Source organism: Ursus arctos, unplaced genomic scaffold (assembly GCF_023065955.2).
Source record: "Ursus arctos isolate Adak ecotype North America unplaced genomic scaffold, UrsArc2.0 scaffold_31, whole genome shotgun sequence".
Taxonomy (NCBI): domain Eukaryota; kingdom Metazoa; phylum Chordata; class Mammalia; order Carnivora; family Ursidae; genus Ursus; species Ursus arctos.
The window spans coordinates 162,562-301,018 of NW_026622997.1; the positions used below are offsets into that span (position 1 = coordinate 162,562).

Genomic DNA, 138,457 nt, shown 5'->3' on the forward strand with positions numbered 1-138,457 from the left:
CCCCGGCAGGGACTATGCTGCGTCCTCTTCCAGTGTTGGAAGACCGTGCCTATCCTCCCTCCAGTCCCCCCGTCCGGGCGTCCAACCCTGAGTCTTCCTGGAGGAGGCACCCTCTGTCCGCACTGCCTTGTCGTCCTGTCCCTCATCTCAGCCTCCCGCATGTCTTGGCCTTGGCTCTCTTTCCAAGGCCATTCTCTCTCTGTCTCTCTCTCTCTCATTCCTCCCGACACTTTCCAGTGGGTGGTAGGTGGAGTTATGGGTTGAACTGTGTCTGCCCAGAAGATGTGTTGAAGCCCTAACCCTCGGCACCGTGACTGTGTCGTTTGGAAATAGGGTCTTTCAGGTGTCAGGGTTAGGGTGCAGTGCGCCTGGTGTCTGGATAAGAAGAGAGAAATTTGGACACACAGACACGGGAGGAGGCCATGTGAAGATGCAGGTGGAACCCTAACCCTAACCGATGTGCCTACACAGCAAGGAGCTCCCAGAACTGCCAGCAAGCACCTGAAACCAGGGGAGGCTCGGGAGGGTCCATTGCCAGACCCTTCGGAGGGAGCACGGGGCTCCGGAGCTCATGTTTCTCCCATTTTCCGCCTACTGCCAAAGTGAGTGCGGGCGTCCAGCGGGTCAAGACGGGATGCAGGGCCGTGGCGAAGGGACTGTTTCTTAGAACTGTTCTGTTTTGCATTTCAGGGGCTCTCTTGTCTTCAGGATGGCATCACTGCCGTTTCTGGAACGTGGAAATGCCGCCACACCTCACTGAAGAGGAGACTAGGAGAGGGCTGAGGTCTGTGAACAGGGTGTTAGCAGAAACTGCCCCGGACCCAGAAGGGACATGCAGGCCTTGGTCCTGCTAACAGCCGACTTCCCAGCAGTGCTCTGCAGAGCAGCCGGGACCGCTTCAGCTCCGTCGGGAAAGGTACCTAGCGCCCTGGCACTCAGGGATGGGGACGGAGTGGTCCCAGCTCGGGGGTGTGGGCTAGGTGAGAGACCCCTCCCCAGACCGGAACCTACCACTCAGCCAAGAGCTCTGGAGGAGGGTGGTAAGGGAAACCACAGGAGTAAAATCCTGCTTCTGCCCCGGCTGTTCACAGCCTGCAGTGGTCAGTGCTGACACCCCCCCAACATCCTCGGCAGTGTGCACCCTGCTGACAGGAACAGCCAGGAAGCCTGCCTGGAGGAGGGGGGCGGAAGGGGTCCACAAAATTTGAGTGAGATTTCCAAGACATCAGTCCTTTGTGGGAAAGAGACATTGGGGGACGGCTTCAATTTAGTAAATATTTATTAGTCAATCACCCCATTCTAGAGCCTGTGCCAAGTGTCAGGGGTTAGGAGGGGGGAGACCGTCCAGGAAGGTCTCCCTTTCTACCAAGGAAGCGAAATCTGGATCATTTAAACAGCGAGGTCAACAACCGGGGCGTTTAGACTGGGGGCGCTTCAGAATGAGCTTGCACAGGGGGGTTTCCTGCGTGTCCCCAGTCCTCACCTACGTCCCCTGCCGGCAGGTGAGGGCGCTCACGCAACGGGCGGTGCCTGGCGCGCGACGAGGGGCGCACGCCGGCTGACCGCGCTCTGGGGTCCGCGATCGCTCCGGGTGCGCTCTGCACGCGGGACCCGCCCCCAACCCCGCCGGACCCCCCACCCCCGCGGGGCCCCCACCGCCGCCGGACCCCCCACCCCCGCGGGACCCCAACCCCGCCGAACCCCCCACCCCCGCCGCCCGGACCCCCCACCCCCGTGGCCCCCCCACCGCCTCCGGACCCACCCCCTACGCGGACCTGCCGCGCAGCGCCCGGAGGGTGCCACCTACGCCCCCAGCCGGCCCGCGCGTCCCGGGAGCCGCCCAGGGCGGCACAAGGCGTGATGGAGATTTTTGTTGTGGGCGGTGGTGAGGGTTGGGGAAGATGCGTCGACCTGAGATTCCTTCGGTTTCCGAGTATGAGGAGTAGGAGCAGGTGGATTTGTTTGACTGGGGAACGACCTGCGCCCCCACTCCAGGTCAAACCCGTCTTAGGTGAGACTCAAACCTTTTCAGCGCCTTGGGAAGAATGGCCGGGTCCGAGTCGGGTTCACTCCCACATACTGACCACACTTGGAGACCACACTTGGAGAATGTCTTCTTTTCAAGTGCCAACTTTTTTGGTACGCGCGGTGACGGACTAGACAGAGTAATGCGGTGAGCTGTCCTGCAGCCACTGCCCCCTTCGCAGTGATCATTCACTCAAGACCAACTCTGCTTGTTAATAACCCACTCGTCGCCCCCTTCCCCCCACTGTGTTAGTTTTAAGCAAATCCCAGACATAATTTTTCATTGATAAAACTTCAGTATGCACACAAAACCCTCCTTTTTAAAAAGTACAGTGATCACATCTTAAAAATGCTCAGTTCTTTAGTATAAATGTATACTCAATATTCAGATTTCAGGCTCATGCTTTTAAAAATGAGAATACGATGGGGGCGCCTGGGTGGCACAGCGGTTAAGCATCTGCCTTTGGCTCAGGGCGTGATCCCGGCGTTGTGGGATCGAGCCCCACATCAGGCTCCTCCGCTATGAGCCTGCTTCTTCCTCTCCCACTCCCCCTGCTTGTCTCCCCACATCAGGCTCCTCAGCTATGAGCCTGCTTCTTCCTCTCCCACTCCCCCTCGCTGGCTGTCTCTATCTCTGTCAAATAAATAAAATATTAAAAAAAAATGAGAATACAATGAATTTGTTCAAACCAGGATGTGAACCACTCACCAGTCTGCCTCTGTGTTTGACTAATATGTCCTTTAAGTCTCTTTTAATCTATTAGGGTCCCTTTCTCCCTTTTTTTCCTGGAGATTTATTTGATGAACAAAACTGGTCCTTTGTCCCACGAATTCTCCCACACTGGGGTCTGCTGTGTGTCTCTGGAAGTGTTAAAGTCATTCTGGGAGATCCAGAACCCTGTTGGGTTCAGGTTCGTTTTTCGGGGCAAGGACACGCGTAGTTACTACTGCTGTATTAAATTGGAACAGGACACGTTGTCTTGTCTCTGTGACGTCAGGACTGAGGGTGAGTTCCGGGGGCCTCCGCCTGACCTGTGGCTTTCCACTGTTCCCAGCAGCCCTTGGCGGTCGTTGTCCAGGTTCATTACTCCCTCGCTCTTACTAAAGAGTGGTCGTCTCTCATCCTTCCTGCGTGTGTAGGAAAGAGCTGTTCCTCGCTACACTTGCCCCAGAAAGGTAGTGGAAACGCTAAGTCTCTTCATTTACCAGTTTTCTGACAACTGAGTGGGTTCCTTACCTCCTCCAAACATGACCAGTGGATTTATGTTTTAATTATGGTAAAGAACTGACAGAATTTGTTTTTTTACATATTTGATATGTTTCCAACACTTGGTGTTACTATCCATATTGATCCTAAAAGTATCCCATCTTTGACCCTTCAAGTTGGCTCCTGAGTCATTTTTGACCTGACCGCAGGGGCTTTCTCATAACCTGGGGTGACAAGATGTTCCCGAGTCATCTTGTGTATTTCTTCTCCTGCACCTAGAATTACCCAGTTCTCCAAGGACCTGTTTTTCCTTTCCGTGGGAATGGTGCTTGGAGGCCCCGTCTGAGTGTATGTAAGCATGCTCAGCATGTCCGGTGAGGCTGTTATTAATAGGCCGTATTATAAACAGAGCTAAGTAATACATTTTATTGTTTTTTAAGAGAAAATACATTAGGAGTTTATATTGATTTTTTTTCATTCAAATTTTGGATTACTATGTTTTATTTCTTCCTTTTATGTCATAATTGTAAGAGAAAACCTAATCTTTTCTTTTAGGTTGAAAATCCTGGTTCCCAGTAACATTAACATAATCACTTATTTTCTTTATCCTACGATATTTGTGTATATATATATGCATATACATAAACAATGATTCAGAATGATAACAATAATACTATTTTTACTAAGATGATAAATGAAAAAGATAAGTTTTATTTGCAATTCTTTTTTAATATATCCCACTAAGGATATACAGTCAAATTACTGCATTTTATTTATTTATTGTTAAAGATCTTATATATTTGAGAGAGAGAAAGAGCACGAGCAGGGGGAGGGGCTGGGGAGAGGGATAAGCAGACTCCCTGCTGAGCAGGGCTCGATCCCAGGACCCTAATATCAAGACTTGAGCTGAGGGTGTCTGGGTGGCTCAGTCGGTTAGGCGGTTAGGCGTCTGCCTTCGGCTCAGGTCATGATCCTGGGGTCCTGGGATCAAGTTGTGAGTCGGGCTCCCTGCTCAGTGGGGAGTCTGCTTCACCCTCTGCCGCTCCCCCTGCTTGTGCTCTCTCTTGGTCTCTCTCTGACGAGTGAATAAATAAAATCTTAAAAAAAAAAAAGAAAGAAAAAGACTTGAGCTGAAGTCAGACCCTAACTGACCCCGCCACCCAGGTGCCCCTACTGCATTTTAGTCACTTAAAATAATGCGTCTCTGTGTGTAAGCTACTAACTACATACACAGGTTCCACTTGTCTTGTTTTATTTTATTTTGTGATGACGTAAAACATTTACATGTTTCCAAACTCAAATGTACAAGACAGGGTACATACAAAAAAGACCAATTTCCATCTCTTGGACCTGGTTTTCCTCTCCCCATAGGTAACTGGTTTCTTTAGCCTTTTGTTCATACTTCCACTTAGAAAACTGTAAGTAAGCAAACAAATACATATGTTTACATTCCCCTGAGGTGTCTGTTCCCCACCTTGTTTTCCTCCCCCCCCCCCAAATAGATCCTGGCGTTCATCCTATAATAATACACAGATATTCATTTGCAAAATGGATACACGGTGCGGGGGCGGGGCTGGCTGAGTCGCCTGCAGAGCCAACGTCCAGGGGCAGGTTTTTCATACCCTCAGGAAGGATGAGATCCAGTTGGGCCAAGGCTGCATCCGGTGTCCCGGGGGCCTGGGGAAAGGAGGTGACGAGGAGAAAGGGGCGGCCGGGTGCTGCTGTCCATCCTGTGTTTGCGGATCACCTAGGGCGCAGCTGGACGCTTCCGCGGGGCCGTGTTCATCATAAGTGCCATTTTGTTGTCGTTGTGGTAAGAACACCAAGCAGCTCGTCTTGGAGCCATGTTCGTGTGAAGGGTGGTGGTGCTGACTGTAGCCGCTGCACAGATCCGTGGCACGTACCCCGCGTGCGGCGGGAAGTGTGTACCTTCTGACCGGCGTCTCCCCATCTCTCCCCAGCCCGGCCGACCCAGGGCTCTGTCTCTGTGACCGCCATGCTGTGAGGTCCCACGGGGAAGGCGACCCTGCGGTACTTGTCTTCCTCTGGAATCCCACTCGGCACCGTGCCTCAGGCTCCCCCCGTGTTACTGCAAATGGCAGGGCTTCAAATTAACGTCTCGTTTTCTTCGGATACGTCCTCAGCAATAGAACTACATTTCTACTTGTAATTCTGGGAGGAACGCCCGCGCCGTTTTCCACGCTGGCCGCCCCCACTTGCATTCCCACCAGCACGGGAGTCTGGTAGGCGGCACTGATTACTGGGTCCTGCTGGTCAACCCAGGAGGCCACGCTGTGCCTTTCGGTTGAATACTTTGGTCTGTTTCCATTTAAAGTAATTGCTGATAGGTAAGGAGTTGGTACCCCATCTTGTGAACTGTTTCCGCCCTGTTTGGTGGCTCCCTTTCCCTGGGCTGCGCCCTTCTTTGTGAATCGATGGTTTTCCGTGGTGTCGCGCGGGGGTCCCCCTCCATGTGTGGACTCTACGAGGGCTTTGCTTGCTGGTCGCCCCGAGGCTTTCTTGAGGCGTCTTCTAGTTGTCACAGTCCGCTTCCAGCTGACGGCTACTCATTTTTGATCACATACAAAAAACTATTCTTTACCCCCCTTTTATGTTTTTTGATGTCACAAGTTACAATTTTTTCATATTGTGTATCCACGAACTGGTGATTGCGACTGTAAGTCGTACTAGAATGTTCTGAGTCTGACTCTGCACCCGGCTTCACCAGTGTACCGTGTGTTTTCACAGGTTTTCATTTCACGAATTAGCGGTCTTTCATCTCTGCTTAAAGACCACCCTTCAGCATTTCTTGTGAGGCAGGTCTCGTGGTGGAAAGTCTTCATGTGCCCTCCGTGTCCGCCCCGGGAAAACCATGGATTTGTATTTGTCCACAGGCCTTGGTCTCAACACAGTAACGAGTATGAGATCGTTTATACACATTTCCAAACACACAAAATACTCCGCTCGCGGCCCCATGTGTACGTGACGGAAGCACCAACACGCGGCTCGGGGCACACACCAATGTACGACCGCGCTGGCTCTTGGAGGGAGAGGGAGGGGAGGAGAGCCTCCAATTTATCTCTAACATTTAACTTCATTTGACAAAAACCTGAAGCAAATATGGCAAAATGTTTACATTTGTTAATTCTGGGCTGTGGTTACAAGGGTACTTATTATATGATTTTCTATTTTTTCCATATTAATTTTTTCAAAAAAAAGTTTAAAAAAAGGAAAAATATAAAAAATGAATAAAGGATAAAAATAAATATTCAAAGTAATTCTTAAATTCTAAAATTAAAAAGTTCAAACTCCCCAGTACTCAGGAAAGTAGAAATAATGAGATACGAACACAATAATGAGATAAAACTTTGTACTCACCAGATTGGAATTTTTTTTAAAATTTCCAAATCTGATAAAGATGTGGAAAAATGAGACACTGTATACATTGCTGGTAGGAACGCGAATGGCCACAGCCTTATGTCAGAAAGCATCAAGGCAAATGGTAGAAAACGCAGCCCACGGGTGCCTAGGAAGCAAACGGCAAGAAAAGGGAGATGTTTTCAGCCTTGAGGTGCGATCAGCCTGTGGGGCAGCAGCAAGGGAAAGGGACGGCCCGCACACAGACATCGTGTACCTGTGTCCCTAGGAGAGACAGCTTTTGCCTTGTTAAAAATAGGAATTAGAAACTGAAATAAATAAAAACAGCTCTGTTTAAAATACCTTGAGGATTAAAATGTTTGCTGAGCCGGTAGATTGGGTGAGGTTATCATCTGACCCCACTTAAAGGGAGTACAGAGTTGAAAGTCCTCTACGAAAATCAGATACATGCAAAACAACCCTGAACGTCACTGCATGGGGTGGTCAAGTCAGCTTGTAAGTAGGGTTAGTGCATGAAACGTAAGCTCCCACACAGGGTCGGTAAGGGGATTAAAAACCCAACAAGTGATGTTCCTTTCTTCCCTGGGAGGCACTTGGGTGGCTCCGTCGGGTAAGCATCTGACTCTTTTTTTTTTTTTTTAAAGATTTTATTTATTTATTCGACAGAGATAGAGACAGCCAGCAAGAGAGGGAACACAAGCAGGGGGAGTGGGAGAGGAAGAAGCAGGCTCATAGCAGAGGAGCCTGATGTGGGGCTCGATCCCATAACACCAGGATCACGCCCTGAGCCGAAGGCAGACGCTTAACCGCTGTGCCACTCAGGCACCCCAGCATCTGACTCTTGATCTCAGCTCAGGTTTGGATCTCAGGTCTTGGTCTCAGGATCGTGAGTTCAAGCCCCATGTTAGGCTCCATGCTGGGCGTGAGACCGTCTTCATAAATAAGTAAAACAGAAGACAGGAGCGTAAGTCTAGAGGCTGCCGTGCCAGTGCGGACAGGGTGGTCTCCGTTGGCCGGGAGAAACCGCAGGCTGCCTCAGCAGCCGGGCTCCAACACAGGGCTGGCAGGGGCGGGGCAGAAGCCAAAGGGACCTGGTCCTCACTTGACTCAGCTAAAGAGATTGTTCGTTTTCAAATTTTTTAAAAGTTTTTTTTTAATTAAGTTTTTATTTTAATTTGTTAGTGGACATACAGTGTTATATTAGCTTCTGGTGCTCATCCCGACAGGTGTCCTCCTTGCTCCCCATCACCTGTTTCCCCATCCCCTCACCCCCCCTCTGGTGACCTCTAGAGTTCAGAGTCTGTTTCTTGGTTTGCGTCTCTGTTTTTGTTCCCCTTGTCTCATTTGTTTGTTTCTTAAATTCCACATATGAGTGAAATCATAAAGGGTTACTATCCACCATATACAAAGAACTTCTACAACTCAACACCCAAAAAACAAATAATCCAATTAAAAATGGGCAGACGACTTGAACAGATTTTTCTCCAAAGAAGACATCAGGAGATTGTTTAACTCATTGGATTGGCCTGTGTGAGGGCCTGGTTAATTTCCTGTGTGAATTTCGCCACGCTTGGGTACCCAAGTATTTGGTGGATGCTGGTCTAGGTGTTGCTGTGAGGATGTGTTTAGGTGAGATTAGCATTTAAACCCGTGGACTCTGGATACAGCAGACGACCCTCCCTGATGTGGGGGCTTGAGGTTCCCTGACACAGAGAGAAGTCTGCCTCCAGCTGCAGCGTCTGGTTGGCCGTGGCTCTCCCACCTGCTGGCCTGCCCCCCAGAATTCGAACTTGCCCGTCCTGACGACTGCGTGAGCTCGTTTCCTCAAGCTCTTTGCACATACATTGGTTGGCTGTTTCTCTGGAGAACCCTAACACCGTCTGCCCACCCTCAGACCTCACACTATCCGTGCAGTAGATGACATCACACAAGATGAGCAGGAAATGGGATTGCCCCTAAGGATCTCAACAGACCTCTATCACAAGGCCTGAGCCTGCGTGACTTCGCCTCACAGAATTCCTGTGCCTGGAGCCCAGCCCAGGGCCCTCGCAACTCTCCACTCTGAAAACCACGGTTTGATAAAGGCCCCAGGGATGGGACCGCCATCCAGCAGGAATCCAGGAAGGCAGCTCCGGGGAATCCCGGGGCGGGAGGGGCAGATGAAGAGCTGGTGTTTGCAGAGGGGCCCGGGGCGCGGGGAGCTGCCTCTGAGCTTAGGCTGGCGGCGAGGTCTCCAGGCCTCCGTGCACACTGCTGTGGGCTGTGTCCTCACCCGCACGACTCAGGAAGCCGACAGGCCCGTGGGGGTGGCTCTAATCTCATCTGACTGGCGTCCCTGTGAGGACAGAGATACCAGAAGCAGTCCTGCACACAGCAAAGGCCATGCGGGGACACGGCAAGAAGCTGGCCCGTGGCCAGCCAAGGGAGAGGCCCCAGACCATGACGATCTCAGACTTCCCACCTCCAGAACTCTGAGCAAGACCACCCGGGGTGGTGTATGTCTGTCGTGGCAGCTCTCCCAGACATGCAGACCAAGTCCCCTGTTGCTCTCGAGGCCGCGTCTCCCCCCAGCTCAGTGCCCAGCTCCTCCCGGGTGTGCGAGGGGTCTCCCCGCTCCTGGCCCCTCCCCCGCACAGTCCTGCTGCCCGCCGGCGGCTTCCTCCATCGCCAAGTCCCCGTGCAGGCCCTCCGTGCCGCGTTTCTACCCCCGCCAGACCGCTCTGGGTGCTGGTGACCTCAGCAGTCGGGGCAGCCGCACAAGCCAGCCAACCCGGTGAGAATATGGTGGAGGAAAAATAACAGGCTGGGGCAGGGGAGGAGGAGGCGAGGGCCTGGGTTTCGGTAGGCCCCAAACAGGCCCAGGAGGTGATACTCGCAGCTCCTCGGAGGCACTGACCCGCGACACATCCACGCGGTGATGGCTGGCTGGTGGAATCACTGCTCATTATTTTCTTCTCTTCTGTGCTTTCTGATATATTGCAGTTAACCTACTTGTTTTTACAATTAGAAAAAACCCCACAATTAATATTACTTACAGACCGAATCTTCCGTCTGCTTCCCTTGTCTGCGGGACGGAGTCTGACGCTGAAGGGCCTCCCGCGGCCTCCCCGCCTCTGCCCAAACTCCTCTTTCGCTCCTCTCAGGACAAACTGTCTTGTCCAGTCGGACGGTTCTCAGTGACCCGCACTGACCAAGCAGGGCTGCCAGATTCGGCAAATTAACAGTATGGGACACACCCAGTTAAATCTGGATTTCAGAGAATGAACAATGCAATTATTCAGGACATGCTAACAGAATTTTCTGAAATTCAGGTTTAACCGAGCGTCCACTCTGTATTTTATCTGGCGACACCACCAGCGAGTTTCCCTCCCCATCCGCTGGAATCGTCTTTCCCCTTAGGCGGGGGTGGGGTACAGAATGACAAGCCTGTCCCCTCCTCGGTAAGGCGTGCCTGGGGGAGGGGGTCTTGAGACTTTCCAGCAGATAACGCACCTCTGGGGGCGTCAGGCTGACACGAGCCTCGACCTCAGGGCTGAGAGTTCAAGCCCCATGCTCGGTGTAGAGAATCTTTATAAAGAAAAAAGAATGCTCCTTTGACCGAGGCCTCTGACCCTGGACTTGCGTAAAAAGGTGAAAGACCTAAGGCTCTGAAGTTTTCCCAGAAAAGAAACTCTCCTTTACAGGACATTTCTTTCAATCTTCCTACTATTTTCATTGAGGTAAAATGTCCTTACTCATTTTTTTTTTACGCTAGTGCCAAAAAAATTACATTTTATTGATTTTAGATGTTGGGTAATGTAGGGAGGCTTTTAACACGGACCGCTTCTGTGGCGGACGAGGACGCATCCTCTGTGTCTTCCTTGTTGCTTCGCACAGGCGCTCACGCGACTGCCCAGGCCCAGTCTGCAGTGGGCAAGGCTGGGACTCCCCCGTCTCTGTGAGACTGCCCTGCGCTCTGGCCAAGCTGGCGAGGACAGCTGCGGCGCCCAGCGGCCGGGAGCTCCCGGGTCACCACCCGGCATCGCGACTCGCACACAGCGTGCGAAGCCTTCGAACCCTGGCTGGCTTGGCACTGAGTTCGAGGTGCAGGTGGGGACACGGTGTCATCCCACACAAAGCCAACTCTAGACAAGTTTCCCCTTTAAGACCGTGAGAGTCAAGATTCTCCCCCATGACGACGTCTCTCCGTCTTGACATCCTTAGGCCTCGTGCAAAACAGCTGATTTTTGTTGCTATGTTAAACTGAGCCGTTTTATAGAGGCTCTATGGGCTCAGGTGACAAAAATCCTTAGGCTACCTAGTTAAGATACGACAGTGTTTAGTGTGCAGAATTTTGCTAAATAAAAGGGAGAAACACAAAATATGCTTGATTTACTTCTAAAGAAACACTGAAAGGACATACAGAAAACTAATAAAAGTGTTTCCCTGTGGGGCAGGGGTGGGGTTGTGGCAGAGGGGTGGAGAGAGGCGGGTGCTTGTAAATTTTCCTGACGTACATATTCTTATCACTGAACCAGTGAATAATTGGGGGACACCTGGGGGGCTCAGTCGGTCAAGCACCTGCCTTCGGCTCGGGGCGTGATCCCGGGGTCCTGGGATCGAGTCCCGCATCGGGCTTCTTGCTCCGCGGGGGGTCTGCTTCTCTCTCTCCCTCTGCCCCCTCCCCCCGTGCTCTCTTAAATAATAAAATCTTTTTTTTTAAAGTGAATAAGTGTATAACCCTTTAAAAATTAAATTACATCATAAAAATTACATTGTATATTTTATTTTTTCGGCTGTATCATTTGTCGTGAGAGAAGCTGAGCTGGAAATAGGGAGGCAGCCTCTAGCCTCCCCAAATCGCTGTGCCCCTCCCACTTCCTGGGCCCACGATGCACCCGCAAGGCCACCACACGGAGCCAGCCTCTAGCCCCCCAAATCGCTGTGCCCCTCCCACTTCCTGGGCCCGTGACACACCCGCAAGGCCACCACACTCCGTTCCCAGGACTATCACTTTGGTGCTCAACACTGTCTCAGTCTTTTTAAAAAATTTGCCCCAAATCTGCTGTGCCACTTGCTGTAATTCCTAGTTCTCTGTCCGCTCTCCGCAGATAGGCTTCGATTTCCCTGAGCATCGACCCGTTTGCCGCGTCCAGCGACCCCAGCGTCGGAAGACCGGGTCTCGTTCTGCCCTCTGTCTTCTCCCCTGGCGCCCGGTTATCTTTGCTTGTGAGCTACATAGTCCAAGAGTATCTGCAGAAATCGTTCCAGGCCTACGATCATGTTAGTTTCTTCCCAGAAAGATGTCCATTTTTGACACCAGCCATCTAAGAGTCACCTTAAACAAGGTCAACACGACATTTTGGGGCCTGAGGCTTCATTTCTAGCTCCTTTAAAGGCTGCCAGCCTGCAGAATTGGCAAACGTCCCCGGACAGAAACAACCCCAGGTGCCAGAAACAACCCCAGGTCCCCCCTATAGCGCCCCTTCCTTTCCCAAATTCTGAATTTTTCGGATACTTTAAAAATATTTTATCCAGACTTTTTAGTTGTCTTCACTTGCAGGAAGTCAGAAGTCCTCAGGGCACCCGCAGAGGTGGACGCCCTTCTGCTCTGGGCTTCGGTTCCTCAGGGGCTGGCTTGCACAGAACCTGCTTTCCCTCGTGTCCTTTAGCGGGCCAGTCTTGAAGCACACAGCCCCCCGCGCCCCCAGGCTCGCATCCAGAAGAGCTGGGCCCCCGCAGTGCAGAGCCAGGCTGCACCCCGGGGAACTCAGGCGCTGCCCTGTGGCATTGGGGCCCCTGATAGGTCTCAGTTTGCAGACCAGGATGTGACAGGAGCTTAGAGTTGGGCTCTAGGGAAGGGCCACACAGAAAACACTCAGTGGTGTTAATGATGCATTAAAAACCTGTAAGTGAGCAAAGATTCCGGCCGCCTGCCCTGCTAGACAAAGCTCCTTCGTCCCCGGCTTGGGCGGGACTCTAGAGCTTCTGCTGAGCGGACTGGTGCGGGGTGACTTGCCGGGCTGAGGGTCCCGGGAACAAGCTCCGAGGCAGGTTTTCTGGGTCTTGTCCGGAGTCACCTACGGAACTGGCTCTGCTGGGCCCCGGGGGCGCGTCGCTCCCTCTGTAGGGTGGAGACGGCGGCTGGGCGGCAGGCCCAGGTTCGCGGGACCGCAGAGCGCGGGTCGGGCAGGCCGGGCGGGGGCGGCTCCGCGGACACTCGGGGGACGGTCCCCCCGCGGCGGCTCCGCGGCGGACAGCGGCCGGGCGGCCCTGGTCGGGGGACCGTCTGTCGTTGGCTGACGGCGGTCGGTGGCCGTTGGGAACGTTGGCGGTTGGGGCGCGGGCGGCCGGGGGGGGGGGGCGCGCTCGGGGAGGAGCCGGCGCGCGCCCCCCGCGCCTCGGGGACTGAGGGCGGTTAAAACTGCCACCGATTTGGGGGCGATCGTGATTGCCCCACTTTCAGCGCGGGTGGAGCCCTGCCTGGAAGTCGGCAGCTGCGCGGGCGGGACGGAAAACAGCCCCGAGCGCGGGGCCGCGGGGCGCACGGGCGGGCACGCAGCCCGCTTCGCACCTGCCGCTGCCGCCACCTGCGGCGTCACCCCACCTGCCGCGGCCCCTCACCTGCCGCTGCCCCCGGAGCCCCCAGCAGCCCCCAGTCTCTGTCCCCACACCGTCCTGGGGCTGGTGGAGTGGGAGGTGGCCCCAGGCTGGTGGGGCTTGAAGCTGACACATCCCTGGGCCCCGTCCAGGAAAAAGACCCAGGACCGCCAGGCTGGCCCAGTGGGTACAGCATGTGACCCTTGATCTCAGGGGTGAGTTCAAGCCCCACAAAACAAAATGGAAAAAATTTAAAAAAGGATCCAAAAATGAGAAAACGTAAAAATAGGAACCAAAGTGAATATTTACTTGCAATGATGACCCCATCCCCCCACCCACTCCCCCCATCAGCCCTCAGTTTGTTTCCCAGAGTCCAGAGTCTCTGGTGGTTTGTCTCCCTCTCTGATTTCTCCCCCCTCAGGTTTCCATCCCTTTCCCTGTGGTCCTCCGCTTGATTCCTTACGTTCCACACACGAGTGAAAGCCTACGGTATTTAGGACGCCAGGATTCTTTAGCAAGCTGGAGACGGACTGAGCCATGCGTTTCAGGCTGTCCCCTCCGCCAGGACCGTGTGGCTTTCCCCAGCAGCTCCGAAGCTGTCTGCTGAGCTCTCCATGTCTCCTGGGTCCCGCCTCTTGGGCCTCTGCTCCTCTGACCTTGCTTCTCATAACTTAAGCTTCAGTGTTACACATTCTGTTCTTACTTCATTGACATTTGACTGGCAAGCCCCCTTCCCTGGCCCCCTGGCTGGGGCTGCCCTGCCAGCTGGCTCTCCTGGGCTAGACCCTTCTTCCCCTGGCTGGCGAGGCTGTGTGCCCCCTTCCCCTTCCCAGACCTAAATGTGGACAGTTAACTTGCCTTAGCCAGAAATGTCTTGCCCTCAGGAATTACAATGCCAGCTTTAAAGCTATTCTTTTTATTTTATTTATTTTTTGGTTCAGTTTTTTCTTTATTTACTTTTAAAGTAGGCCCCATGCCCCGCCTGGAGCCCAACGTGGAACCCAACGTGGGGCTCGAACTCAGGACCCTGAGATCATGACCTGAGCTGAGATCAAGAGTTGGAGGCTCCCCGGGCTGAGCCAGCCAGCCGCCCCAAGTTTTTACCTTAATCCCACTGTAGTTAACACAGGGTTGTACTCACAGCTATGGCACAGCGATTCACGGTTCTGTACATCCCTCAGTGCTCGGCCTGGTAAGTGTCTTCTCTAGGCCCCATCACCTATTTCAGCCACCCCTGCCCTCCAGCACCCCTGGGTCCTGGCAACCTGGTCCCCTCCAGAGAGGCGCATGGAGGTGCGTCCTGTGTTGGGGGACAGCGCCCCCTGTGGTCCACGGAGAGACAGGACCATGCACTGAGGAAGGACCCCCTCCTTTGCCAGTTCCAGGCTGGGTGGCAGGTAATCCAGGTAAGAGTAATTGAGAAGGTACCTTGACTTTGAGGTGCTGATGATGTCTCCAAGGATCAGTACGGAGACCAGGCGCAGAGGGAAGGATCTGGGTGGCTCTGGGGCTCAGGGAGGCTACAGGGCTGGGTAAGGTCCACTGCCAGGGGCAGAGTGGACGGCTGGATGTGGCCTTTACCTCCGAGGTCCCTGCATGAGGAGCAAGTAGCTATCTTTTCACTATTTACCTGCCACCCAGCCTGTTCCTCTTCCCCAGAGGGGGGAAAGGGCACCTAGCGGCCAGCAGAGAAGACAGTTTCCGGTGAGGGACTCCCGAGGATGTAACGTTTCAGAGCGGTCAGTTTGGATGCAGGCTGAGGACGTGCCATGGGGATTCCAGGTTAGGGTGTAGTTGGAGACTTTTCGGAAGGAGTGCTTAAGATGCCCAGTGCTGTGTTGACCGGAGGGGAGTGTGCAAGGAAGGGAGGACCTGATCTCATCACTCAGGGAGCTAAGCAGGAGCTGAAGTCGGCGGGGGGGGGGGGGGGGCAGCTTCCTGGGGGATAAGTGAGGTAGGGGTGCAGGAAGCGGACCTGCAGTCCCTGTGATGCCTTTGTGCAGATCGGAGTGGATCCGGCCCCTCCCAGGGCTCAGGGCTGCTCCCGAGGGCGTCCTGGGTCTCAGCCCCGACCGTCCCCTGTGCTGGCTGCACGTGCAGTGGACAACCTGCCCAGCTGTCAGTGGGGGCCCCCGAAGGGACGAAGAGCGAGCAGTCGGGAGGGTCTCGTGCAGGAACCGGCTGAGAGGGGCTCCGAGTGACAGGAGTACTTTGGAGCAGCGGCAAGGAGGACGCGGGGCCTCCCCTGCCGGGAACCAGGCAGACGGAGAACACGCGGATCGTCTGATCCTGGCTGCAGTGTTTTACAGAAGCGAAAACCGTTCAGAAAAGTCACTGAGCACGTAGTCTGTGCAGGAGTGCATGACACGGGCCGTGAGATGGGGTTTCTCCGATGACCGTGTGCACCTCCGTTTCCAGCTGTGACACGTGGCCCACCGTCCCCGAACAGGGAGCTCTAAACCTCTGGAATTAGGACCGTGATTCAGACTTTTGTGCTATTTTGCTTTTTTTAAAGATTTTATTTATATTTGTCAGAGACAGAGCACAAGCAGGGGGAGCGGCAGAGGGAGAGGCAGGCTCCCCGCTGAGCACAGACCACCGGTGGGCAGGGCTCGATCCCAGGAGCCCGGACCGTGACCTGAGCTGTGAAGACAGACGCTTCTCCGACAGCCCCCAGGCGCCCTGACGCCCAGACGTCTTGCTGAGTCTAGAATTCCTCATTCCAGCCGCTGATTGTCCCTCTTCTGGAACAGGTGAAAACCTAAGGAATGGCTTAAAGTTTGTTCCAAGGGGAAATGCACAGTGGGGGTCCGCGGGAGAAGTCCCCGCCCTGTCTCCTGGTCTCGGGACGTCCGACTTCAGGGTCATTTTAACTGGGGTTGTCTTCATGGAGTCAGAGGTGTTTTGTGGTTTTTCTGTGACGTGTCCGTTCACTCCGCGCTGTCTTCCACCTGACGGTAACCCTGTTGCCCTGGTGAGCACTCTGTATGGCCGCGAGTCAGCCCCTTGGATTGGACGACAGTCCTAAACGTGTTTCTTCCACGATTTCATTTGGTCATTCGTCTCTTGACATTGTGTGTCTGGTATTTTCCATGGAGAGATTTAAGAAAATGTTTATCACTGAAGCACAGCGGACAAGAATGTTCTATTGGTTTTCGGCATACAGCATGGAGGATGGGCAGCCGTGCACGGTACGCACGGTCGCCACCACGGGTGCCGTCACCCCTGTCACCAGCAAGGTCATCACCGTGTCACCGACCGCATTCCCTCCGTGCAGACCTCTGTCAATGGAGTTGACTCTGTCCTTGCTTGTAGGATGTCTCCGCTGAAACGTTGCTGAGCTCATGTCCACTTAGCGGGGAGCCCTGCCTTGCCGCGCTCAGTCAGCCCGGACGAAAGCCAGGAAGACCACCGAGCAACTGTAGACGCTACCAGACGGCGTAAGGTGCTGTTCCCGTCTGTCCACCATCCAGCTAGTGACCCCGTGCACTCACCCAGCCTCTGCAGAGCTCTAAGGGACGAGTCTGTGGCCAGGAAGTGTGTGGCCAGCACGACCCGCGTCGGGATCTGGGTCCCGGCTCTCCGTTTTCCCCGTGTGGCCGTATTGCATCACGAAACAGGACAGAAGTGTCGAAGGCTCAAGAGTTAGAGCCTGAAGGACAGATGCGCCCAGGTGGAGCTTGGGTCCGCGGGAGGGTCAGTCCCGCGTGACTGACTTCAGGAGGCGAAATCTCAGTGCTGACATGGTTCGGAGAGAGGTCGCCAGGCAGAGCAGGCCAAGGAGCCGAAGGATGTTCAGGGGCCGGTGGGGAGAAGCCGGGGCTCGTGCGCAGTCTCCGTGCGCGTGTGTTTGGGGAGGCAGGTGTGCGGAGCTGGCGGGGGGAGGAGAGCGGGCCCGCGCTGCCTGGCTCCGGGGAGCCATGCCGTGAGGGGGCGCGTGCAGTGAGGAGGGGGCCAGCCCAGCCCGCGCGGAGCTTCCGGGGAGTCGTCTCCTCGCAGCGGAGGCCGGGACCTGGGCTCTGGGACAGTGACTGCAGTGGCCCCTGAGGCAGGCCGCGGCCAGCGGGTGGAGGGGGCTACACAGCGAGGCTCTCACAGGGACCTCGGACCTTTGCAGCCTCCGTGGCAGCTGTGTTTGTTTTTTGGAGATTGTGGTACTGAGTCATGTCTACGCCCCAACGCGGGTCTAGACTCAGGGCCGAGAGTCGTGGGCTCCAGGGCGCAGATGTGGGGTCCTGTGACACCGGAGCCCGGGTCCTGCGGAGCCTTCATTCCCAGAGCTGGCTCTCGCTGGTGTCACGCTGACACAGAACGCCCGAGACCTTGTCCTCCCCCTGAGCAAACAGCCGCACCTTCTCCAGCCAACGTCCGCCTCCCCTTTCCACTCCCTAGACCAGTCACCCGGCCACGCCAGCTCCGCCTAATGGGAATCCGGTGTTTCTCGGAAGGAGGGGCCTCGTCACCTGTCCCCCACCCCGTGTTCCCGACACAGGAGCGATGTATAAACCGGCACCCTGGAAAGGGAGCCGTCCACCAGCCGTCTGTCCAGACACCCCAGGAAACCACCCAGAGTGTCGGTGGGAGACACTGGGGTGGAGCACAGGGGAGCTTGTCGGGAGGAGGACCAGGCAAGCGGTTGGGGATGCGGGCGTGAGAACGGTTAAGACCAGTGCAGCCATGTGGCTGCTCTTTGCAGACACTTGGAAGGGAAGGAACGGGCCTTCAGACTTTGCATGGGCCCCTGGCCCCGCTCTACGCACCCCGTTGTTTCTCTTTCTCTTTCACTGGGGAATCCACCTAACCCTGGAAAGGATGTCCGTTGAAAGAGAGACTGGCTGACAGGGACACGGATGCACACGGCTGTACTCGATGGCAGTAGCCAGATTCGTCACGGTGGCCACACGCCTCCTGCTGTCCGTGTGGGAGAGCACGCGCCATGTTTTCTCCGCTGCAGGCACGTCAGGGAACACCACCAGCTCCAGAGTTTATGATGCCCTGGCTTCCGGCCATGACACTCTGGCCTTTTAACTTTGAGCTGTGCAAACACAGAAAGCTCGGGAGAGGAAGACAGAACTGGCGTTGGCATCGCCTGCGTCCTGCCGACGTGTGACAGACAGAAAGAGAGCTTAAGAAGAGAGAGGGTGCGTCAAGGCTGAGCAGAGATCTCTGCCTTGGGGTGCGGTCGGGCTGGGGCTCGTAGGGAGCGGGCAGTTGCCTGACGTTGGAGGGCCGAGTCGTGCCCTCGCCACTGCCCAGGGCTGTGTCCCTCCAGCCGGGCCTTCTTGTCTGGACTGTCTCTGTGCAGCCCCCAAAACCCCGCTGGAGACGGAGGCCCTGCGGACAGGAGGCCGGCAGAGGCCATGGCCCCTCTGTGGGAGGACGGCCGGGGGGAGGGCGTCTGCCCCATCTGCCAGGAGCTGCCGAAAGGGGCCGTGAGCACGGACTGCGGACACCTCTTCTGTCGAGGGTGCCTGGCTCAGCACGTGGCAAAGGCCTCGGCCTCCGGGGTGCTCTGCTGTCCCCTGTGCCGGAAGCCCTGTTCCGAGGGGGTGCTGGGGGCGGCCCACCTCTGCCCCCGCCACCAGAAGAAGGTGAGCTACTTCTGCGAGGAGAGCAGACGTCTTCTGTGCGCGCAGTGCCTGGGGTCCCCTGAACACCAGGGGCACCGCGAGCTGGCCATCGAGAGCGCGGTCAGCCACTACAAGGTAAGGCCGGGCACCGGCTGCCCGAGCGGCTGCCTCCTGCCCTCTGCCCACACGGCTCAGGGGCGGACTCGGCCCATCTCTTCTGCCTCACCCTGCTTTGGACCTTGTCCTGACTTTCCCACGTGCCCGGTGCTGCAGCTGTTGGTGTCGGTGCCTTGATAGGGGTCTGCGTTCCCAGGACGTCTGCGGGACGGACTTGGGCTGAGGACGCACAGCTCTCTCGGGACCAGACTGCCTGGTGCCCTGCTTGGCAGAGCTAGAAATTTGGTGGGAAATGTGATCGCGTTTGCATATGCTGATAATTACCTGCAAAGACATACGTATGCCCTGAGACTTTGTAACAATGCTCTTTAAAATGTACACTCCAGCACAGTCCACGTACAGTAAGAGTCAGCTCAGGTGTGCCGCGTAGCGAGACATCACCTCCGTACCTCCCAAGTGCCCTTTGTCCCCAGCACGCTTCTCCCACCCCCACCTGCCTCCCCTCTGCGGACCTTCGCGGTGCTCTCTAGAGCTCGGAGCCTGATTTTGGTTTTCTCTCTCGCTTTCCTTTGTTCGTTTGTTTTGTTTCTGAAATACCGCATGTGAGTGAGATCATATGGTATTTCTATCCTGCAAATAACATTAGAACTGCAAAGAAATCAAGCAAATGTGAGTTTCCTTATGAGCGAGGAGGAAAACAAACAAGGGTCTGGGATGGGAGTGATGGTGGCCGACATCCGTGGGGCTCGAGGGCCCCGTGGAGCAGGTGACGCCCAGCGGGGACCTAGAAGAAGAGAAGCTGACCCGTGTGGAGACTGAGCCGGGGGAGACATAATAGGCCACGTCTGGAGAAGCCATGTTATGTTTGAGGAATTAGGGTTTGAGTTGACAGGATACACTGAGAGCGTAGGAGTGGGTGGGTGGGTGCAGGGGATCAAAGTGACTTCGTGAGTTTCTGGGTTGAGAAGCTGGGTGGGTAATGGAAGGGAGGGCAGGTTTGAAGGAAGACAGGCCGAGTCCAAGTTGGGACACATTTAGGATCTTAGATCGGCAATTGGATAAGGACTGTGGATCTCCACGGGGAGACGGGGGCAGAATCCCCAGAACCTGGCTGCGGGATCCACCCGAAGAAAGGGGTTTCCCTCCAAGGAGATCGATGTAATGTCGTCAGGAGACCGTGTAGAGAGGAAGAGTTTGCAGGACCAGGTCCTGAGAAAGGCCATCACTTCGATGTGAGGTCAAGGGTGACTCGCTTGACTCGGAAGGAGCCACCGACCAGGGGCAGGGCCAGAGAAACAGCAGGGGCGCAGTGTCCCAGAAGCCGGGAGGCCGGGCGTGCGGTGTGTCTGGGGTGCTGAGCGCAGGGCAACGGGGGGCAGCAGGGGCTCCGGTGGGGGCAGCAGAGGGGTGTGCGGTGGGGTTCAGTCTGGGCAATGGCGTGAGTGTTGGGTGCACGGAGTGAAGGGTGTGGGCAGCAAGGAGGAGGTGTGGCTTGGGAAAGACAACCCAGGGGAGGAACAGGGGAGGGTTGGCGGGCAGTCGGACCCCAATTTGAGCTGTGAAACTAGGGGCTCGGTGTGCTCCAAGAGGCTGCGTGGGGACAGCCGAGGTGACAAAGAGGCAGCAGGAGAGGCAGTGAAGGAGGACCCCAGCAGATGTGGGCAGGACAGTTCACTAAGACTTCGCACCTTGTCTCTATTTCTTTGAATTAAGTTTTGTAAATTAAATGCTGTAAGTGGTACATTGCTTTTTAAAGGACTTGGGTAGGCTGTCCACGCCTGCCCCGCGGCTGCCTTGCAGCCCAGGAATAAACCCCACCTGGTGGTGGTGAATAATCCTTTTAATGTGCTGGTGGTTCCTATTGGCCAGTATTTGTGAGAATTTTGGCATCATGTCCATCAGGGATCTGGGTCTGTAATTCTCCTTTTTGGTGGGGTCTTTGTTTGGTTTTGGGATTGGGGTAATGCTGGCCTCATAGAACGAATTTGGAATTTTTCCTTCCATTTCCACTTTTTGGAACGGTTTCAGAAGAATAGGTCTTAAATCTTCGAATGTTTGGTAGAATTCCCTGGGAAGCCTTCCGGCCCTGGACTCGTGTGTGTTGGGAGGTTTTGATTACTGCTTCAATTTCCTTGCTGGGTATGGGTCTGTTCAGATTGTCTGTTTCTTCCTGTTTCAGTTCTGGTAGTTTATACGTCTCTAGGAAGGCATCCATTTCTTCCAGATTGCCTAATCTGTTGGTGTATAATTGCTCATAATATTCTCTTATAATTGTTTGTATTTCCTTGGTGTTGGTTGTGATATCTCCTTTTTCATTCATGATTTTATTATTTTGGGTCCTTTCTCTTTTCTTTTTGGTAAGTCTGGATACAGGTTTATTGATCTTGTTAATTCTTTCAAAGAACCAGCTCCTAATTTCGTTCATCTGTTCTACTGTTTTTTTTTTTATTTCTATATTATTTGTTTCTGCTCCAATCTTTATTAATTCTCTTCTCCTGCTGGGTTTAGGCTTTATTTGCTGTTCTTTCTCCAGATCCTTTATATGTAAGGTTAGGTTGTGTATTGGAGACTTTTCCTTTTTCTTGAGAAAGGCTTGTATTGCTATATCTTTCCCTCTTAGGACAGCCTTTGCTGCATCCTACAGGTTCTGAACTGTTGTGTTTTCATTTTCATTTGTTTCCATGAAAATTTTTTAATTCTTCTATACTTTCCTGGTTGACTCATTCATTCTTTAGCAGGATGCTCTTTAACCTCCATGCATTTGTGGTCTTTCCAAATTTTTTCTTGTGGTTGACTATAAGTTGCATAGCATTGTGGTCTGAAAATATGCACGGTATGATCTCAATCTTTTTGTACCGGTTGAGACCTGATTTGTGACCGAGTATGTGGTCTATTCTGGAGAATGTTCCCTGTGCACTAGAGAAGAATGTGTGTTCTGTTGCTTTAGGATGGAATGTTCTGAATATATCTGTGACGTCCATCTGGTCCATCGGGTCCAGTGGGTCATTCAAAACTCTTGTTTCCTTGTTGATCTTCTGCTTAGACGATCTGTTCATTGCAGTGAGAGGGGTGTTAAAGTCCTCTACTATTTTTGTACTATTATCAATGTGTTCTTTACATTTGTTATTAATCGGCTTTTATATTTGGCTGCTCCCAAGTTAGGGGCATAAATATTTACAGTTGTTAGATCTTGTTGGATAGGCCTTTCAGTATGATATTGTGTCCTTCTGCATCTCTTCCTACAGTCCTTCACTTAAAATCTAATTTGTCTGGATATCAGGATTGCTACCCCAGCTTTCTTCTCATGTCCCATTAGCATGATAAATGGTTCTCCACTCCCTCACTTTCAATATGGAGGCGTCTTTGGGTTGAAAATGAGTCTTTTGTAGACAGCATATGGATGGGTCTTGTTTTTTTTTATTCAGTCTCATACCCTATGTCTTTTGATTGGAGCATTTAGTCCATTTGCATTCAGACTAATTATTGAAAGATACGAAGTTAGTACCATTGTATTACCTGTAAAGTCACTGGTTCTGTAGATTGTCTCTGTTCCTTTCTGGTCTTTGTTACTTTCGGGCTCTCTCTTCACTTAAAGGATCCGCTATAAGATTTCTTACAGGGCTGCTTAGGGTTCACAAATTCCTTTAGTTTTTGTTTGTCCTGGGAAGTCTTCATCTCTCCTTCTATTCTGAATGACAGCCCTGTTGGATAAAGTATTCTTGGCTGCATATTTCTCCCATCTAACACATTGACTATATCATGCCCGTCCTTTCAGACCTGCCAGGTCTCTGTGGACAGGTCTGCTGCCAGCCTTATGTGTCTATCCTTGCAGCTTAAGGACCTCTTGTCCCAAGCTGCTTTGAGGATTTTTTCTTTATCTCTGAAATTGCGAGTTTCACTATATGTCATGGTGTTGACCTTTTTGTTGATTTTGAGGGGAGTTCTCTGTGCCTCTTGGACTTGACTGCCTGTTTCCTTCCCCAGATTAGGGAAGTTCTCAGCTATAATTTGTTCAAATAAACTTTCTGCCAGCTTTTCCTGCTCTTCCTCTAGGACTCCTGTAATGGAGATATTATTTCGCTTTATGGAATCACTTTGTTCCCTGAGTCTACCTTTGTGATCTAATAGTTTTCTCTCCCTCTTCATTTCAGCTTCATTATTGCCTATTGTTTTATCTTCTACATCACTGATTTGCTCTTCTGCTTTGCTCATCCTCAGCCTCCACTGGGGACTGCATATGGGTTGTAGCATTTTTAATTTCAGCCTGAGTAGAGTTTAGTTCTTTTATCTCTGCAGTAAGGGATTCTCTAGTGTCTTCTAGGCTTTTTCAAGCCCAGCTGGTATCCTTATAATCATTGTTTTAAATTCTAGTTTAGACATTTTACTTATATCTGCATTGATTAAATCTCTGGCTGTCATTTCTTCCTGTTCTTTCTTTTGGGTTGAATTACTCCATCTTGTTATTTTGGAGGGAAAAAAAGAAAGAAAGAAAAAATAGAAGAAAGAAAGAAGAAAAAATAAAAAATGAAAATGACAAAATTAAAAAAAGGAAAATTAAAAAATAATATAAGATAAAACAATATACATATAGGAAGCTAGTACCTAGGTGTGCTTTTGTCTGCTTGTTATGAGAAGGTTGGTTGAAGAAAGGTAGAAAGAAAGAAAAGGAAAGGAAAAGAAGAGAAAAAATTAAAAACTAAACAAAAAATATATAAAATACAATAAAAAGTTCAAAAACTGCTCTTTCTGTGTTATAAGGTTCGTTTTCAGGCAGTTAGTATTGTGGATTCAACTGAGAGTCTGCTGAGCTCATAGTTCCTGTAAGCTACTTTCCTGACATTGTCTTTTTTCATATATATATATGATTTTATTTATTTATTTGTCAGAGAGAGAGAGCGAGTGACATTCTCTAGACGCACGACCGTGTGCACATGTCAGACCTGGTCATCAACACCCCCCCCATGAAATGTAATGGGTGATCTCATTCTTATTCATATTGTAGGGCACTTTTGGCTTCATAGGCAGCATATTTTTGAAAGTTGGTGACTTGTTTTGGCTACTGTATCAGGAAAATGTACTTTTGGTCTGTTAGCCACTTCTGTTATGTATTTTGTGAGCAAAGCTTTTGAGAAGGAATTCCAATGTTGCTAGATTCTCACGTCTCATTACTACTCAATGCCCTTATGTTTCGTTTTTCTTACTGTGAAACCACATTTTATCTGATGTCTGATAGGATCACAAACCTTTAAAAATATTCATTATAATAAAAGAGTTCTTGCACTATTCCCTGTGTTTCAAACTGTCCTTTTTTCCCTGATGGCTATTTTAGAAAAGCAAAAGTTTGTACAATTTTTATTTTTAATTCTAATGAGTGTGTATTCATAAAACATTCACCCACTAAATATTATTTAATGCAAAACTGGAGGGTCCCATTTTAAAAAAGTGGACTTTACCTTATTCATTTGAATATTGTAAATGATAGGTCTGTATTACCTTTGATTATTTCATGCATTTATCTTTATTACTATCTTTGCTTTCTTTTTTCACTTACGTAGTGTTTGCAGTTGACTTCAAACTCTTTATTAGATTTTAAACTATATAAGCAGAGAGGGAGACAAACCATAAGAGACTCTTAATCATACGACACAAACTGAGGGTTGATGGGGGGAGGTGGGTGGGGGATGGGGTAACTGGGTGACCGGCATTAAGGGGGCCTGTGATGTAGTGAGCACTGGGTGTTACACGCAACTGATGAATTATTGAACATGTACTATATGTTGGCTGATTGAATTTATTTTTATTTATTTTTTTTATAAAGATTTTATTTATTTATTTGACAGAGAGCGAGACAGCCAGTGAGAGAGGGAACACAAGCAGGGGGACTGGGAGAGGAAGAAGCAGGCTCCCAGCAGAGGAGCCTGATGTGGGGCTCAATCCCAGAACGCCAGGATCACACCCCCAGCCGAAGGCAGACGCTTAACGACTGCGCCACCCAGGCGCCCCGGCTGATTGAATTTAAATTAAAAAAATGAATTTTAAACTGTACTGGGAGGTACGACTGTGGCTTTTCACCTGGATCCTGAGAACCGGCCTGACTCTGACAGGCAGAGACAGATAGCACTCCTGGCAGAGGGTAGCAGGTGATAAGGCTAGAGGGGGTGTGACCGCATGGGATGTGTTCAGGAAGCCACATGTAAGTCGTTCGGTTAGTGGGGAGCCTGGGGGAGGGGGAAGCACTGGGAATGGAGACTGGGGTCAGGTCCCCGAGAGCCTTGGACACGGGGTTAAGGAGTTTGGACTCACCTTTGGTAATGAGAACTCATTTTGAAGAGAGGAATAACACGGGTCAAAGATGAAATATGACTGAGCTGTCCAGCAGGGAGGACAGCAGGTGGTGAGTCCAATGACAGAAATATGGAGGTCGCGAGCCGTGGACTGCACAGAGGAGTGGTGAGCTGGATGCTGTTTGACTTCCCATGTTGACTTTGAGCTGCAGATAAGGCGGTAGGGGAGACTTAGCGCCCAGCTGGAAACATGGGGTTGACCCTTAGGGGAAAATACCTGTCTTTGGGAATTAGGAAGAAATTTGAAGCCTACAGAATAGAAAATAAAGGGCCTAGTCTGGAGACAGAGAAAGGTTAAAAAAGCATCCCCAGGAAGGCTTCCTTCCCCAGGAAAAGCACAGAAGCAGAAGGACAGCGGGGGGAGGGACCAGGACAAGGAAGGGTGGGTGGAGGTGGGGAAATGGGGAGGGACATGTGAACAGTCACCTCAAAGTAGAGGAGGCCCTCGGGGTGGATTTCATTCCCAGAGATCTCTGGTGACTTGGAGGGAGAGGTTTCCAAATAGAAGCAAGCCCATGGCTGAGCAGCGCCGGGGCCCCGAGGACGTGGGGCCCGGAAGGTGGGGTGCGAGGGTGGAGAAAGAGCAGGCTGGGGGACGGGCGGTCGGGAGGTGAGGGCCATGGGTTTGCTTGTTGAGCTCTTGCCTTCACGTGGACATCTCCGTCCCCATCGCCCTCCACCGCGGCCACAGGACCCTGATGATCGTCCACGAGCCCGTTTACCCACCTCCTTCTGCCAAGTGCTGCAGGTGACACCCGGCGACATCCCTGTGTCCTCGGCCCACCGTGGCTTTCCGATTGCTTGGATGTCTCTGCCGACCTCTGGCCTTTGACCTCGATTCACCCACAGACTCTCAGGGCCGGAGGACTTCCCAAGTCACGTCCTCCTGCTCCGGCCTCTCCCTGTGCATCTCTCTTTACTGAAGCAATATGTTTTGAGAGTTTACAAGAGGAAATGAGGCAAAAAATGAGAAAAAAATTTTTTAAATGCTCCTCAGAATACCCAACAGCAACAACAAAATCTCCTAAAAGTATTTTTCTGACCTGCTGTGGGAAGGATCTAGGGGCCGAAACCCACACTCTGGAGCACGCCTTATCTTCAGCCCACAAAGGCCCTTCTCGTCTTGCTTGCTTCCCAGTTGCTTGCCGTGCCTCCCCTCCAGGGCGGCCTGTCGTGTTTGTAGATGGCTGGGGAGAGCGCATTCCTGCGTCCTGCAGACACAACACTCCTGTGGCCTTGTTTCCTCGCGGCCGTCGCCCTCACAGGTTCCCCGGCCGTCGCCCTCACAGGTTCCCCGGACAGAGCGGAGGTGAGCCCGTGTCTCTGGTGGCACGGCGGTGCTGTCGTGAGCCCTCCTCATCGCGCCGATGCGAGGGAGCCCCTGGGACGCTCACCCGGAGACAGGACCGCCGATCATGGAGGAGACCGCGGCGGCCCAGCCCGTGCCTGTCTCCGCCGGCCCGCTGGTCCCCACATCGTGGATTCTGCCCTCGCCCCGGCCTTGTCCGGGTGCCTGATTCATCTTAGTCTGACGGGCGTCAAACACTGTTCCGTCGTCGTGTTGGTTTCCGTGTCTCTGGTCACTGGTGAGCTTGGGTACCAATTTGCACGCACGACAGCCCTTTGCACGCCCTCTTCCGCGAATTAACGCTCATACCCCTCGCAAACCTTGCCCTCGGTTCCGTCTTCGTGCTGACGCGTGGGGTTTCCTCTCCATGTTCCACAGCTGAGCCTCTTTTTGGTTTCGGGCCTGGTGCTGTCATCGCTCAGCCTGGCATTTCACTGCTGATTCCGTCCCCGCTGTGTCACTGAGCCCCGGTAGTGAGTGACGGGAGCTCAATTTCAGACGGCGTTCCCTCCCCACGGGCCACGGTTCATTTTCTAACGTTATTTTCTGCTGACTTTACGGTTTTACCTTCACGCTTGGTGCCCAGCCATCTCGAGTCGGGTTCACGCACGGCTCCAGGAGGGGCCCGGCCCCGCTTCTCTCCACCGCTGTGCGCAGGCTTTCACGACAGGGTCTTCTCCAGACCTGCCCCTTCCTCGCTGATGACGTCCTGCGTTTTCTTTCTAACGTCCTCTGTAAACGTGGGTCTGTCCCTGCACTCTGTGTGACCGTGTGCTCAGCACGGCTTTGTCGGCCCTGTGACCCGCGGGGCACGTGCCCCTGCAGCCGCTCCAACACGGGGCTGTCCTCCGTGACGCCCCACCGCCCTCCCCTCCGGCCGTGGAACCCATGTCGACTGCAGCTCCAGCCCCGTTTGTTTAGGACCTGAAACCCGTCGCGTGTCGGTAGCTTCAGGGACACGGGCCCATCGGGACGCGGACTTGACGTTGAGGGAGAGGCCAGGCCTGCGTGGGGTTTGCGAGCGCAGTGGCCCTTGTCCTCGTAGCGGACGGGTTGGCACGTGCCCCAGGCTGACAGACACGCGTGTCTCTCTAGGAACGACTGGGCCGCAGGAGCAGGAGACTCCGGAGAGACCTGAGGGAGCTCCGCCGGCTCCGGGCGCAGCAGGAGGAGCAGCCGCGGGCAGGGCAGGTGGGGCGCGGACACCCCGTCCTGGCCACTGGGTGCCTGGAGCAGCTGTGTTGGGAGGGGTCCTGGAGGCCAGATGCCCGCATGCTGGGCTCGGCCCCGGAGTCCGCGGGCTGGGAGACTCGGGTCAAGGGCAGCCCTGGGCCCGTCATGTGTTTACACGTGCTCCGGAGGCCGGTGCCATCCACGCGGCTCGCGTGACCATCAGAGCTGACAAGCAGCTCATCGCTGGAGATCACACCAACCACAGGCCTTTGTCTCCGACGGCGGGCCTGTCCGTAAATGTGGGGCCTCTCCTCACGCTGTGACGGGCAGGGAGCCCGAGGCCTGCGGTGGGACAATGCAGCAGGGCAGGCTGTGCCACCAGAGCGTGGGGTGGGGGCAAGAGCACCCAGGCGCCAGCGTTGTCGCGGGAATATCCGACGCCGAGCCTCAGGGAATCTGTTTTCCGTGGGTCCAGGCAGACTGTGGGGCCCCCAGGCTGGAGGCTGAGCTGGAGAGCCAGCAGCAGGACACCCTCGTCGAGCAGCGGCCGGACCCGCCGGGGGACACGCCGGCGGCCAGAATCCCGGACATCTCGCGGGCCATAGCACAGCTCAGCAGCCTGGTCTCAGCTCTGGAGAAGACCATCCAGGGGCTGGGAGTGGACACCCTGAAGGTGCAGACCCGGGCCCTCCCGCCACCGGTGGCACACGGGGGACAGCCTTCCCTGCGACACGCGGAGCGGGTGCTGGGAGGGTTACTCCCTCTGACTCTGGAGGGGATCCCTGTGCGACATCCGGTGGCAGGTTGGGGACGGGTGGGAGGTGGCAACCCTGGGAACCCGCTGTGACTGTCTCTGTCTTCCCCTGTCTCGTAGGAGGCCAGCGAGCTGCTGGACAGGTAGGAGCCGTCCCGTGTCCCACGCGTGCCCGCACAGCCACACACACAGCCGCGCTCGGGCCTCACCGCGGTCTGGGGGATGCTGGTCCCGTCACGCAGCACGGCCAGTGGACGATGCAGGAGAACACACTGAAGGATTTCTCTGTGTCTAGGAGCGCGCCACAGAAGCTCGAGGCCCTCTACCTCCAGGTGGAGAAAAGAGCCCAGACGTCCATTCCGCCCCCCTCAGCGGCTCCGGCCTGCTCGTTCCCGGGCCACCTCGTCCCAGACTCGCCGCCTCCTCCCGGCTCGCCCTCCCTGCGAGGCGGCCCAGTGTATCCTCACCCCCCATCTCCCGAACGTGACCCCCTGTGCTCATCCCCGCGGCTGGGACCTGATGCCTGACCCTCTGACCCGAGCACGGTGGTCACAGCCTCCTTCCTGAGCCAGGCTAATGCTCATGGCTGCCCCTGCACACGTCAGGGCCCGAGGCCTCCGTTTCGCCTGTGAGCAGATGGCCGTACCCACCTCTCACGATTCGTACTAGGACAGGGGCCCCAGACGCTCAGGCGGCCCGCACGTCTGCACCGGTGCCCCCGCACTGGCTCCCCCTTCCGTGAGCAGGATGGGAATGGGATGCGGCGAAGGGCGTGACTGTGTGGTCATGGCTGGCAGGACTCCTCACAGACTGCCGTGCTGGGCGGAGGGACTCGAGCCGGGAGGGGACCAGCAGGCAGCCCCTCGGACGAGCAGCAGCCCGCAGCCCACGGGGAGCAAGGCCCTCAGTCCTGCTGGGCAAGGTCGTGAACTGTGCGGGCAACCTGCGTGCGGGTCCCCAGCCTCCGACCTGCCAGCCCCAGGGCGCTGACACCACCGGCGGTCACGGGCGCAGCTTGCAGCCAAACCGCCGGGTCCCCATGTGCGAGGAGTCTGCGTCCCTGCTCTTTGCTGCTGCTGATTTGGGGCCGGTGTCGGCCTGCGAGTCTTGCTCTCTTACATACACAGCGGGGCTCCTAACGCCGCCCCCACCTCACGGGCCCTTGGGAGGGTTGAAGGGGTGAACATACAGCACAGGTCACGGGCGAGCTCCATGCCCTCCCTCTGACGCCTGCTGTTGCCCCTCGGCACCCTGGCCAGAGCTCCCCACGAGGCCTGGCTGGCGGAGGAAAGCCCCATTTTCCTTATTTCCACGTCTGTTCTTACAACAAGCTTTCCTTTTCTTTGGAACTAACCGGAGAGTCTCTGTTCTTGGTGAAACAAAGCGCGGCTACAGTGTAGGCTGAGAAAATCCGAGCCGGGACCCCTGGTGGTCAGGTCAGGACAGGGCTGCACCCCTCCCGGTGGGGTCCGGGAGGTGGGGCTCAGATGTGAGCACTTCTGGGGAGGGAGGGAACCCCGAGGGCAGGTCTGGGAAGAGCCGAGCACACAGCAGTCACGTGTCCGGCGGGGTCTACCCTTTCTCTCCCACGACGCCCCCTCAGGTCAGGTCAGGTCACATGGGACAGGAGCCTCTCCACTCACCAGCAGTCGTATTTCTCAGTGAGAGGAGCACACGTCATCCTTCTGGACGCGGTCAGGTGTGCGGAGTGCGGCCTGCGTTGGCTTGTTCACCGGACGCGCCTGGCCCTGCACGAGGCCGAGCCCCCTAGCGGTTCGGGCCTCCGAGTCAAGACAGGGTCACTATCCCGGCTGCAGACGCCCCACACTTCACTGTAGGACAGAGCATGTCCTGTGGGGACCAGTGCGAGGGGACATAGCGCGTGTCTCCTCCCACGGGGGGCCCTGCAGGCCAGTCGTTGTTTAACAGGCCCCGCTAACCCCAGTGACACACAGGAAACCCAGTCCACTTCCGTGGGATGCAGGCCGGGGGCTTGGGACGGCGTTACCATCCTCCACAGACGTGCGCATGTGCATGAATATCGAGGTCTCCTGTGAGTGTGATTTACAGACAATGGGAACGTGCCCAGAGGGAGCGAGCTGCCCCTGCAGCCCTGGTCGCCCATCCTCCCCCTGCCCCCGAGGCGGAGAGGCAACCCCGGGCCCTGGCGTCTGCCAGCAGGGGCCTCAGCGGGGAGGGCTGCACATTTCAGTCGTGTCCAAGCAGAGCAGACATCGAATACGGAAGCGGTGGTGAGCGGGCGGTCCGCTGAGACGAGAGAAGACAACACCGGGGACACAGGCCGTGTGAGGACCACAGTTTTATTGCACACGCGACCTGCCACTCCCGCCTGGGGTGGCCGACCTCAGTCTCCCAGTTCCAGGCTTGTCCCCGGCCCCGCGGCCTGGCTCTCCCCGACACCCCCCTGCCTTCTGCAGGCCCGGCTCTTTCCCACCCCCACCCTCAGACGCCGCCCCCGCCCCTGCAGCGGAGCTCCCTGCGCCTCATCCCTTCCCACCACCGGGCTCTCGAGCTCAGAGGGTGGTCACCGCAGCAGGAACAGGGCTCCCCGCAGTGGAGTGTGGCCCCTGGCTTATGCTACACGCCGGGCCTCCATCTCAGCCGGACATGCCCCCGTGGGAGGGAGGACGCGGGCCGTGTCGGGGTCTCCCGTGGAGGACGGCCCAGTGTCCCAAGGGCCACGGGGTCAGCCAGCGGGGTCTCTGCCAACCCTCCTGCCCTTACCCGGCAGCACCTGTCGCCCCCTGCGATGTCCTCCTCCTGCCTCTGTCTGCTCCGTGAGTTCCTCCAGTTAGCAAACAGAGTTTCTTTTCATTTTCACGCGGCCCGTGGCTACCAGCCTGCCTGGTTCACGGTTAGCCCATGAGAAACGTTCCTCGAAGCTACACGTCTGCGAACCCTCATCTTTCTGGAGGAAGAAGTCATGAGGACAGGTGCCTTGTCTAAGATCCCGCAACTGCTCCAGGCCCAGGTCTCCTGGGTCCACTGGGCACCGCTGGGCCGCGTCCCCAGAGCCCCCGGCCATGCACCGGGTGTCGGGGAAATGGCTTAATCAGCACATGGGAGGTCACCCCACCGCGTCCTTGCAAGTCCTTGGTCTGCCCCCGGGCGAGCCTACAGGAGTCGAGTCCGTGCAGGCCTCTGGTGAGCCCATCCTGGCAGGAGGAGGGCTGGCCCTCTCAGGAACTCACGGAGAAGCTAGACCCTCGGCCCCAGAGCCCAAAGAAGGGAAAGACCTTCCGGGTGAAGGAGGCCGTGAAGGTGTAGATGGGCTCCTGGCTGACGGCATTGACGAAGGTCACCCAGCCCACCTCATAGTCCAGGGACACGCGCACCTGCCGGGGAGGCTCCCGCAGCGCCAGCCGCGTGGGGAAGGAGCCCAGCGCTGACACGAAGCCCCAGGCCAGCCGCACGGCCCACACGCCCTCCTCTGGCCGCAGCCGCAGCTCTCCCTTCCGCGACACGTCCTCGCTCACCACGCCCACCGTGCAGCTGCCGCCGTGGGCCAGGTCCACCGTCACCAGCCACGTGTGTCTGCCGTCGGTGAAGCCGCCGTGGGCCAGGATGCAGGTGGCCCGGTCAAAACGCTGCGGGTTGTCGGGCGAGTTCTGCCACTTATAGGAGAACTGGACTCTCCGCTGGTCCTCAGACAAGAGGAGCTTGGGGTGGGAGGTCTGCGGGTCCAGACAGATGTCGGCTGTGGGGCAGAGACGTTGGTGGACATTTGTTACCTCCAGGAGGACCGAGCCTGCCTCCGCCCGCTAGTGTCATTCTCAATGTTGCCGTGTGTGCGACAGAGTCTGGGCGGACCGGCGGCGGGGGCATCACCCGGGACGTGTTAGACATCCCCGCGCTCCGACTTCCCCCGCGACCGCCCAGAGCACAGTCTGGGCTTTGAGCAGCCGGCCGGACACGGGCCATGTCACCGCCCGCCCACAGGACGCCCGGGCTCCCGCGTGCCCGCCGTCACCGGCTCGGTGCCGTCCTGGGGAGGCAGCTTCGTCCCTGCAAGCGGGTGGGCTCCCTGGGCCGTGCCTGCTCTGGCCTGCGGCCAGCACCCATGCCCCCGCCCGCATCTGCGATCCCAGAGGGCGCAGACAGCCCCCTCCCTCCGTCGCGGCCGCCTCACGGTCGCCCCGGCCAGCCCTCCGGCTCCTTGGCCTATTACGGCTACGGCCTCAGACTCAGAGGACCGCGTCTTGGCACGAAGAACGTCCGCACCCCTGCACAGTACGGCTTTACTCCCATACACTGACACTCCCTAAACTCAGGTGGGTCGAGGGGTCAGAGTCCCTTCCAACCACGTGACCCCCCGGGGTCCTGGCCACCTTCCTCCTAACTAACCCTGGGAAGCTCCTCCCGACAGGAAGTGCAGTTCCCAGTGATTCTGACAACGGGGTTCTGATCCCAGATCACAGTCCCCTCATCCAGGAAGCCCTTCCTGATAGCCTGTCCTGCTCTGACCGAAGCTTTCTCCCCGCCCTCACGTGGAGATGGGCACGTGCGCCTCGCGCCAGGGGTGTGGGCGCTTGGCGTGCAGCCCCGTGAAATGCGGATCCCCGCTCCCTCCTGTCGCGGGGCAGGCTGCCTACCTGGCTCGTAGTCCAACTCGAACCACAGCTTCTCTGTAAGGAGGATACAAAGCAGGGTGAGAGTGTTTGTCTCCCACAACCACACAGTTAATGATGAGAGAACTGAGCCCAGAGGGAAGGGACACAGACAGGGACAGAAGACGGATGCTCTGGAGCTGAGCTTCCGAACCAGAGCTCGCCTCGGGGGTCCCCGAGCAGCTGTGACCACCCAGGCCTGATTCTGGTGTCTGGGGGTGGGCCCCACCTAGGCCGGGGTGGGCAGGGACTGTGTCCACCTTGCAGGGCCTCATGCAGGACGGAGGCCACGCTCCAGAAACATCGACCGGATGAATGGATCGGGGGGTCGATTTCTTATTCTCCTTGGAAATAATTTTTGGAACAGTCAAAGGTCGGATGTGGTTAGAGTGCAAGGTCCCTCACAGCCAGGCCGCTGGGCCTACTTGCAGGACGGGCTCGAGTGTGGGCTCGTCCGGGCCACGTGGAAAAGGGTGGCATCACTCCTGACGTCACAGAGGGCGCTGGCAGAAAGCCGCTCACCGGACTCATTCCCCAGCAGCACCGCCCGTTCCCGGAACGCGGGCAGAGTCCCCACAGGGGCCTGGAGAGCCAGCGGGTGGGGGATGCGACAGAGCCAGCCGCCCCGCCGCGTGGATAGCGCTCTTCCTGGTTATTGATTAACCGTGTTTATCATCAGAATCTGACCATGTGTTACAAGGGCCTCTGTAGATTTTTTACATTATTGAGAATGACAGGTTTTGTTAACCATGACTTCTTAAATTGTTCAAGGTCAGAGGATCAGATTTATTTGTGTAATTATTTTTCAAATCAGTTAAATTTGTTTCGGAAATCTTCATCTTTATTGACTCTCTTCCGTGTCACGTTATCCCAACAGGCAGGTTTTATAAAGATGTGCAAATAAGGACAGCCAAGGAAAGCTCCGGGAAGGGACAGGCCAAAGGTCACTCAAGCCTTGGGCAGTGGAGCATGGGGGGCGTTCCTAGGCCCAAATCCAGGGCCTCCCACGCCCAGGGGAACCCTGGGGTCCTCTTACCCAGAAACATCTTCATCTCCCGCTGCAGCGGGACGGCCTGCTGGGGGAAGTCCCGAATCCTCTGGCCCAGCTCAGGGGACACAGCCTCTGGTTTCCGGCACTTTCTGGTTTCACATCTAGGGGCACAGAGAGAGCGGGGTTTGGGAATTCTCCAGACTCAGCTGGTCGCCTGCGAACAGACATGGAGGCAGACACAGGCAGACACACTTCCTCGGGGACGCACCCCACTGCCCACGCGTGGACAGCTGGCCGTGGAAAGGCATGAAGGTTTGCCTGGGATGGGACACGGCTGCAGGCGTGCACTGGCCGGACATGCGATGCCGTGTGTGCCCACAGGGGACGCTTACCTTATCAGAGTACTTCTGATGTCCTAGGAGAAAGGGGGGAGAGCAGGAGTTTAGCAAAGACAAATACCACGTTCCCACAGGAAAAGGGCCCAAGGTCCTGGGCCCGAGTTCTGGGGCTGGTGAGGGCCAACCCCTTTATGTCACGCACCCACACACTGGAGGGACCTGCCCGCCAGCTTGAGGCCAAGGCCCCCTGCTCCCAGTCCTGTAAACCAGGACTGTGGCCCCCAGTTGCACTGCCCTCCTGATGCCTCGTTGGAACCCCAGGATCTTCCCTAGGGTGCGACAGACCGGGAAGAACTACCCGCAGGCTGGTGGCCACGCAGAATGGTCTGCCGTGGAAACAGCACGTGACATCTGTTTGCAGGGCACGTGATGCTTTTCTGACTGCTCCTTTCCACTGCATTCTCCCGTTGGAGCCTCACAGAACCCCGGACAGCTAGGTCAGGGAAGGACCCCCCGTGTGATGGACGGTGGGACGGACAGTCAGAGGCCAGGGAGCGGGGACCGGATGCAGGGACACGGGAGGGAAGGGGAGGAGGCTCGGACAAGCGAAGGCGCAGGAAGTCAGAGGCGGGCACGCGGGCGGGGCGGGCCTCACCGTCAGGAGCGCCCGCGCCGGCCTCGCATGCTTCTCCTCCAGCTCGGAGATCAGGCTGCTGAAGCGGCAGATCTCCTCGCCCACCAGGACGTCAAACTCCTCCCGTTGCTTCAGGATGTCCCCATCCAGCTTCTCCAGCTGGGCCAGGAGGACGCTCTGCCGCTCCTCCAGGAACTGGCTCAGATGCGCAAACTCGAAGATCACCTTCTGTCTCTTGGTGGCTACCTGACACTGAGGGGGCGGGAGGGGGGCCGGCAGGCGTGAGTCCTCCTCCTCCCTCCCCTCTTCCTCCACTTCCTCTGCTTCCCTTTCCTTCTTTCTCCTTACTTAGTGCACCCGTCTCCCTCTGGCCCAGACCCACGTCCTCCATGTTCGGTGGAAAATCAGACCCCGTCCCAGGTCCCTGGACGGTTTGGGAGCTAGTGTGGCCTCCTTCCACCTGCCGTGCCGTGTCTGGGAGCTGTCGGCCCAGCATGGCCTCGCCCCGTCTGCTGGGGCTTCTAGAAGCATAGCCGGGGAGGTGGTGGGACAGCCCGCCCCCCGCCTCGCACAGCCGTCCGCACAGCACGAGGCTGCATCGTGGGCCCACCCGCCTTCAGTCCTCACAGCAGTACCGTAATTCCCGGAGGCCCTGCCAGCTTCGACTCCTCACCTCACACAAAAACGGAGCCGAGCTAGCTCGGGTGGGAGTTGGGGCTGGGCCTACAGGGACTTCCCAGCCTGCATGCGACACTGCCTTGCCTCCCGGGGTCGCTGGGTCCTGGGCGGATGGGGTACGGGGAGGGGGCGGTGACCTACCAGGAGGACTTGTATTCTTTGGTTTTCTCTCGACTGGATTCTTTGAATCTCCTCTCTCTCTTTTCTTAGACACTCAAGACACTTCTGTATTTGCTCCTGGAGAGAAAGAGCAGGAGGTCTGTTACATGGAGGCAATGACTTGTGAAGAGGGGTCAGCCCGCTGCCTCCAGGAGGGACGGCACCCGAGGGAGGGCACACCCCCTAGCTGACAAGGCCTGCGCCCGGACTGTCCCTGGCAGCCTGCTCCCTCCGGGTCTTTTCCTTCTAGCTCCGCTCTCAGGAACTCTGATCAGAGCTGCCCCCTCTCCCAGGGCCGGCACCGCTGGTGACTCAGTTTCCCCAGCTGAGCCTGGCTGCCTTCAGCTTAAAAACCCTACTGTGTTTGTCTTTGGTCAGTTAAATCTGGGCTCTGTCCCGAGGCTGATCCTTCTTTGAAACTATCCCAACTTGCTCACATATCTGGAAGGGACGCACACACACTCCCTTCTTGTGAATAGAAGGGGTTTTCTGTGCGCGACGCCAGACGGGAGAAGAACCTTGGATCATATAAAAACAGTCGACACCCTGTGTTAAAAACTGCTTGCTCTAGAACAGAGTTGCAATGGGTATTCACACAAATGTCCTCAAAGGCACATTCAGAAATACGACGAACGCTCTCGGGTCGAACGGCAGTGACCTCATCGACACAGACGACGGACGCGGCCTGTTACCCAAGCGCAGGTGTAAACCACTGAGCGCGCCGGCCGGCGGGGACTGCGCGCAACGTGTGCACTGGCCCTGCGCGCACTGGCTTCTCCGCAACCGCGAGCGCGCAGTCAGACCTCCCCGACAGCACGCGCGGCAGCCACGCAAGCGTCCACGCACATCACATTCGTCTGCACGACCGTCCCCGGGCGCCGATGCCCTCGCGCGCCTGCCTGACCCACTGCGCTCCCTCGGCCGTTCCACACGGCCTCGGCGGCCCCGGTACGTGCGCCCTGATACGTGCTGGCCGTAGGGAAGCGGCACGAAGCGCGCTTCTGCGGCACACCTGGGGCTCCGGCCAGAGGCGGACAGGAAGCGGCTAGGACTGTGCCCGGGCCCCGCGGCCCCGCTCCTACCCTGTAGGGCTCCGCCGCTGCGTCCAGGAGGCGCACGGTGTGGGCCCGGTGATCCCCGGCCTCGCGGCACAGCGCACACAGCTGCGCCTCGTCGTCCTCGCAGAAGAAGTAGATCTTCTCCCCGTGCTCCCGGCACGTGTCCGCCTCGTCCGAGCCCGGCGTGGACACCAGCCTGAGGCGCTCGATGTTCTCCACCACGCTGGCCAGCTGCCAGTTGGGCCGGAAGCTGCCGGCGCGGAAAGGCTCCTTGCAGAGCGGGCAGGCGAGGGCCTCCTCGGGCTCCGGGCCTGGGACCTCGCAGTAGCGGGTGAGGCAGCCGCGGCAGAAGTTGTGGCCGCAGTCGATGGTGACCGGCTCCCTCAGGGTGCCCTGGCAGATGGGGCAGTTGACCTCGTCCGCCAGGCTGGTCACGGAGGCGGCTGAGGCCATGGCGCGGCTGTGCCCGTCGGCTGCTCGCCCTCTGTGCGTGGCTGAGCGGCTAGGATCTGGGAGAACAGCAAGGACACATTCATCCTGCGGGGCCAGACTCGGGCACGTCTTAAACACGCACGGACACGCTCAAGGTCGTGGACGCGCACGCACACACACGCACACGCGTGCGCACACACGGACACGCAGGCGCCCCAGGGCACGGCACCCACCTGCATGCCAGGGTCCTCCTGCCCTCCTCCCAAAGGAGCAGACGCCCACGCTCCAGGAGAGGGAGGAAGGAAGGGCCACGGCGCTCCAGAGACCACCTCGGTTCCTGTCAGGGCGGCGGCCCGCAGCCTGGGGCTCCGCGACCCTCCGGTCCACCCGCACCGCTCGCGGGGAAAGCTGAAGTGCTGGTATCTGCGCCGTCCACAGTTGGCGGAGATAGTCCTTGGGTCGGGGTGGGAGGGGGCCCGGGTTGGGGAGCAGAGATGCCAGGCCAGCCCCCTGCGTATGACCAGCTGTCTCCAGGGAGATTAGGGGTATCAGCCAGCCCAGGACTGGCCGGCCAGCGCAGGGGAGCAGGAGGACGCAGATAAGGTGGCTGTGCTCGGGGACACCTCACCGGCCTGCCACCGGCCTCCACGGGGGTTGGAACTAGCCCTGTGCTGCAGCAACGGCCAGCCCTTGTTAATGACCCGCACCTGCACCGCGTCCGCCCTGGGGCAGAGCTTCGGGGCTGGGAGAGCGCTGCTCTGCAGCCGAGGTGGTGCTCAGATCTGAGTGTCCCGACCCCCGCCGTCACACAACGCCACGTGAGCCACTGTACAACTCAAGTTTCCACGCAGCCGTATTTTTAAAAGTGAAGTCAATTTTAGTATTTTATTTAGTCCCAAATATGATCATTTCAACGTGGAAGCAGTCTAAGAATTAGTAATGAGATATTTTGCGTTCCTTCTAACTGGTGTGTAGTTTAGACGGTCGCGCATCTCCGCTGGGACAGGCCGCGTTCCCGCGCTCGGCGGTGGTGGGGCCGGGGGGCTTCCGCGCGGGGTGGGGGGCTGAACCCTCGGGAGGGCGGGGGCGGGTGGGAAGGAAAGGGGGTACACACACCAGGCCAGGCGCGGAGCGAGGGAAACCACGCGGGGCGGATCGCTAAGGTCAGAGCGGGAGTTTCCTTGGGTTTTACGCGCAGGTGCAGGAAGCGGATGAAGAACAGCGGCGTAGACCGTCACGTGGGTGGGGGGGTGGCGGGAGCACGGATCGGAAGCCCCGAGACTCAGACTGACCCCAGCCGCGCAGCTCTTCAGCTCTGTACCCTGAGGGACGTCACTGCGCGTGTCTTTCTGTAAAATGAAGGTGGTCATACCTGTTCCCGAAGGCTGTTACCAGGTTGGGTGCAATTACAGGAAATGGTGCTTATTACGGCCGTCATGTCTTGGCTCAGGTTTCCAAATTTCAGGGACATAAATCGTTTGTATTACAGTTTCTTGCCTTCTCCCGCCTGAAGTTAGAAACTGAGGTCGACCCTGTCTGGGGGCCCTGGCTCCGGGGCTGGTGGCAGCGGAGTTGAGGAGGCCAGCCTGGGCGGCCGAGGTGAGCGAGGGAAGGAGGCGGAGGAGGGGCCGGGACAGCGCCTCCCGTGCGGTCTGGACTTTGACGCCCGGAGCACACCCCAGAGCCAGAAGCGGACAGCTCCCAGCTGCTCCGGCCGGAAGCAGTGCCGCCTCCATGGCCACAGCCGTCAAGGGTGGTTCCCGGAAACCCACCTCCCTGTGAGCTCATGGATGCTGGGCTCCCCACCCCAGGGACAGAAGGGGACAGAAGGAGTGGAGAATGGGCTGACCAGGCCCTTGCTGGGAAATGCTGGGTCATTCGAGGTGCCCCGGAGTTTGAACCCACTCAGCTGATGGGTGGTGGCCAGGTGGCACCTGATGGCTTCCCAGGCGGAACCCTCCTGTTTCTTCTCTGAGCCTCCTATTGTGTTCCCTCCATGACTCACACAGAAGTGACTAATTTCAGGGACAGGGGATTTGTGTGGCCTGAAGCAGAGGACTTGGTGGATAGGCCGGGGATGGCACCAGGATGCCCTCCATGCCGTCCCAGGAGGAGACCCCCTGTCCTGGCTGCACGGGACCCCTGAAGGATGTAGTGACCGGCACCTGTGGACACACCTTCTCCCGGTCACGCCTCCTCCCGCCATCCCAGATGGGGGCCCAGCCCTCCTGCCAGGTCCTGCTATGTGTGCTCTGCAAGGAGAAGGAGCCCACGAAGCCTCTCGTGGTCCCCGTGCCCCTGGGCCCTCTGGGGGAAACATGCTGTGAAGAGCATGGTGAGAAGGTTTACTTCTTCTGCGAGACTGACGCTGAGTTCCTCTGTGTGGCCTGTCGGGAGGGCCCCTCCCACCGTACCCACGCGGTAGGCGTTCTCGACGGGGCCGCTCAGCCCTACCGGGTAAGACAGACGGCTTTTCCTGGGGCCAGTATGGGCTGGGATGGTGTCCTGTCAACCACAGTGAAGGGAATGGGTAGGGATCCGATGAAGGATGGTGGTTCCACATGGACGTGTGGCCGTTCAGTCTGGGGGGCCCACGGGGCCAGGGCACAGAGAGTTGCAGCCATGAGCCCTGTGCATGGGAGGGTCTTCCGCCCACTGTGGACTTGGTCTCCCAGGACCCACCCTGGGTGTGGGATTTACTGAGGCCCAGACTGCTGGGCTCAGAGGGATGCGAGGGGCAAACAAGGGCAGCCGGCAGGTGCCACTCTTCCTTGGGAGAAGGGGAGGCCCCACGTGTCCCACTGTGTCCCCCCTGCACCCCACCCCGGGCTGCCCTCAGTTCGCTCTCACCATCCGGTGTCTGGGTCTGGAAGTGATTTTCTCAGAAGCACCTATCGAATCTTGAACTCGGCCTTATTCCCACAACCACTTCCCAACGCAGGCTCTCACCCAGACCTTGCACGGCCTGGAACGCACTCCCTGTCTCCATTCTTGCCCTCTCCATCACCCTCCAGTCCGCCAAAAGACGCAGCAGACCATGTTGCTCCCCTGTGCCGAGCCCTCCTGTGGGTCCCCAGCACCAGGAAAGCTTGGCGTCGTCAGCGGGGCACCGATGCCCCCTGCAGTGAGCACCGGGATCCCGCCTGCCCACCTCACCCAGGCCCCGCGTGTCTGGCGGACTGGCCTGTGTCCACCTGCTGTCTCCTGGACGTCTCTGCTCTTTCCTGCTTCTGACTGTCCCTCGTGTAGCTCCTTCCTCTGAGACTGCTCTGCTCTCCCCGCACTTTCTATTTAAACCATTTAGTAAGTTCTAAGTGGACAGGTCAGGGGCATGCGGTACTCGCCACCCCCTCTCTAGACCCACCGTGAGTGCTTTCTGTGTGAAACTCCCCTGGACCCCCTGTGTTCTGACCGGCTGCTCGCACTCCGTGACTCCACCTTCTCTCTTTGTACTTTGGCCACCAGTGACAAGGCCAGTGGTGATCTTGAGGTGATCTCAGGGACACGGACGGGCCCTGCTCACCTCTGAATCTCTCACCATCAGCGGTGCAGCCGGGACTCAGCAGACAATTAGTATCGGAACGAAGCACGTTTTCCTGCCTATTCTCTCCCCACAGGACCATCTCCAGAGTCAGATGGAAGCTCGGAGCTTGGAGAAAAAACAGATGGAGTGCACACGGAGGCGGGAAGACGAGAAGCTCCAAGAACTTCTGGTAAAGTGCTTCTGGCACCTTCTGTCTGGGGGTTTTCTGAGCAGACTCTGGGGAAGCGTGCTGCCGGTCCTTCTGTACTCATTCGCTTCCCTCTGTGCAAGGGGCATTTGGGGTCAAGGCTGTGGAACCCCAGAACTTCACAGCTGGACATTCTGGCATCCAGCCCGAGACCCATGTTCTCAGCCATTTTACAGAGCAGGGAACAGGAACGGGAGGGTCCACAGAGAGCCAAGCCCACGTTCATGATGACGTGGCTACAGCCCGGGTCTCTCTCTCGCTCTCTCTCTCTTAACATTAGTCTATTTGACAGAGAGAGAGCAGGGAAGGGCAGAGGGAGAGAACCTCAAACAGACTCCCGCTGAGCTCAGAGCCTGATGCGGGGCTCGATCTCACAAGCCTAAGATCATGACCTGAGCTGAGATCCAGAGTCAGACGCTTGAGCGACTGAGCCAGCAGATGCCCCTAGAAGCCGGGTGTCTTGACCCCGAGCCTCCCTTCCCACCCCAGCCTGTGTGCCTGAAAGCATTGCCTGCAGACAGGAAGGGTGGGGCAGAAGGTGTGCGTCCAGTGTGTGCGTCCCCCCCACCCCCGACCGTGGGGCTGGCCTGAGCACCGTGGGCGGGCATGCGGCTGCCTCTGTTTCTGAGCTGCCCAGTCAGCCGGGAGGACACAGACGAGGCTCCTGGAGACGGCCTCTTGATCTTTGGCCGCATCTGTCTCCTCTCCCTGTGCAGACTCACATGCACGGCAAGAAGCAGCAGGTGGACGAGGCGTTCGGGAGGCTGCGGCAGGAGCTGGCGGACCACCAGTGTCTCCTGCAGGCCAGGCTGAGGGAGCTGGAGCGGCAGATCCACCTGGAGGGAGAGGCATACACCTCCAGGCTGTCCGAGGAGATCGCCGGGCTGGGAGCCCAGGTCCAGGCGCTGGGGGAGCAGCTCCAGCGGCCCGTGAGTGCCCTGTTGCAGGTGGGTCCGTCTCCACCACCTCGAGGACTTGGAGAGGGGCCGCACAGGAAGGGGCCCCGGCGGCGGGCTGGGGGTCCCGGGGCCAGCAGGATGGACAGGCAGACCTGTTTATGCGGGGAGGGGCTGTCGGTTCCGGGGAGCCTACAGACAGACGTGCAGACCCAGGAAGGCTGGGCGACTTGCGCAGTCACTGTGGTTGTGTCAAGGGCTCTGCGGTTGCAGGGCCGTGGGTTTGAGGGCAGGCTCTCCCAGCTGCGTGACCGCGGCGAGCCTCGTGAGCCCCTCAACGCGGGGATAGGAATAGCACCTCCCTCACAGAGCTCGTGCGAAGGTTGTAAGACACAATCCACGCAGAGTGCTTTGCACGGTCCCCGGCTCACACCGAGAACTCAGTAAACGGTGTCTGCTGTGGTTATCGTCACGTTACCCCGTTTCACCCCGCGTCCGGCGGGTAAGCCAAGCCCGGAGCCTGTTCTCCACCCTCTCTCAAGCCCTGGAGGCAGAACAGTCCCGAGACAAGGCTGAGACCACGAAGCCCGCTCAGATGACCTGAGCAGAGTCCCAGGTTAGCCAGGAGGTGTGATGCGTACGTAACGCAGGTACAACGCTCTGGAGGACAGAGCTTGGGGCCAGACGCTAAGGAGGACAGGCTGTGCCGCGTCTCGGTGGGACGGGCTCGCGGACGCTGAGTGCGTGTTCCTTCTCTTTTGTAGGATGTCAGAGCCAGCCCGAGCAGGTAGGGCCTCCTCCCCGGCTACACTTTGTTCTTCTCACCTCGGCCCCCTGGGCACAGGGCGTGTGTGTCTACCCTGCCCCCCACGGAAATGCAAATTCACTTTTGCTCTAAGAGCCCGTTTTTAAACTGCTTGTTTCCTACGAGGGATTGTTTTCCCTGGAGGCGAAGTTATAAGCCATACTCGTATTTTTAGGCTGATGCAGGAACATCTATTTAATTCCCCAAATTATTGGTACTCGAGTCAGTATTGAACAGCACATAAACTGTAAGTCCGAGGGGAGGTCCCTTCTGTCAACTGCGGGAGGCACGGTGCGGGGGAGCCCAGCCTGTCCTTCTCCCCGTTCAGCTGCCCCGTGGCCCTCAGGCTCTACGGCAGGGTGACTGCCGGCCTCGTCCCGTCCTCTGCTGGGAGCAGCTGCCCTTCTCCGTGCTCTGCGAGGAGCACTTGTCATGCAGCCACAGGGACCTGGCCCCGGGGTCCGGGACTCAGCAAGTGTCTCCCAGACTTTCAAAGTGTGTTCGGCGCGGGGCACTAAAGGGCTCTGTGGGTCTTCTGGTCGGATGCGGAAGCCGAGCCTGCTCGCGGTCACGCGTGGGGACAGGCAGGGACGGAGCAGATGCGTGTTTCGCTCCTCCCCCCCCCAATCCCCTCTCCCCAGTAGAGAACAGCACCCAAATTAGAGGAGCTTCAGGTCGTTTTTCAAGCGACACTGTAGTGGCCTCTAGAGGCAAACAGGGTAATGACCTGTGCCCCTTGCAGTCTCCACAGACCCCAAACATTCTCTCCAAGGACGTGCCTCGAATCCTTAAGGGACTGGTTGTCTGTAGGTATGAGACAAAGACTTTTGTGACTCCGGAGACCATTTCTCCCGACCTTGTCAAGAAGATCCGGGATCTCCACAGGAAAATACTCCCCCTCCCAGAGATGCTGAGGACCTTCTCAGGTACAGGGGAGGGGCGGCAGCTTTCCCCACCCCCACTGGCGGAGTGTCTTCCACCCGGCCCCATCTTCCCCCTGCCTGCCAAGCCTGGCTCAAGGTGTCTTCCTCCCTTACGCCTTCCCCTGGTGGTCTTGCTTTGCTCAGCCGGACGGTCCCGAGAGCATCTTCTCTCCCAGGGACCCGCACTGGCCCGAGCGTCCAGGCACGTGAGGGCTGCCTGGGTCCCAGTAGACCACAGCAGAAGGCATAGAGCACACAGCCCTCCCCCACCCCTGTGCTCACGTGGCTCCCAGGACTGCCCTCGGGAATGCCTGTAGGAAAGAACAAGTCACACGTCTTTCTGTTTCTGTTTCCCTCAGAAAACCTGGCACATTACCTGGACACAGACTCAGGTAAACAGCTGGGGGTTTGGGGTCCGTTCTCTCCTCCATCCACTCAATCCAAGGCAGCAAACAGAGCAACGAGATACGTGAAGTGTGGGGCCTGATGACCCGGTCCCCTGTTCTTGCTCTTGCTGGTTATGGGACACGGGCAACCGTCCGGACCCCATGAGCAGCCACCAGATAAAGGGATGAATACGTGTAAAGAGCCTAGTGCTGTTAACGCTTGTGGCTTGTATGGGTATCATGGCCTCAAAGATATTCAGGAAGGTCTTGGTTGGGTGTGTGTGTTCTGACCAGCATTGCCCCAGACTCCGTTAACTTGAACAAATACTGTATAATTAAAAAACAAACAGCATTTACTTTGAAGATGATGCTTAATTTAGAAACTGTTTCCACAAATATGACCTCGTTCTGCGGCTCAAACTTAACGTGCAGAAGAAACACCCGGGGCATCTTGTTAAAATGCAGATTCCGATTCAGTCGATGGGGCTGCGCTTCTCCCCGGCTCCCTGGCCAAGCAGGTGCCGCCGGTCTGGGCTGCGCTCTGAGAAGCAAACCCTCCCAGCGAGCAGTGCTTGCCGCCGGCGGAAGGCCGTGCTCCGCGCAGGGGCAGAGGGGAAGCCGGCGCCCGCAGGCTGCGCCGCCTGCCGCGCACCGCGTGCGCTCTAGGGCGCATCGCTCCATGTCCCGCCCTCCTCCCGCAGGGGCCGTGTCGCTGGACCCTGGGACCGCCTGCTGGAGCCCGGGCCTCCCGGACGACTGGAAGCCGGCGAAGCTCACCCGGGACAAGCAGGACCTGCCGCACAGCCCCCTGCGCTCCCAGGGGGTCCCGGCGGCGCGGGGCTGCCCCGGCTGCCCTTCGGGGCGCCATCCCCGGCTGGGAGCCCGCGGGGAGGCGGTGGGCGTGGCGGGCGAGGAGGCGGGCAGCGAGGGGGCGGGGCCTGAGCTCAGACCCCGGCGTCCGGACCTGGAGGGCGTCTCACCTGCGGCTCCGGGCGCGCACCTGCCGGACTCCGCCCCGCCGCGGAGCGGGACCCCGCCTTCGCCGCCTGCTTCCGGGCAGACCCCCCTGCTTCGCGGTCTGGGAAACAGGTTCCTGCTTGACTGAGCGGGGGCTGGGGGCGTCCAAGCGGCGCTGCGGCGGAGAGCGGCCGAGCTGGCCGCTGGAGACCCAGGGGCTGCTCCCGCACGCGGGCACGAGCCCGCGCGCTTTTGAAAACCAGAACAAAACACCACTACGACAAAAACTGCTAGAGCTCCGGAAATAATCATCACGGGGAAGAGCAGAACTTCGTGGGGCTTGCAGTCATTAATCCAGTTGACTGTGTTGTGACGCACGCTTGGAGATGCTTCCATCTCCACAGGGTCTCTTCCTCCAGCCCGGGGTGGACCCAGGCCCCCTCCTTCTGACATTTAGGCCATGTTTCTTTCTTGCAGAGGATGTGTAATAAAGTGCAGGAACTAGCCAGACTTCTGCATGTCCTGTGTCTAATGCGCGCGGAAAGTCAGCGGCAGCTCCGGGGCCACGACACCACCCTGTCCCTTCTCTTACCCAGAACGTGCCTGATGGCAGTGGGCCAGACCGCGCTGCTCCCTAAAATGACGTTCGTGTTCGGGGCTAAGTAACCTCTCAGGTGCTTACTATTATTACCATTATTATTATTGGACGATGGGGCTTTGTTTCACTTCTATGCATTGAGCTCGTGTTTTGGGCAAGGAAGGCGTGTCGTTGTTGTTGTCGTTGTCGTTGTTTTGGGTGAGTATGAAATTGAAAAAACAAATGAGCCGCTTACACTATTTCCAAGTGTGACTAAATTTAGGGTGAGTGGCCCAGGTAATTTAGGGGTGTGGACAGGCACAGACAGAGGCTCTGGGCCAAAACTAATTTGCCCTGCATAAGAAGGAGAACGGGATTTAAAAGTTTAAGAAGGAGGGTTAGGAGTGCCAACACCCGAATGGGAGGACTGGGAGCTGCCTGGACGGAAGCGATCCATTTGGTGACCCCCGGCAGTCTGAACATATTTGTGTTGCAGTGTTTGTGATGTAGACCAGCCTTTATCTCCTGCACAAGCCTCAGCCCAGTACACCGTGGGCTCAGTGCTGCTGTGAGCATTGCCGGTCTCCCGGAGTGTGAGAGCGCTGAGCTCTGTCCGCTTCGGGGCGGGAGGCAGAAAGACATGCCAGTCTGCTGGCTTCTGAGAGGGGCTGTCGCGCACCTGAGGTGCCGCGGAGAACCAGAGGTGTGGTCGTGAGGACCCAGCTGGGGTCTGTGGGAGGAATGGGTCCAAGGCCCAAGAACTGTGATTACAGCAGGCGGCGAGCCCCGGCACTGTCTCTGGTCCAGTCGCTCTGCTCTGCGTGCAGGGCGGTGTCCCTGTCTGCGCGCAGGCTTGCGGGCTTTACTTGTGCCCTTTATTTCCCCACTCCTTCCCATTCCCGCCTTGCCCTCGGACTGGCAGGGCAGGGAGTCGTCTCAGTCAAACTCCAGGGTTCCTGGTGCACAGTCAGCAGCAGCCCAGGCGAGGTCCTCTCGACCTCTTTACACTTCCTCCTGTCTGTCGGTTCTCTTTCCCATTCTCCTCACCCCATGGACACTACTCTAATGTTTTCACATGTCCTCGGATACAGAGGGATCCCTGAACATATGCCTAGTACAGGACTAGCTCTGTTTCTTCCCTTTTTTGACCTAGTACGACGGTCTTAGGATGTAGTCATGTTGCTTGCATACATCTCGTCGATGGCTTCTAACTGCTGGTCGGTGTTCCATAGCACATGTCAGGCACGCTCTGTCACACTTTCTTTGGGCACAGAGCATGTAGGTTACCTCCTCCTGCCTATGACAATGAGCCAAACCGATGATGAACGGCCTCCTACTTTCCCTCAGGAACCTAAGATTCACCCCCAGGAGGGGTGGCTGGCATCGGCACACTCCCTTTCCTTAAGTACCACCAAATTTCTCCCAAGATGGCTGTGCTCTTGTGAACGTCCACCAGAAGGGCACAGAGCTTCCTGCTGCCCGACCCCCACGCCCACAGTGGCTGCTGTCGAGACTTGCTCCTTTCTGCCAATCTGATGACTGTAACGTGTTATCTCGTTTTTAAAAGATTCATTTATTTATTTGAGAAAGAGTGAGTGCGAGGGGCAGAGGGAGGAGAGAGAGTCCCTGCTGAGCACGGAGCCCGACGCTGGCTCAATCTCAGGACCCTGAGATCACGACCTGAGCCGAAACCAAGAGCTGGCCGCTCAACCGACTGAGCCCCCAGGCGCCCCAAGTGATACCTTGTTTCTAAAAATTTGTCTTTTTCCACCAGTGAGGCTGTGCATCTCTTCTCGAATTTTCTCCGTCTTTCCCCATCTTTCAGGTTCCCGTCTTTCTTTCATCGACTTCCAGGAATTTCTTACATATTCTAGCTATTAATCTCTCGCTCATTTTAGGCTTAAAAATATCACTCAATTACTAACTTTGATAGTGGCCTTATTCGTTAGACAGAAATCCTGAATCTTGGGGCGCCTGGGTGGCTCGGTCAGTTCAGCGTCTGCCTTCAGCTCAGGTCCTGATCTCAGGGTCCTGGCATCAGCCCCGCATGGGGCTCCCTGCTCAGCGGGGAGTCTGCTTCTCCCTCTGCTGCTCCCCCTGCTTGTGCTTTCTCTATGTCAAATAAATGAATTAATTAAAAAAAGAAATCCCCAATTTTGATAAATTTGATAAACTTTCCACTTTGTGGTTTATGTTTTTAAGATCCCTTTCACCACAAGATTGTGTGTTTGTATATGTTGCCACTAATTCTACAAATTTCCTGTTCACACTAATATCTTCAGTTTATCTGGAGTGAAGAAGACACCCAGCTTTGTTTTTCTCCGTATAATAAACCAGTTCTTCAACCCCATCTGCTTAGTCCTACTGGCTGGTAGAGCCGCGTCCAGCGCACCAATTTGCGGGAATGCGGGAGCTGTTTCCAGGCTTTCGACTGCACCGTCTCCACCTGTTGGTCCCCCGGAACCGGGATGTGCTGTTTTCATGTCCTGACCTGGTGGTGCAACGTAGACTCCGACCAGACTGCTCTCCCCGCCTTGCCTTCCGTTTCAAATGTATCTTACTTATCTGTAGACATTTATGCTTCCATATACATTTAGAATCAATTTGTCAGGTTCTTTTTAAAAAATCCTGGTGCTCTTTTAAGTGGAGTTACAGTGGCATGGATTGTAATTTTATTGAATTTGAGGACTGAAGGAAATTAGTTTGGAGCAAATGGGCATCATCATCCCAGAGATAAACGTGTTCTCTGTCTGGCGGTTTAGATCTCCTTTTATGCCTTTAATGGGATTTTGAGGTTTTCTGCGGAGAAGACTTTGGCAACATGTAGTGACGTGTCCGTCCTCTGACCAGGTCATTTTGCCTCCAGACAAATGTTCACACAGCGCTCAGCACTTGGGCACGGCAGAGTTTACACCACGGAACGGATAGCAAACCAGTATATTCATACACGGCCCTCACTATACAGCAGTTGGAACGAATGAATCGAGTGGGTCCTTCTGGTCAGGAGCGCAGGGAGGAAAGGTGACTCGTCTTCCTCGAAAGACGAGGGTTTGAGGGAGCTGGACAGTGGCTTACTCAGAACACTTTTCCGCAGATCTGAAATACTTTATAAGAAAAAAACAAAACCTGCTCCTCATAAAATGTGCACATTGGGGGGGGGGCTACGATAGTTATAAGGCTTGTATTACTATTATGAAACATTCCTTTTAAAAAATTATAATTTGTATTGGTTACTGTGGATATGGAGGAACAGTACTGATTTTGCTATTCTTGTTTTCAGGAATTTTGCCACATCCCTAATTCTAATGGTTGGTTAATCAATAGGGTTACCTATGTAGAAAATTGTTATCCTTTTATTATCTGAAAATAACAGTTTTGACTCTTTCCTTCTAATCTATACGTCTCGTCGCCATTTGCATCCTCCTGTGGGGGCCCGGACCTCCAGCATGCTGCTGAACCGTGTGGACACGGGCATCCTTAGTCCCTTGCTAACATGGGAAGACGCTCACTAAGGGTCTCAGTCAGGCATGATGACTCTTGTGAATTTCTTGGTAGAGAGACGTCAAGTTAGCGCTTTTCTATTCCTAGTTTTCTTAGAGTTTTTCAAATAATACCTAAATTTTAAGCTTTATCAAATGCCCTTCTTCATGCTTCAAGATAATCATTGTGATTTTCCTCTGTGTGACCTTGGCAGTGGTCACCCCACGTCAGAGCCTGTTAGAGCATCACTGCCTTCCTGACAACTCTGCGTGGTGACCGTGTGGCTCACTGCCGAAGTGTTCCATAACCACGTGCAGATTCTGTAACCCGCCCAGGACCTCTTAGCTGAACCACGTCCCCTCAGTGCTTTGCAAACCCCACATTTACACACCGTCTGAGCGTTTTGTCCCGATGCAAGTTCTGACTAAGAAGCCACAGGGAGGGACTTGAGATGTTCTGAAAGCCCTAGGGTGACGCGAGGGCTGCAGCCAGACCCCAGTCGAAGCAGGGTCCACATCACTGCTTTCACCCGCACACCCTACTGTGGGCCTTCAAGCCCAAATTCCTGACAAAGGCTTTTGATTGGTTTGGTACTGACTTCTGTGCGAGGTTGCAAGTCCCTAGCCCGTGTGTGTCTGGTGACCCTTGAGGACCACCCCAGGGCCAATCGTTGTGGCCGACACTACCTGCCACAGTTCTCAGTCCCTCGGCGCGGTTATTAGGAGTTCAAACCCCAGCCCTGCCGGACGCAAGTTCCTCAATTTCTCTGAATCTTAGTCTCATGTGAAGAAGACATCAAAATGCTTGTTCTGTTGGACTATACGACTTAAATGGATTAATGTGTGTAGTATGATTCTGGAACCCAATCCCAGCATGGGGTAGCTGGGTTTTCCTGACACGGACACCAATTATCTCGACACCAGCTGGGTGTCCACCAGATCCAACTCAATTCTGACACCATCTACCCAGGGACAGCATCCGGTCTCCCACGGTAAGGGCTCAGGCCCGCCAGACTGCCCTCCACTTCAGATGCCTGACCCACTGGCTCTAAATCAGAAGTTCCCAGGACCCTTTCCTTGGGTTCCACTGAGTTTCTGCACTGACTCACAGAACTCAGGAAACCCGTTTACTCACTAGATGACTGACTTGTTGCAAAGGATATTAGAGGATCCGAATCAACAGCCCGATGAAGGGACACGTAAGGGAGGTGTTGAACGAAGGGAAGCCTGAGGACCAGTATGGTGGCATGTGGAAGCATTCTGGCTCCCCGGCTGGGCGTTCCCTGGCCCCTCTTCATTACGTGGGCATAAGTGATTGAATCATTGGCCATCGGTGACTGATTCAACTTCAAGCCCCTTCCCTTCCCCAGAAATCAGGGGGTGGGACAGAAAGTCTCAGCCCTCTAATCACAGTTGGAACCGCTGGTAACCATCCCTATCCTTAGGTGCTTTCCAAACGTCACTGCGTTAACACAAACCCAGTTGTGGAGGAAAGGGGCCTGTTATCAGTAACAGGACACCCATTTCACCATCACCGCTCTGAAGAGATTTCAGAAACTGAGGACAAGAGACTGAATATTGTAACAAAAGATGGTCTGGGAAAGTCCAAGGTTTTAGGAGCCATGAGCCAGGAACTTTGGACAAAGACCAAAAATATATCAGAAATACATGCATATGGCCTATAAATCACAGTATCAACATGTGATGGGCTTGCTAGACTTAGGCCTTTACTCGGCAGTTAACGCTGGGGCTTGGCCGTGGTCATGGACTTGGGCAAACGCTTACAATGAGGCCCTCACAGGAGGCTCAGGGACTGGGCTGCAGAGCGGGAATCAAACGGGTGTGAACCCTTTAAATGTGCACCAGAGAGGACCTATTTATAACTTTTTAAAGTTTTATTTTTTATTTAAATTCAAATAATTAACATATAGTGTATTCCTGGTTTCAGAGGCAGTTCAGTGATTCATCAGTTGCGTGTTAACACCCAGTGCTCATCACAACACGTGCCCTCCTTAGTGCCCATCTCCCAGTTACCCCATCCCCCACCCCCTTCCCTCCAGGAACCATGTTTGTTTCCTGTGATGAAGAGCCTCTCATGGTTAATCTCCCTCTGGTTTTGTCTTACTTTATTTTTCCCTCCCTTCCCCTATGATCCTCTGTTTCGTTTCTCAGATTTCACATATCAGTGAGATCATAATTGTCTTTCTCTGACTAATCTCAGCATAATCCCCTCCAGTTCCATCCACGTTGCTGCGAACGGCAGGATTTCACCCTTTTCGATGGCTGAGGAATATCCCGTGTGTGTGTTTATACGCCCACGTCTTCATTATCCATTCATCTGCCAGGAAAACCAAACACCAAGACCTGTTTTGGAGCCGGGTAACCTCTGCTTATCCATTCCCTCTCCCACGTGTAATTGGAAAGTCTGTGGTCAAAGTGAGAGACCTGGGCCAAGCCCAGGACGACACTCGGGGACCGAGAGCTCACACCGAGCACCACGGTGAGGGAAGCCCTGGCGGCGGGCCGGCTTCTGGTCACGGAGGCTTCCCTGCATCTCCAGGGCTGGGTGTGTCCTGAATTCAAAGAGCCCTGCGGCTTCATTGCCGGATGGAGGGTCCGGAACAGGGAGTTAAAAAATGTATTCAAATCCACAGAAGAGCCAAAAAAATTGAACTGAGAAGCTCTGTGTGGACTACCTTTGGTTTGCGCCCGGGTCGCTATCAGCAGTGAATATTATCTTTGTATATTCTCTCCTTCCCACCCCTTCCGAAAGAGGACACAGACCTAATTATCTTCACGATGACAATGAGGCCATTGCCACCAGTATCGTGGGCTCACAGACGTCTCTTTGTCGAGGGCTCCGGAGACGGGCTGGGTGGGGCCCCGAGAGCCACGCGGAAGGAACGGTGAGTGTGCGAGAAGTCGGCGTGACCGCCCTGGGGAACAAGGGCTCCTGGTCCGCGCCTGACTCGACCTTGGGAAATCCTCCCCTCTGCCCAGAGCCCAAGAACAGAGAGGATCCCTCCCACCTTTGAGACCTTGTGTTTTCACGCCTGTCCTCACAGAGCCGTCCATTCACGGCCCGAAGAGTGGGCTTCTGCCCGCTAACCATCACCTTGTTTCCCACAGGGCTGGGGACCGAGTTCATGCACCCTCTCCCGGGGCCCCAGGCAAAGCGATGACCTCGGACCTTTGTGCTCAGGGGAAACCACAGGCTCCTGAACAGGGAGCCCCGTGTTTTACGTGCGTGCGCCTCGGGAGGGTTACTTCATCTCCCTAAACGTCTAGTCCGCTGCTCTGAGACCCGAGAACAAGTACCTACTTTGGGACTGTTGTAAGGAGTGAGCGAGACAACACCGGTGGAAGAAGCCCGGACGTCCCTTCTCTGCGGGGAAACACAGGCTCTTCCCGCTGTGTGTCCCCTCTGAGTCCCCTGCCCCGTTTGCAGGCAGCACCCGGGTTCCGGTCACCAGGCCGAACTTCCCCGCACGCAGCCGTTCTCTGCGACGCCAGGGGATGCTCTGCGGTTCCGCTCCATCCTGACGCTCGCGACCCGCAGACAGCGTCGGATCCCCCAGGTGAAGGGCTCCGTGCCACAAGACTGCCCCCCACGCCAGACGCCCGTCGCCGGCCCTCATTATCACTGTGCTGCTGGCTGGTCAGCGACAGACCATCCCAGGGGCTCCTTGGGTTTGAGTCACCTGTGAGGAACGCTCACAGCACACAGAGAAACACCGACTAGTTTCACGAGTTTATTTAGGAAGATGAAGGATGCAGATGACGAGACACACGGGGACGTACGCAGGGCCCGGGAGCTTCCGTCCCCATGGAGCGGGGGTCACGCTGCGGGCGTGCTGTGCTCAGCTCCGTAGGACTGGGGTTTGATGCGGGCTCCGTCACGCGGCACGAGGAATCCTTAACCCACTCCCAGCCTCCTTCCCCCTTCCGGACAGTAGGGGTGGGGGAGAATTCCCAACCCCGTGCAGGAGCCCGTCCGGAGTCCCCACGCTGAACAGGAGATGCCGTGGTCCCGCTGTCACCTAGGACGTTACAGGGGCTTAGGGGCTCTGTGCCAGGCCCCGGGGCAGAGACCAACGGACGTGGGTTCCACTATCTCACGACGGGTGGAGATGCAGGCGCGGGGCCTGGCGTGGGCAAGGCTCCGGGCCGCCGCTGATAACTGTTGTGCGGCGACTCCTAACGGGCAAACACGTGGGCAAACGTCTGCGGACCAACAACAGGGCCGGGCGGCAGGCACATGGAAACCAAGGGGGCACACGACGGCTTTCAGGTAAGTTAAACGTGAAAACGTGAGGGAAACACTGCAGAACTGTGAGCAGGTGATACGGGGATATCCCCACGACCGCGGGGCTCAGGGAGGGTTTCCTGAGTAAGACCAATCGATCAACGAACGAGTAAATAAGTCTCCACACAGGTACAGACCCATACATTCCCAGCAGTAAAGGTAAGAACTTCTGATTATTAGGACGTGGAACGAGAGTGAAGAGGGGTCACAAACTGGGCAAACGTACCGACGATACGTGTCAGTGATGAAGACTGGAATCCAGACCACCCACGAACTGCAGACCAGGAAAAAAGAAAACCTCAAAGAACACACGGGCCTCGAGCAGGTGCCACCCAGCCTGCAATCCCACAGCCACGGTCCTCGGCAACCTCGTGAGGTCCTGACCTGGCCGCCGGCCGGACCGGAGCTCACGGGGCTGCTGGAGCCAACAGAAGGGTGGTGACAAAGTCACCAGCTCAGAGGGAAGCAGCTCGGCCTTGCCCGGTAAAGCTGGAACGTGCCATGCTGTGGCCCGAATTTCACGGACGCGTCTATCTGGGGGACACCTGCACACGCTCTCACGGAGGGGGGCACCGGTGTCCTTCGCGGCCTCGTGATGACAGCGGGAGATGGGAAACGACACAGGTGTGCGAGGAAATGAGGAGTAATGGGATCTCGACACGAGGACGTGTTCGCGCGCTCCAAGGTCCGGCACTGTCTGGGAGGACAGAGGGCACTGAGACACCGTGTCTCTTGTCCGTTCAGGTGTGCACGTGAGACTTCACGGGGAGAAGAGATGTGTAACTTCCAACCAGCAGAGCAGAAACAACGGAATAAAGAAAAACGAATCAACCCAACAAAGATAAGAACAAAAAGCACAGAAGAGGATGATAAATAGAAATCATAAAATAATATCATTGAAATTTATTGATTTATCAATAACCCCAATAAATGTAAAAAAAAATAACCCCTATTTGCCAAAAGACCAGCTTCTAACTGGAAACAAAAAGTCCAGCTATGCTGTTTACGAAATAACTCACAGAACAATGACCCTGAGAGATTACAAATAGCATACGGGCAGTGATAGTGCGGGGAAGGTCGCTGTGACCAATACCGGAGAAAGTGTACTTCAATGTGGGAAGTTCTGTTAGGGGGAGACACAGGGACTGTACATTCTGGCAAAAGCAACGATTTATCTGGAAACTGTGACAGTTCTCAGCTCTAACACAGCTAAGAATTCATGGTCAGAGAGCAGCGGATTTTAAAAGACCCTCCTTTCAGTCACTGGTACTCAAAGACAAAGAAAGTTACAAGGGTCTAGACTATCTGAACAAAATAAGGTTCTTCCAATAAAGATACAGCATATTTGAGTAACGAAAGTCATCTAATGATTAGACAAAGAACCCCGAACTTAACAGTAAACACAGTCTTTTTTAAAAAAAGATTTTATTTATTTGTGAAAGAGAGAGGGGGAGAGAGAGAGAGAACAAGCAAGGGGAGCGGAGGGAGAGGGAGAAGCAGACTGCCCGCTGAGCAGGGAGCCCGACGCGGGACTCGATCCCAGGGTCCCGGGATCATGACCTGAGCCAAAGGCAGACGTGTCCCCGACGGAGCCACCAGGTGCCCCAAACACACAGTCTTTTGAACACTCACGGCACATTAGGGAAAAAGCGAAGCAGCCTAGGTACCAAAGCCGGACACCGACGTCGTCCGTTTCACGCTTCCTCCCGTGTGAGTTTCAGCCCTTCTCCTTCCGCTGTGTCCTGCTCGTGACCACCGGAGTCCTGTGCTTGACTCTCCTGCATCCCGGCTACTGGGGAAAGGGTATCAGAAAGGCACAGGGAGCAGGGCCTTCCCCTGCTCGTGGTGCGGGAGGTCTCACCGGGGCGTTCCCGGGAGCAGTGCAGGCCGCGGGGCTGGACATCAGCTCACGACCTCCCGTTCTGGGATCTGCTGTCAGAAAACCGAGCTCGCAAATGTGATTTGTAACAAGAGATTCGGGACCCCCCAGCCCCACATGTTCTGACGGCTCCAGAATCCCGCGGAACTTCTAGCCCCTCGGTGTTGGCTTTATTGAGTGGTTTTCTCGCATGATCGTAACTGCTCAGGGAATAATTTCTGAACAATCACGTTTTCTAAACGTATAAATGTTTGAAAGATTTATTAATCCGAAGAGCTTTAAAAACTACCTGCCCCCCCCCCCCCCGCACACATCATAATAAAGTCACGAGTAACAGAGCGGTGTCCTACGACAAGTGCGTCTGACGGTCTCCGACCGCAGTCCAACAGAACGAAAAACCAGAAAGCGAAGTCACTTTCTCTACTTTTACAGAAGCTTTTATGTTTAAAAACGCACTTGTAAATGATTTATGGGCCAAATTTGAAGCCATAATGAAAATTTTAAACACTGAAAGCTGGAAGGCAAGGCAGAGGCCGCAAGCCCATGATGCGGCCGGCGCTGTTGTGTTCGCTGCTGCTGAGACGTAACTGCAACGGCCCGAGTCCAGCCGCTCGAGGAGACGAACAGCCGCGACCCCGGTTCCTGTGGGTCAGCAGTGGGAGCCGCTGCGCTGGGCGGCTCGGGCTCACAAGCACGGCTCACGGTGTCCGCTCTGTGAGGAGTGAGCCCCCCACACTCAGGGGCGAGCAAGGGAGACAGCTACGAAGTCCGTGCACACGACTTTAAACCCACCACAGTGAGGCTGGGATGGAACTTACAGCCTCAGGTGCATTTGCTAAAGAAAAATGAAATCGTAAAATTAAACTGTCTCAGTCAACAAATTTTTAGGAAAAAGAGTAAACCAAAGAAAGCAAGAGGCTGTGGGATAAGAGCAAACGTCCGTGAAGGCCACGCTGGGACGTTCGACACTGCAAGCCCATTCGTCGGAGAGACCAGCACGGTAGCGTCTTCAGCGAGACTGGTCGAGACAAGCAGACGTACGAAACACGGGAAACGGGGCCACTGAGGAACCGGGAAGAAGTTTAGTCAGTAACTTCGAAAACAGAGACGCACTGGGCAATTTTGTAGAAAACGCCACTTACCAATTGCAGGGCCTGGAATCTCATGCCAACAGCACAGCCAGGTGTTGAGGGCGTCTCGGTTCCCAGCCTGGAGACGCACCTGTCCCAGGCCCGCATTGGCGGCAGCAGCAGCGGCCTCGCCCCTCCCTGCCCGCGCTCCTCACCACTGCTTCTACCCCATCACGACTCAGCTTCTGCAGGGACCGTTTACAAAGACGTGCAGGGTTCGGCAAACCGACGCGGGATGGTGAGGCGTCATGGGGCTGCAGGGGTGAGGCAGGGAGCCCCAGCCCCAATGCGAGCTCCACACTCGACGGCCCGAGCCATGGAGCCGGCCGCCATGATGAATTTGTCTGGTCTCTTGTGGAACGAGCTCCTTGAGGAAAGGGAGCATCTCAGGTGAGGAAGGGCATCTGGCCCCTTCGAGGGGCAGCGAGAGGCTTGCTTTCCGAGTTGGATCAGTACTTCTCTGCCCAGAAGTCTTGAGCAGCTTCCCAGCGCACCGGAAGCAACCCCAGACCCCGGTGCACGAGGCCGACCCCTCGCCCGCTCCCCGCGCCCCCCACGGCACTGCAGCCACGCGGGTGCTCCGGCCTGGCCTGTCCCTGCCTGTGGCTCTGGTCGAGCGATCCCGGACCCCCCGTCTCAGAGCAGCCCCGGCTGACCGCCCGTCACCCTCCGCTGGAACAGAGCCTCCACGCGGGCCTCCCACTGTCCCAGCCGGAGGCATCCCGGCCGACCTCGGCCTCTCGGTAAACCAGCGCAGGAGCCCTGCGAAGGCTGGAGGGAACGGAGAAGACAAAGCACGGAGCCACCATCAAGAAATCAGCAACGCTCCCCGAACCGAAAGGTCACGGACACCCGGACAGCGTCCAAAACAGCAGCTTGCAGGCCCCGTCAGGAAGCGACTGGGTTATGAGAAGGACGTCAGCGAAGAAGCGGAAAACACGGCTCAGGGAACAGGAAGGCCGAGCCACGATCCGCAGTGGGGCCGTGCACGTACCGGGGCCACAGGCCTCGGGCAGCCTGACCGCGCAGCGGACGACCGGCTCCTGCGGGAAGCCGATGACCGGTGAGGACGTGGGGCTCTGACTACGAATACGGATGAAGGCAATGACGCCAAAGGGGAGAACCAGGCAGTTCCTCACTCCAGGAAGAGAGGTCGTCCGGGGAGGACGGGCAGGCTGTCCCCACAGCTCCCGCAGACACAGCCACGAGCGAACGGCGAACTGAGCTCAGGCGCGGCCCGCGGGACAGCACAGGCGAGCGCTCGGTGAGCGGCGGGGCGCACAGCCAGAGCCACAGACGGGGGTACCCGCGGACACGGCCCACACCCCCGGGGGGAAGTCGTCCGCCAAGAAGCACCGGGAGAGGGCGGGCTGCCCTTTGCTCCCTTCCTGATAAACACCGCGTACATCTGACCACACGTGGAGGCGAAGTTCCCATCAAGACGACTTAAAAATATAAGAAACAAAAAGGTTCAAAAGAGTTTTCGGAGTTAACACCACGCGGCAACTTTCCGTCCTCACGTGCTGGCATACTGTGCGCGCTTCCATGGTTTTGCAAGGGTTTGAAGTGTTCCGTGCGGACACTTTGGCTACAGTTTATTCGGGAAGTTTAACGGTCATGCAACTCGCCAAACTGTGACCTGAAAACATTCCTATTTTGTTCAAATGCAAATGTTCCCTATTTAATAACTAGGAGCTTTTAATTACACAATGATCACCTTAAAAGCTTTCAGAAATTTCAGTACATAAAAATCCTTTCCAAAAAAGGATAAAAGGCATTTTGAGAATTATGAAAATTTTCCATACATAAAAGATTAAGAGAGTATAATTTTAGGGAACAATTCACATCAATCAACAAATAAATGTAAATTTTCAAGAACATGCTGGTGATTACGGCCTCTCAGGATTCGAACGTAGACTGACCTCATTATATTAAAAACATGTCTTATTTGTAATAACGGACATTTTGCATATCTGTATTTAGAAAGAAAAGTAAAAACAACAAATAAAAAATAAAAAGGGGAAGAGCCATGAGCGCGATCTTGAAGGGGCTTCACGTAACTCTTCCTTCTCTATGTCTACGATGGCGATTAAAAAACCAGCAGAGAGAACAGACCGGAAACGGTTGGATGGCTGAGTGTCCGAGGCCGGACGGAGGCTCGGCCGTGGCGTTTCCTTTGGGGAAGGCACCACGCGTTTTCCAAGGCGAGATTCTGCGGGTGCCACGGAATGCTGCCGTGTCACGGGCCGGCGCCGGCTGCACGGATGCTGGGTGTCAGCCGGGGCCTGCACGGCGGGAGAGGGAGACGTGGGCGAGGGCTCCTGTCCGGGGGCAGCAGGGCATCCTGGGAGGGACCCCGGGCCACCGCTGTCCACACAACCGCTCTGGAGCCCCATGACGGTTCTAATAAAATCCGCGGACCCAGGCTGCTCATTCCACAGGCTTTATTGAGCACCTGCCGTGTGCCCAGCACTGCAGGGGGTGCCGGGGGGGGGTACAAAACTAGAGGCAGAAATTGGAGGGACATTTACAGACGACGTGGGGCCAAGGTGCTGGGGTGCAGGACGCTGGTGCCCGGCTGGGACGGGTGTGGACAAAGGCTGCGGGTGTCGGGCTGGAGCAGGGAGCTTGCGGGCCCAACGAGGCCGTGCTCCAGCCGTCTCCCGACACGAAGACCAACATGAAGGCCGGGTGAGCTCCAGGAGCCCCGCCGGCGTCCTCTCCTCTCCCCACCGCCCTTGTCCCAGGACCACAGAGCCTGCGTGCAGGCAGCCGTGACCCGAGCTTCCACCCTGCTGGAGGAACTGGCCGGGCCTCCTGAGCGGGAGGTCGGCCTGGACCGGACGTCTGCCCTGGTGATTCCCGACGACCGACCACGAGCCGGATGCTCCGGATCCCCTTACCATCTCCCCTCCCCAGGCCCCACCTGACCACACGTGGCCCCAGAGCCACGTGTACCCGGATCCCTCCCGTAACGGCTCGGGGTGCTGGCTTCTTCGATGTGCAACGTCGACCCCGGTCTTGGAGGAGCGAGGTGTCCGCTCTGGGCCCGGTGACTCCACGGCGCTCAGGAGGCTTCTTCACGTGGCCCAGAAACTGCGGTGCGTTTTCGCTCTGCTCACGTTCACGTGTGTGAGTCTGAGCTGGGGGCAGGGGAGGCCGGCAGCAGAGTGGATGTGGGCAAGGGGGACGCCGGGGGACAGAGGACAGCAAGTGGCCTCGGGGCAGCGGTCACTGGTGCTTTCCCAGGAGCAGCCCGCACGGGACAAAATGCTGTCTCGTCTCTGGTCCAACAGAGCGCGTGCAGAGCTGGGCCAAAGGCCGTGGGCGGCAGAGGGGCCCCCATGGCCTCCGGGGTAGGAACTCCGCACGGGAAGCCCCGGGGCTGGGGCGAGTCCGACGGCAGCTGTGTGGGCGGAGCGGCAGCACAGAGCTGCGAGCCGCGAGGGGCCGCGGCCACGGGGTGCCCTGGCCAGACAGCCCCGCCCCGTCACGGTCCTGACCCCGAGGAGGGTGCAGCCGCGGGCTCAGGGCCGCAGCAGGAGGCGTGTCCCCGGCCACTTGAGCCACAGGAAGGGGACCAGGCGCCGCGTGAAGGTGGTGGTGAACGTGTAGATGAGCTCCTGCGACTCCGCGTTGGTGAATGTCACGGTGCCCCCCTCGTAATCCAGCGCGATGCCCAGCCTCCGGGGCCGCAGCGCCGGGAAGAGTTCGGCCTCGGGGTCCGTGTTGGCCCAGATGCCCGCGGAGGACAGGCGCAGCGCCCACACCCCGTCCTCCGGCCGCAGGGACAGGTCCCCCTTCCTCTTCACAGAGTCTCTGGCCACCCCCACCATGCAGCTCTCCAGCACCTCGTCCTCCTCCCCATCCTCCTCCTCCTCCTCCTCCCCCAGCGACTCCTCGTCCTCGTCTGTCTCCCAGTCTTCATACCCGTCCCCGTAGCCCGCCTCCTCCTCCTCCTCCTCCTCCTCCTCCTCCTCCTCCCCCTCCCCCTCCCCCTCGTCCTCCTCCTCCCCCTCGTCCTCCTCCTCGGACCAGCCCTCCCTGTCCACCTCCACCTCCCAGTACACCTTGCCCCAGGTGAAGCCCTTACTGCCCAGCACCCCCGGCTCGCAGTCGAACTGCTGGGGGTGCAGGTAGGTGGTCTGGTAGAGGCTGCTGTAGGTCACACACTTCCAGTCCTCTGACAGCTGCAGGTACCCGCTGGCTGACTGCGGGTCCAGCGTGACGCTCACTGCAGGACACCGAACGAGGGACGGCGTCACTGGGGCGCCCCACAGGACCGCCACAGTCTACACTCAGAGGGCTGCTAGTCACAGGCCTCTCCAGGGGATGCAGTGCACAACCGGACTGCAGGGCATGGAGGGAGCACGGTGCTGGGGCCTGCGGCACAGGCGGCCTCCGGACACGGGAGCTGTGCGGTCAGGCAGGGGAGAACATTGTGCAGACAAGGGTCAGGCGATCAAGAAGAGGCCTCTGTCGCAGATGGGAGACCCAGGGGAGGGGCTGCAGGCTTGCAGCTGGGGACTCGCAGCCGAGTAAGAGCAGGGACCCCCGGGGGGCAGCAGGAGACACTCAGAGTCTCTGCGGGGACGGTACTCGTCATGGGAGGTGAACTGGGAACAGCCCTTGGGATGCTCACCTGTCTTATATTCCAAGTCTCTTAGCAGCTTCCCTGGGGAGGAGAGAAGGGTACGAATGACCCTTGAGCCCAGCAAACTTAGGGACCCGTTTTCTACTTGGACAGGATTGATTTCCCGACAGGCCTCCCTCCCTGAGATCCCAACAAGAAAACAGAAAACAACCAGGAGACCGAGGAATGAGGCCGAAGACGACAGTAAGGACCTGGTCCCCTCCTTCGGCGTAGAGCCCCAGCTCCAACTCCCATCCCAGTGCACCCCCAGCCCTCAGCTGGGACCCACTCCCGCCCCAGTGCACCCCCAGCCCTCAGCTGGGACCCACTCCCGCCCCACTGCACCCCCAGCCCTCAGCTGGGACCCACTCCCGCCCCACTGCACCCCCAGCCCTCAGCTGGGACCCACTCCCGCCCCAGTGCACCCCCAGCCCTCAGCTGGGACCCACTCCCGCCCCGGTACACCCCCAGCTCTCACCTTGGAACTCTCTTAGGCCTCGCTGCAGGGACAGAAGTTTATCTGAGAATTCTCCCGTCTTTTTCTTAACCACCCGAGCAATGGGCTTCCCAATCCAGAACTTCTTCCTTGGATACCTGGAAAGATGACAGACGGACCTGTTACTTAGCTCTTCTGGCATTTCTCCAATTCTCATGACAATTATGAAGCATGAAGGGAAGCTATGACCGTCCCCAATCAGCAGACAGAGAAACAAGGGCTCAAGACCACTGAGTGAACAGCCCATGGCTGGGCCAGGACTCAAGGGCGTTCAGAATGCTTCTGTCTGCTGAGCACGTCTCCTCCCCGTCTCCTCCCCCGTCTCCTGTCCCGACTCAGGCAAGGACGGGGCACTGGCCGCTCCCGTCTCCTGCCCCGTCTCCTGTCCCGTCTTAGGCGAGGACGGGGCACTGGCCGCTCCCGTCTCAGGTGAGGACGGGGCATTGGCCGCTCCCGTCTACTGTCCCGTCTCAGGCGAGGACGGGGCCCTGGCTGCTTCGGAGAGCAAGTCTCCCGTTCCCGAGGCTGTGTTCTTGCTCCCCAGGAGTGTGGCCGGCCACCATGAAGTGCAGTGGCACCGTTCACTCGCATGGGTCCCGAGAGGAGAAGGGAGTGCGGTGTGCCGCAGAGAGAAAGCTGTTACCTGTTCACGAAGTCCCGGGTGTCCTGCAGGGAAGGAAGCACAGACGTCAGCCGGGTGGGATCCGACCCCACTCCCAGAAGTGCCCACAATGCTGAGCGAGGCGCAACAGTGAACAGGGCGACGGGGCCCCTCCCTGAGGGGCCACCCCCAGTGGCAGCGGTGGATGACCACGAGGACAGGGCTCATTCCTGTGGCCACGGCTCTGCTGACACTGGGGGCGGGCTGTGCGGGGCTGGACGGGCCCATGTTCCTGCTGGACGCGAAGGCCCCCGGGGGATCCGCACCGGGCAGTGATGGGTGTGAGCTGCTTGCCAGGTGGCTGACACAGCTCGGTCCTCCCCACTCCGACCTCTGATGAGCAGACCCCTGGAGTTACAGTGGGAAGAGGGCACCAGGCAAAAGACTACATTTCCCAGACATCTTTGTGGCCACATCTGGTCATGTGACTGAGTGCCAGCCAATGGGACGTGAAAGGAAGCAGTGACTATAATTTGTGGGTCCTGTCCTTAAAAAGGGGAAGCTGCTGTGTACTCTTAACACAGCCAGGGGCAGCAGCTGGGGACAAGCAGGTGGGGGTAGCCCAGCCTTCCGGAGCCTCGAGATCAGCTGCCCTGACGGCTCTAGAACCCTCAGCTCCGTTCCCGAAAGAAACAAAACTGTCTTGGAGTCTCTCTCCTTGGGTTTGAACCAGCAGCTCACCAGGGTCCTGGTAATCAGCCACAGGGCTGCCCTGGGGGGCAGATGGGCCAGGAAGGGGCCAGTGGGGTTCTGCAACCTCCATGAGACCCTATGGTAACCGTCACTTTTGTCGCTCCTTGCACACGTTCTTAACATGCCTCCCCTGCACCAGGCAGGCCCGGCTCGGGAGCCTGGGATGGGGCCATGGTGCTGGGACAGCCTTGCAGGGGATGCTCGGACAGCCTTGCAGGGGACACGGGCCGTGGGAGGCGCTGGGACAGCCTTGCAGGGGACATGGGCGTTGTGCTCGTGCAAGCAGTAGACCCCAGGGAGGGGGCTGGCTGGCCTCTCTGACACAGTCACTGGACGGTGGCTGCTGATGCAGGTTCCACGGTCTCAGGAAGACCGGCAAGCTCTGCTGCAGGGGAGGCCAGAATGGACGTCAGAGCTCCCTGCTGACCCCCGGCCCACAAAGCACTGGCCCAGACACCGTCGTGAGTTTCCTGCAAATCCTCTCAATCTGTCCCTCCAAACCAGGACATCCCAGCCAGCTTCAGCGGACGGGGCAACAAACGTGGGCCATGCTCCCCAGCTGCTGTGCTGGGACGCGGGCACATGGGCAGTGGGGCGAGGGAGCTGCCAGGACTGTGGGAAGGTACAGGTTGGGGAAGGATGAAAGGCTAGGAGTGGCCCAGAGATGGTGGGAGACCAGGGTGGGAACCCTTCTTCCAGAGCACAGCGCGGGGGTCCCATGGGGTCCACACACGGGGCCTGCACAGGGAAGCAGCCTGCCCAGGCTCCTGAGGACACCCCCCCAAGACTCCTAGGGCTGCCCCAAAACAGGCAATCAGAGCAGAGCGGCCGGGGCTGGGACGCACTCACGCACGTTCCCTACGGCTGGGCTCGGCCTAGTGCTGGGAGAGACGAGCCAGGCTGCCGTTTCAGCGGGCAAGGCCTGCCCGGGGACAGACTGCGGACAGTGTCCCTCTGGCCTCTCCAGCCCCGTGTCCCCTCTGATGTCTCCTGATAGTCCTAGCCCAGAGAGCTTTCTCTCCTTTTCTAGCCCCTTGGTGCAAAGGCTGTGTTCTGCGTCTCTGGTCCTGCTGCCCCCTCCATGCCCGCTGCCGCACGCGACATCCCGGCCTCTGTGTGACGGCGGCTTCTTCCTGCCGACAGCCCCATGTCCTCCGGGAAAAGATTAATGACCGTGAAGGAGTTAGCTGTGTGGTTCCCTTGCCACAAAATCAAGCCCAAACGAGCAGCCAAAACCCAGCAGTGCCGACATCGAGTTCACGGACTGGCTGCAGCAGATGCCCCTGTCTGTCCCCGCCCCCGCGCCCCAGGTGCGTCTCCATCTGAGTGGTGCTGCAGGTGCCACTGGCCCTCGCAGCTCCCCTGGGTGGAGTGGGAGGGGCTCCTGTCGGGATTTCAGCCCCACCAGTGCCCCAGCCATGCGTCTCTCTGCCCCCCACACGACTGCACATCACGTGGCAGTGGCCACGGGGAAAGGGCCGCCCCGCCCCAGGGGGGAGGGGCAGTAAGTGATCCAGTCACCGTCTGATGGAGGAACTCAAGGGCACACAATGGCATCTGGAGGACAGTGGGGAGCCAGAGACCCATTCTGGACAAAATGCAGGACAAGGACAAGAGCACAGAGGCCCAGGAGCGGAGGTGGGACGGGACTCCTGACCTGCCCCGCGGCTGGGCCCCCAGTGACTTCCAATGTAGGGCCCTCACCCCTGCCCTTCCCGACTAGTGAGCCAGAAGGCAGGGCGGGGGAGGCAGGCCGGGCCCCCCGCTCGTGCACCTGCCGAGCCTGCCCTGCCATCTCTCCCGAGGCCACGCTGCTGGCCGGGGCAGCATCTCCCCGGGGGCTCCGTGGCTGACGGGCCCAGCCACCACAGCCTGCTCCCGAGCTGCGAGGGCGAAGGTCCAGCACAGCCCTGCAGACGCGGCGGAGCCTGTGCCGGAGGCTCCTGGAGGAAGGAGGCACAGTAGCTTCTCCACCCGGCAGCTGCTCTAGAGTTCAAGGTTCTCCCCTTCTCGGCAGCAAAGCCGCCTCCTCCAGGCAGTGTTCCAGAGGCACCCCGCTGGCCCTCCGTCCCAGAGGAAGCCTCCCTCCTCCGGCTCCCCCAGCCGCCCCAGCACACGGGCTGCCTGCAGCTTCCCCTGGAGGGCGTCTGCCAGGGACCTGTGGCGGTGGCAGCAACGAGGATGGACGGGAGTCGGAAAATACTGACAACTGTCCCTTCCTCTTCCACAGCACTTCCTAAATTCGTCAGACTCTCTTTTGGTAGAGAGTCTGCCTTCTGAAGGGACACCATGCCGGTCACATCCTCTTAGGCTCCAACGACCGTGGAGGAGGTGGGGCAGGTAGGGGTGACCCTCCCGACATGGCAGGAGGCAATGTCAGGCCTGAGAGGCGGTGGGTCTCCCGCGGCCCCGCACGCGGAGGTGGGACGGAGACCTGGCCGCCCGGGAGGGCATCTCACCTGCAGGAGCTCTGCAGCCGGCTGCTGAGCCTTGGCCTCCAGCTCGGCGATGACCAGCGCTAGCCGGGCCAGCTCCGCGACGCCCCTGCTCTTGTACTTGTCCCGGCCGTCTGCCAGCTCCTGCTCCAGCTTCGCCAGCTGGCCCAGCAGGTGCTGCTCCCGCTCCCGCAGGAACTGGTGGGCCTGCTCGAACTCAGCCACGATGTACTCCCGCTGGTCCTGCAGCTTCTTCTGCAGGGGTGCGGAGGGGAGACGGGGGTGAGCCCTCTGCTCTGGCTGGAGGACCCCTGCAGCATCTGCTGCGAGAGCCACACGAGGCTGGCTCTACCCCATCTGTGCACCGAGGGGCCTCAGAGCACACCGGGCCAGCCTCCCTCCAACACCCAGTTCCCCGACACAGACTCTCCCGCGGGAAACTGAGGCAGCCCTTCCCACCCCATCTCTAGTCAAGCATGCAGCGTGCTGTCTCTGCTTTCCGCCCACCGGCAGCCCTGGCTGCAGGACTTGGCAGACGGTGTCCCCGGGACGCCTCACGCCCTCCCATCTCCCCCACAGTGCTCATCCCACAGCCAGTGCCCCCCTCCCAAAGCTGCTGGCTCCTCTCCACCATCAGGAGTCCGGCCTCCCTCCCCTTGCTGACAGGAAGGACTTCGCCAGGACCTCCTCGGTCTCCTGCACTCTGGCTGTCCCCAGCACAGCGGCACCCAGACACAGCCCACAGCTGCTCATACACCAGGTGAGAAAGCCAGCCCAAAGCCACCCAGGTCAGACCGTCAGGGCTCAGCCTCCCGGCAGGGCCTCTACTGCCCAGCCTCCCAGCAGGGCCTCCACTGCTCAGCCTCCCAGTACAGCCTCCACTGCTCAGCCTCCACCACTTAGCTTCCTGGCCGTGCCTCTACTGTTCAGCCTCTCAATAATGCCTCCACTGCTCAGCCTCCATCACCCAGCCTCCCAGCAGGGCCTGCACTACTCAGCCTCCCAGCAGGGCCTCCACCGCCCAGTCTCCACTGCTCAGCCTCCCAATAATGCCTCCACTGCTCAGCCTCCATCACCCAGCCTCCCAGCAGTGCCTGCACTACTCAGCCTCCACTGCTCAGCCACTACTGTTCAGCCTCCTGGCAGGGCCTCCACCGCCCAGTCTTCATTGCTCAGCCTCCCTGCAGGGCCTCCACCACCCAGTCTCCACAGCTCAGCCTCCTGGCAGGGCCTCCACCACCCAGTCTCCACAGCTCAGCCTCCTGGCAGGGCCTCCACCACCCAGTCTCCACTGTTCAGCCTCCCGGCAGGGCCTCTACCACCCAGTCTCCACTGCTCAGCCTCCCGGCAGAGCCTCCACTACTCGGCCTCCCAACAGGGCCTCCACTGCTCAGCCTCCACCACTTAGCTTCCTGGCCGTGCCTCTACTGTTCAGCCTCTCAATAGTGCCTCCACTGCTTAGCCTCCATCACCCAGCCTCCCAGCAGTGCCTGCACTACTCAGCCTCCATCATCCAGCCTCCCTGCAGGGCCTGCACTACTCAGCCTCCACTGCTCAGCCTCCCAGCAGGGCCTCCACCGCCCAGTCTCCACTGCTCGGCCTCCCAGCAGGGCCTCCTCCGCCCAGCCTCCCAGCTCTGCATGGCCGACTGCCTCAGGCTCTCTGGTAACAGCCTCACTTACCAGTGCGGTCAGGATGTCAGCTTCTCCCTTGGCCTGAAAGCCCTGAATTTTGTCTCTGTCTCTCCTCAAGGTGCTCAGGTGGTTCAGGATTTTTTCCTATGGGAAGACAAGCAGTGAGGACAGGTGGACTCAAGCTGAGTCCCGGGCCGGCCGAGGCCTCCGCAGGGCTCTGGGCCCGGCCTCGTCTCTGGGAGGGCAGAGCAGGCTTACCCTGTGGGGCTGGGCAGCCTTCTCCACCAGCACAGCCGTGTGGGGCCTGTGTTCCCGCGACTCGCGGCACATGACGCACAGCAGCTTCCCGTCGTCCTCGCAGAAGTAGTGCAGCTTCTCCCGGTGCCGCTCGCACAGCCGGGCGTCGGGCGGCTCCCGGGCTGCGTCTCCCGGCTGCCTGTCCTTGTCCACCTTCAGTCGCTCGATGTTCTCCACCAGGCTGGCCAGCTGCCACACAGGCCGGATGTTCTCCTTCTTGAACGGCTTCTTGCAGAGCGGGCAGACGGGGCGGCTGCCCGACACGGGGCGCACGTCGGCGGTGCAGCCGCGGCAGAAGACGTGGCCGCAGTCGATGGTCACCGGGTCCCGCAGGTAGTCCAGGCAGATGGAGCAGGTCACCTCCTCCTCCAGGCTGCGCAGCGGGGCTGATGCGGCCATGCTGTCCTCCGCGCCGAGCGCCTGCGGGGCTTCCCGTCCTGGGAGACCAGACACGCTGTAAGAGCAGGCCCAGCACGGGGGCCGCCAGCTCCGGGAATCAGTCTGTCTGGCAGCAGACACCCCTCAGCTCCAGCAAGGACCGCACGGACCGGCTAGTTCCCCGGGGAACCGAGCCCAGAGAGGGTGCTGGGGCAGTGAGCGCACAGCACGCCAGCCCGCACCGTGCTGCGGGGACCCTGTCCTTCCACCGCCAGAAAGCTGCTCTGGGGCACCAGTTAGCAAAGAACAAGACGCGAGTTAGCGACCTGCTGGAAGTGTGTCATTGCACACACAAGCCTCCCATGTCTACACCGCATGCGCGACTCCCTCAGCTGTGCACAGCACAAGCCGCACGGCTATTTACGGGGGCGGGGCACCAGAGCCAAGAGGCCACCAGGACTAAGGTCACGGAGGGTTGTGGCCAAGACTCCGGAAGCACGGAGCGTCTGAGGCGCGTCCTCGGGCTGCGCCGTGGCTTTGGTCTCGGTCCCTTTCCCGGAGGACGTGCCGTGCCCGCAGCGCTCAGGAAGGAAACCAGTGTGGGGGGAATGCCCCGCGGGCGGCCACCGACCTGCTGCTGAGGCTCTGGCCCTCGCGGGGAGCACGGCAGTGGAGCACAGACAGGGTCTGAGCCCTGTCAACCTCAGCAGCCCCGGCTCACGTCCGGCCCCAGGAGACCTGCACGGCTGCGGCGACGGCTGCCTCCTGCCCCCCATTCTGTGCGACCGCAGAAACCTCTCCCACGTACTCTGAGCCTCAGTTTATCCATTGTAAAATGGGGACAGTGACACTTACCTTCAAGGCTTGCTAAGCAGGTCGAGTCAGAGAATTACGGGGAGCACAGCCCCTGGGGGGGACTCCAGCAGAAGCCAGAACGCCTGGCTCCCTGATCTGGCGGGGTTGCAACACGGACAGAGCGTGGTGGAAATGCACGCGGCGGCGAGAGATGAGAGGGTGAAGCCGCCACAGTGACTCTGGGGTTACAGCCCTCGAGGGGTGGGGACCGGGAGCAGGCTCTGCCACAGACCCACGGAGCGCAGCCAGCGGCCAGGCGGGAAGGCAGCGCCCGGGGCCATGGGCAAGTCAGTGCTGCTAGGGATGGTGCGTGGCTGCTGATTACGGACGCGGCAAGTCCACCAGCGAGAGCCCGGCGGCCCCTGCAGTGACAGCGTGAGCGGCCAAGGGACACCAGACAGAAACACAATGGGAACCAGGGGCTGCCCCTGAAGAGCAGACGCCAGCCGACGGTACCGCACAGACGCAGGGCATTGCCACACGGCTGACTGCACATGCCAGCCCGGGTCTGGAGCGGCGGGAGGGACAGGGGTCACGTGCACACAAAGCCCTGCTTAATGGGACGTGAAGACAGCACAGCGTCCAGGATGTCACCAGGTGGTGACTGATCCTAGCAACGCCGTGCGACTGTCCGCGCTACTGAGGAAATCACCTGACCCGAGCCGTCAGTCCGACACAGAGAGGACAGTGGCCGGCGCTGGGGATCCCGTGGGCTGGGAGCCCTTGACGGAGTCACGCTGCCGAGCAGCTTGCAAGCTCCGTCCCTGCCGTGGAGACAGCATGTGAGGTCTCCGGGGCGGCCGCGTAACTGCTGCGAGCTCAGCCGCGGCTCCCTTCCGCCACGGCAGGTGCTCCTCACCCAGGCTCCATGCCCACACCGCAGGACAACGGTACCACGTGCACAAGACGCACGGAGCGGTCTAGGGCTACAGAACACCCACACGTGTAGGAGGCGCCACGGGATTCGCGGCACACGGCCCTGCAACCGTCTTTATTATCAGGGGCCGGTCTGACCGTGAAGGGGGTTGGGGGCACGTCCCACGCTGCCAGTATCACCCAGTGGACGGGCCCCCGATGAACCCTGGTAACGCAGAGGTGCGGCCATCGCCCCGAGCGGTGACCAAACCCACGGCGCTCACAGAGGCATGACCCGGCATCCACTTCCCAAAGTGGACCATGTGGAGTCACGACATCCCCTTCGAGGCTCCTGCCGAAACGGGCCCCGAATGGACCTCACTTCCGATGTGCAGAAAGTGTGAGGGGCAGAGAACTGAGCGCCACGTCAGGAGGAACAGATGAGGGCAGAGTGCGGGACACCCCACAGGACAAGGGGCCTGGCCTTCCAGAACGCGACGTCGCGGGGCGCCCGGGGCGCCCGGGGTGCAGGCCGTGACACGACTGGCCCTTGGTTTTGCGTCAGGTCTCGATCTCAGGACGGAGAGATGGAGCCCGCGTGGGGCTCCGCGCTGAGCGCCGAGTCTGCGAACGTTCCCCTGTCCCCCCGCCCCTCCCCACCTGGCACGCGCTCGCTCTCAAATAGATACATAAATCTTAAAAAAAGTCAATGTCCTGAAAAAAAAATTGTTCTTCGCTTAAAAAGACCAAAGAGAAAAAACAGCAAAATGCAAACACCTTGACTGGATCCTGTTTTGTTACAGTTTGGGGACAACAAGAAGTCTGACAAAGGACGGGGCACTGGATCACATGAGCAAACTGGTACAATCTCTAACGGCTTTGCTGAGGTCACGAGGGAAGACGTCCGCGTGGAGCGACGCGGGCTGTGGCGCTTAGAGCGGGGGATGGTTTCAGCAGAACAGCACGCGGAGCAAGTTCCTGAGGAGGGGGCTACAGCTTCCCAAGGAGCACGCGTGCGAGGGAGTGTGAGCGGGAAAGACGTCAGAGGCCACCGACAGAGACCAGGCCACGTGGCGGAGCTCAGCGGCCCGCGCGGCACAAGCGAAAGGCTTCAGGGTGACGAGCGCCACGCTCACACCCGGAGCCGCGGGTTTGCCAGCTGTCCTGACCGGGGCATCTCTGTGTGCCGCCCGCCACTCGGGGCCACGGGTGCCACCTGTGCACGTGCACGAGGCCTGGGGTCCAACAGCGCAGGGCTGCGTAACCCGCACTCACTTCGGACCCACCTCACCTGCCACGTCCACGTCTCATGTTACTCAGTGCTCAGGGTGCTCTGGTGGGAAAACTGAGGCTCGGAGGGTCCAGCAGTGGCCCGGGGGCACGGCTTGGATGCCCCGGTCCACGGGACACCAGGAAGCTCGGATGAGGCCGTCCGCATGGACACGCTCCTCGAGCCGGGCAGTGCGGGCATGCCAGCGTGGACACCGAGGACGGGGTTCCGGTGCGGGAGCCAGGGAGGGACAGGGCCCGCTCACCAGCCACACACTCAGAGCCAGCGAAACACCAACCCCCCGCCCCCAGGAACTCCCCCACGCTCTGCCCTCTATCACTTCAGCCTTCTGGAACATTCTGATCTCTCCCGCTTCCATAGTAGGGGTGACCGTCCCCCTGCTCTCCACGCCTGGCTCCGGCCAGACAGGAACCACAGAACACCCGAGCTGGAAGAAGCCTCCGAGACGACAAGGCCCACCCAGTCCCGTCCCCAGATGAGAATTCGGAAACCTGGGATCATCCCCTGGTGACCCCGTAGCAGGGACCACGCATCCCCGCTCCGGCGTGGGCAGCTCCTCTGTGCCTTCACAAACCAGAGTCTGGCTGCGATCCTACAGAGCCAGGCAGAACCGGACACACCCCTGCCTTTCTGGGTCTCCTCTGCCCGCCCCCTTCGTCTCTGGACCCCAGAAAGGCCTCCTGCGTGCCCGCCAACACACTGGCCAGGCGACACCACGTGCAGGCAGCACCTTCCAGGGTGTGGGGGCCACGCACAGTTCTTGCCCCAGGGAGTAGCTGGGAGTTGCAAGAACTAGCGGAAGGAGGCACGGCAGTCGGCGTCCACACCTCTGGGCAGACACGCCTCGCCCCACCCCTACCCAGGCCCGACGGCAGACGGGATGGGTCAGAACCCTGGACCCTTTTTTCTTAATAGCCGCCAACTTCTGCCCTGGCAGGCACTAAACCCTCCTTCAGCTCTCCGTGGCTTCTGCTGCCTGCACCCTCCTCCCGATGCCACGGAAAGGGACCCAGGAGACACCGAATCCCAGCCCAGGGACGTGAGTGGAGGGCCGTGGTTTGCACTCTGGCCTCCAGGTTGCCTCTCCTGCCCACACTCGGGGTTCTGATCACAAGCCCCTTCTTTCTCATCACCAGAGCACCTAGCCGAGGGCTCCAGGCCTGGTGCGAAACCCGTTTAAGGGCGCCTGGGGCCCCAGCCGAAGCCCCATTTCTTAATCGGAAATAAGCAAATTCTCCTCGAAGTCAACGTCTGCAACACCTCCTGCAAACCCGGAGAGGACAGGACTCTCAGCAGACGAGAGGCTGTGGCTTAGGCGATGCTGCCGCAGGCCTGGCCCAGGGTTTACAGCCGTGGCCGCGGGCCAGGCGGTCTCGGGGGACGCAGGCCGTGGACAGCGGTTCTCTGAAGCACAGGGCGGCCACACACACCCCTGGGGGCAGCGTGAGACATGCTCTGAACTGCGGAACGGCCCACAGGGCTCCGTGGGGCGTGGGACGGGCTTGACGGTGCCATGGGGGGCTCTAAGTAGCAGAGCTCACCCCAGAGTTCACAGATTCGTGCTGCAGGCCTACTATGTGCCAGGCACTGGGGACGCGGCAGGAAGGAGGCGGGAAAATCCCTGCCCTCCCCCCCAGAGCTCCTGGCAGGCTGTCGTATGACTGAGTGAGGCTTCAGGAGCTGGGACCGCCGCTGACTGTGGGCGCGACACAACCCTCAGGCTTTCCGACTTACGGACAGCTCCCCCTCCGCTGCTCAGCGGGCCGGCCCCTGAGGCCGGCTTCACCCCAGACACACCCTGGCCCCATGTTCAAACGCCCGTGTGACACATGGCCACCCCGGTTAAAACCCCTCCAAGGCTTTCTGCAGCCCCAGGGGTTAAAGTCAGATCTCCCTCCAGCCCCTGCAAGCCCAGCCTTGTCTGCCGGCTCATTTCCTGCCACTCCCTACCCAGACCTGACCCCTGGCCAAACCAAAACCCTCTCCAGGCCTCTGAAGGTGCCATGCACCCTCCTGCCCGAGCCGTCTGAAAACGCTACTCCCTCTGCCGTGAACACGACTCCTGTCCCAGCCCAAGTGTCAAAGCTGACCCCTCTGGCCACTCCTTCCCGACCGACAGGCTGAGGGCACGCGCTCCCCCGTAAAGCCCAAAGCACCCGCACTGCCTCACGCACGTCTCTGCAGGGGTGAGGCCTGGCTGATCAGCACAGTCACCTGCTTCCCACCAGCTTTCTCTGTCACGTGTGGATGGACACGGTGTCCGCTTATCCCCAGAAGCCAGCGCCGTGCCTGGCCCAGAGCGTGAGACGCGCATGCTTCCTACAGGCCCGCGGAGCAGGGCAAGCCGTGCCCCCACCTGCCCCTTCTGACAAGACGCTCCATGCCTAGGGAGGGAGAGGCGCTTCTCCCTGTGCCCGGGCAGCGAGGCCTGGCTGCAGGAGTGCAGACGCGGGGCGAGGTGGTGCTGGTGTGGGTGATGATGCCCCACCCCCACCCCCGTGTCTACACCTAGCTGCGCATTCATCGACGGCACTTTCCCTGGTTTTCGGGGGCAGCTGGATGCCATCGTCCTGCGTCTGTTTGCAGGGGTGCATGCGGACATTATGTTTGTAGGCTGATTGCTGCGAGCGCGAGCTGATTCCGCTCATTTTCTCCGCTCTTTGGCGCTGTAATTCTGCGTCGGAGGTGCTGGAGGTGCAGCTCCAGACCAGTGCAGGAGTGCACACCGCAGCAAGGCCAGCCGGTGAGCTCGTTCCAGCCGCATCTACCCCATGTGGTAGCCTGTGAAGTGTGCAGTCGTGATAGCTCTAAAAACGATACACCAACCTTGACTAAGAAATACCTTACTATAAAAACTGCTGTCATTGGAGCGCTCTGGAACCGTGATCCCAGATCACCGTGACAACTGTGACAATAATGTGCGGGTTTGAAACATGGTGAGATGCACAGGGACGCGAAGGCCGCTGTAAAGAGGGTCTGACACGCTTGCCCGCTGCGGGGTCGCCACAAACCCCCCTTCATAGCACACGTGGCATCCGCAGAGCGCGGGAAGAGGAGGTACGCCCGCGGGCTACGGCACACGGCCGCCTGACCGTCCATTTGGGACAACGACAAACACGGCTCTGTGAAGGCTTGTGCACGCGCCCTGGCGCACACGAGCCAGCAGATGTGTCCTTGCCCAGCTCAGGCCACCCTGTTCCCACCCTGACTGTACGTTCCGAGCGGCAGCCACGGGCGCTCATGTTGCTCCACGGCCTTGCCAACACGTGCCGTGTCGGCGTTGATAAGTGTGCCGTCTGGGGGAGGGAAACGAATCCCCCGGTGTGTGCGTGAATGTTTACCGCTGAGCGGAAGGGAGGGGAGGAAGTGGGAAAGGAAGCGGAGCGGGGCACAGAGCCCTGCAGCAGGCGACCGCGGGACGGGGCTGTGCTCTGTGCTCCAAGCAGTAAGTGCCGTCAACGCTTTATCTTTTGGGGGGTCCGCCCAGCTTCCATTCTTCCTTCCTCTGCTGACTCTGCTAAGTTTGGTCAGGTGCTTAGGCCACAGCAGTCCCTCCGCTCAAGGGTGGAGCAACAGAACGAGCCCATGCCTCCCCGACCCCGGGGCTTGCTTCAGAGGTGAGGATATGACTCAGGGCTGCTAGTCACAAGGAGACCCAGCTGAGACCGGGAAGAGTCTGCTGTTTCTCCAGAATCTGCCAGAGGCGACGTCAGGATGGTCTGGAGCTACAAGCGCCGTTTTGCTCAGCAGAGGGCGAGCCTGTTTGAGGATGAAGCCCACCGAGACGGGAAGCGCAAGAAACTGGGTCCTCATGGCATCTTGTAAAAGCCTGTATCGAGCTGTGCCTGAAGCCAGCCGACCCTTGAACTGTGCTATCATCGCACAAGGCAGTAAACGCCCTTTATGCTCAGCCGGCTGGCACCTGGGCGTCACCTGGAAAAAAAAGGAATCCTGACTGATAAAGCAGAGGACGATGCTGAAGGTGACTAGCTTGAAAGACACGAAGAATTTGTGCAAAAAAAAAAAACAAAAAAAAAAACAAAAAACAACCGAAAAACCGCCTATTCACGTAGACAAAGGGGACACCCAGTGGCAGCTCCCTCTCTGGCCCCGCAGGTGGAATGCAATCTGCCAGGACCTGCCTGATCTCCATGCTGCTCAGCCGTCAGGCCCCTTCCCACAGCCCTAGAGACACAACCAGAACCTTCTTCCATCCCCGGCTCTTGCTCTAACTGAAGCCGGCAGTGAAGACTCCTGGGTGAGCACCAAAACCCAGATTTTCGCCCCGCGGCAGTGACTCTGCTGGGCGGCCTGGGGCTACACCCTTGACCTCTGCACAGCTCAACAATGCCAAAAGAGACGGGTGTGGAGGGGACATGGAGGCCATTCGCAGGCCAACGGGAATAAACGTGCAGCGAGCACACTCCGCGCGCAGCCTGAAGTCATGGCCGTTATCGAGAGCAACCAAAGCGGACGGAACAGACGAAATCTCTGGGCCAGGCATCCTGGGGCTGGTTTGCCACAATCAGGCAGGACAAGGCCGGCGTATCGGAGCTGGTTCTTTCAAGGTCATAAATGGAGCCTCTCACCATCTACGGGTGAGTGAGACGGAGCTATTCCGCCTTCGTTCCCCGGAGCACGGAGGGATCTAAGAACTGGCAAAGGGTACAACTGTTCATCAGACGTAAGCTCTCCACATCACTGCATTTCAGCCTCTCCGGAATGTGATCCGTAGCACACCCCAACCGAACTGAGACATGTGTCTAGGTGGGACATTTATAAACGGACAGCGACTTAGACTTGGTGGGGTGTGGCCGATCTCCTACAAGGCAGCACCCGGGCGGTCTGTCGACCACGCAGCTCCCATCCTGTCCCCCTCCTGTCCAGTCCCAGCTCCGGTCAGGCCTGCACTGCAGGGCCCACAGCGCTCCCACATCTGACCGACACTGCGGCCTCAGCCGATCGCCAGCTCCTCCCCCAGGGCCCCGACCCCCACCTGCTGTGCTTGCACATGGTCTCTGTTCCAGCGCATCCTGGACGGCTTGAATCGGACACGCCCCTCACAAGCCCCCCCTCCTCCCCAGCGTGCCCATCCTACCTTGGAGCTGAAGGGCTCTCCCCCGGGAGGCTTCTGCAGTTCTGCAGGCGCTATGGGTCATTACGGTACTACCAAGGGCTTCCCGGCCGACGTGGCTGCCCACCTCCCCCGGCCAGAAGGTGAACCCATGCCCCCTTCCTCACTGGCCCTCCACCTCCAGGACCCGGCACACAGTCACTCCGTGCCTCCAGGGCACCATCCTCTTCTTCACCCCAACCCCCACCAGGCCTCCCTTGCCCACTTCACCATCTTGCTTCTGCACAAGGCCCCCTCAGATTAGACGTTCTCGAGCACAAACATTTCCCAGATCTCCCCCTGCCTCCTTCCACACACACTGTTTGGGGAGACAGTCAACATTCCATGTCTACTGATCTGGTGAGTTGTACTTCCTCCTGCATAAGAGTCAAATGAAGCCTTTGTTTTCCAAAGCCACTGTCTTCCCATTCTGACCCCGGGGCCAAAGTCTGAAGGGACCCCAAGAAACCTCAGTTCAGACCGTGGACTTCCTTTTGCGGCTTGCAATGCTTTCTGGCGTGGTCCGACACCAGCCTGTCACTCCCTTGCAGGGAAGTGACGGCTAAGATGTCTTACCCGTCACTTTCTTCTCGGCCTCCGTTTCCTTACCTCTCAAGGAGGACAGTAATGATGTCTTGTCCAGTTCATCACACTGTTTGACATTCAAGGGAAGCCCCCCAGTCAAAGTGCTTTCGACAGCAAAAAGCTCTACAAAAATACCCCCCCGGAAGGACACAGGAGCCAACCTGACAGAGCCCCCAGTAACCAAAGGTTCAACACTTTGAGCGACAAAATAAAGTAGGGTTGGATTATAACCCAAAGAATAAAATAAATATCCACGACTCCATGCTGATGATAAAGGACTGGGTAAGTTAATAAATACGGACAAGAGAGACCAGTCTCCATGCAAAGAATCCCAAATCCTAGGTGCAGCAACTGGTCCTGAGGCAGGAGGAGCACACCGTCCTATTCTCCGGTGGGGGCTGCACAGTCACTTCCTTCCAAAGAGTAGGGTACGAAACGGGGGAAACACAGCAACTTCACAGCCGAGAAACCTGGCAAACCTTTCTCAGGTGAGCCCGAGCCACATCAAGTCCCAAGTCGTGTTGACAGGACGTACCCTTGATGCCGTGTCATCCTCCCAGAGGATGGAGTCTCCCTCCCAGTAAGCCCCAGCCTGGTCTTAGGAGAAAAACACCCAATTCCAGTAGAGGGGCACCCTACCATGCACTGGACCAGCACTCCTCCAAAGTGTCAGGATCACCCCCACCGAGTCCGAGCCGCCGCCTCGGCCCCGGGGACCTAACGAGTCACGCTGACCAATGTAAGCCGGTAAGCTGGACTGGTCTCCACGCCGGACAGGTGCTTGGCGAGCACTCCCCGGCGGAGTGAGCGTGGGCTTGGGCCAGTGACAACAGATCAATGCACCATGCGGACCTGAGGTGTTAGGAGGGGAAAGGTCTGCAAGGTCTTCTATAAGCCTAAAGTTCTACAACGAACGCATTCAGACAAAAATCGCAATTTAGGGAAGAAAACCCATAAAGCCTATTTTAAAAGAGCTGCTTCTTCTAAACTTGGGGGAGGCTCGGCAGTGTCCCCGCACAGTCTGCGGCGTGCACGGCCGGGTGTCATTCCCCCACCCTCGCGGCGGGGTCAGGATCCCGAGCGCAGCGGGCATCTGGTCCTTTCCGGAAGGCCAAGTAGAGACAGGTAATCCGGGAGAGCGCGCCCGGGCTGGCGGGGGTCAGTGCGCGGCTCCAGGGACAGGTGGCGACCCGCTTTACCGCACAGCGCCCCGCAGCCGCCCTCGGGGCCCCGGGCACCTGCGGGCGCGCCGGGCGGGAGGTCGGACGGGGCCCAGCGCGCGCCGCGGCCTGTCGCCCCTCACCCTCCGCCTCGGCCCTCCCGCGTCCGACGCCCCCGACTCACCGCTCTCCGAGCTCCTGGGCCGCGAGCGCCGGCCCGGGGCCCGCTCTCCCGCGGCGGCCGGTTCCGGGTCGCGTCCCCGCCGCGAGGCCTCCGGGCTCCGCCGAGCGCGGCTCCGAGATTTCTCCCCGGATCAGCGCCCGGATTGGCCCCCGACGAACGCCGCCTCCCAATGGGAGCGCGAGCCTCCCCGACGTCACCGATCACCGGGCAAATCCGCGGGCCTCTGCAGGGGGCGGGGCGACGGGGCCCGAGCGCACGGACCTGCGACCGGGCGGAGCCAGGGTGCGCGGGAGCCGCGGGAGCCGCGGGCGGGGCGGGCGGGGCGGGCAGGGCGCGCTCCCGGGGAGCTGGAGGGGAGCGCAGTTCCGCGGCCTAGCTGGGCCTCGGTGCGGGACGCGGAAGCCGGGACCCCCGGCCCTCCGCCCGCGCGGGACCCGCGTCGGAGGGGGCTCTGCGGCGGAGTGCGGCCGGCCAGACGCCGGCATTAAGTAGGACTCCCCGCCCCCCACCTGGCCTAATTTCGCGTCCTGGACCCGGAAGGCCTTTGGCACGCACGTACCTAAAGGGGGTTCTTTACAAAAATCAACCACCCTTTCCGAAGCGTCTGCGATGAGGGAGGCGCTTTAAAATACCCTCACACGGGCAGCATTATTGTCCCCATTCCGCAGAAGGGAAAAGCGAGGTTCCGAGAGCTTGGGGGCCCCGCCCCGCTCCGTGCGGCTGTCTCCCTCCTGGTGGCTGCATACGGGGCCCTGGGGTCCCCGAGGCCTCGCTGGGGAGGTTTCCCGGGGCTCCGGCGCGTCCCGGCCACCACCCCCAGCCCCGGTCCCCCAGGCTGCGCGGGGTCAGGGCGGGGCGGGAGAGGGTCTCGGCGCCGGCCACCTACCTGCTCCTGCCGTGGCGCGCGTCGGCCGGCTCGCGGGGGTTGGAGGGTGGGTTTCGGGGTCCTGAAGCCCGGACCCTGCACGGCCCCCGCCCCTCTCGCGGGGTGGGGCAGGAATCTGAAGCGGAAGCCCCGGGTTTGAAGAGTGGCGCTGTCGAGGGTGGCGTGCGCAGACCCACACGCCCCTATTCGTACCCTCCGTCTCCGCCCGCCCGCAGGGCCGTCTCGCTCCCTTTCGGTCCTCTCGGCGGCGGAGGGGTGTGGACCTCACCTATTGGACGGGACCCGCCTGCCGGGCTCTGGGTGTGGTCTGGGCACCTGCTCGTCCCGCTGGTGTGCAGGAGAGCGCGTGCTTCCCAGCCTCCGTCCGAGGACGTACTAGCCCCACTCAGAGGCCGTTCCGTGCATCGTCCAGCCCGAGACGCTGGCCCTGCTGCAGGCGGTCCGCTGTCTTCGGAGCGCGCGGGGACGCAGGCAGGCCCCGCTTATCTCTCAGAGCTGCCTCCCCCCGCCCCCCCCCACCGTCTGGTCCCTTCTTGTCGCTCGGCTCAGCTGGCGTCGCAGGCGGCCTTTCTCCCCCATCTCCATCAGTTCCCCACCAGGCAGCGTTCTGTTTCACTTTCTGCATGCACGTGTCATCACTTTTTAAAGTTTTATTTATTTATTTTATTTAAATTTTTTTAAGTTAAATTCAATTAGTTAACATAGTGTATTATTAGTTTTAGGGGTAGAATTTAGTGATTCATCAGTTGCATACAATACCCAGGGCTCATCACATGTGCCCTCCTTAATGCCCATCTCCCAGTTACCCCATCCCCCACCCACCTCCCCCCATCAACCCTCAGTTTGTTTCCTATGATTAAGAGTCTCTTATGGGTTGTCTCCCTCTCTGGTTTCATCTTGTTTTATTTTCCCCTCTCTTCCCCTATGATCCTCTGTTTTGTTTCTTAAATTCCACATATGAGTGAAACCATATTGATGAGGGAACAGAAGCCAAGCTGAGGACAAAGCAGAAACTGACACCCCACAACCCCCCACCATGGGATGTAGGTGACATTCCTCAGGCACTCCTGGCTGCCCTAAAGGAAAAAGAAATAGTTAATCGATAGAGACCACAATCCTGGAGACCTGAGTCTCCCTCAGTTTACAAATGTCTTAGCCATCTGCAAGAACAAAACATTTCTATCAGTAACCTAGCTTCCGGAAGGGAATGCAGATACGATTGAATGTCGTCGTAACCTGCAGCCCATTGATGGATACTTACAGCAGGTAGAGTGTAACGTTTCTCCAGGAAGTTCCCAACTATCTTCACGTTAATACCTTACTAGAGGGGTAAACAACCTTAACGTGACAATGGCCAGGCCTCCGGTATCCCGTGAGTCTTCTTTAACATATGAAAGTACTTTCTCAACCTCCCTTTTTCCTTACTTCCCCCAACCCCATAGTATATAATCAGCCCCCCTCACAACCTGGGGCCCCAGCTCTTTCTGCCCACGGGTCCTGTCCCCGTGGTTTAATAAACCACCGTTTTGCACCAAAGACGTCTCAAGAATTCTTTCTTGGTCGTCGGCTCCGGACTCCACCCCACTGAACCTCACCTATATTCCCAACCTCATCACATATGATAATTCTTTCTCTGACTGATTTATTTCACTTAGCATAATCCCCTCCAGTTCCATCCATCTTGATGCAAATGGTGGGTATTCATCCTTTCTGATGGCTGAGTAATATTCCATTGTATATATGAACCACATCTACTTTATCCATTCTCTGTTGCTGGACATCTGAGTTCTTTCCACAGTTTGGCTAGTGTGGACATTGCTGCTATGAACATTGGGGTGCAGGTGCCCCTTCGGGTCACAAACACTAGAGGGTGAGCCAGAGCCAGCCATCATTGGCATCTTCATTTTGTGCAAAACCTCAGCTGTTCATCCTGGAACATTTTTTTTTTTTAAGATTTTTTATTTATTTATGTGACAGAGAGACAGCCAGCGAGAGAGGGAACACAGCAGGGGGAATGGGAGAGGAAGAAGCAGGCTCCCAGCGGAGGAGTCCGATGTGGGACCCGATCCCGGAACACCGGGATCACGCCCTGAGCCGAAGGCAGACGCCTAACGAGTGTGCCACCCAGGCGCCCCGTCCTGGAACTTCTGATGGGGATGTCAGTCTGCCTTGTCTGCATGAACCACCAGCTTCCATCTTTCCTCACGGTCTCAAGGTGTCTTTATGTTTTCCTCTTATATCAGTCAAGTCCTTTATTTCATGTTAGAGTCCTTATGAGTTTTTTTTGGGGGGGGGAATGCAAACATAACGTTAGGGCAGAAATATCTATAAAACTTCTTACTGTTTCATTGTAGAATCATGTGAATGCCTTGCTATTTAAATATTTTTAAACAAAGAAAATTAGCAAAGCACATAGAGATTAAAAATAAAATAGAAAAGTTACCTGTGCTTGCCCCACAACAGAACCCAGAGCAAACGAGGATGTCTGATTGGAGACTGACAGCCTTCCCTTCGGCAAGGTGGTCGTCTGGCTCAGGAGCATGGCGGCAGCTGCCGCCCAAAGGGCTGTATTCGTCTATAGGGAGGCAAGTCACGGGGCTGGCGGGTACTGGGAGAATGTCCTCGCCAGAGATTCCAGCGAGAGTGGTCACAGCTCTAGGGGCCGAAGGACGCATTCGGTCGCAGGGAGCCCAGGGGCTCGGCTCGTGTTACAGCTTCTTAGACGCCTCCCAAGCTTCCTGTTACCAGCGTCGTGTTCAAACTTTGTTGCTTGCCTGGGAATTTGGTACAAAGTCACGGGATGTTTTACCTCTAACACCCAAAGAGGTTGATCAGATACTGGCAGGAGGGTGGCGGCACTTTCCCTTTGTAATTGGAGGATATAAGACTAACCGTCTATTGTTCTAGCTTGTGCAATGTCTAGATCGCTCCCGAGAAAGACCTAGGGCTCTGGATTTTATCTTGCCTCCAGGACCGCCCAGCCTTAAACAGGGATGCAATGTGGTCTAAGCGGTTCCTGCAGCAGGGGCTACTGTCAGTGCAGTTCCAGGAGCTCGCGCTCTGCTAAGTTTATTGAATCCGTGGTTGGTGTATTACAGAATGCCTCGAAACCTCTGTGGCTGTATAGCAACAGTGCACGGCGTGACTTGTAACTAAGGAAGCATTAACCCTGTTCCGTAGTCTGCAGAAAAGCAGGGGTTAGCAATGTCCCCGGCTACATCCCAAGTGCCAGTAAGGCAGGGGATTTTCTCTGCACAGCAGTCATACTAGGATCTGCAGGAATAAAGGTGTCCTCAGCTTGCGTGAGCTCCACAGCCCACTATTCACCAGCCGGGCAGGGTGGGCGCTGGGTTCTGTAGTATCTCATTGATTCTAATCGCATGGAAAGGATAATTCCCTTTTCACCTTCAGGTTCACAAATCGGATTCTGTGTTTCAAGTTTTTATTTAAATTCTAGTTGGTTAACACATACTGTAATATTGGTTTCAGGAGTAAACTTTAGTGCATACAATACTCAGTGCTCATTACAACGTGTGCCGCCCTTGATGCCTGTCACCCATGTGGCCCCTCCCCCACCCTCTCCTCCATCAACCCTCAGTTTGTTCTCCATCGTTAAGAGTCACTTATGGCTCGTTTCCCTCTCTCCATGTTTTCTTTTCCCCTTTCCCATATGTTCATCTGTTTTCTTACTTAAGTTCCACATATGAGTGAAACCATATGATAATTGTTTTTCTCTGACTTATTTCACTTAGTGTTATACCCTCCAGTTCCATCCATGTCATAGCAAATGGAAAGATTTCATTCCTTTTTATGACCGAATAATATTCCATTGTACACATGAACCACACCTTCTTTATCCATTCGTCTGTTGAAGGACATCTGGCTCCTTCCACAGTTTGGCTATTGTGGACAATGCTGCTATGAACATAGGGGTGCAGGTGCCCCTTCTTTCACTACGTCTGTATCTTTGGGGTAAGTACCCAGTAGTGCAATTGCTGGGTGGTAGGGTGGCTCTATTTTTAACGTCTTGAGGAACCTCCACACTGTTTTCCAGAGTGACTGCACCAACTTGCATTCCCACCAACAGTGTAAGAGGGATCCCCTTCCTCCATATCCTCGCCAACAACTGTCATTTCCTAACCTATTAATTTTAGTCATTCTGACTGGTGTGAGGCAGTATCTCACTGTGGTTTTGATTTGTGTTTCCCTGATGGCTAGTGATGTGGAGCATTTGTTCATGTGTCTATTGATCATTTGTGTCTTCTTTGGAGAAGTGTCTGTTCATGTCTTCTGCCCCTTTCTTGATTGGATTCTTTGTTTTTTTGGATGTTGAGTTTGATAAGTTCTTTATAGATTTTGGATGCTAGTCCTTTATCTGATATGTCATTTGTGAATAGCTTTTCCCATTCTGTTGGTTGTCTCTTGGTTTTATTGACTGTTTCCTTTGCTATGCAAATGGTTTTTATTATGATGAAGTCCCAATAGTTCATTTTTGCCTTTGTTTCCCCTGCCTTTGGGGAAGAGTCTAGCAAGAATTTGCTGAGGTCAAGGTCACAGAGGTTGCTGCCTGTGTTCTCCTCTAGGATATTGATGGAGTCCTGTCTCGCATTTAGGTCTTTCATCCATTTTGAGTCTGTTTTTGTGGATGTTGTAAAGAAATGGTTCCGTTTCATTCTTCTGGACATGGCTGTCCAATTTTCCCAACACCGTTTGTTGAAGACACTGTCCTTATTCCATTGCATGTTCTTTTCTGCTTTGCCAAAGATGAATTGACCATAGAGCTGAGGGTCCATTTCTGGGTCCTCTATTCTGTTCCATTGGTCTGTGTGTCTCTTTTTGTGTTATACTGTCTTGATGATCACAGCTCTGTAATATAACTTGAAGTCCGTAATTGTGATGTCTCCTGCTTTGCTTTCTTTTTCAGGATTGCTTTGGCTATTCAGGGTCTTTTGTGGTTCCATACAAATTTTAGGATTGTTCTAACCCTGTGAAAAATGTTGATGGTATTTTGATAGGGATTGCCTTGAATGTATAGATTGCTGTGGGCCGCGTAGACATCTTAACAATGTTTGTTCTTCCAATCCATGAGCATGGAACGTTTTTCCATTTCTTTGGCTCATCTTCAATTTCTTTCATGAGTGTTCCATAGTTTTCAGTTTACCTCTTTGGTGAGGTTTATTCCTAAGTATCTTATGGTTTTTGGTGCAATTATAAATGGGACTAATTCCTTGATTTCTCTTTCTGTTGCTTTGTTATTGGTGTATAGAAATGTAATAGATTTCTGTACATTGATTTTTGTATCCTGTGACTTATAGAATTTGCGTATCAGTTCCAGCAATTTTTTGGTGGAATCTTTCAGGTTTTCTCCATAGAGTATCATGTCATCTGCAAAGAGTGAGAGTGTGACTTCCTCTTTGCTGATTTGGGTGCCTTTTATCTCTTTTTGTTGTCTGACTGCTGAGGCCGGGACTTCCAGCACTATGTTGAAAAGCAGTGGTGATAATCGACATCCCTGCTGTGTTCCTGACCTTAGGGGAAAAGCTCTGAGTTTTTCCCCATTGAGAATGATATTTGCTGTGAGGTTTTCATAGATGGCTTTCATGATATTGAGGTATGTTCCTTCTATCCCTACACTCTGGAGAGTTTAAATCAGGAAAGGATACTGTATTCTGTCAAATGCTTTTTCTCCAACAGTTGAGAAGATCTTAAGTTTCTTGTCTCTTCTTTTATTAATGTGCTCTATCACGTTGATTGATTTGCGGATGTTGTTGAACCAATCTTGCATCCCCAGAATAAATCCCACCTTTTAATGTACTGTGGGATCCTTTCGGCTGGTATCTTGCTGAGAATTTTGGCATCCATGTTGATCAGGGATATTGGTCTCACTCATGTCTTCCACTCTTTTTTTTTTTTTAAGATTTTATTTATTTGACAGAGAGAGAGAGACAGCCAGCGAGAGAGGGAACACAAGCAGGGGGAGTGGGAGAGGAAGAAGCAGGCTCCCAGCGGAGGAGCCCGATGTGGGGCTCGATCCCAGAACCCTGGGATCACTCCCTGAGCTGAAGGCAGACGCTTAACGACTGAGCCACCCAGGCGCCCCTCATGTCTTCCACTCTTTTCTCAAGCCCAGTGAGTAGCTCTATGATCATTGCTTTACATTTTCTATCAAACATGCTACTTCTGTCTGTTTTGCTTACGTCCCTGGCCCAGCCTTGTTCATTTCATTGAGATAAATTTCTCTGTCTCTTTTTTTTGTCTGCCTCTCTCTGTGTGTTCCTGTGTGTGGACTAAGTCACCTATGTCTTCTGCTCTTGGAAGTAGTGACTTCGTGCAGAGGAGGTCCTGGAGGCCCTGCAGGGCGATGTGCCCTGCTCCCCAGACCTGGCCCTTCAGAGAGTGTCCCGTGTGTATCGCTTACACCCTGGTGTTTTGTGAGTCTCTCTTCCTAACAGCGCACTGACCCTCTGCCTGTTGTGGTCTCTGCTTGCTCTCTGTGGTGAGAGTGCGACCCAGGCAGCCCGGCTCTGAGGAGGTATGCCCACTGGGGTCTTGTGAGCATGGAGGCAGTGTCAGCAAGATGTGTATTGGGCTAGTAACCCTACGCTGGATCCCCTCAAGGGCTGCGGAGGCGGGGGGCGGGCAGCTGGGCGCAGTGTGGTGGCTGAGCGTGGCTCTGTGGTCGGGCCCTGCGCGAGGCAGTGGCGGTGTGCCCGGCAGCTGGGCGGATCGCAGGCACAGCTTTAACAAAATTTGCCCAGAGCCCTGCACGAGGGCAGGAAACTGGGTTAATGCAGGGGGAGGAGAGGGGAAATGGCAGCTGCCCACTTCCTCGTTTTTAGAGAAGTCCCCCAGCATGCTCTGAAATCAGTATGAACAGATCTGTCTCTTGTTGGCCCCTGGAACCGCATAAACTGCCGTTTTAATGTTGTCTCTCTGTGCAGGCTGCTGTCTCTGCAGGGGTGAGGAGCCCGCTCTCACTCGCCCTCCAGGCTCGCCCAGTGCCGAGGCGGCTGACTTTTAAAGCTCCAGGCTCCAAGTCCCACTGGTGTTAAAAACTCGGGGAATTCAGCCCCTCTGGTTTTTAAAGCCAAACATTATGGGGGCTAGTCTTCCCACTATGAGCTCCCTCCTGTGGGGTCTGGCTTCTCTGCCCCCCCCACGGGCACAGGTTCCCCCTCTGCCTTTCCGACCTTCTGAACCATTCAGATGCAGCTTCTTCTCTGCATGCAGTTGTGGACGTTGTTCTGCCCGTCTTTGGATGGCCGTCTGGTTTATTGACTTGGATGTGGTTGATACCTAGCGCTACCTGTGGGAGGGTGAGCTCAGGGCCGTCCTGCTCCGCCATCTTCCCAGGCGCCCCGGAGTGGAATTCTGACCCAGGGTGGATCACAGCGAGATCACGCAGACCTGGTTGAATGATTTAGATCAGACATTTGGGTCTTCTGAGCTGGCGATGTACAGATGACGTTTTGGACTTGAGCTGGTGGAGACTTTAGGAATGTTGGGGTGGGGTGCACAAACTTTGCATATGGAATGGACATGAATTTTGGGGAGCCAGAGGGTAGAATGAGGTAGGTTGAGTAATGGGCTTCAAAGCTATCAATGCCCAATTCCGGGAACTTGTGACTCCTTCCATGACAAAGGGGACACAGCAGAGGGGATTAAGTTAAGGATCTTGAGATGAGGAGCATATCCTGGATCATCCAGGTGGGCCCTAGATATAATCACAAGTGTCCTTACGAGAAAAACGAAACTTGACGGCAGAAGAGAAGACTTGAATGGTGTGAACATGGGAGAAGGAACCACAAGCCAAGGAATACAGGTGGCCACTGGAATCTGAAAAAGGTAAAGAAAGGGGTGCTCCCTTCAGGACCTCTAGAAGGAATGAACTGTACGGACATCTTGAGGTTAGTTCTGTAAGACTCATCGTTATAACTTTTTTTAAAATTAACTTTTGTTAAATGGAGTGCAGAATGCCACACGGTGAGCTGTAGTTTATCCACAGAGCACCAGAGAAATGGAAATAGAGATGTTTCCTACTCGTAAGTCCTGGAGGATGTACACGGCCCTCTCAGGGAGCCACGTGGGGAGGTCAAGTTAGAGTGAAGACGGAGAGGGAGGCAGGACCAGGGGAACCGGCCTTTGTTAGGGTCCAAGGGTGGGGTGCTTCGGGGGCTCCCAGGCTAAGGCTGGATTTTCAGACCGAATAGATCGCATATTGGTAAGCCTCACGACGTCTTACCTGAGGGGCACACACAGGGAAGGTTCTGGGAGGCGGGCGAGACTGTTGACCACGAGGGCTGTTGCGCAATCCTAGCAGGAAGTGACATTTGCTTGTGACCCTGTGGGCTGCTCTGGAGGGCGGCCCCTGTAGGAGGGCCTCGTGTCCACTGATGGCCCCTGCAGGCCACGGAAAACCGAAGCCACGGTAGCCACGCCTGGGGTACTTAGCCAGCCTCTCGACACTCATTTGGACTTCTGGCCTCCGGGAGATAATAAATTTTGTGTTGTTTTAAGCCATAGAGTTTGTGGTAGCGTTGACAGCACCAGAAGGAACCTCGTACAGCTGGCCACTGGGTTAATGGGCACGTTGCTTCCTGTGCGGAAGCACCTCCGCCTCCCAGGTGGCTGTCTTCCCGTTGGGACGGCGAGGGAGCCTCGAAGTAAGCATTGCACCGTTTATGACGCCAGCTTCTTCTGGGCGATGGGACACATGCCGCGGTCAGTGAGTGCCACGGGCGCACGTCCACGTCCACATTTCCTTTGCTACAGAATATGCCCCTGTCAGATGTGACGCTGTTTGGAACAGCACGGTGGGGGGCAAGGCACCGCGTGCCTTTATAGTGGTTACAGTGCTGGTGGGCCGGCCGGGCGGGAGCCGCCATACCGAGCACCTGTGCTGGGCGACGTGGACGCCGCAGGCCTGCACGCTTCCAAGACGGACCTGTGGTCACGGTTCTTTGACCGGCGGCGAGGACTCGAGCTCCGGACTGCCCTGACGGATAGTGGTTCTCAGAGGGCCTAAGCTTGTGTGTCTCATATCACAAAGCTAGGATCCGCTCGATACCGTGTGCTGCTTGACATCAGGAACCACTGGGAGAGCTGCTGGCGGCCTCACTGCGAGATCCCGTCCCCGCTCTGCTCCGGTAGTGGGGCCGTCTGACCCACGGGACCGGCTCCGCTCCCGTGTGTCCCCGAGTGGTGAGTCAGCTTCCCGACAGCCTACAGAATCATCCCCACAGGACGGCCACGTTCTCTCCTGAGCACCAGGGGCCCCCGCAGCCGCTGGCTTCTCGCCGTGTTGCCGGAGCAAGCCCGGAGCGCCCCGCGTGCTGGGGCGTGGGGACTTTGCCGTGGCACAGTCTTTGCAGGGCGACCTTACTGAGTGGCACCTGCCTTTCCCCGGAGCACATGGACATGTGACATTCCGTGATGGCCTCCTCCTCTGAGGCCTGTCACCCGACACACTCACTCAGGACATGCAAACTCCCGCAGAGGAGCTCACAGGAAAGGGATGGCCCGCTGCCCCCTGTAGAGTTAATCGTCTCTGGGCGTGTGGTGTCCGAGGAGCTGTGAGGACGTGTGGCTGACGCCTGCTGTTGAACTCATCTGTCCGGTTTCGGGCTGTCTGCCATCTGGCCACCCCCAGCCCTGCGGCAGGGTTCCCTCACGCACCACCGGGGTGAACAGCAGGGATTAAAGCACACATAGGGGTTTGGAGCCGCGGCGTACCAATTCCTCAGGGTAGTTGGGGTGTCGTGTGCTGAGTGCCTGCTTTCCCTCTGGATGTCCGCTGTGCGCGCAGACCGACTCCCGGAGAAACCCCGGACCCCCAGGCTTCGACGAGCCTGCTTGACGGGCAACACCTCACACGTGTTGTCACACGTTGCCGCTGAGGAGTTCAGCACGTCCTGTGTGACGGCGCGGGGATCCTGGACTTCTGATGTCCTCTGGATGTACCCCGTGGGCCTAATTCCTTTGTGGATTTTACCTGGGACACTTTCGGTACGTTCTGTTACGTACTATAATGCATGTTGTGTGACAGGCCGTCCCCGTGAATAGGAGTTTCCTAGCTGCCCATCAAGCCTGGGGTGTGATGGCTTTACTCTCAGCTATCCCAGCATCTCTCCCTGTGAGGTCTACAGGGATAGTGACAGGTGTAAAAGGCACCTGTCACTAGGCAGCTAGCTGGGCTCTCAGGAATGATGCTTTATTGGGAGCTAAGAGTTGACCTACAGGCTGATTGCTCTCCAGGACTGGAAGCCTGATTTTATTGAGCCATGGTTGAGCTCCAACTTTGGTCACTTTGTTTATGGGCCCATTGATTAAACAGCAGAGTGATTGATTCCCCCAGCTGCCGAGGGTCTTGGTGACTCTACCTCCAAAGATGGTCCTCTGCCTAAGACAGCTGTCTTGTTCAAGCTTATGCTCCCTCCCCAATGGCTGCCTACATACCCTCTGGTCAATATGGGGTTATAAAGACCTAGCCCCTTCGCCCCCAGGTGGGGTGATGCTGCAGGGTTATCCCAGCTCCGTAGTTCGTCCTGAGGTAGGCTGAGGCCTTTGCTGTGACTGTCTCACACACCAGCTTCTGCTTCTGCTCAACCCTGCTGCTTTCCCTCCCTGCAGGAGCGGATCCTGAGAATACTTCCTCATAACTTCCTTCACACTAAGTCTCAGGGGAGCAGAGCACCAGAGAAGCAGGACTTCTCAGCACTAACGGGCTGGTTATGCCCGGGCTGGGGACTTGTTTGGGAGAGGATGGAATCTTGATGCATGGGACGGGGAATATGTGGTAAATGCACTCAAGATTCTTAACCCAGATCCCTCTGCATTGTCCAGGCCTGGAGAAGCGGCCCACTCTTCCCTCTTGTGGACTTCCTCGGTACATTGCATGATGGCCCGCCAAAAGTTATGCCCACATGCTAGCACCCACAACTTGTCTTTTGGCCTCCTATTTGGTGTTGGGAAACTTCCGGTTTCTTCTAACTGGTTGGCTGTCCGTGAGGTTGCCCTCTGTCATCATGCATGCCCAGGCCGAGCTGCAAAGTGACGGGGTGCCTCCTGCTATTCCACAAAGGGTTGCTAGGACCCTACACATCCTGCTAGGGAAAAGGTGGGGCAAGAATTCCGGGATAGCAACGGATATAGCTGTCTTTGAGTCTTAGCACAGAATTATGCCTTTTGTTTTAAGTAGGTTACCAGGCTCTCCCGATTCTCCCTTTCTGCTAAAAAAAATAAGGTTTGGTGCAGATATCCTTCCAGTCTGTTGTAGGACAAGCTGGACCCCAGGTCCCAGTGCACCAGCAGTCCTCCCTGCATGTCTTCTGGGCCCTACCACCTTGGATGCCATTAGAGTTGGGTTATCTTGGGTCATTCTGGAGGTGGGCTCCAAGGGTCCACACCTCTCCAAAACGCAGGAGTAGGGTGGGGGTTCAAAAGGACAGAAGCAACTCAATGACGAGCCTGACTCCGGATAAGCACGCCCCCCCTGCCCCCCCTCCCAGGGTAAAATCCCATCTCTGGTTCTGGTCGCGGGAGGCCGCCCCAGCAGGTGCCCGTTGCCAGGCAACCGGAGGGCCCAGCGGATGCCGCAGGGACTTGGTCCCAGCGAGAGCTGCCTTGCCTGCCCTCGACTCATCTGCAAAATGGGGCTACCAGCCCCTGCGCGCCCTGCCTCCGGGTATTGCTGAGCAGCTCCATGCAGTACAGACAGAAAGTATTTTGAGAGCATCCTTCGCCCACGAGTGCCCCTGGCGCCGCTGGGCCTTTCCCTCCTCGAGGTGACCTGGGCGCGAGGAGGAGCCGGCAACGGCTGCCGGCCTTGGGCTGCGGGTGGACGAGGCGGCACTGAGCGGCTGGGGGCCTGGAGGGCAGGGGCGGGGCGGGGCGGGACCCGGGCTCGTCGCAGGGGCTCCGTGAGAGGCCTGGGCCCAGGTGAGTGTGGGGCCCGCCGAGGGGAGGACCGTGGGTCAGGCTGTGCGACCAGCGGTGCGCAGGGATGGGACAGAGAAGTGAGAGGGTCGGAGCGGGGCTGCCCGGGAGGTGTGTGTGTGGGGGGCTAGCTACGGGGGAAACACTAGCTCGGGTGTAACAGCCAACTTCCTATGGGGCACTTTGCTCTGCGAGTGGTTTTCATTGAATCCTTTCCATGGCTTTGGGGTGTGCGGATTATGGTCGCCCCACTTCAGTGGGGATGGCGGTGGGGCTGCTTCACGGCTGGAGGAAGACCGACTGATGCCCTGCGAACCCCCTGCGCCGCGCCCCAGCAGCGCCCCTCGCCTTGCTTTGGGTGAACTCGGAGGGTCCAGGGCTCTATTGCACCAATCAGCTGGTGAAGGAAAGGCCAGGCGACAGAAACAAATGTGACATCTGATGACACCTTGGAACCAAACTTTTCTTTTTTCAAACTGAACTTTTAAAGTTTAGTCATTGACCAAGCCAGATAAAAAACTGTTTCAGACAGTTCAGACTGAAGTTGAACTTGACAACTGCAATTTTTAAAAACCCGCTGAAGTTGCATGTGGTGGTGAAAGCCGTGAGCTTTGGCTCAGATCGTGATCCCAGGGTCCTGAGATCGAGTCCCGCATCAGGCTCCCCGCTCAGTGGGAGGTCTGTTTCTCCCTCTCCCCTCCCCCTCCCCCCTGCTCACGCTGGAGGGGAGGGGAATGTGTACTGTTCACTATAGTCACCGTGCTGTGCATCAGATCCCCAGAACTTATTCATCTCGTAACTGGAGGTTTGTCCTCTTTGACCAACAGATCCCACATTCCCCTCCCCTCCAGCCCCTGGCCACCACACTTCCCGTCTCTCTTTCGGAGCGTGGCTTTCTTATATAGATGTTACCCTACAGCGTTTGTGTTTGACTTATTTCACTCATCATAATGCCCTCAGGGTCCTTTCAACTCATGGCTGAATACTGTTCCAACGTGTGAATATACGTTTTCTTTATCCACTCAACCACACGTAGGTTATTTTCACGTCCTGTCTATTGTGAATAGTGCTGCGGTGAACACGGGCGTGCAGGTTATCTCTTTGAGAGCCTGTTCTCACGTCCTTGGTTCTGTACCCGGAAGAGGGGTTGCTGGCACATAGGACAGTTCTAGTTTCAATTGTTGGAGGAAACTGAAACCCCAAACTCACAGATACAGGGCAGGTTTGTAGTTGCCACAGGTGAGGGGTGGGAGGTGGGCAAACCATACAGACTTCCAGTTATAACCTAAATAAGCTCTGGAGGTGAAATGTGCAGCATGGTAACTAAATGTGTATTCTGTAGTTGGATAGACTGTTCTATGTACCTCTGTTAGGTTCATTTGGTCTAAAGTGTGGTTCAGATCTACTGTCTGGGTGGGTTCATTGCTTGAAGTGGGTACCGAAGTCCCCTACCATTTTTGTATTGTTGTCTATTTCTCTCTTCAGGTCTGGTAGTATTTGCTTAATATATTTAGATGCTCTGATGTTGGGTGTGTGTGTATTCACAACTGTAATATCCTCTTGATTTAACCCCTTTTCGTTATATATTGACCTTCTTTGTCTATTACTGTTTTTAGCTTAAAGTTTAGTTTTTTTCTGTTGTGAGTAAAACTATCCCCACTGCCTTTTGGTTTCTACTTGAATATCTTTCTGCATCTCTTTACTTTGAGCCCATGTGTGTCCTTAAAGTTAAGTGATTCTCTTGTAGGGGGTATTTAGTTGGGTCTTTTTAAAAAATCCATCGGTGTCTTTTAGTTGGAGAACTCAAAACATTTATATTTAGAGTAATAATATGTAAGGACTCACTATTGTCATTTTATTAATTGCATTCTGGCTGATTTGTGATTCCCTTGCTCCTTGCTTCCTCTCTCGCTGCCTTGCTTTGTGAGTTGGTGATTTTCCATGCTGGTATGCTCTGATTCCCTTCTCTTTCTCTTTGTGAATCTACTGCAGGTTTTTGTTTTTTGCCTTGTGGTTACCATGAGGCTTACACAAAACATCTTATAGATAGCAGTCTAGTTTATGCTGATAGCAACTGACGTATACTCATTCACTCACATACAAAAACTACATTTTTACTCCTTCCCTGTTATACTTTCAATGTCAAAATTTACCTCTTTTTGGGTAGTAAGGAGGGCACGTATTGCATGGTGCACTGGGTGTTATACGCAACTAATGAATCATCGAACTTTACATCAAAAACCAGGGATGTACTGTATGGTGACCAACATAATATAATAAAAAATATTATTATAAAAAAATAAAAATTAAAAATGTACATAATCGTCAAAAAAATTTACCTCTTTATTTTTTGTATTCATTAACAAATTATAGTAGCTGTAGTTATTTTTAACACAGTTGTCCTTTAACCTTTATACTGTAGATAAATGATTAACACACCATCAGTATTAGAGTTTTCTGAATTTATCTATATATTTACCTCTATCAATCTGTGGTGTATATTTGTATGTTTTCTTCCAATATTTCTTACAAGGTAGGTCTAGTGGTGAGGAACTTCCCCCATTTTTGTTTGTCTGGGAAAATCTTTATTTCTCCTTAATAAAGGAGATTTGCTGGAAAGAGTATTATTGACTGGCAACTTTTTTCTTTCAGCACTTTGAATGTATCATCCCACTCTCTCCTGACATGTAGGGTTTTGACCGAGAAATCTGCTGATAGCCCAATGGGAATCTTTTTGTTGTTTACAATCTATTTTTCTCTTGCTGCTTTTAGGATTCTCTCTTTGTCTTATATATTTGGAACTTTTATTTTAATGTATTTTGGAGATCATTTTGGATTGAAATAATGGGGTGATCTATTAGCTTCATGAACTTGAATGTCCAGATCTCTCCCAGGCTTGGGAAGTTCTCAGCTGTTACTTCTTCAAAGAGGGTTTCTTCCCCTTCTTCCACATCTCCTTCTAGAACTCCAATGATTCAGATTTTGCTTTGTTTCTGATGTTGTCCAATAGCTCAGATAGGCTTTCTTCACTCTTTTTTTTTCCTTTTTTAAGTTTTTATTTAAATTTAGCTTAATTAACATATAGTGTATTATTAGTATCAGGAGTAGAATTTAGTGATTGTCAGTTGCATGTAACACCCAGTTCTTCACTCTTTTAAATTTTTGTTGTTGTTTTTCTCCTCTGACTGGGTTATTTCAAAGTTCCTATCCTCTAATTCACTGATTCTTTCTTCTGTTTGATCTGTTCTTCTGTTGACACTCTCTATTGCATTTTTCATTTCATTCATTGAATTCTTCAACTGCAGAATTTCCACTTGGTTCTTTCTAATGATTTATATTTTTGTTAAATTGTGTGTGTGTGTGTGTATTGTTTTTCTGATTTCATTGAACTATCTTTCTGTGTTTTCTTATAGCTCTCTAAATTTCCATTAAAGAGCTATTTTGAATTTTTTTTAATCAGATAAATTGCAGATCCATGTCTTTGGTTCCAGTTACTTGAGGATTATTGTGAACTTTTGGTGATGTCATGTTTCCTTGATTTTTCATGTTTCTTGTAGTTTGTGTGGCTGTTTTTGCCCTTGAAGTGGCAGTGACTTCCTGCAGTCTTTATTAACTGCCTTCAGGTGAATGAGTGAGAGATACCTTTCTATAATCCTGCTGTAGATTCTGTGGCTTTCTCCGACCTTTTAGGGATACACCTGCTTCACACTTCTTGCGTCCCTTTGTGGTAGAATTCTTAAGCTCATATATCTTCTCTGATCCTACAATATACCAGGCTAGCTGCTGATAACCTTTCCTTTGTTTTCCCAGAGATGGCACAGCAGCTCAGGTTTGGTTCCTCCCTTGCCCGGCCTATTTTCTGTGTGTGCTCTTTGTCTGCTTGAGCTCACTCTTACTGCAGCCTTCAGGAGTGTGCACAATCCTGGCTGCAGAGTGGGAGGTGTGGTTTTGGTGCTTGGGATATTGGGGGAGTCCACAGGCTAGTTTGGGGAATCTTCAGGTGAAGTCTTCCCAGAGATCTGTAGGCAGGATTCCCATGGAAGTCTAGGATACAATCACAAGAACTGAATCCCTTTGATATCTTCTGATGTTCTTAGCTACCTTCCCCCATCTCCTCCTTACCCTAGGCATGGAGCTTCTGATTTAATATTCTGGATACTGCAGGAGGGGAATACGTTTCTTTAGCAGCATCCTGCACAGCTAGAGAAGCTGTGCCCTGTCTCGCTGCTCTTCTTCCCCCATGGGAGAGACAGTTGGCTGGCTAGTTTAGCTCTAAGCTCTGCCACCTTGGGGAGGGGTCATCCTGGCAAAGTCATGCTGTTCTTCTTACCCACTCCTTTATGTCCAAGCTGTGTGTGTGTGTGTGTGTGTGTGTGTGTGTGTGTGTGTAGTTCCAGTGGAGTGCTGGAATTTCTCCGCTGGAAACCCGGACTTCCATAAAATCTCTCTCATTTGTAGATGTCTGTTCAAGTCAATATTCTCCAGCTGCTCCCAGACCACAGCTGAGAGAGGCTGGAGGGGTTGACAGCCTCCTGCCAGTTCCAGACCCCACACCAAGGTCTGTCTGCCTATTATCCAATGCACACATGGGCAAGGCTCCTCCTGGGTCCCTTAGCATTTGGCTGGATCCAACTCCCACAGAGGCACTTTGGCTCATTGATGGATGCTGAATTGTTGTTGAAATGGGTGTGTGTGTGCAAGGACTAGGGGTATTTTATGCCACCGTGATGCTAGTATCACTGTCAGCACTTTCTGTGTAGACGATCATGTCACATAGGAGTGTCATTTCTATATAGACAATTGTGTTACAATGAATAAGATAGTTCTATTTATTTCCAATCTGTACGACTTTTTTTTTTCTTGCCTCATTGCACTACTATGATGTCTGATTTGAGGTTGAAAAGAAGTGATAACAATGGACATCCTTGCCCTTTACTTTAGGGGGAAAATAATTTAGTCTTTCATCATTAAGTATGGTGTTAGCTATAATGTTTGTTGTCATTGTTGTTTGTGGATATCACTTGGTTGAGATCAATGTGGAATCCTCTCCCATTCTGCAGTCTGCCTTGTAGCTTTGTTGTGCAGGAAGTTTTTATCTTGAGGAAGTCCCAATCATTTTTGTTTTGTTTTGTTTTTGCCTTTGTTTCCCTTGTCTTTGGAGACGTGTCTAGCTAGAAGTTGCTGTGGCCGAGGTCACAGAGGTTGCTGCCAGTGTTCTCCTCTAGGATTTCGATGGATTCCTGTCTCATATTTAGATCTTTCATCCATTTTGAGTTTATATTAGTGTAAGGTGTAAGAAAATGGTCCACTTTCATTCTTCTGCATGTGGCTGTCCAATTTTCCCAGCACCATTTGTTGAAGGGACTGTCTTTTTTTGGATATTCTGTGTTTTTTGGACTGTTTTTTTTGGATATTCTTTCCTGCTTTGTCGAAGATCAGTTGACCATAGAGTTGAGGGTCCATTTCTGGGTTCTCTAGTCTGTTCCATTTATCTATGTGCCTGTTTTTGTGCCAGTACCATGCTGTCTTGATGATCCCAGCTCTCTAATATAGCTTGAAATCAGGCAACGTGATGCCACCAGTTTTGGTTTTCTTTTTCAAGATTGCTTTGGCTATTTGGGGTCTTCTGTGGTTCCATACAAGTTTTAGGATTGCTTTAGGATTTGTTTTTATCTGTTTTTTTCCCTTTTACTTGTTTTGGGTTTTATTTGCTTTATTTTTTTTCAATTTCCTCAAGTGAAATCTTCAATAATTGATTAGAAGACATTCTTTGTCTAATATAAGCATGCTTTAATTGCATTTTGCCAATGTTTATATGTTAGGTTTTTATTTACCTTCATTTCAAAATTCTTTCCAATTTCCCTCATGTTTTTCTTGTTAACTCATGGCTTATTTAAATGTATTTCTCAGGGCACCTGGTTGCACAGTTGGTTAAATGTCTGACATTTAGTTTTGGCTCAAGTCGTGATCTCAGGATCCTGAGGCTAAGCCTCATGTTGGGCTCAGTGCTCAGTGTGGACTCTGCTTGAGATTCTCTCTCCCTCTCCATGCCCCTCCTGTTTGTGCTCTCTCTTGTTCTCTCTATCTCTCAAATAAATAAATAAATCTTAAAAAAAAAAATAAAAGTGTGTTGCTTAACTTCCAAATGTTTGGAGATTTTCCAAAATTTTTAATTATCTATTTCTAGTTTAATTCCATTATGTTTCAAGAACATACTTTATACAATTTCAGTTCTTTTATATTTGTTAAGATTTGTTTTATGGTTCAGAATATGGTCCCTTTGTATAAATATTCCATACGCACTTGAAAAGAATGTGTATTCTGCTTTTGTTGGGAAGAGTATTTTGTGAATCTCACTAGGTCAAGTTAGCTGACAGTTTTCCAGGTCTTCTTTATCCTTATTGGCAGTCTGTCTAATTTATTTCATTTTTTTTTCAATTTTTGAGCAGTTGAAGTGTCCAACATCATTGTGGGCTTGTCTTTCTCATGTAAGTTCTATGGGGTTTTTTGCTCTGTGTGTTTTGCACCTCTGGTGCATACATATTTGAAAAGGGTCTTAGAAAATTGACTACTTTATCATTATGTGATAATCCTCTTTATCTCTTACAGTATATCTTGTTCTGAAGTCTAGTTTATCTGGTAGTCTTTTGGTTAATGTTTACATAGTACATCTTTTTCAGTACATTCAGGTGGTCATACAGTAGGCCTTTGTAGCTCCCTAGAATTTGCATTTCTGGGTAAAGTTTGGGGTTAGTGATAAGAGTTGTTGTAGTTTGAACCAGTGTTTTTAAAAGTGTATGTTGCAATACCTTGTATCATGACATCAATTTTGTGGGTTATAACCAGCATTTAAAAGTTGGGTGTAATAAGACAGCTGGCTGCATGTTGGCTGGGCCTTGGGTGGGCTTTGTGAGGACAAAAATGGCTATGGCCAGTGATTTCTACCCTTGCTACTACACAGGGTAAAAGGACAAGTTTGGACACAAGTTTCTGGAGTTCGAGTTTCGGTTGACTGAAAACTTGAATGTACAGTAATCAGAATCCTATAGTCAGGGCATTGGAAAAGACCTTAAAGGCCATCGAGTTTACTTAACATCATACTTGACCATTTTATTTTATTTTATTTTATTTTATTTTATTTTATTTTATTTTATTTATTTAGAGGAGGGAGGGGCAGAGGGAGAGGGAGAGAATCTCAAACAGACTCCCCACTGAGCATGTAGCCTGACTCAGGCTCCATCTCACAACCCTGAAATCATGACCTGAGCCAAAATCAAGAGTCAGACGCCACCCAGGCACCCAGGTGCCCCCATACTTGAACACTTTAAAGAATACCCCACCATAAGGTGGTCCAATGGATGCTTAAAATCTTCCAGGACCGGTAACTTTCAGACTCCCCGTTCAACCATAGTATTCACTCAGGCAATATGTATAAGGCCATGTGTCTAGGAACATGACCAAGACCTGCTCTGAAGAGGTAGCTTCAAGAGTACAGTGGTTAGGGCTATGTGTAAGAATCAGGGAAAGCTCCCTTGAGATGGTAGCAGTTGAGGTTGTAGTCGGCTTGCAGGGCTCCAAGAGCACCTGGCTTTGGGGTTCCCAGGGGCTCACCGCTGACAAAAGGCAGATGATTGAGTGGTGGTGAAACGAGAAAGGAATTTACTTCAGAGGCCAACACTGGGAAGACAGTGGACTAGCATCGCAAAGACTGTCTCCAAGCTGCTGAAAATTGCTTCCAGGTTTAGCAATCGCAAAGACGAGGTCATGGTCAGAAGGGGGCTGATATACATAAAAGCATGATGGAAGAGCTGACAGGGTTGGCTGACAACAGCTGGGAATTGGAATTGGAGAGGAACACATTTCTTTTGCCACATCGAAAATAGGATCCTGAAGGCCTTTGAATATTTTTCTATTTGGTGCAGGACCTGAAATGGTTAGTTTTTAATTTTATTGGATTGCATTTCAAGATTAAACCAGTTTAAATTGTATGTGTTTGAAGCTGTTTTTATATTTAATTAAGGGGTGGGCTTGTCATTTACAATATTGGGATTTTTATAAATGTGAAACTTTTTTTGTGTTCTAGCTAAAAGTAAAATATATCAACAGGCTTAGTGGTTATTCTCACTTGGGTCCAAGTGGTTTGGACACTCCCCACACAAATTCTGTAAGTAAAAGCAACCTTTTGTTGAGATTTTGCTCCAATAAAACATATCAAAGCAGGAAAAAATGACTGTAATAAAAAATCAGAATGTACTATATATAATAGAGAATAAGCATATTTACCAAAACTTAACAGTTGTGTGTGTGCGTGTGTGTGTGCGTGTGCACACGCATGTGCAAGTATTTTCAATTGGGATGTGCATCCATTTCTTTTGTTTCAAAACATGTTTGAAAACCATTAGTTTAAACCATGATGATGAGATTTCCTAGGCAGGATATGAATAACAGACCTAGCGCTTTCTAATAATCTCTTGCATGTTCTCAATGACTTTTGAGATACAGCCCTAGGTTTTTATAATTCTTATTCTCGACTATTGAATTATTTACAGCAAATATTTTTTACCGAGCTTATCTACTAAGAGTGAAGCAAATTCCTTAGACTTCACTGGGGATTTGCTTTCCCACAGTCTTCTAGGATACCCCACTTAGATACATGTTGGGGACAGACTAAACATAAAAATTTTCTCACAGGTTCTATCTTGATGTTGATTAAACTCACAATTTCTTTTGTCCTTCATGTCTTCTTAGAAAGTGATTGCTCATCTGAAGAAGGAGCTCTGTGCAGGGTCTGGGCACTGCTGTCATGGCTGCTGCCTCCCCTCTGAGAGAGCTGGAGGGTGAGGTGCTCTGCTCTATCTGCCTCGACTACTTGAGAGACCCCGTAGCCGTTGACTGTGGCCACGTCTTCTGCCACCACTGTATCATTCGGTTATGTGAGTGTACTAGGCAGCCATTGCATTGTTCTCTCTGCAAGGCCATCTTTAAGAAAGAGAATATTCGCCACGTGTGGCAGATGGCCAGCCTAGTGGAAAACATCTGGAGGCTGAAGGTAGATGAGGAGAGAGCACCCAGAGAGGACAGACCACTTGAACAGAATGCAGAGAAGCTATGTGGGCTACATTTGGAGAAGCTGCATTATTACTGTAAGGATGACCAGCAAATACTGTGTGTGATGTGCCGGGAGTCCCGGGAGCACAGACACCATGCTGCTGTTCTCTTGGAGAAGGCTGCACAGCCTTTTCGGGTAAGAATTCTGCTGGACCCTGGCTTCCTTCTCATAGCCAAAAAAGTTCTGCTACGGTGCCTTCGGGACAAGGTCCAAATTCTTTTTTTTGGAAAACGTTGTATTGAAGTATGATTGACATGGGAAAAGCTGTGCATATTTACTACAGACAGCTCACTGAGTTTGGAGATAAGTATACACCTGTGAAACCATCACTATCATCAAGGCCGGAGACCTATCTCCGACCTCCCAAGGTTTCCCCCCACCCTCTTTATATTATTATTATTATGTGTGTGTGTGTGTGTGTGTTTGTGTGTCCATAATAAGAGCACTTAACATAAGGTAAGGTCAATCCTCGTAGCAAGTTTTAAATGTACAATACAGTATTGTTAGTTGTAGGTACTATACTGTATAGAGTATCTCCAGAACTTATTTATCTTGCATAACTGAAACTATGAATCCTTTGACCACCATGTCCCCATTTCCCTCCCCTCTAGCCCCTGGCAACCACCATTCTCCTCTGTGCTTCTATGAGTCTGACTATTTTAGGGTCCACGTACGAGTAACGAGTAAGATTATGCAGTATTTGTCTTTTGGTGTCTGGCTTATTTCACCTAGCATAATTTTCTCCAGGATTTCCTTCTTTTGTAAGGCTGAGGAATATGCCATTGTTTGTAAATATCACATTTTTTTGATGCATTCATCTGTTGATGGACAGTTGGAGAATGCTATAATGAACACAGGAGTGCAGATATCCTTTTGAGATCCTGACTTCAATTCCTTTGGATAAATATTTAGAAGTAGGATTGCTGGATCATTTGCTAGTTCTATTTTTTAACTATTTAAGGCACATCCACAATGTTTTCCATGATGGCTGCATCAGGCACCATTTCCACCAGGAGGGCAACAGGCTCCCTTTTCTTCACATTGTCATCAAGACTTGTTATATTTTGTTTTTTAAATAGTAGCCATCCTAACAAGGTACCTGTGAGGTATAAGGTGGAAAGTGTGAGGTGAAAGTTCTTGTAAAGTGTTACCCTTTGAATTTTGGTAGAACTGATTTGCTCCCATATCTTTTCTAATACTAAGTCTATCCTGTTGCTGTGATTGTCTTTCGAGTCATTGGAATCAGGTCTCCACTAGCAGCTTAGGACCCCGGCACTCTCGACAGCCCCCTGGTGTCCAGCTTCAAATCGTGTGTACTCAGGCACATAGCTGTCAAAATGGTTCTGAGGCTATTTTGTCCTGTATAAAATTTTTTCCCCTGTTCTTTATTATTTTTTAAATTTACTTAAAAAATTTTTTTATTATGTTATGTTAGTCACCATACAGTACATCCTTAGTTTTTGATGTCGTGTTCCATGATTCATTGTTTGCATATAACACCCAGTGCTCCATGCAATACGTGCCCTCCGTGATACCCATCACTGGCCTAGCCCATCCCCCACCCCCCTGTATAAATTTTGTTCAGAGCTTAATCTCCGGGAAGATATTATTTCCTCTGAGGTGCTAGTATGTTGCCTTCTGTCTGCTAAGGAAGAATTAAACAATTAATTGTTTCTTTTTTCTCTGTGACTGACAGGACTCTTAAAACTAACTTAGTCATTCTCTTGGGGCACCTGGGTGGCTCAGTCGGTTGGGCGGCTGCCTTTGGCTCAGGTCATGATCCCAGAGTCCCAGGATCGAGCCTCACATCAGGCTCCCTGCTCAGGGGAAAGTCTGCTTCTCCTTCTGACCCTCCCCCATCTTGTGCTCTCTCTCTCATTCTCTCTCTCTCAAATAAATGAATAAAATCTTTGAAAAAAAAAAAAACTAACAGTCATTCTCTCAATTTGGAGTTATTATATATGCTTTCCTTCCTTTTTTTGTTTTGATTTTCTCTTTTATTTCTAGGTTTTTAATTCATTAAAATATAAATTGTCTATATTTTTGATGGAAAGAGACTATAAATATAAATAAGAACTACACCATACGTTTTAGTATTAATGATAATAAGCAATCGTATCTCAATTCTAAGAAACCCACCTAAACTAGCTTAGCATTCACTTTGTTTCTTCTTTGTTAACTAGAACGGAAACTAGTTCACATGACTACTGTTATGCTACTAAAGGTCAAGGTATCTGGTTTCACGCTGGAATCACTTTGAACTTCTCTTTGCGTAGTGAGGGCATTTTCACGTTCACCTTGATCATATCCGTGTTGATTCCGTAGGGTAAAATTTTAAACCATCTGAAGATTCTCAAGGGAGACAGGGATAGGATTGAGAAATTTCAGTCTACAGGAGAAGATGAGCTTGAGGCCCTGCTGGTGAGCAAAGTCTCTGTGACACGTGTGGGTGGCAGAGTGGGGGGATACTGAGGAGTGGGGAGGGGTGTGACCCCAGAGATCCCTGTTGTGAACTCATCCCCAGATCTCACACATGTCCTGTTGCCTCCGAGCCTCTCAGAAAAAGCCCCTTTCTCTTTCTGCTTTTCCTGCAGACGAAATTCCAGAACCACAGGCAGGACATTGTGTCAGTGTTTGAACAGGGCCACCAGTTCTTGAGAGAAAGAGAGCAGTGCCTGTTGGAGTTGCTGGAGGGGATTGAGCAAGAGCTTGCTGAAGGGAGGAACAGCTATGTCACCAAAGGCTCTGAGGAAGTCCTCCGACTTGGAACCCTGATTTCTGAGTTGGAAAAAAAGTCTCAGCAGCCAGCAGTTGAGCTTTTGCAGGTGAGGAACCAACTAAACTATATCTGAATCCTCTTGCTCTGAGCTGCAGTATAGCCCCTCCGAAGTGGGTCAAGATTTGGACCAGAGTCAAGAAATAAGTTTTGGGACACCTGGGTGGCTCAGTTGTTTGAGTATCTGCGTTCGGCTCAGGTCATGATCCCAGTGTCCTGGGATGGAGTCCCCCATCAGGCTCCTTGCTCAGTGGGGAGCCTGCTTCTCCCTCTGCCTCTGCCGCTCCCCCTGCTTGTGCTCTCTCTCTCTGACAAATAAAGAAAATCTTAAAAAAAAGAGAGAAAAGTTTTATTCTCATTTATTGAGGTCGTTGATAAGCCTTAGTCAGCCAACCAATAGGATTTAGGCCCCCTGCAGTGGGCAGGGGATAGTAATATGCAGAGCCTACATACATACAATGAGATGGTGAAATCTGCACATTTTAATTACAACAAATAATCGAGTGTTAAATCTTGTGGTTAGACTGGAGGCCACAGGAATTCTGGAAAAGACCAGGGTGTAGTTAGGGAAGGCTTTGAGGAAGAAGAGGTGCTTAATGTTGACCTTGAAAAAAATGCAAGGATTTGAATTAGCAGAAAGGAGGAGCTAACCATGGTGAGACGCACTGGTGACAATTAGACAAATGCGTACGGTAATCACAAGGTGGGTGCAGGTTGTTCAGAAGACAGGAAGAGCACGCAGACTTCAGGGCGCCGTATTTCCGGGGCGGATGTTACAGGGAGGATGAGATAGATAAGATGGGGCCAGCTGAACGGAGGCTTTCCAACCGAGGCTGAGACCTCGAAGGGACTCTTAATAGATCAGGGAAGGTTCCCTGGCTGGAATAGTCTGGGGCTCAGATGGAGGAAGGGAGGCGGATGCACGTGTGCATAGAAACGGATATCCTCCATGGGGCGACCCAGGTCCAGGCCCCTCAGAATAAATCTCGGCCTGGTGTTGCTGTGCACCCAGTCCCTGGTGTGTCCACAGTAGGGAACGGCGGCAGCTCCTGGATCCTTCTGTCCATAACAGTGTCTGTTTTCTCTTCCTTTCCAGGACCCCAGTGACATAGTAAGCAGGTAAGTGCTGCCTGCTTTTTTTTTTTTTTTTTTTTAACTACTTAGGTGGCCCTTTGTTTTCTTTCTCCCAAATTATTGAAATTTGACAAGGGCTAGAAAGAAGATTGTTCCAAAAGAGGTTCTTCTACTCGAGTAAGTTGAAAGGTGTTCCATGGAATGGTTGGGCTTTCCATAAAATTTGCTGTCACGGAACTTGTCTTAGGACAGTAGGGGCATGAGATAGAAATGAAGTAGGAGGAGATTTGGAGGAGTATTAGAGAAAATTTAGGGTCCACTCTATTTTTTTTTTTTTTTTATTCAATTAGCCAACCTATAGCACATCATTGGTTTCTGAGGTAGTGTTCAGTGATTCATTAGCTGTGTATAACCCGGTGCTCATCACATGATGTGCCCTCCTTAATGCCAGCCACCCATTTCTTTCCACAGCCCAATTTCCTTTCTTTCTTCCCATTCCTGCCTTGTTCCCAGCTGTCACTCCTGGCCACAGTTTCCTCAACATTCTGTAGGAGGACACTTACATGGACCTTAGAGGTAATGATTTTTCCTGTAGTTCGTGCCAGACACTGACACTGACAGCTTTCAATCATACCCATGTGAGTTGCAGAAGCTTTGAACAGAGAATAAAAGGGAAGAATTTGATACTACACAGTTGGTACCGAGGGATGTGCAGGACTGTTGGCATCTAGAGCATGTATTGTGGGCCACACACCGGGCAGACAGGAGGGTGACGAGACAGATGGCTAGGGACACAGGACAGACACATCAGGGATGAACAATTACGTAAGAAAAGAGGATAACAGTTTTTGCCCCGAAGCATTTTGTCTGATACTAGCAAAGTTATTCTAGCTTTCTTTTAATCAGTATCTGCACCGTATTTCTTTCTCTATCCTTTAACTCTCAACCTTTATGTGTTATTTTTATTTACTTTATTATTTTTTTATATAATCGTGAAAAAGATGTTATTTGAAAGATGCATTACACACAATATACTTTCAATTCATTAAACACACATCCTTTCCCATATGCTTCCACACTAACTACCAGCACTTGAATCTTTTTTTTTTTTTTTGCCTATAGGTTTTATAGTTTTTTAAGTTTTTATTTGAATTTGAGTTAGTTAACATACAGTGTAATATTAGTTTCAGGAGTACAATATAGTAACTCAATAACGTCACAGGATACAAAATCAAGGTAGAGTAATCTATTACATTTATATGCACCAATAAGGAAGCAGCAGAAAGAGAAATCAAGGAATCTATCCATTTACAATTGCACCAATAACCATAAGATACCTAGGAATATTATTTTTATGTCTCTTTATAAGGAACATAAAATTTTTGTTTTCAATAAATCCACTCTATTTTTTTTTTAAGAGAGAGAAGACAAGTGGGGGGAGGGGGAGAAGGAGAGAGAGGATCTCAAGCAGACATCCCACTGAGCTCAGAGCCCAATTTAGGAATTGATCTCACCTCCATGAGCTCAAACCAAGAGTTGGACGCTTAACCAACTGAGGCACCCAGGTGCCCCCATGTTCTTTTTTTTTTCCACTCTATTTTTAATTGGAAAATTTAATATTATGTATTCTGGAAAGTCACCGTTTTCATTTACATTTTCAAAAGCATTTGAATAGTTGGTCAAAATAATTTTCTTCAATTTAATTTCCTTTTTATATCTGAATATTTTTCATTTCTTATTTGGTATATTTCTACTTTTGTCTCCTCTACTTACCTGCGTTTTCCCCCATATTTAATTTTTTTTTCCCTAGGAGCTCTGCTTTTGATGAATACCATAATTTCTAGTGTATAGTACTTTCACTACTGTTGTTTTCTAGGTATTTTGAAATTCTGACTTTGGTTTGTTCTTTAGCATAAAATTTAAAGAAAGAGGATATTTGTCAGTGGCGCTGGGTTTGTATTCCCCTAACAGTTTGTGTTTCATAGATTTTAAACATTGTGATCAGACGAGGTTGTTGATCTTTCTACCTTTTGCACTTTATCAAGACATTCTGTGTTTATATGTTGTAAATTTTTTTTTAAAGATTTTATTTATTCATTTGACAGAGATAGAGACAGCCAGCGAGAGAGGGGACACAAGCAGGGGGAGTAGGAGAGGAAGAAGCAGGCTCCCAGCTGAGGAGCCCGATGCGGGACTCAATCCCGGCCCTGAGCCGAAGGCAGACGCTCAACGACTGCGCCACCCAGGCGCCCTATATGTTGTAAATTTTTGTGACCATTCCAAACACTCAAGTGTCCTTGGAATAGGATTTGATATATCTCCATGAGGTTTCCCTTAGTAATTTTGTTATTAAGGTGTTTTGTATTGCTATATATTTTTTTGACTTCTTGAGATATCATGGACTAAGACAGGTCAGTCCAAGATTCCTACTAGCAATCAGTTCTTACCCATTTTTTATTCTGATAGTTTTTGCTTTTCTATACTTTGATGCTTTTCCCCCCTGTGGGACCTTGAATGGAAGTTGTATCTCAATTGTGCATTATAATATTCTTAGTAACATAAAATACTTTCTGTTGTCTTATTTAATATCTTTCTGACTTGAATTCAATCCTTCCTGATAATAAGATTAAGACTTCATATTTCTTTCATTTTGTATTTAGCTCATGTATCTCTGCTCAGCTAAATTTAAAGCTCAGCTATATATGTATATATATATCTATATATATATTCTTTAAAGCTCCTTATTTTTTTGTTTCTTTTTTAAACTTATTTTATTTAAATTCAATTAGATAACATATAGTATATCATTAGTTTGAGATATAGAGTTCAGTAATTCATGAATTGCATATAATATCCAGTGTTGGGGCACCTGTGGCTCAGGTCATGATCCCAGGGTCCTGGGATCCAGCCCCACATCAGGCTCCTTGCTCAGTGGGGAGCCTGCTACTCCCTCTCCTTGTGCTCTCTGTCAAATAAATGAATCTTTAAAAAATTACCCAGTGCTCATCACATCAGGTGCCCTCCTTAATGCCCATCACTCAGTTACCCCATCCCCCCACCACCCCTCCAGCAACCCTCAGTTTGTTTCTGAGACTTAAGAGTCTCTTATGGTTTGTCTCCCTCTCTGATTTCATCTTATTTTATTTATCCTTCCCTTATCCTATGATCCTCTGTTTTGTTTCTTAAATTCCACATATGAGTGAATCCATATGATAATTGTCTTTCTCTGATTGGCTTATTTCACTCAGCATAATACCCTCCAGTTCTATCCATGTCAATGTAAATGGTAAGATTTCATCCTTTCTGATGGCTGAGTGATATTCCATTGTATATATGAACCACATCTTCTTTATCCACTCATCTGTGGGTGGACATCTCAGCTCCTTCCATAGGTTGGCTACTGTGGACATTGCTGCTATGAACATTGGGGTGCAGGTGCCATTTCTTTGTGTCTGCCTCAATTTCTTTCATGAGTATTCTGTAGTTTTCAGAATATAGATCCTTTACCTCTTCGTTTAGGTTTATAACTAGTTATCTTACAGTTTTTGGTGCAATTACAAGCGGGATCAATTACTTAATTTTTCTTTCATCCGTCTCATTGTTAGTGTATAGAAATGCAACTGACTTCTGTGCATTCATTTTATGTCCTGCCACTTCACTGAATTCCTTATGAGTTCTAGCAGTTTTGGGGTGGAGTCTTTTGGGTTTTCCACATAGAATATCATGTCATCTGCAGAGAGTGCATGTTTGACTTCTTCTTTGCCAATTTGGAGACCTTCGATTTCTTTTTGTTGTCTGATCGCTAAGGCTAGGACTTCCAGTACTATGTTGAACAATAGTGGTGAGAGTGGGCATCCCTGTTGTGTTCCTGACCTGAGGGGAAGCTCTCAATTTTCCCCCACCGAGAATGATATACGCTGTGAGCTTTTTGTAAATGGCTTTTATGATATTGAGGTATGTTTCCTCTATCCCTACACTGTGGAGAGTTTTAATCAGGAAAGGATGCTGTATTTTGTCAAATGCTTTTTCTGCATCAATTCAGAGGATCATATGGTTCTTGTCCTTTCTTTTATTAATGTGATGTATCAGGTTGATTGATTTGCAGACGTTGAACCACGTTGGAGCCCAGGAATGAATCCCACTTGGTCGTGGTGCATAATCCTTTTAATGAACTGTTGGATCCTACTGGTTAGTATCTTGTCAAGTATTTTGGCATCCATGTTCATCAGGGTTATTGGTCTATAATTCTCCTTTTTGATGGGGTCTTTGGTTTTGGGATCAAGTTAATGCTGGCCTCACAGAATGAGGTTTGGAAGTGTTCCTTCCATTTCTATTTTTTTTGAAACAACTTCAGTAGAATAGGTATTATTTCTTCTTTAAATGTTTAGTAGAATTCCCCTGGGAAGCCATCTGGCCCTGGACTCTTGTTTTTTGGGAGATTTTTGATCACTGCTTCAATTTCCTTTCTGGTTATGGGTCTGTTCAGGTTTTCTATGTCTTCCTGTTTCAGGATTGCATCCATTTCTTCCAGATTGCCTACTTTGTTGGCATATAGTTGCTCATAATATGTTCTTAAAATTGTTTGTATTTCCTTGGTGTTGGTTGTGATATCTCCTCTTTCATTCTTGAATTTATTTATTTGGGTCCTTTCTCTTTCTTTTTGATAAGTCTAGCTAGGGGTTTATCGATCTTATTAATTCTTTCAAAGAGCCAGCTTCTAGTTTTGTTGATCTATTCTACTGTTCTTTTGGTTTTGATTTCATTGATTTCTGCTTTAATCTTTATTATTTCTCTTCTCCTGCTGGGTTTAGGCTTTATTTGCTGTTCTTTCTCCATCTCCTTTAGGTGTAAAGTTAGGTACTGTATTTGAGACTTTTCCTGTTTCTTGAGAAAGGCTTGTATTGTTATATACTTCCCTTTTAGGACCACCTTTGTTGCATCCCAAAAGTTCTGAACAGTTGTGTTTTCATTTTCATTTGTTTCCATGAATTTTTTTAAAAAAGATTTTATTTATTTATGTGACAGAGAGACAGCCAGCGAGAGAGGGAACACAGCATGGGAGTGGGAGAGGAAGAAGCAGGCTCCCAGCGGAGGAGCCCGATGTGGGACTCGATCCCAGAATGCCAGGATCATGCCCTGAGCCTAAGGCAGACGCTTAATGACTGTGCTACCCAGGTGCCCCTGTTTCCATGAATTTTTAAATTCTTCTTTAATTTCCTTGTTGACCCATTCATTCTTTAGTAGGATGCCCTTTAACCCCCAAGTGTTTGAGTTACTTCCAAATTTCCTCTTGTGATTGAGTTCATGTTTCAAAGCACTGTGGTCTGAGAATATGCACGGAATAATTCCAGTCTTTTGGTACCAGTAGGGACCAGATTTGTGACCCAGTATGTGATCTACTCTGGAGAATGTTCCATGTGCATTCAAGAAAAATGTGTATTCTGTTGCTATAGAATGGAATTCTCTAAATATATCTGTGAAGTCCATCTGATCCAGTGTGTCATCAAAATCCTTGTTTTCTTGTTGATCTTCGGCTTAGTTGATGTGTTCAGTGCTGTGAGTGGGGTGTTATTGTATTATTATCAATGTGTTTCTTTAATTTTGTTATTAAGTGGTTTATATAATTGGCCACTCCCAAGTTAGGAGCATAAATATTCACAATTGTTAGATCTTCTTGTTGGATAGATAGATCCTTTAAGTATGCTATAATTTTCCTCTTTATCTTTTATAGTCTTTGGTTTAAAATCTGACAAATTTAAAGTTCTTTTAAAATTAAAACTGAAAGTTATACTTTAATTTTAATTTATTTGGTGTATATCTTCAGGTAATTTCTTGAGAAGTTGAACTATTAGTAGCATGTTTCAATGAACTTCCAAGGCAGAAAAGGACTTTCTTTCTTCTTTTAACATCACACATAATTGATATATTGGTGGGTAGAGAGTACTTGCATCATGGCCCTTTCTTCAGAGTTGTGTACATCGTACTCTTCAGTTCCTATGTGGCGCTGGCCACCTGGAGGTGCAGCTTTGCTCCCCGCCCTGTGGTGCATTGTTGGTATGTGTGTATATGTGTGTGCTGATGTGTGTATTCCTGCCTCTCTTTCAGTAGCTACTTCTGTGCCTCTCTTTTTTCCAGGTACCCCCGGAAGAAGTTCTGGATTGAAAAGCCTATCAGTGCTGCAGTCAAAAAGCGGGCAGAAGAGTTTGCCGATAAACTTCTTTCTTTAGAGAAAGGAATCAGAGGATTCAATGGTAAAGGAACGGGTGAAGGGGGGGCTCTGAGCCCAGGAAAACCCCTTTCTTTCTCTGTCATATTTCCTTAGGGTTTGACTCTGGCCTTGGGTCCTCATAGCTCCCTGCTTCTATGAAGGCCATTTACAGCAGGCAGGGACACTGGGGAGGGAAAGTCAGTCAGTCCAAACCAGGGAGTCTGTCCACAAAGCAGTCTAAAGATGTTACCTGGACTAAGGTAGAGTCAGAGTAGGTCCCAGAGCTGATGAAAAGGTGTTTTGTATCTAGAAGTGAGGTAAAAGAATACATGGATAAACCTTAGAGACACTGTGCTGAGTGAAAGAAGACCGTCACAAAATGCCAAATACTGTATGGATTCTACTTAGAGGAATTATCTAAAACAACCAATTCCATAGGAACAGAAAGTAGAAGGGTGGTGGCCAGGGATTAGGAGGAGGGGAAATGAGGAGTTGTGGTTTCATGACTACAGACTTTCAGTTTTGCAAGACAAAACCATTCAGAAAATTGGATGTACGACAATGTAGATATATACAACCCTACTGAACCATGCACCTAAAATCTACAGAGTAAATTTTATGTTATGTGTTTTTATATTTAAAAATAAAACAATAAAAAATACTGGGATGGTTAAATAAAATTAATACTTTGAGAATTAATCTCAAAGAAGTCTCTTTGCAAGTGGAGAGAAGTAGTGTGATTTAGGACTAGAAGTTGAAGACGTGGTGAAAGCCCAGAGAATGTGCTCAAAGGCTCCATAATGAAGCACTGGTGTGAGCAGCAGATCAGTGCTTGAACGAGCCCCTGTAGACTGGACAACTTGGCGTCTCCTGCATTGACTTCTCTGTGTGGCTTGGGCTTTCATCATGCCTGGCCACCTCTTCAAAGTGTTAGCCAACAGTAAGAGAATTTGAGCTGGAAGACGTGTCAGGATCACTTACTGTCCTTTACTTCTTCCTCTCTAGGAAAATTGCGGAGGGATCTGGAGTATAAGACCAGTGAGTATCTGCAGGGGATAATGGCTGATGTTTGCCTCAGAGTAAATTCTGCTGCCCGGGTTACAGCTTGCCTGTGCAGCTTCCCTTAAGGAGCAGCTCTGTAAGCAGGAAGGTCTTTGTGGTGGCTAATGTAACCCCGTTCTTTATCCTGAGGTCTCAGAGTCTGAAACCACAAACCCTTCCCCAGTGTTTTTCAACCACGATGATAACAGCCCCTCTCTTCTTTTCCTCCTGAGTCTCATCGGCTGCTCATGCTCTTGAATTCTCTCCCTGGGCTCTCGCCAGCCTCTGGATAGTGTGCGCACGAGGTCCAGCGCAATCTGTGTCCTGGTCTCTGAAAGGAGTCTCCCACCATGGTCAGCAGGGCCCCAGAACCTAAGGGAAAAATCTCCTTTGATATCTTACGATGCCGTACCTTTATCCCCTTATCCCCACAGTGAGGATCATCTTGAACTCCCAGACCGCCAATGGCTACCTCTCGGTGTCTCCGAACGGGAAGAGCATGATATTCACTGGCTTGTGGACGAACAAATACCAGCAGGGTCAAAGATTTGACCCTGAGCCTGGGGTGCTGGGCAGTAAGGGCTTCACGTGGGGCAAAGTATACTGGGAAGTGAAAGTGGATAGGATATGGTGGGGCGCAGAGGAGGAAGAAGCAGCAATGAAGTACTGGGGTGGAGCCAGGGGTGTGTTTGGGACTAGTGATCTTGGTGGATTAATGGGCACCACTGATGGGTATAGAAATGAGAATGAAGAGTTGGAGGAGTGGCCACAAGAAAATGGAATATGGCCAAAATTCTGCCTGGTGGGGGTGGCAAAAGAGTCAGTGGTGAGAAGAGGATTTCTCAACTTCAGCCCTGAGGAAGGATTCTGGACTCTGCAGCTGTGTTCAGCTGGCGTGTGTATAGGCACTAGCCCTGAGCCTTTCCAGATCCTGTCCTACTGTCCAAGGCAGATTGGAGTTGCTCTGGATTATGGTGGTGGGAAGGTAACCTTTACCAATGCTAGGACTCAGGAGTTTATCTATGAATTCTCCTCTTCCTTCTCTGGGAGAATTTTCCCTTTCCTGTGGCTTAACTGCATGAGATCCAGACTTACACTGAGACCCTGAGAGAAGGCTTCATCTGTCCCTTAGGCCTTGGTTCATTCTCAACTTTCCACCTCAGCTAGACCGTTCATCTGGGTTTCTGAATACCCTTAGATGATGGGAGCAACACGGTGGAGGCAGGAGTCTCTTATCCTCTACTTTGCCTGTAAAACAGGAACAACACATGATCTGCTTTCTCTGCAGGGGAAGGGTTGAAATGTCTTTAACGTACTAATTAAAATATGTGCTATTGTTAATCTTTTTCTTCTGTTGCCTTTGATTTGGTCCTTCATCTGCTACTGAGATGAAGGTATGAGAAGGGAGTGGCTGTGTCATAGGATTGCAGCCTCTGCCACTATTAATAATTGATTACAACATCTATATCAGTTCTACCAATAATATTTTGATGGAATTCATGCCTGATTAACAGTTCCCAAGGTTTGAAATATCCAGAGCGGGTACTGGCTTATCTATTTCTATGTTCTTACCCTTTTTGCAGTAGAAAGTGGGGGAGGGGAAGCCATTTGAGGTTCAGGCAGATATGAGTCTCTGGAAGTGAGTCTTATGAAGGAAGTCTTATGTCAGCTGATTTTGAGATGGTAGAAATAGATATCAAAGTCAAATGATTAGCCTGAGCTATAAACAGCAGAAAACAAATCTGGTTACTTTTAGAAGAAGGGAAATCTATTGAACAACACCGGGGTGTGCAGAGTGCAAAGAGGGAAGGGTATCTGTGTCTACCTACTTGCAATTTCTGGAGGTATTATCACGCTGCCACAAAGCCCGAGTCGGAGACAGTATGCGAGCTGCAGCCACAGGGAGGAAGAGGTGGAGGGGTCATCAGAGCTTGAGGGGACTATCATGACCGTCAGTCTGTGAACAGAACACACCATGCTTGACTACAAGCTAGTGGATAGTGGCAGGGAGCAGAGGAGGAAAAAGCAACAAATACAGAGACTGAGCCAGAGATGTGTTCAGAAGTAGCTGTCTTGGTGGATTCCTAGGCATTACTGAAGGGTATATAGAAATGAGAATGAAGAGCTGAGGAAGAAATGGCCCCAGGAAATTGGTGGATACAACAGGCCATAGTTCTTCCTGTAATTAACTACTACATCACAATCTGGCATCGGGGCACCCGATTGACAGCATATAGAGTACCTGCCTGTGCGCCAGCAACAAGGGAGATTGGGAAAGTGTTTTCAGCTTCTGCCATAAAAGGTGGTCTCATCAGGGCTCAGGTAGCATTCTCAAGACATGGGAACAGATGCTAGTTAACTAAGAGGAAGCTCCCACGCTTCAACTCCTAGGTTTGGGAGATGCGGGGAAATCTGCTTTGATAGTTTAGCTGTATAAGAACATCGTGTTGAAAAATATGACCAAACAATACAAGATTCCTATATCCTGTGTCTGTATCCATCAATTCAAGCAAGTTGAAACAGACTGTCAACAATGTACATTGAAATCCACCATATAACAGAGACAAACCCATTTGGAACCACAATTATTCTGTATAAGTGGCCAAGGGTTGTAACCTGTATATTCTATTACATGTTCTTTGTAACAACTGACAGGACCCAAGGGAACAGATATTATGGGTTAAGGATATAGAGAATGTTCCAATGTTTTTGGTTAGAAATAAAAGTGAACCAAAATATGAGTAAGTAATTACTAAAGAACAGGGTCAGAAGCTAGCAAGACAGACAGTGGTGAAACTGCTCTTTTTAAAATTATTTTTTAATTTTTTTAAAATTCAAGTATACTTTAACATGCAGTTTTATAATAGATTTAGATGTACAATATAATGATTCAACAATTCTATACATTTCTGACTGCTCATCACAATAAGTAGAGTTACCATCATCACCAAACATGATCATGATATTATTGGATACATTCCTTATGCTGTACTTTTCATGTCCATGACTAATTTTATAACTGGAAGTTTGCACATCTCCATCCCCTTTATCCATTTTCCTCACCCCCTCCACCTCCTCTCTGGCAACCACCACTTTGTTCAATATATTTAAGAGTCTGGGTTTTTTTTGTTTGTTTGTTCATCTGTTTCTTAAATTCCACACAGGATTGAAATCACATGGTATTCATCTTTCTCTGACTTATTTTACTTAACATTATATCCTTTAGGTCTATCCATTTTGTTGCAAATGGCAAGATTTTCTTTTTTTATGGCTGAGTAGTCTTCCATTGTGTGTGTATGTGTGTCTGTATCTCACATCTTTGTCCATTCATCTACTGATGGGCACTTGGGCTGCTTCCATATATTGGCTATTGTAAATAATGCTACTATAAACATAGGGGTGCATATATCTTTTCAAATTAGTGTTTTTCTTTTCTTTGGGTAAATACCCAGTAGTGGAATTACTGGATCATATGGTAATTCCACTTCTAATTTTTTGAGGAACCTCCATATTGTTTTCCATAGTGACTGCAACCAGTTTACATTCCCACCAACTGTGCATGAGTGTTTTTTTCCTCACTATCCCACCACCTCATTATTTCTTGTGTTTTGATTTTAGCCATTCTGACAGATATATAGTGATATCTTATTGTGGTTTTAATTTGCATTCCCTGATGATCAGTAATGTTGAGCGTTTTTTCATGTGTCTGTCTTCTTTGGAAAAATGTTGACTTAGGTCCTCTGCCCATTTTTAAATGGATTATTTGGGTTTTTTGTGTGTTGAGTTGTATAAATTCTTTGTATTTTGGATATTAACCCCTTATTGGATACATCATTTGCAAATATCTTCTCCCTATCCCTAGATTGCCTTTTTGTTTTGCTGATGGTCTCCTTTCCTGTGCAAAGCCTTTTACTTTCACGTAGTCCCAATAGTTTAATTTTGCTTTTGTTTCTCTTGCCTCAGGAGACGTATCTAGAAATATGTTGTTATGACTGATGTCAGAGACATTACTGCCTATGCTGTCTTCTAGGAATTTTATGGTTTCAGGTCTCACATTTAGGTCTTTAACACATTCTGAGTTTATTGTTCTGTATGGTGTCAGAAAGTGGTCCACTTTCATTGTTTTACATGTAGCTTTGCATGTCCAGTTTTCCCAGCACCATTTGTTGAAGAGAGCTTTTTCCACTGTAGATTTTCGATCAATTGACCAGTGTGGACTTATTTCTGGAATCTAATTTGTTCCATTGATTTATGTGTCTATTTTTGGGCTCAAACTGCTTCTCTTTAGAATAATTTTTCCATTCAAAGGTTTGTGTTAATGAGGTATTTACTAGACAAATAGAAAAAACACTAGCAAGAAAAAAGGAGCCTAGAAAAGACATTGTGTCTGATGCTAGAACCATAGTTAGCAGCAGATCGGCCAGAACAGAGGGCCCAGCACTCTCCCCAGGAGCATCACCTGTCCTTAGGGCTTGGTGACCAGAGCGACTCCCAGCATGGTCCACCACGGATGCACTGCAGGCCCGCAAAACCCAAGGACTGGGTGGAATGCAGGGCCATCACTGGCACCCCACTCAGTGATAGTTACTGGGCAACCTGGCTGCTGGGGAAGCCTTTGGAACTAGAGCCCAGCTTAGACTGGCCTCTTTGCACTGGACACAGGCGCTCCACTGCTGTGGGGGGCAGTACTCACAGCTGACCCTGCTCTTGTCCATGATCCCCCAACCCCAATCTCCTTCTGGAGGAAGGCTGAATAGGAGTGGACACTGTCAAGCTGTTGGCCTGTACATGGGTGGGGGCCCAGCCTTTGGGCAGCAATGCCCTTGGAGATGACACTGGGGGTGACACAGAGCTATGGTGGGTGCCATGTGGATTTGAAGGAAATCAAGGAGTATCTACAACAAAATGGAGAGAATGGTGAGAATCTGGTGCCTACCTGTGTGTGTCAATTGGACTTTTGTTCAAAACAACACTTCCCAACTTTCTTCTTTTTCATAAAATAAAATTCCTTTGATTGTTGGATTTGCTAAAGGGTTCATCATAGCTTGCTTGTCCTGAATTGCGGTTTTCTGTTATTCCCAAGCTCACTTTTTGCTGGTAAAACATTTGAGTTTTATTTTTAAGATTAGCATTATTCTGTTGAAGCAGGGGTTTTCCATTTGTTTTTTGTTTGGATTTTTGGTTGAAAGAACGTTACAAGAGCTTCATGTGTCTTCCTGGAAAGTTCCTTCTCATTGAGAATACCAGTTTAGGCAGCGCGCTGCTGTCCGTCCTCCGGCGCTATGCCCCAAGCACGGCTATTTAACACGCAGTTGTCCTCGACGTCAGGGCAATGGCTGGGGACGTGGTTCCTAGTGCAGGTGTACGGTCCTTTCCAAGGCCCCACGGAGCCCTGGCAGGGCGTCACAAGTCCTCAGGGTCAGCCCCGGGCTCCGCGTGGAGGACTTCCTGTTCTCCCAGAGCTGCACTCCCACGACCCGGAGCCCCTGGGATGCTCCGGGAAGGGTGGTGGCTGTGGTGCATGGGAGCGTGTTGTTGGACACTGTAAGCGCTGGAGGATCGCCCACAGGTGCCGAACACGATCGTTCCGAGCACTGCGCGAGGGAAGGGAACGCGACCGCACCCACCCAAGTCCGCACCCCGCACCCCCCTCCCCCGCCTCCAGTCCGCACCCTGCAACCCCCAATCTCCACCCCGCAATCCCCAGCCTCCACCCCGCAACCCCCAGCCTCCACTCCGCACCCCGCGACCCCCCCCCGCCTCCACTCCACTCCGCGCCCCGCCCCCGGCAGCGGCACCCCCCGCCCCCCGCCCGGCCCCGAGACTCACTCGGGGAAGCGCCCTGCACAGCCAGCACTCGCCGCCCACCAACCGACCGACACAAGTACGTCACGGACCCCAAACAAATGCCGCCCCCCGCGTTCCTGCAAGCCGCGCCACAAACCACAGACCCAGACACCGGCCCGCCAGCAGGTGGCCGGCGGACAGCGCCTGGGACCCAGTCCGGTCGGGTCAGGCCCAGCGGGTGAGAGGGCCGGCCTGGGGGTCCCGAACCCGTCCCCCCGAAGCGCCGTGCTGCCTGGACCCCGCGCCGCCCCTCGTTCCTTCTGTCAATCCTCGGCCCTCACCCCCCAACTCTTTCCCTCAATCTGGAGCCAGATCGATCCTGGGCCTCTCCGTGGACCCTCGGCTGTTCCCGCCGGCACTCCCGGTGTCCGCCAACACTGTCTTTCAGCCCTCCTAGGCCCTCTCGGTGGACACTCCGCGCCTCGCTCGCACTCTGCCGGGTCCATCAATCCTCCGTAATGCACAGATCCTGGCTCGGCCCTCCCCGCCGCGGCTCGGCCCTCCCCGCCGCGGCTCGGCCCTCCCCGCCGCGGCTCGGCCCTCCCCGCCGCGGCTCGGCCCTCCCCGCCGCGGCTCGGCCCTCCCCGCCGCGGCTCGGCCCACTCCGTCAATCCTCGGCAGCGCACACGTCCTCCCTCGGCCCTCCCCGCCGCCGCTCGGTCCACTCCGTCAATCCTCGGCAGCGCACACGTCCTCCCTCGGCCCTCCCCGCCGCCGCTCGGCTTTCCCCATCATCACTCGGCCCACTCCGTCAATCCTCGGCAGCGCACACGTCCTCCCTCGGCCGTCCCCGCCGCCGCTCGGCTTTCCCCATCATCACTCGGCCCACTCCGTCAATCCTCGGCAGCGCACACGTCCTCCCTCGGCCCTCCCCGCCGCCGCTCGGCCCACTCCGTCAATCCTCGGCAGCGCACACGTCCTCCCTCGGCCCTCCCCGCCGCCGCTCGGCCCACTCCGTCAATCCTCGGCAGCGCACACGTCCTCCCTCGGCCCTCCCCGCCGCCGCTCGGCTTTCCCCATCATCACTCGGCCCGCTCCGCCAATCTTCGGCAGCGCACACGTCCTCCCTCGGCCCTCCCCGCCGCCGCTCGGCCCACTCCGTCAATCCTCGGCTGCGCACACGTCCTCCCTCGGCCCTCCCCGCCGCCGCTCGGCTTTCCCCATCATCACTCGGCCCACTCCGTCAATCTTCGGCAGCGCACACGTCCTCGTTCGGCTCTCTCCGCCAACTCTCGCTTCTTTCCGACTTGCTGGACTCTTGGCCTCGATCCAGGGATCTATGGCCCCATTACTTGGAGACCGCGGGATCCGGTTGTATATGGTGCGCCTCCGGAAGCCCCAGCATAGTCTCGGGTGTGCGGGTGTGGGGGGCTGGGAGGGAGGGTTAGGGTTCGTAGGGGATCAGGGGCAGGGGTTACGGGCCAGAGTCAGGATCCCGGTTGGAGGCCTCGGGTGACCTGAATGTTACAGGGTGCAGACTAGGACCTGGCTCAGCGTCAAGGGTCAGGTTTGGGGTCAGGATAGGGTGAAGCTGGGATTAGGGCTTAAGGGTTGGGTTTAAGCATAATTGCCCTCTTCCCCTTCCTCCCTGTGCATCGTAGTTCTTCGGGACGGAGGGGACTTGCCCGGGGTCACATTGATCCCACCCCCACCCGGGGTCCCGGGCTCTGACAGCAGAAGAGGTGACAGTCCTCGGGGTCACTGCCCCTTTCCAATCCAAGTCAGCCCGGTGGGAGAGTGGAGGGCGGGGCGGCCTCCCCGGGGTCGGGTGCTGCGGGCCCCACTGCGCCTGCGCAGCCTCAGGTTCCAGCGCAGCCTCGACCCGGGAGTCCCGCAGTGGACACCTGTAGATTTACACAGCGCTGGGCACAGTGACCAGCCGGCCTGCGCGTGCTGCCTTCTTGAGGCTGCCGGGGCTCCCCTGGCACCGGTTGAATCCTTTGTCCCATCCCGGCGGCCAGCTGGGAATGGGGCAGCTGTCCCGTTCAGGTGCTAGGACCAGCCCTTGGCCTCCGACCATCCAGGCAGGCAACTCTGGTCCTCCTGCTCTGGCCAGCCTGGGTCGTGACAACCCCCACGGCCAGGTACTGAGCTGACTGTGCTGCTGGGGAATTTAACAGGTCCATGGGAAGTTTTGGTGCTCCACACCTGTGTGATTGAGGGCGCCTCCTTGCTCACAGCCTCCTAGCCCGCCAAGACAGGTAGTAACCCTCAGAGCCCTGCGTGTGGGCCTGACCAGGGGAGCCATGTGGCACACTGCGCTGCAATCCCTTTTCCTTCCAGCTGTAACACACCTTTGACAGCCACACTTCTCAAGAACCAGAGATATGGGAGCCACTGTGGCTTCCAGTGGGCAGTTGCTCCTGGAGCCTTCCTGGTCCTGGACAGTCACGTGCACAGCCCGGGCAGGTGGCCTCTGGAGAGGCCCACTGGATTATGTGAATGTAGAATGTTCCGCAAGGGGAGTCACTGGTATTTTGCCTGATTAGACTGGGTTTACAGTTTTTGAGGGAGCAGATCAAAGAAGCTTAACCCTGTAACCTTACTGTTGTTCACCTGGCGGAGGAAGTGCTGTCAGGTTTCACACTGGGAAGTGATTTCCTGTCACGTGTATACTTTGTGTCTTCTTTTAAAATTTAAATTCAATTAGCCAACGTATAGTACATCGATGGTTTTTGGTGTAGTGTTCAGTGATTCATCAGTTGCATATAACATCCAGTACTTATCAAATCATGTACCCTCCTTAATGCCCATCACCCAATTACACCATCCCCTCACCTGCCTTTCCTAAACCCTCAAGTTTGTTTCCTGGAGTCAAGAGTCTCTCATGGTTTGTCTCCCTTTCTGATTTCTTCCCGTTCAGGTTTCCCTCCCTTCCCCTATGGTCCTCCGTGCTATGAGGTACGTTCCACACATGACTGAAACCTGGAGATAATTGTCTTTCTCTGCTTGACTTATTTCATTTGGAATAATCCCCCCCCCCAGTCCCATCCATGTTGATGCAAATGGTGGGTATTCATCCTTTCTGATGGCTGAGTAATATTCCATTGTATATATGGACCACATGTTCTTCATCCTTTCATCTGATGAAGGACATAGCTCCTTCCACAGCTTGGCTATTGTGGACATTGCTGCTATGAACATTGGGGTACATGTGCCCCTTCTTTCCACTACATCTGTATCTTTGGGGTAAATACCCAGTAGAGCAATTGCTAGGTCATAAGGTGGCTCTATTTTTAATGTCTTGAGGAACCTCCATACTGTTTTCCAGAGTGGCTGCACCAGCTTGCATTCCCACCAACAGTGTACTTGGGTCCCCCTTTCTCCAAATCCTCCCCAACATTTGTAGTTTCTTGCCTTACTAATTTTCGCCATTTTACCTGGTGTAAAGTGGTATCTTTTTGTGGTTTTGATTTGTATTTCCCTGATGGCTGGTGATGTGGAGCATTTTTTCATGTGTCTGTTAGCCTTTTGTATGTCTTCTTTGGAGAAGTGTCTCTTCATGTCTTCTTCTCATTTTTTGACTGGATTATTTGGTTTTTGGGTTTTGAGTTTGAGAAGATCTTTATAGAGTTGAATACCAGCCCTTTATCTATGGTGTCATTTGCAAATATCTTCGCCCATTCCATGAGTTGCCTTAGTTTTGCTGACTGTTTCCTTTGCTTTGCAAAGGATTTTTATCTTGATCAAATCCCAAAAGTTCATATCTGCTTTTGTTTCCTTTGCCTTTGGAGACGTGTCTAACAAGAAGTTGCTGTGGCCGATGTTGAAGAGGTTACTGCCTATATTCTCCTCTAGAATTCTGATGGATTCCTGTCTCACATTGAGGTCTTTCGTCCATTTTGGGTTTATCTTTGTGTATGGTGTAAGAGAATGGTCCAGTTTCATTCTTCTGCATGTGGCTGGCCAGTTTTCCTAGCACCATTTATTGAATAGACTGTCTTTTTTTCCATTGGATATTTTTTTCCTGCTTTGTCAAAGATTAGTTGACCATAGAGTTGAGGGTCCATTTCTGGGCTCTCTATTCTGTTCCATTGATCTATGTGTCTGTTTTTGTGCCAATACCATGTTGTTTTGGTGATCACAGATGTGTAATATAGCATGAAGTCAGGCAACATAATGCCCCCAGCTTTGTTTTTCTTTTTCAACATTCCTTTGGTGATTTGGGGTCTTTTCTGGTTCCATAAAAATTTTAGGATTGTTTGTTCCAGCTCTTTGAAAAATGCCAATAGTATTTTAATAGGGATGGCATTGAAAGTGTGAAAGTGTAGATTGCTCTAAACAGCATAGACATTTTCACAATGTTTATTCTTCTAATTCCGTGAGCATGGAATGTTTTCCCATCTCTTTGTGTCTTCCTCAATTTCTTTCATAAGTGTTCTATAGTTTCTAGAGTATAGATCCTTTACCTCTTTGGTTAGGTTTATTCCTAATTATCTTATGGTTTCTGGTGCAATTGTAAATGGGATCAATTCCTTAATCTCTCGTTCTTTAGTCACATTGTTAGTGTATAGAAATGCAACTGATTTCTGTGCACTGATTTTGTATCCTGCCATGTTACTGAATTGCTGTATGAGTTCTAGCCATTTGGGGGCAGAGTCTTTTGGGTTTTCCACATAAAGTATCTTGTCATCTGTGAAGAGAGAGAGTTTGACTCTTCTCTGCCAATTTCAATGCCTTTTATTTCTTTTTGTTGTCTGATTGCTGAGGCTAGGACTTCTAGTACTATGTTGAACCATAGTGGTGAGAGTGGGCATCCCTGTTGTGTTCCTGAACTTAGGGGAAAGCTCTCAGTGTTTCCCCATTGAGAATGATATTCACTGTGGGCTTTTTAGATGGCTTTTATGATATTGAGGAATGTTCCCTCTATCCCTACACTGTGGGGAGTTTAATCAGGAAAGGGTGCTATATTTTGTCAAATGCTTTTTCTGCATCAATTGAGAGGATCATATGGTTCTTGTCTTTTCTTTTATTAATGTGCCCTATCACATTTATTGATTTGTGAATTTTGAACCACCCTTCATGCCAGGAATAAATCCTACCTGGTTGTGATGGATAATCCCTTTAATGTATTGTTGGATCCTATTGGCTAGGATCTTCTTGAGTATTGTGACATCCATGTTCATCAGGGATATTGGTCTGTAATTCTCATTTTTGATGGGGTCTTTGCCTGATTTTAGGATCAGGGTAATTCTGGCCTCACAGAACAAGTTTGGAAGTTGTCCTTCTGTTTCTGTTTTTTGAAATAGCTTTGGTAGAATAGGTATTATTTCTTCTTTAAATGTTTGGTAGAATTCCCCTGGGAAGCCATCTGGCCCTGGACTCTTGGTTTTTGGGAGATTTTTGATTACTGCTTCAATTTTGTTACTGGTTATTGGTCTATTCCAGTCTTGGTAGTTTATAAGTTCCCAGGAAGGCATCCGTTTCTTCCAGGTTGCCTGATTTGTTGATATCATTGCTGGTAATAATTTCCAATGATTGTTTCTATTTCCTTGGTGTTAGTTGTGATCTCTCCCCTTTCATTCATGATTTTATTAATTTGGTCCTTTCTTTTTTCTTTTGAGAAGTCTGGCCAGTGGTTTATCGATCTTATTAATTCTTTCAAAGAACCAGCTTCTAGTTTTGTTGATCTCTTCTACTGTTTTTCTGGTTCCTCTTTCATTGATCTCTGATCTAATCTTTATTATTTCTCTTCTCTTGCTTGGTTTAGGTTTTATTTGCTGTTCTTTCTCCAGCTCCTTTAGGTGTAAGATTAGCTTGTGCATTTGGGATTTTTCTACTTTACTGTGAGAGACTTGGATGGCTATGTATGTCCCCCTTAGGACAGCCTTTGCAGGATCCCATAGGTTTTGGACCATTGTGTTTTCATTCTCATTAGTTTCCATGAATTGTTTAAGTTCTTCTTTAATTGTTTGGTTGACCCAACCATTCTTTAGCAGGTGCTCTTTAACTTCCAAGTGTTTGAGTTCCTTCCAAATTTTGTCTTGTGGTTGAATTCCAGCTTCATAGCATTGTGGTCTGAAAATATGCAGGGAATAATCTCAGTCTTTTGGTATTAGTTGAGACCTGATTTATGACCCAGTATGTGGTCTATTCTGGAGAAAGTTCCCTGTGTGTTCAAGAAGAATGAGTATTCTGTTGTTTTAGGATGGAATGTTCTGTGTGTATCTACAAAGTCCATCTGGTCCAATGTGTCATTCAAAGCTCTTGTTTCTTTGTTGATCTTCTGCTTAGATGATCTGTCCATTGCTGTGAGTGGAGTTTTGAGGTCCCCTTCTGTGAATGTATTATTTTCGAAATGATTCTTAATTTTGGTTGGCAGTTGGCTTGTGTACTTGGCTACTCCTGTGTTGGGGACATAGATATTTACAATTGTTAGATTTTCTTTTTTTTTTTTTAAGATTTTATTTATTTATTCGACAGAGATAGAGACAGCCAGCGAGAGAGGGAACACAAGCAGGGGGAGTGGGAGAGGAAGAAGCAGGCTCATAGCGGAGGAGCCTGACGTGGGGCTCGATCCCAGATCACCAGGATCACGCCCTGAGCCGAAGGCAGACGCTTAACCGCTGCGCCACCCAGGCGCCCCATACAATTGTTAGATTTTCTTGTTGGATAGACCCTTTAAGTATGATATAGTATCCCTCTACATTTCTTACTATGGTCTTTGGTTTAAAATCTAATTTGTCTGATATGGGAATTGCTTCCCCACTTTCTTTTGAGATCCGTTGGCATGCTAGATGGTTCTCTATCCCCTCACTTTCAATCTGGAGGTGTCTTTAGGTTCAAAATGAGTCTCTTGTAGACAGTATATGGATGAGTCCTGTCGTTTTAGCCAATCTGCAACCCTGTGCCATTTCATGGGAGCATTTAGGCCATTCATGTTGAGGGTAACTATTGAAAGATATGAATTTAGTGCCATCATATTGCCTATAAAGTCCCTGTTTCTATAGATTGTCTCTGTAAATTTCTGGTCTATGTTACTCTTGGGTTCTTTCTTCTTTTATAGAATCCCCCTTAAAATTTTTTGCAGGGCTGGCTTGGTGGTCCCATATTCTTTCAGTTTCTGCTTGTCCTGGATGCTCTTTGTCTCTCTGTCCATTCTGAATGACAGCCTTGCTGGATAAAGTATTCTTGGGTGGAAGTTCTTCTTATTTAGTGTCCTGAATATGTCTTGCCTGCCCTTTCTGGCTTGCCAGGTCTCTGTGGACAGGTCTGATGTTATTCTGTTGTTCCTCCCTCTGTATGTAAGAAATCTCTTCCCCCTACCTGCTCTCAGGATAGCTTCTTTAGCTCTAAGATTTGCAAGTTTTACTGTTCTATGCCAGGATGTTGGTCTACTTTTATTGATCTTGGGAGGGGTCTTCTCTGCCTCTTGGATATGAATGCTTATTTCCTTCTCAAAATTAGGGAAGTTCTCAGCTGTGGTTTGCTCAAATATACCTTCTAGTCCTCTCTCTGTCCACCCCCTCAGGGATCCCATTAATTCTGACATGGGAACATTTCATGGTGTCACTGATCTCTCTGGGTCTGACTTCTTGGGCTTCTAGCTGTTTGTCCCTATCCTCCTTGGCTTCCTTCCTTTCTATCAGCTTATCTTCTAGCTCACTAATTCGTTCTTCTGCAGCTTTTACCCTGGCTGTTAGAGTATGCAGTTTAGACTGCATCTCATTCATAGCATTTTTACGTTTGGGCTGATTAGATCTCATTTCTGTGCTCAGAGATTCTATATCGTCACTAATGGTTTTCTCAGGCTTAGCGATTGACTTCATAATTGCTACCCTGAAGTCTATCTCTGACATCTTGCTTATATCCATATCCATTAGGTGTGTGGGAGAGGCCATTGTCTCTGGTTCTTTTCTTTGTTGGGAGTTCCTCCTCCTAGTCATTCTGTTAAGGGATGGTTGAGGGAATGTACAGAGTCCAAAATATCAACCGCAACCCAAGCAAGAGGCACCGTAGGAAAATTCAGAGCTGTTGGAAACCACCACCAAAAAGACAAAGCCAAAATGAAACACAGGATAAAATTTATAAAATTTAAAAAATTTAGAAAAAATTAAAAATTTAAATAAAGAGGAGGGTGAGGGGAGGGGACTATAAATCTCTCAGTGTGGACAAAGTAGGGTGTTTCAGTTCTTGCATGTATTTTGTTCTGTTTTTTAGATACCCTACTTCCCAAATTTATGGGGAAGATAAAACTGGTGTATATATAAAGGTAATATTGAGTAGGGAAAAAAGGACTACATTGACGCCTATATCTATAAAAAAATTTAGGTGTGAAGAAGTACAAGTTAAAAGTTACTATGAAATATGATATATTGAACATCTAGTTGAAATGCGAAAAAGGAAAAAGAGAAAACATAGAAGAAGCATAAGAGAAAATGAAAAGAGTTGTGTCTGAAAAATAAACACGCCGTGAGGCAACAACTGGAGCTCAATATACTCTTGTCCCCAGTGTTGGGATTTTACAGTTTTATGGGGACCATACGCTGTCCTCCTCTTGTTCTCCAGCCTGTCGTCTGGGGAGGGGCCTTGCCGCACTGTTTCTCAGGCAACCGCCCCCGGCAGAGTTGCCCGGCCTCCTGTCGGGGACTGGGCTCCGTGTAAACCGATTTTTGAGTTTCTGTTCTCTGGCGACTTCCCGCGCCTCTTCCGAGGGTCAGAGCAAAAATGGCCGCACCCAAACCTGTGTCCCAAAGCAGCGAAATTGCGGTCTGTTCTCTTCACTAAACCCTCCAGGAAAAGCAGTCTCCGTTTCTGTAGGAGGCGTTGCAAACCGCAGGCTCCCGCAGTGCGCCCGCAGCGACTCGCAGAGCTGCGCCCTGGACCGGGGTGTGTCCCTGCCCTTCGCGCTCCGCAAACCGGTTGTCCTGGCCTCGGGCCCAAGCACCTGCCGCGCCCGGATCCTGCCCGCGGCGGCTCTAAAGCCCTTTCGCAGCGCGGCCGCTGTCCAGCTCTTGCCACCTGGGAGCAGGACGCTTTAGGGTCCAGTGTTACATCCCGTTCCCAGAGCCAGCGATGGCGGCTCCCTCCCCTTCTGTTGATCTTCTGTGTATCTTCGGGGTCGGATTCACCGCTCCACCCTTCTTCCCTGCGGCAGGCTGTGCGTTTCTGCTGGAGGTCCAGACACACATTCGTGCATCTCAGGCGGGGTTCCTGGGTGTTCAGGCAGTTCGGTAAACATCCAGCTAATTGAGGGGACTGGTTGAAACAGGGTCCCGTACTCCTCTGCCGTCTTGCCCCCGTGAATGTTTTCTTGTCAAATACTGTGAGGATAGAGGATGAGAAGCAGTTTGCATCCGCATGGTGTGTGCATAGCTATGTTTACGTTACTATATCATGACGCCGGCATCAGAGTACGGTCTAGAGGGACGTGGACAGCATGTGCTGGTACTGCAGGCAGAGAAGTGTGGTTTGTCCTGTTTGCTGATTTCTGTAGTGTGAATATTTCTACCACACCTAATTTTAAGCTGCCAGTGTGACTCTACTGAAAGTGCAGATTCGGAGAGCTTAACTCGGTAACACAGCCCCATGCCGTATATTATAGTATTTTTTTTTTTAATCCTACAGACACAATAGATGTCAAAAAGCATAGATCAGCATAAAATATAGCTCTTCCCATAAGCAGACTGGGGTGATCTCTGAAAATGGTTCACATGACCTAGAAAGCCATACAAAATCACGCAAATCAAGAGGTTCGAATCTTTGTGTTCACTTGAAGAACACACCTGAAGCTGCCCAGGCCATCAGGAATATGCATATCAGGAAAGCCGCCGAGCATCTGAACGGTGTCACTTTGCATAAGCAGCGTGCGCCACTCCTGGCTGCGATGGTGGAGGTGGGTGGTGTGCCCAGGCCACACAGTGGGGCTGGACACACGGCCAGTGGCCCCAAAAGAGCACTGAATTTTGCTGCACATGCTTAAAGGTGCAGAGAGTAATGCTGAGCTTAAGGGTTTAAATGCAGACTCTCTGGTTATTGAGCATATCCAGGTGAACAAAGCCCCCAAGATATGACCCAGAACTACCACGTTTATGGTTGGATTCACCCACATGTGAGCTCTCCCCGCCACATCGAGGTGGGAGAGAAACCCTGTGAAGATTCAAGGCCCTCCACATCCCTAAAGTTTTTAGAAGGCCAGTGGTGTGGAACATGCCAGGTCATCCCACTAAAGTAAAGGACAGATTATTCCCCGCCATGTTTAATGCAGTTAATGGTAATACCACTAATGCCTGGCCATCGTCCTTCTATAGGCAACACGTTTACATTCATGAGACGATTTCCAGTGACTGACTGGAGCCCAGAGCAGAACAGGGCTCTGGTAGCTCCACCACACCCAACAGAGCCTCAGGCTGGAGAGATCGCCACGGTGGGAGAAGATTCAGAGTGCTGTTCCTGCTGGTAAGCCCCCAAAGGAGAGTCACAGCACAAACCCCTGGTTTCCAGATCAAGCCATGCTATCTACTGCAAAAGATGGTATCCTATTAGGGGACAGCTCCTGGCATTGCTACTGGGCTTTAGTAGAGACAGGGCTCCTGACATGGGACCTCAAATGTCCATGGGGTTGTCGGGAACTGCCCATCATGAGCTGGGTTCTATCAGACCAATCAAGGGATAAGGTCAGGAGTTACAGCTTTAATTACTGTAAGACAGAAATACTATGTTCCAGATCAAGAAGGAGCAGAGCCGAGTGCTGCGCAAGGCTATGAGCAGGTGGTTCAGATCTCTACGCCACCCACATTCGTGCTTCTGCCTCTCCCTTTACTCACACCGGCGGCTGCACTGGGGGTGTTCCACGTTATCTACTGCTGCATAACCAGTTGTCCCCAAAATTGGTGATTTAAGCCAACAGCTATTTAATGGTATCTCATAATGTTGTGAACCAGACACAGGGAAAGTTTGGCTGGTGTTTCTTTGTTCCACATAGCATCACCTGAGATCACGTGGAAGGGTTCAGCCAGTCAATGGACTGCTCCAGAGAGTCAAAGACAGCTTTACTCATGCTCAGCATCTTGGTTTGTTCAACCATAGCCTCGGTTCTTCTTTCTTCTGGCTTTCTTTCCATCTACCTGTTCTCTTAGGACCTCTCCACATGGTCCCTCAGACATAGTAGTCAAACTTTTTTTTTTTTAAGATTTTATTTATTTATTTATTTGACAGAGAGAGACAGCCAGCGAGAGAGGGAACACAAGCAGGGGGAGGGGGAGAGGAAGAAGCAGGCTCCCAGCAGAGGAGCCTGATGCGGGGCTCAATCCCAGAACGCCGGGATCACGCCCTGAGCCGAAGGCAGACGCTTAACGACTGTGCCACCCAGGCGCCCCCTGACAAGCTGATCTTAAATCTTATATGGGAATACAAAAGAATGAAAACAGCCAAAAGAGATTTGTGTAAAAAAAAAAAAAAAAAAAAGATGGAGAAATTATACACTCTGATTTCAAAACTTATTATAAAGCTTGAGGATTAAAGACTGTGTACTAATGACATAAGAATAGACATAGAGATCAATGGAACATAATGAAAAATCCAGAAATAAAGACTTATATTTGTAAGTATTTCCAAATTGTCCTTTGAGAGTGGATGAATTTTTTCCCAATCATCAATAAAGGAAAAGTCGCAGTAGGTTTTTGACTGAGTTTGGCTTATGTTTCTGAAGCAATATTCTGGATGTCAAGGCAGTTTTCACAAACGCTTTCCTGGGCACCATTAAAGAGACGGGAGCAAGGCCTCTTCTCCAGGAAGGCTTCAGCAGGGCAGCAACCAGCCCAGGACTGCCCATCAGTGATGAAGACACCCTGGGAGCTTTGTGCATATCTGAGACATTGGTTTTATGACCTGGTGAGATCTGCACGACCTTTTACCTTGGCTGGTTTCCTGAATTTGTCGAAGGGCAGATGGAAAGAGATCTTCCAGCCTCTGAAAACATTTATTGTGACACAGAGGGAAACAATGTCAGATCGATAGTATGCTAGGAAGCAGGGAGGAGGTCAGGTCCCGGGGAGAAATCCTAGCTGTGACTCTGCAAAGGGGCACAGGGGACAGCCCTTGCCCCTCCCTTGGCATGGAAGGGAACTGCACAGAGGAAGGGAGGAGGGAAAAGAGAGAGGTCAATGTGTAGGTTTGTTATTTGGATTCCTTGAAAGGACAGTGTTTCTCAGAATCCAGATTCTGTCTGGGTAGGGAATCCCCTGAAATAGTTATTCCTGGGACAATCCCAAGCTGGCCCTTGAAGTAATTCTGTGCTAGAAATCCCCTGTGGGGGAGGTGAGTGTGACAGTGGCACCTTTAACCCTCCCAGTCCTGGGAGGGTGCCATACTCCCCCAGGCTCTGCCTGCTGCGCTCACAGGCTCTTTGCCGGCAGCTGCCCTGTGGTCTAAGCAGGGCCCCCACCCAGGGATGCTCTGACCTACATATGGACCCAGAACTCTCCTTGCTCTTTCCTCACAAGGCTCCTTGCAGGCTCTGCTTTCCTTTGTCTGTCTCTACGCCTTCCCTGGTGCGTACCCTTCCTGTAATGAAAGGCGTGCATGCCATGCCCTCCCGCTTTCCTTTCCCTGGGAGGCCATTAGGACAGCAGTAGAGATTTGCATTTGAAGACTTGCTCACCAGCTACTATGAATGTGACTGTGGGTGAGTTCACTGCTTGCTTATCAGGGGGGTACTAATATTTACCTCATTAGAAGGCGAGAACAGTTAATCAGGTGCCTTTTACTAATATCTTGTGCACTTCCTGAAATATGATAAGTGCTCGTTAAATGTCATTTTCCATGTTTTGTTATTCACTCACTTACTCATTTTTTTAAAGTTCATTCATGCGTTTGGTAAATGTTAAGTGTTTACTATACCAGACAGCATGCCTGGGAAGTGCTGGAGCTCCAAGTTAATCAAGACACAATCGTGACCCCCCAGATCTCCGCTGTTTCATGGGGGTGAACACACAAATACGCAGATACATTTCCTGGTGGAGAAACTTGTTCTGAGGGACTTGTGGAAGGCGAATGATTGCACAGAGGATGGGCACCTGACCCAGACTAGGACAGGAGTTAGGGAAGGCTTCCTGGAGGAGGCATAGCTTACATCTTGTATCTGTATAAATCCCTGACACTGTGGGTAGAGCTGGAAGGACACGCATGTTCTCTGACCTGGTGGCAGAGAGCTGTATGTCCAGGCACATGCAGGGGACTCGGAACCATGCACAGAACCTGCTCGCCTTGCAGCTCTGCAGCTCGGGTCTGGGCTGTGGGCACAGCTCTGACAGACACCATTCCTGAGAAAGGCGCTTCCTGGGCTCTCTGTGCAGGAGCTTCTCTCGAGGTTCCCTGCTCCCCTGAGAAAGGAGACCTCTGCCCCAAGATGGTGTAGGCTGCCCAGGCAGGAGAGGCAAAAAGGGGAAGGAAGACAGGAATGATTTAATGCTAAGCAGCTGCCTCCTCTCTCCTCTTTCCAGAAATGAGGCAAAGGGCTAAGAAGGTAATGGGCGCAGAAGAAATGTGGACGTGAGGAGCCTGCGCTTGTAAGGCTTTCCCCTCTCTTCTTCCTGCTGCGGGCTTGCTCCGTGCCACCTTCCACCTGATCTGACCCTTTCCGCTGGGTTACTGGTGATGTTTCAGATTCTGCAGATCCTATTGGACGCTCGATGCAGGGCGGCGGCTACAGATCCAAGATCACAATCTTGGTTTCCGCACACAGGGGATGATAGGAACCCGGAGAGGCACCTGCAGGGAGACTGGCAGGGCCCACTGTTTCCTGTCTGTTCCATCAGGCTCTCTTCCCCCTTCATACCCATCCTATCTGTTTGAAACGTATGTCTACCCCACAAAACACATTACTAATTTTCCAAGTTCATGGCTATAAAATAAGAGCTTCAAATAGGAGAAGCTGACTTATGTTGAGTTTTTTGAAATACTGGCTTCATTCTTGGATCCCATTACTCTCCATAGGCACTTCTATGAGCCCAGGTTCTCCAGGATGGAAAGTCCTGCAGTGAAATGGGTGCATTTGACACCTGTCAGTGCTGAAGGTACAGTAAATGGCCGCTAAGAACACAGCAAAAAAGATGATAATGACATTTTTGTGGGATTATTACTTTTGAAAAAATTGGGAGTACCTTTCATAAAGGCTTTTTTGGGAATGTGTTTTGTGGCACAGTCCTGATGGTTTGGGAGAGGGCAGTGATTCACTGGAATGTTAGGGGGATCAGAGTAGTGAAGTAAACTCGCTGAGGGCACATGGCCTGTGCCCTCCCTTTTCGTCCCCATCCAAACCTCCAGAGCTAGGGAGGAAGCAGCAGTGTGGGTGTGTGTGAGGTCACAGAGCACAGGGATTAGGGAGTGTCCAGCAGTAAAGGTGGGGAAACAGAGTCACGGTGGTATGAAAGCCGATGTGTGCTGTTCTGCTATGTGCAAGGTGGGCTCAGCACTTGATTGGTGGGCTAGGATTGTTCTAAGAACTATATTTGGTTTGCAGTTTCCGGGACAGGATAGGAAGAGTGCCATAGAGCTCAAGACAGGAAAGTAAGGTCCTTCGTAAAGAACATTTTATAAACTGTTTCTGAATTCTCTCCAATTGTCTCATGACAACGCAAAAGACTCCACCGCAAAATTGCTAGAACTCATACAGCAATTTAGCAACGTGGCAGGACACAGAATCAATGCACAGAAATCAGTTGCATTTTTACACATTAACAATATGACTGAAGAGGGAGAAATTAAGGAATCGATTCCACTTACAATTGCACCAAAAACCATAAGATTACTAGGAATAAACCCAACCAAAGAGGTAAGATATCTGTACTCTAGAAACTACAGAACACTTATGAAAGAAATGAAGAAGACACAAAGAAATGGAAAAGCATTCCATGTTCATGGTTGGAAGAATAAATATTGTTAAAATGTCTAGTCTACCCAGAATAATCTACAGATTCAATGCGATCCCTATCAAAATATCATTGACATTTTTCACAGAGCTGGATTAAATAAACCTAAAATTTGTACGGAAACAGAAAAGACCCCGAATAGTCAGGGGAATGCTGAAAAAGAAAACCAAAGCTGGGAGCATCACAATGCCTGACTTCGAGGTATATTACAAAGCTGTGATCTTCTTCTTTTTCTTCTTCTTCTTCTTCTTGTTTTTAATTTATTTATTTGACACAGAGAGAGACAGCCAGCAAGAGAGGGAACACAGGCAGGGGGAGTGGGAGAGGAAGAAGCAGGCTCACAACGGAGGAGCCTGATGTGGGGCTCGATCCCAGGACTCTGGGATCACTCCCTGAGCTGAAGGCAGACACTTAACGTCTGAGCCACCCAGGTGTCCCAAATCTGTGATCATCAAGACAGCAGGGTACTGACACAAAAATGACACATAGATCAATGGAACAGAATAGAGACCCCGGAAATGGACCCTCAACTCTATGCTCAACTGATCTTCAACAAATCAGGATAGAATATCCAATGGAAAAAAGACAGTCTCTTCAATAAATGGTGCTGGGAAAATTGGCCAGCCACATGCAGAAGAATGAAACTGGACCATTCTCTTACACCATACACAAAGATAAACTCAAAATGGATGAAAGACCTCAGTGTGAGACAGGAATCCATCAAAAGCCTAGAGGAGAACATAGGCCGTAACCTCTCTGACCTCAGCTAACAGCAACTTCTTGCAAGACACGTCTCTAAATGCAAGGGACAAAAGCAAAAATGAACTATTGGGACTTCATCAAGACAAAAAGCTTCTGCACAGCAAAGGAAACAGTCAACAAAACTAAAAGGCAACCTACAGAATGGGAGAAGATATTTGCAAATGACATATCAGATAATGGGCTAGTATCCAAGATCTATAGATAACTTCTCAAAGTCAACACCCAAAACCCAAACAATCAAGTTAAGAAATGAGCCGAAAACATGAACAGACACTTCTTCAAAGAAGACATACAAATGGCCAACAGACACATGAAAAAATGCTTCACATCACTAGTCATCAGGGAAATGCAAACAAAACCACAATAAAATACCATCTTACACCTGTTAGAATTGCTAGAATTAACAAGACAGGGAGCAACAAATGTTGGTGCAGGTGTGGGGAGAGGGGAACCCTCTTACACTGTTGGTGGGAATGCAAGCTGGTGCAGCCACTCTGGAAAACACATGGTGGTTCCTCAAGACATTAAAAATAGAGCCACCTTATGACCTAGCAATTGCTCTACCTGGTATTTACCCAATGATACAGATGTAGTGATCTGAAGGGGCACCTGCACCCCAATATTCATAGCAGCAATGTCCACAGTAGACAAACTGTGGAAGGAGCCAAGATGTCCTTCAAGAGATGAATGGTTAAAGAAGATGTGATTCATATATACAATGGAATATTACTCAGCCATCAGAAAGTATAAATACCTACCATTTATCTCGACGTGGATGGAACTGGAGGGTATTACGCTGAGTGAAATATGTCAATTGGAGAAAGACAATTACATGATCTCACTGATATGTGGAATTTAAGAAACAAACAGAGGATCATAGGGGAAGAGAGGGAAAAAAATAAGATAAAATCAGAGAGGAGACAAAAGAGAATCTTGCCTACAGGAAACAAACTGAGGGCTGCTGGAGGGGAGGTGGGTGGGGGATGGGGTAATTGGGTGATGGGTACAAAGGAGGGCATGTCATGTAATGAGCACAGGTTGTTATAAACACCTAATGAATCACTAAACACTACATCTGAAACTAATGATGCGATATATGTCAGCGAACTGAATTTAAATTAAAAAATAAAACTGGAAAAAATGAGAAGACCTTGCAGTTACAGTGTAAATAAGTCAAAAAAAACCAAAAAGCAAAAAAACCCAAAAAAACCCCAGAAAACAAACATCTAAGGAGGTGAACAGACTTGCACAAGTTAGGTAGCAAGTGACATCCCAGGACTGGAACTCCCATCTCCTCTCAGAGCAGGCTGTGTATCCTGTGTGATCTCGACGCGTGCCTCCCACTCTGCCCGGCTGGTGTGAACAGGCTGCTCACGGTCGCATCACTCCTCATGGACTCCTACATGCTCTCCTGGACCCCCTTGCTCTCAGGAAGGCCCCTGAGTGATGGCACGTGATGGGTTCCCGAAAGCAGCAGGGGAGGACTGGGAGTGGTGGGTGGCTAACCGGGGAAGCTCTCAACAGAGAAGCACCGTCCTATGTTTGGAAGAGGAGGGTGGATGGAATGCATGAGAGGAATGTGATCAGAGAGTACTTTTTGTTTATTGACTCTGCCGTAGCGAAAGTGAGAGAAAATCATGACATCATGGGCGAACAAAGGGCGCAGGCAGAGTGGTTCAGGCAGGGGATTTCCAGCTCAGCTTGTACATAAGCTGGACGCCAGTCCTTTCCCTCTGCCTCCTGTGTCGGCTCCGGTGATTGCAGACATGGCATCCAGTGCTTCCTGCCTCCATGTAAGTTGGGGCTTGAACGTGGGGATGGGGAGAGGGAAAGCACTTCCAAGGCATGGGGGGAGATCTCAGGAGTCCGAGAGGGACAGAGCTCGGGGACGTGGGGGCAGAATGACTGGAAAGGCATCCTGCAGGGGATGACACAGGCTCTGGACCCACAGAAGCTGAAGGAAGTTTCTGGGAATAGATGCAGCTTGTTTGGCTCCTGAATGCTGTTGTGTGTCAGACCTGACCGGCCACTGTTAGGGAAGGATGGTGGGAAGTGGGAGTGGGCTTTGTGCTCACAGGGCTGGATTTGAAACTATGGAAATATTGTCTGGAGCCCATTTTCCTTCTTCTGATTAGGGGTCCCGGGGCTCTTCAACTTCCTTCTCCTCCCAAAACTCATTTACTCTAAGCTGTTAATGACCTGGTACATGAGCCTATAGAGAGTAGGTGCTCTACGTGGGCTGGCATCAGGCTGGTGCTCAGCACAGAGGGGCATCGGTCCAGTGAGGAAATGTCTGTGACGTCCAGACTGGGAAGATGGGTTTGAATGGAGCAGGAGGGAGGTCCTGCCAGGCTTTCCAGTGACAGCACAGAGGTGAGCCTGCCCAGCTTCAGACTATGGAAGGAAGACTTAGATCTGTGCCTACCTTCTGTGAGTGAGGCCCTGATCTAGCCACAGGAGGAGATCGTGTTCTGCAATAGGTAGATATACAAACACAGGAAGTCCAGGGGAACAAGTCACACCGACCACAGTGTCACTGAAATGTGTGAGTTCTTACAAGGCGATGGGACATTGAGAAGGAAACCAGGAGTACAGAGAACATGTGTCCTGGCCAGGGTTTCCATCTACAATAGTCATGGAGGGCAGTGCATGAGTGTCCCATGAGGCTGACAAGTCTTGATAATTCTCTTTGGGAGTGGATTTTAGCGTCCAGTATATAACGTTGGATGCTTTGTAACTGTATTTCGTTTCTGACATTTGGCAAACTTCATCTGGATATTTGCCTGCCGGCAAATAATGTGGGAAATCACTAAGGACATTGGGATGAATGAGAGGTATGGTTTTAAGGGAATAAGACTGATTTTCCTGTGTTAAAAGCTTGAAATTCCCAAAGAGAAGTTCCAAGAAAGGGAGGGACACAGCTTGTTGTAAAGGAGCTGGAGGACCAGGCAGGCAGGAGGGCGGGGCCGGGAAGGAGGGGACATGGTGTAAAAGATGGCAGGCAGGCACCTTGATTCAAGCTCTCTTGGTCTTCATTGTCCAGGTGAAAGTCTATTCTGAGGAGGGGACAGCAATGACCTTCACTGCTAACTTGGAGGACAGAGTGAAGAAGATCAGTGAACATGTCCGGGCTAAGACCAAGATTCCCGTGCAGGACCAGGTCCTTTTGCTGGGCTCCAAGACCCTAAAGCCCCAGAGGAAGCTGTCATCTTACGGCATTGACAAGCAGACGACCATCCACCTCACTCTGAAGGTGGTGGAGCCCAGTGACGAGGAGCTGCCCTTGGTTCTGGTGGAGTTATGCAATGAGGGGCAGAGGCACCTCCTTCAGGTGTGAAGGTCCAGCTCAGTGGCCCAGGTGAAACAGATGATAGAGACCAAGACCGCTATCATGCCTGAGAAACAGACTGTGACTTGCAATGGCAAGAGGCTGGAAGATGGGAAGACCATGGCAGACTATGGCATCAGAGGGGGCAATTTACTCTTCCTGACAGCCCACTGCGTTGGGGGCTGAGCCCTCCAGGGATGGGTGAGATCAGGAGCAAAAGTGCTTACTGTTGGCTCTTACTCCACCCACATGCCTTGATGATTTCCCAAATTAACGAGAAAGATAAACAGAAAAGGTTAAGGGTGAAGTAGGGAGGAAGACTGCAGAAAACTTTCTAACTCCATGATTTTTGGGTCTAACATAGTTGATTAGTGGCTGGATTGTGCATATTACTGAAAACAGAAAATAACATTTTAAGGCACAGTAGAGATAGCCTCAAGGCCAGCTTGCAATGAATTCCTTTCCTGGTTCCTTCTGATTTTTACAAAAATTCCTATTTCCTCTTCTGTTCAACAAGTTAGTTTTACACCGCGATCCATGTTCCCCTCATTTCTGTGTTTCCACCGTTATATTTCATCTGTAATATCACTCAAAATGTTGAATCAAATGGAATTTCTGCTTATAGAGAACAGAGAAATGATTTATATTGAAGTGAAGTAATTCCTCTGATATGATTACAATCTCATTAAAGAATTTAGAAAATCAGTTAAACTACCTTCTCTGTCCTTATTTAAAGTTGTTTGGTATGAAATGAATCCCGCCACAGTATACCATCTTATTCTCCATGCCCCACACTGAATTCAACGGTTATTTCTGGGGATGATGGTGAGCATGGAAAGATACCTCCCCTGAGGACTCAGAGATTTTGTTCTTCAGTTGGGGCTCCTTGGGGGAGGTGTGGTTTGGAGCAGTCTCTCTCCTGCCTGGGTTAGGGTCTAGTAGGTCTTCTCTGGGTTGGGGGCATCGTTTGGGTGAGGGCTTTGGGTTGGTCTCAGGGTTGACTCCCAAGGCTCTGCCCAGTTTCTGGCTGACAGAGCTTTTTCCTGTCTGCCTCCTGCTCCCCGCTCCCCCCCCCTGCCCCGTGTCTGCTCTTCTCTGGGGAACTTGGGTCCCTTCCTCCATCTTCCTCCCCTCACTCACTCCTCTGTCTCATGACTGGTCACGAACACATTTTCCTCACCGTCTAAGACATGTCTAGTCCCTTCTGTTCCTTAAACTTGCTCAAGAACCACCTTGTGCAGAAGAGATCCCTAGCTTAACCCCACCCAGCACAATCCCCACTTGGGGGGGGGTTCCTTGTTACACTTTGGGGTCAAGTGCTCTTGGTGGGCGCTAGTGACCTGGTTAGGTGGGCATTAGGTTGCACTGATTTCCCGAGATGAGCAACTGTGGCTCCTTTTTTTGGATGGGGTCTCCTACAGGGTAGAGTCCATGATTTCGCTGTTAATTTGGGGGACTCCTGAAGCCAGACACCACGGGGTCTTCATGGTGTGTGCCATCAGACTGGGAGAGACTGAACGTTGACTCTCCTTTCATACAAGATCTTACCAGCGTCTGGACTCTTCAGGGGTGGTCACAGGACCCCCTGAGCATGGGGCAGTTCCTCTCCAAATCATGCCTTCTCTCTTCTCCAGCTTAAGAGAAAGCCGGAAGGCCACTTCCCCCTCCCTGAACCTGTGTCTATAGAGGATAGAAGGATTTGCCCTCCAGCACAGGAACATTTCCTCAGGGGAGGATGGGACCTCCCCAGCGACCTTGGACTCCCTGAGCACACATCTTGCAGATTCTCACAGGGAAATGGGCAGGCAGAAGGCTAACTGCCTTCCCAATGGATATTCCCATCCTTGGGCCCTGGGCTACACTTTCTTCCCTCTCCCACGCCCCCCACTCACCAGCCAGCCTGCCCTCTCCCCAGACTCCCCAGGAGCTTCCTGGCTGCCCCCTTCACTTCCTTGTTCCTGAGGGTGTAGATGAGCGGGTTGAGGGCCGGGGTGACCACCGTGTAGAAGAGCGAAACGAACTTGCCCCGCCCCTGGTCGTAATGGGTGGTGGGCTGTAGATGGGTGTAGATGGCCGAGCCATAGAAGAGGCAGACGACGGTCAGGTGGGACCCGCACGTGCCCACCGCTTTCCTGCGGCCGCCCCGGGACCGCATGCCCCAGATGGCACGGGCCACGGCGCCGTACGAGGCCAGGATGATGGAGGACGGCAGCAGCAGGATGACCACGCGCGCAATGAACATCTGGTGCTCGGTGGCATCGCGGCCGCCACCACAGGACAGCTGCAGGAGCGCGGGCAGCTCGCAGAAGAAGTGGTCCAGCCGGGGGGCGGCGCACAGCGGCTGAGCCGCCAGCAACGCCGTCTGCGCGGCCGAGTTGGCCAGGCCACCCAGCCACGAGGCGCAGGCCAGCGCGCGGCACCGGCGCGGGGAGGCGAGCTCCGCGTGGCGCAGCGGGTGGACCACCGCGGCCGCCCGGTCCAGTGCCATCACCGCCAACAACAGGGACTCCGCTGAGCCCAGCGCCAGCGAGGTGCACAGCTGGGCCAGGCAGCCCGCGTGCTGCAGCCACAGCTCCGCACCGCACAGACTGGCCAGCAGCGCGGGAGCCACGCTCGTGGAGAAGCCCGCGTCCAGCAGTGCCAGGTGGCACAGGAAGTAGTACATGGATGTGTGCAGGCGCGGGTCGCGCAGGGCCAGCAGCACGAGGGTCGAGTTGCCCGCCAGGGTCAGGAGATAGCAGAGCAGGACCAGGGTGAAGAGGGCGGGCTGCAGCGCGGGCCAGTCGGAGAAACCCAGCAGGAGGAAGCGCTCCTCGGTGCTGTGGTTGGCCTGCGGGAGGAAAGTCCCAGAGTGTCTGGAAGGGCGCAGA

General features: G+C 52.9%; 7 protein-coding genes and 1 long non-coding RNA gene across 11 annotated transcripts in view; 5 read left to right on the forward strand and 3 right to left on the reverse strand.

The window, feature by feature from the left end:
• The window catches only part of LOC130542256 (uncharacterized), a 10,314-nt gene extending 9,167 nt beyond the window's left edge, over positions 1-1,147 (forward strand). Inside the window, exons 2-3 of the long non-coding RNA XR_008956687.1 lie at positions 472-602; positions 691-1,147. This is a non-coding gene — a long non-coding RNA (uncharacterized LOC130542256). The remainder of the gene's footprint in view (positions 1-471; positions 603-690) is intronic.
• Positions 1,148-18,549: 17,402 nt separating this feature from the next.
• TRIM40 (tripartite motif containing 40) lies at positions 18,550-29,022 on the forward strand. Its single transcript, XM_048225760.1, has 5 exons — positions 18,550-18,894; positions 27,664-27,759; positions 28,262-28,414; positions 28,616-28,638; positions 28,791-29,022. The coding sequence occupies exons 1-5, from the start codon at positions 18,550-18,552 to the stop codon at positions 29,020-29,022; spliced, it is 849 nt and encodes a 282-aa protein (XP_048081717.1).
• A 2,673-nt stretch (positions 29,023-31,695) lies between these two features.
• On the reverse strand, positions 31,696-37,434 carry LOC113248852 (tripartite motif-containing protein 10). The gene is made up of 7 exons (XM_026490464.3): positions 37,006-37,434; positions 35,906-36,001; positions 35,108-35,338; positions 34,507-34,529; positions 34,160-34,275; positions 33,109-33,141; positions 31,696-32,213 (listed from the first exon to the last, which is right to left on the reverse strand). The coding sequence occupies exons 1-7, from the start codon at positions 37,432-37,434 to the stop codon at positions 31,696-31,698; spliced, it is 1,446 nt and encodes a 481-aa protein (XP_026346249.1).
• A 2,067-nt stretch (positions 37,435-39,501) lies between these two features.
• Positions 39,502-45,259, forward strand: TRIM15 (tripartite motif containing 15). Its single transcript, XM_026490477.2, has 7 exons — positions 39,502-39,870; positions 41,031-41,126; positions 41,861-42,091; positions 42,805-42,827; positions 43,656-43,771; positions 44,128-44,160; positions 44,856-45,259. The coding sequence occupies exons 1-7, from the start codon at positions 39,502-39,504 to the stop codon at positions 45,257-45,259; spliced, it is 1,272 nt and encodes a 423-aa protein (XP_026346262.2).
• A 13,650-nt stretch (positions 45,260-58,909) lies between these two features.
• LOC113248861 (tripartite motif-containing protein 26) lies at positions 58,910-79,043 on the reverse strand. Of its 3 annotated transcripts, XM_048225574.2 has the most exons (10): positions 78,907-79,043; positions 78,639-78,753; positions 77,753-77,975; positions 67,293-67,768; positions 67,083-67,178; positions 65,425-65,655; positions 62,255-62,277; positions 61,594-61,709; positions 61,125-61,157; positions 58,910-60,716 (listed from the first exon to the last, which is right to left on the reverse strand). In XM_048225574.2, exons 4-10 carry the CDS (start codon positions 67,728-67,730, stop codon positions 60,010-60,012), a joined length of 1,644 nt encoding a protein of 547 aa, XP_048081531.1. In that variant the 5' UTR covers positions 67,731-67,768; positions 77,753-77,975; positions 78,639-78,753; positions 78,907-79,043; the 3' UTR covers positions 58,910-60,009. The 3 variants fall into 3 exon arrangements, with proteins under 3 accessions (XP_048081531.1, XP_026346257.2, XP_048081532.1); XM_026490472.4 differs by having other exon boundaries at positions 78,639-79,043; XM_048225575.2 differs by lacking the exon at positions 77,753-77,975 and having other exon boundaries at positions 78,639-79,043.
• Positions 79,044-99,332: 20,289 nt separating this feature from the next.
• LOC113248854 (tripartite motif-containing protein 26-like) lies at positions 99,333-115,811 on the forward strand. Of its 2 annotated transcripts, XM_057304958.1 has the most exons (7): positions 99,333-99,816; positions 102,007-102,102; positions 102,276-102,506; positions 103,554-103,576; positions 109,667-109,782; positions 110,745-110,777; positions 111,215-115,811. In XM_057304958.1, exons 1-7 carry the CDS (start codon positions 99,376-99,378, stop codon positions 111,886-111,888), a joined length of 1,614 nt encoding a protein of 537 aa, XP_057160941.1. In that variant the 5' UTR covers positions 99,333-99,375; the 3' UTR covers positions 111,889-115,811. The 2 variants fall into 2 exon arrangements, with proteins under 2 accessions (XP_057160941.1, XP_026346251.2); XM_026490466.4 differs by lacking the exon at positions 102,007-102,102.
• A 1,942-nt stretch (positions 115,812-117,753) lies between these two features.
• Positions 117,754-136,260, forward strand: LOC123000532 (ubiquitin D). The gene is given in 5 exon segments (XM_044380785.3): positions 117,754-117,980; positions 126,878-127,025; positions 130,563-130,642; positions 133,879-134,052; positions 135,303-136,260. Coding segments are annotated over 2 exon segments (627 nt in total). The 5' UTR covers positions 117,754-117,980; positions 126,878-127,025; positions 130,563-130,642; positions 133,879-133,896; the 3' UTR covers positions 135,774-136,260.
• A 1,215-nt stretch (positions 136,261-137,475) lies between these two features.
• The window catches only part of LOC113248865 (putative olfactory receptor 2I1), a 4,505-nt gene continuing 3,523 nt past the window's right edge, over positions 137,476-138,457 (reverse strand). Inside the window, exon 3 of the mRNA XM_048225759.1 lies at positions 137,476-138,442. Coding sequence (XP_048081716.1) covers positions 137,476-138,442 — 967 coding nt within the window. The remainder of the gene's footprint in view (positions 138,443-138,457) is intronic.

Excerpts from the sequence above, each read along its gene's own strand:
- TRIM40 (XM_048225760.1), top strand. The coding sequence starts at position 18,550 with ATGGCCCCTCTGTGGGAGGACGGCCGGGGGGAGGGCGTCTGCCCCATC. Across the intron at positions 18,895-27,663 it reads GCGCGGTCAGCCACTACAAG|GAACGACTGGGCCGCAGGAG; the intron begins GTAAGGCCGGGC and ends GTGTCTCTCTAG. Across the intron at positions 28,415-28,615 it reads TGGGAGTGGACACCCTGAAG|GAGGCCAGCGAGCTGCTGGA; the intron begins GTGCAGACCCGG and ends CCTGTCTCGTAG.
- LOC113248852 (XM_026490464.3), bottom strand. The coding sequence starts at position 37,434 with ATGGCCTCAGCCGCCTCCGTGACCAGCCTGGCGGACGAGGTCAACTGC. Across the intron at positions 36,002-37,005 it reads CAGCGGCGGAGCCCTACAGG|GAGCAAATACAGAAGTGTCT; the intron begins GTAGGAGCGGGG and ends CTTTCTCTCCAG. Across the intron at positions 33,142-34,159 it reads GGAGATGAAGATGTTTCTGG|AGAAGCTGTGGTTCGAGTTG; the intron begins GTAAGAGGACCC and ends TCCTCCTTACAG.
- TRIM15 (XM_026490477.2), top strand. The coding sequence starts at position 39,502 with ATGCCCTCCATGCCGTCCCAGGAGGAGACCCCCTGTCCTGGCTGCACG. Across the intron at positions 42,092-42,804 it reads CCGTGAGTGCCCTGTTGCAG|GATGTCAGAGCCAGCCCGAG; the intron begins GTGGGTCCGTCT and ends TCTCTTTTGTAG. Across the intron at positions 43,772-44,127 it reads GATGCTGAGGACCTTCTCAG|AAAACCTGGCACATTACCTG; the intron begins GTACAGGGGAGG and ends TGTTTCCCTCAG.
- LOC113248861 (XM_048225574.2), bottom strand. The coding sequence starts at position 67,730 with ATGGCCGCATCAGCCCCGCTGCGCAGCCTGGAGGAGGAGGTGACCTGC. Across the intron at positions 67,179-67,292 it reads AGGCTGCCCAGCCCCACAGG|GAAAAAATCCTGAACCACCT; the intron begins GTAAGCCTGCTC and ends GTCTTCCCATAG. Across the intron at positions 60,717-61,124 it reads AGACTTGGAATATAAGACAG|TGAGCGTCACGCTGGACCCG; the intron begins GTGAGCATCCCA and ends GGTGTCCTGCAG.
- LOC113248854 (XM_057304958.1), top strand. The coding sequence starts at position 99,376 with ATGGCTGCTGCCTCCCCTCTGAGAGAGCTGGAGGGTGAGGTGCTCTGC. Across the intron at positions 99,817-102,006 it reads AGGCTGCACAGCCTTTTCGG|GGTAAAATTTTAAACCATCT; the intron begins GTAAGAATTCTG and ends TTGATTCCGTAG. Across the intron at positions 102,507-103,553 it reads CAGCAGTTGAGCTTTTGCAG|GACCCCAGTGACATAGTAAG; the intron begins GTGAGGAACCAA and ends CTTCCTTTCCAG.